This window comes from Cupressus sempervirens, chromosome 9 (genome assembly GCF_028749045.1).
Source record: "Cupressus sempervirens isolate cs-2001-9-10 chromosome 9, ASM2874904v1, whole genome shotgun sequence".
Lineage (NCBI taxonomy): Eukaryota > Viridiplantae > Streptophyta > Pinopsida > Cupressales > Cupressaceae > Cupressus > Cupressus sempervirens.
In genome coordinates this window covers 490691657-490831211 of record NC_143126.1, presented here as the reverse complement: position 1 = coordinate 490831211, position 139555 = coordinate 490691657, and the positions used below count along the sequence as shown (strand labels likewise).

At 33.8% G+C, this 139555-nt stretch overlaps 1 pseudogene; it reads right to left on the bottom strand.

Annotated features, from left to right (window-relative positions):
* Positions 1-28577: 28577 nt before the first annotated feature.
* Positions 28578-109341, bottom strand: LOC149539467 (reticulon-like protein B8; annotated as a pseudogene).
* Positions 109342-139555: the final 30214 nt, after the last annotated feature.

The window sequence follows — 139555 nt, the reverse complement described above, 5'->3', positions numbered from 1 at the left end:
ATTCTCTGGTTCTCATTTATGGAACTCATCCCTCCCGATGGCTCTCTCACCGAGGCACTCGATATTATCATGGCTCTTGAGAAACCCCAACCTGTTTCTTCCCCTTCCAGCTCTGCAAATCCTTTTGGATCTAACTTTGTCAACCCTTCCGCCAAGAAGAAGTCATTTGCAAAGACGGTTGCCCCCTCTTCCAATGGCATCTCCCCTGCTACTTGATATGTTAAGGCTTCTGGAGGTAAAGGACCAGTCAAAGAAGGTGAGGCTTCTATCTCTGCTTCGATTGAATCTTTTATTTCACCAAATGATGAAATGTTGCAGGAAATTGCTTTGGAAAGGGATAGGTTATGTAACATTGCCATATTCTTTGCATGTTTTGATGTTGATAAGTGTCCTCCTGGTAAATTTCTTGATGATTGGTTTAATAGCTTATGGAACATTAAGATGGGTTTAAAAATTTCCTTCTGCAGACAAATTCAACATGGTCTTTTTATTATCTTCCTTCATAATCACAAATCGCAGGTTGAAGCCCTAAATCGCCATTACTGGACACTGGGTAAGACCTCATTTCGTGCTCTTCCTTGGTCTTAGGAGGCTGTGGATGATGAGGTCCTTGCCCTTTCGTGCCCTAGATGGCTAATCCTGAGGAGTGTTTCACTTTTCTTATGGAAATTTGTACCCCAACTCCTCGAAGATTTTGGGAAGATCATTCAAATTGATGAAACTGCTTGTCTGGTCCCCAATCTTGATGCTAGGGTTCTTATTTCTATTAAGCCTAGGGTGGATATTCCTTTAGATCTTAAGGTTAACGTTAATGGGCAATTTTTTGTTTGTCCTATTGAGATTCTTGGTGGTCTTAATGCTTGCTTTCTCTGTAAAAGAGAAGGCCACCAGAGGAAAGACTGTCCTATCATAGCTAATCTTCGGAAACCTAATTCTACTAAGAAATCCAACCCTAATTCGGTCTCTAATACTAAGTTGAACACCCAAGATGTTAACCCTAAACCCCACCCGAGAAAATTTCCCCTTCCATTAGTAATGCTTCCATTCCTAAGAACTCTACCCCACCTGCTAAAACCAGCCTCAGTATTCCCCAAAAAATTGTTAACTCCTTTGCACCGAAAATTGGAAATAATATGGCACCCATTTCCCCCCAATCTTTTTCTAAGGAATTTGTTCCAACTAAGTCTTCATGCCTAGATGATTTCCAGGTTGTTGTGGATAGGAAAAGAAGACAAAAAAATGCCCAACAATTGGCTTTGGATCAAATTCGATCAGGTAATGCTAGAACTAACCCGTTTGAAATTCTCAACTCTAGTTCTGTGCTATTACTTGAAAATACCCCCCATAATGATAATAATACCAGCAATAATGTTATTGCTGATGATACCATGCTTGATAACAGGATTGTATCCCTCTTGACCCTGGCTTATCTTCATGTCCTAACCCTAGTGCTCCTGATAAGGTTAACCAAAAGAATTATGTTTCCAGACATACTTCATCTGTGCTTAATGAGATTGAAGATAACTCGATTATTGTGGTTGTTTATGCTAATCCTCTTCTAAATAGAAATCACCCTCTCTCGACTCCTTCATCTTTCCTTGATCATTCCATTGGCCAAGACCTTGTGGGAATTAGTGATGACGAGGATGATAATGCTAGGTGTATTTCTTCCAAAAAGAAGGGAAGACCTCTTGGATCAAAGAACAAAAAGAAATCTGGAGACCAATCTAGTCTTCCTACTAGATCTATCAATCAAAGTCCAACATGAAGATTATTTCATGGAATGTGAGAGGCCTTAAGTCTCCTGATCTTAAATTCATTGTTAAGAATTTTTTTAAGTGTCATAATAACCCTAATTGTCTGATGCTACAAGAAATAAAAGCTGTGGGTATCACTCTTGATCTTGCTTTGGATTGCATTTGGAAAGATGCATAAAAAGCTATTTCCAATCATCCCAAAGGAAAAGGAGGAGTTACTCTCCTCCTTCATCCTAAATGGATTAAACATATTTATAGCTCGGGTATTTCACCTTGCAATAGGGCAGCTTGGGTTGTTATCAAGTACAATAACTCTTGTTTTGGCATTTTCTCACTGTATGCCTCTAATGACTATAGAGAAAGGATGACTATAGAGAAAGGATTCAGCTAGGGGATTGGATGGTCTCCCTTCTTAATGTCCCCTGGATTCTTGGAGGTGATTTCAATATGATTGTATTTGATCAAGATAAACTTGGAGGAGCTCCTTTTGAATGGAAGGGCTCGAAAAAACTCTATTGGGATCGATTTAAACAACATTTTCATCTGTTTGATCCCTTTGTTGATCATCTTTGTGATATTCCTTCTTTAAGGTTTACTTGGTGCAACTTTCAGTAAGGTGCTAATTGCATTTATTCTAGACTTGATAGAGTCTATGCTAATGTTGATTACTTTTCCTTCTCCTCTTCTACTTCCATGCCTGCTATTGTTGTCCATCCTGCCACTTTGTTTGATCACTCCCCCATATATGTCATTATTAATTTAAGGAATTCCATCCCTTTTTCTTCCTCCTCTTCTTAGAAGTTTATTCTCAACACTTCGCTTCTTAAAGATCAGGATGTTCATATAGCCGTGAAGATGGTCATACTTTTTAATCTTAATAATAAACATCTATCACACATCAGCAGGTGGAATACCAACATTTCCTCGTGGCAAATTTTTTTTCAGACCTTTGTTCAAAAGAAGGCCAAAGACTTTAGGAGGGAGGAAAATACTCTTTCTAATCATCTCCTATCTCTGGAATCCAATATTCAAGCCTAGCCCACCTCTGCTGTCCTGGCTGAACAAGTCTCCCTTGCTAGAAATAATCTTAGAAAACTCTAGCAACTTAAAATTAAAGGGGCTTCTATCAAGGCCCTAAACCAGTGGCTTCGATTTGGGGACAAAGGCTCAAAGCTCTTTTTTAACCTCCTAAAACAAAAGCATGTGAAGGAAAGAATCAACAGGATTGTTGTTGATGACAAAGAGCTCCTCTCTCTTCATGATATTATTGATGTTTTTCGAGACTTTTATTCTAATCTCTTCTCTTCTGAGGATTTTGAAATTTTCAAAGGAATCAGGAAACAATGTATGAACATTATTCCCAATAAGATTTCTGAGGATGATTCTCTTCAACTGTAGAATTTGGTTTTTCCTTAGGAAATTGTTGATGCTATTCATAAGCTTAAGGATGATAAAGCTCCAGGACCTGATGGGCTCCCTGCTGAATTCTATAAATCTAATATTGACTGGATCACTCAGGACCTCCATAAACTGTATTCTAAAGCCTTCGATAATGGTTCGTTGGGTTCTTCTATAAATATTGGTATTATCAAACTTATTCCTAAGTCTAGTGACAAGGCCCTCATCAAAAATTGGTAGCCTATCACCCTTCTTAATGTTTCATACAAGATTCTTGCCAAAGTCTTGGCCACCAGACTTGAAAAAGTTCTTCCTAAATTTATTTGCCCTACCCAAATTGGATTCATCAAGGGTAGATACATTTTAGAAAATTTGATTACTAGTTGGGAGGCCATGGAATGGGCCAAAACTTCCAAACAGGATGTTGCTGTGCTCCTTGTTGACTTTGAAAAAGCGTATGATAGAGTTGAGTGGGATTTTATCAATAAAATGCTCAGTGCTTTTGGTTTTCCTCTCAACTTTTGCAAGTATGTTCAAGTTCTTCTTAAAGATGCCTCAACCCTTATTGAAGTTAATGGTACTTTTCTCAACCTATTCTACTCTCTCGCTCCATTAGGCAAGGCTGCCCCCTGGCTCTTGCCTTATTTGTCATTGCCTATGATGCTCTTTTTTACCTTTTTCGGGATAACTCCCTCTCTCCTAGAGTTCATGGGATTACCCTTCCTGATGAGTCTGAACTTTTGAATATTCAGTTTGCTGATGATACCTCCTTTTTCCTGGAACTCTCCCAACACAACATCCATTGCCTTAACCAAAAGCTTGAGATCTTTGGGAAAGCCTCAAGAACTCGCATTTCCAGCTCCAAATCTATCATGCTCGGCTAGAAAGAGACTCCTCCTAATTGGCTTGATCAATTTGGCTTTGCTTGGGGTGGACCTCATAAGATTGTTAGATATCTTCGCATCCCCTTCTCTTTTGCCCCTTCCCTCAAGGATATGTGGGAGTGGGTCAAAGATAAGATTATTAATAAGCTTAACTAGAACAATAGAACTCTCTCACTTGCTGGAAGGTTTAGGTCCACCAAAAAATCTTATCCTCATACAACATCTACTACTCCTCTCCTTGGATGTTCAACAATTATCAAATATTTGAAATTCAAAAGGTTATTCATAGGTTCCTTTGGTCTGATGGTAAAGGAAAAATGAAATCTCATATGGTCAAGAGGAACTGGTGTCATTTGGATAAAAAAGTTGGTGGTCTTGGTCTTAAAGATCTTAGACTACAGGGGATTTCCCTTGCTTCCAAATGGATCTTCTAGGCTTTTGAGGGAAACGAGCCTTGGAAAGTGCTCATTAGGAATAACATCCAATGTGGTGTTCCCAAAAAAGCCAAATCCCAGGAAAGGTCTTCCTTTATGTGATTTGGTTGCTGGCCATTTCCCTATTTCTGTTTAAGGGACCTGGGTCTTCAGATCCATTTGGAAAGCTTGGGAATTTGTCCGTGGCTTCATTGATAATTCCAGTTTTGATTACCATCACTCCATTCATGGGGAGCGGTCTATATGGTGGAACCTCACTAATTCTGATAAGCCTCTTGCTCTTACCAAGGGATGCTTTGCTAGATCCTGGAATTATAAGGGCATAAAATGCATTATGGATATCATGAAACACAATACTCTTATCAGCTAGAACAATCTGTCCAGAATGTTTGATCTTCCCAATTCTCAGATTAGAACTTATAACTTAGTTAAAAATGCTTGTGCTTGTTTGAATCTTCCTAGAAATACTGATGTTGATTCCCATCAGCACTTATCTTTTAGATGGAGGGATGGTTCCCTTCTTACTAAAATTAAAGCCAAAAATGTTTACAAGTTTCTCAATTCTGACACTTTTGTGACTGATCATATCAACCATATATGGTATTGCAACTATAATACTTCTGAATGGAAAAATTCCTTTGATAATTTGTGGAAGTCTCCTATCCCTCCTAAAGTTAAATGTTTCAAGTGGCAGCTCCTTCTTGATAAATTCCCTGTCAGGAATCACCTTACCGGTTTTGATAGTTGTCCTATATGCAAAGTTCCTAAAACTATGAGACATATTTTCTTTGATTGTAATTTTGCTAAAGAGATCTGGTTAATGTTCAGAATCTCTATTACTAAATATTTCTATACTATTGAGATTATTACTGGTTTTATTCAAGGTCTTCGAAAGGATGCTAACCTTTTTTTGCATATTCTGTAATCTTTCATTCTTTGGTTCATATGGAAATATAGAAATGAAGCTAAATTTCAAGGCACTGATAGAAGTCCCATTGGGTTTTTCAGAAAACTCACACATTTTAAAATTGCCTTTTAGGTTTGTTGCATTATGAATCTGGAGCGGGATAATCTGTTGAGATTCCTTAAAGACGGACACGCTTCTATGTTTATATATGAGTTGAAACATAGTTTTGAATGAGCCAATATCATGGAGGATAAAAATGCTTTTGACAAAGCTTTGGACACTTTGATCAAAGAAATTAGAGAAAATAGTGCTCCTTCTCTTGAGAAGCTGGACATGTATGCTCAGATCTTGGAAAGGAATAAGGTGGTTTGGATGGAAGGCTCACATGGAAGGACTACTTGGCTCGAGGACTGGGATGATATTCTACACTAGTTGCTTATGGTTCCTCCTCTTTTTTTGTAATTTCATACATTATACTATGTAAATCTGCCACTCTCTTTTGAGCTTGTGGGCTTGTTGTTTGCCCTTGGTTAACTGGTTGTATGTGAATTTTTGAACTCTCGATGTTTAATATAAAAAAAAAACTAAAAAACTAAAATCTAGACTTAAATATAAACTTTTTATATTTTTTCAAAATGTAAGAATTATTTCTATTCTATTTTATATTTTTACATGCATATCATTTCAAATTGTAGTTGGTATGAAAATAATATTTTTATATTTTTACTATAAACAATATTTCTATTAGAAAATTTAAAAAACGATAGAAATTAATCTACATATATAACAAACTTTTCTAAAGTTCAAATCATTTTTGTGTAAAAAAATTCAAATAATAAAATAAAATTATAATTTTACAACTAAAATCTAGATACAAAGGAAATGTTTAGATATGTAAACCACATTTCTTTTTTGCATCTATTTTATTTTTATCTTAATAAATACTAAATTTTAAAAATAGAAATATTTTAAACTTTCTTTTTTCTTACAAGTCATTTCAAATTTTAAAATTATATTAAATTTCATTTTCAATTTTCTAAAATAGATACATAAATTTAAAACTAAAAAACTAAAAATCTAGACTTATGTAAACTTTCTATGTTTTTTTTCTAAAAAATTAAGTATTTTTGTTTTATTTTATGTTTTTCTGCATGCATATCATTTCAAATTAAAATTTATATGAAACAATCTTTCTATATTTTTCCTATAAACAACATTTCTATTAGATAATACAATCTAGATACAAATTCAATCTTTAATTTTATTTTTACTAAATTTGTATTCTATTGTATTTTTACATTTCAAATTCTAATTTAAGATAATTTAATTTTTAAATTTTGACACAAAGCAATAAGTACTTTAATCACAAATCTAAAATCAAAACTGACATATAAATTCATTATTATTATTATTTTTAAGATTTATAAAAAGCATGAACCATTGTCAAAATATTTGATGATAAAAATAATGCAATTTCAAGATCTTTCATAAATAACACAGGTTTACAAGCACACGACATTTGTAGAAAGATGGATAATTTTGTAAATCAAACACGTATTACCATTTTCATTTATTTCCTAACTTCTTTATAATATATATGCATGCATTTTGTAACTACTCACTATATATTTATTATTATGTTAAACTTGTCAAGCAATTCAAACCAGTATATAAACTTGTGGCATTATAATCCCTGTATAAATGAGCAAAAATATGAACATGCACAAAAAGAGAAAATAATAGAAATTGGTCATAAGAAAGAAAATTCAATAGAGCCTTCACAATGTCAGAAGTGAGAGAAAAACATAAGTTAATTAGTAAATTGTATAAGTTAAATAGAGGAAAAATTAGAAACCTTTGGAGAAAAAATAAAAATTAGAAACTTTCCCACAAGATTGACAATGCTAAAGGAAACTTCAATTTTCAAAAACGAGCTTTCTTACATCAACGAAAAATCATAAAACTGAGAAGTCTTACAACATTTCCGTCGTAAAGAACAAATTCAGGAGCAAAATTCCCACAATAAGCCTATTTGCTTAAATATATAATTTTAATTATATTGTGTAACTTATAATGACACTCAATTAAATATTACATGTGTTTTCGAAGATCACTTAATTCACTATATATATCAATATATAGAGACATATCGTAAATAGAAACATGTCTCTATGTGAGTTTCATTCATGTAGGGACATGTCTCTACATTGAGACACACCCCTTTCCATTTAGTGGCTAAACTACTGATTGGCTAATGTGTCGTTAATATCAATAAATCATATCTTGGTAAGTGCAATTATAACATGTGTGATCTGCAAGGAGATACGCTCGAGAAAACACACACATATATGTCCGAACAATTATATTGTTTAAACATATATATATATGTTTGAATAGTAATACTGTCCACACACACACACACACACACACACACACACACACACACACACACACACACACACACACACTTGATCGTGTATATTACTGTCATCACACCCATCAATGTAATATGTATAATTGACTTGTAAAGATAGTCGATTGTTATTCATATCGACATTCAAAGATTTAATTGATCTTCAGTAATAATGATATTATTAATATTTATTGGATGAATAAAAGTACGGCATATGCATGTATGTACATGCATATGTGTGTATGTATGTTAGTCCAATAAACATTATTAATATAAATAACAATATCAAAAAAATGGATAGCCATTGAGTGTGTAAGTGTAATAGATAATGATTTAATTTTATTGATTGGACTTATTCGACCAAAGTTGCAAATCAATAACAATCCCTCTTAGCTAGGGAAGATAATCTGCACCATCTCAACGCAATATTCAAAGAGCATCAACGTGACATCCATTATAATAGATGTTACCTAATGGTATCATCAAGAGTATGGTATAGCCTTAAATATCAACCATATGTTATTCACCATACTCATAATTTCTTGGTATGTGCACTGGCATCAAGTCTCATGATACCTACCGAAGAAGATATTTGTTCTTGACATATCCATGAATGCTATATCTCATAGCATTCACCATGACATATCTTAGTAATACAATGTATTTTAGTTTCACACTAAATCAATATTAATAAAGAGATATGAACTATATCAACCATATGATATCCATCGTGATAGCAAGTTAAGCTATTGTTAAAGTTGTCACTTTACAATATTAACCACAAATAAACATTAAAGACAAATTGTCACCTTTCATAATGTTTCTACAAGATGACGCAATAACACACATGACAAAAGAGCTTATTAATAAAACATCTTTAAATATTTGTAAAATAGCTTTATCGAGACTCAACCTCAAATTAACAATTTTACCATGTCAAGTTTACCTCTAAACTGATCCACTTTTATCTTAGAGAGCAGTTTGGTTAGAATATTTGTAGTTTTCTCATCAACGCTAATGTATCTCAACTATATAACATTTCTCTCCACCATGTCTCTAATGTAGTAATGGGAAATTTCAATATGCCTGGATGTATCATGAAAATTGGGTTTACAAAAAGCTTTATACGACTCTAATTATCGCAACATATAGTTGTGGGATCCATGGATTTTCCAAAAAAATCCACCAACAATTTTCTCAACCATACAATTTCTCGAGCTCCCATGGATGTTGTAATGTACTCGACTTTGGTAGAGCTTTGTGCAACCGAGGATTGCTTCCTACTAAACCAGGAGATGGTGGTTGGTCTCATGCTAAAACAACATCTAGAGGTGCTTTTGTGATCACCAACATTCCCAGCCTCGAGTTTGTATACCGTGTAGATTTGGGTCTACATTTTCATATTTTAATCCACATCCAATAGTCCCTCATAGGTATCTCATAATATTTTTTGCTGCAATAAGATATATATTTTTAAGTTCAGACATGAGTTGGCTGAGTGTATTTGTTGCATAGAAAATGTTTGGTACGATGTTTACCAAATACATCAAGGATCCAATTATCTATCAATAGAGAGTATGATCAACAAGTTCTAATTTTGATATTGCTTCTTTTATCTTATGTAGATTTGTCTCCATGGGTGTAGACATAGGCTTGTAGCTCATCATTGTGAATCGGTGCAAAACATCAATGGTATATTTACCTTGATTTAGGATACTACATTTACTTCATGCGATACTTCTAGGCCAAGAAAATAGTATAGGATACCCAAATCCTTCATGTCAGATTCATAAACAAGTTATTGTTTACATTGGTGATAAGATGTTTCTCTTGTGATTAGTAAATTATCAACATAAAGAATGATAATTATCATGTCAATGTTTCCACCTTGAAATAAAGATTAGAATCTGCATTGTTTTTGGGGAATCCTAATTCAGAGAGTTAATTGTTTATTCTTTTATACTAGGCTCGAGGGAATGTTTGGGACCATAAAGTGCCTTCTTTAACTTGCAAAAAAGAGAGACACTATTATGAACAATGAATCATTCCGGTTGTTCTATGTATACTTCCTCTTCTATGATGCCATTGAGAAATACAATCTTTAGATCCATTTGGTGAATTTTCCACCCTTTTGATGCAACGATAGCCATTACTCCCCTGATTGAGGTGAAATGAGCAACTGGGGTGAATGTCTCTTCATAATCAATTCCTTTCTTATATGAAAAACCATTGGCAAAAAATCTTGCTTAACATTTTTCAATACTTCCATATGTTGCATGCTTGATTTTGAAGGGCCAGTTGGATGATACAATTGATTTTTCTTTTGGTCTAGGCATGATGTCCTAGACATCATTTTTTAGAATAGATTGATATCCTTTGATCATGACATCCTTCCAAACTTGATGTTGCAGTGATTCCTTAACATTAAAAGGTTCAGATTTAATAAGTCCACTAATAAAAGAAACATAGTTTGAGTAGCTTCTAGATTTCTTGCTTTCTCTAAAGGTATCCTCAGGGGCTTCATAGTTTTCTACTTGTTCAATTATTTCCCCAATTAAAGTGGCCCTTTTTGAGTGAAAATAGTATCACTAAGTTTAGAGGTTCAATATCCTCTATAGGTATCTTTCTCTGAATTTCAGGCCGAAGATCCTCTTGTACATTTTGTGGAGACTTGTCATCTATTTAATTTATGTCTTTGGATCTTTTGAATGCAATATCTTCCTCAAAGATTACATCTCTGGTAAGCTCAATTTATTTCTAGCCTCTATAGGCTTTGGATGATTCACTTTATCTAACAAATATCCTTTTCTTCCCCAATGGTTTTTGTTTGGTCCTTTACTCTTTGGGGATGTGAATATAGACTTGACAACCAAATATTCTAAGGTGGCTTATATGAGGTTTGGTTCTAGTGAATGCTTTTTTAGGGGTTCCAAAATGAAGTGTGAAGATTTTGATCATGTAACATGTCTTTGGATGATTCTATGATGGTCCCATTTTTCCTTTTGGCTACCCCATTTTGTTGTGGGATGTAGGGATCAATGTACTCCCTCTTAATCCCAAATGTAGTACAAAATTCTTTAAAGCTCTCAGGAATATGTTCTCCCCCATTATTTGACCTTAATGTTTTTTATTCTTTTCCTAGACATGTTTTCAACTAGGGCTCTGAATTCTTTAAATCTAGACATGACCTCATTAGACTCTTTAAGTTTCAAAAAGTAAATTTAGGTTTTGATTGAGTAGTCATCAATAAAGATAATATGGCACAAAACCCCCTAAGGAGGATATTGACACTAGTCCACATAAGTCAGTATGGATAAATTTAAGGATCTTACTTGATTTACTCTTGCTACTATCAAAAGTCCCTTTTGTATTCTTACCTAGAGTACATCCTTTACATATTTATTTATGATCTTGATTTATTTTAGGCAAGCCTTTAACAAATTTCTCTATGGAGGGTAGGGCACAATAATGAAGATGTGCTAACCTCCTATGCCATATTTCATTTGTAGTAGATACATCATGGACTAGGGGTTGAGGTTGAATAATGGATAGTTTGTATAGACATCCATCTTGAGTTCCTATAGTGTAAGCCTTTTTATGTTTGAGTTCTTAGACCACGTTAGGAATTTTCCATTTGAGATGGAGACTAAATTTTTTTTGATGCTAATCATGAATAATACTCCTATTTGTGAAGTGAAACTCCAAATTTTGTACATATCCCAATTTCTTTTATAGGTTAGGTGGAATTATTACCAATGATGACTTCTTCATTTGATTTTTTATCTAGGCTATCCAATTATTCTCTGAATCTAGTTTCTACTAGTTTATATTTTACTTGATAGTGCTGAAAAGAATACCATTCTCTCTACATCTTGATTCTTGCTTATGTCTTCTATTGAAGATTGATTTTGGAGACTATTTGGGCATTTTACAACAAGGTGTCCATATTCATCACATCTCAAGCATTGGACTTTAGACATGTCCCTTCTTTTGAATGAGTGTTTATTGTTAGTATCCTTCACTTTCTTTCGTTTGAAGTTGACTTTCTTACCTTTCTTGTGAGAATTTGTATTCAACTCTTGGATTTCTCCACTATAATTATTTATTCCAATCCCTCTAGTCATTAGTATCGATTCCTCTTGAACACACTCAATCTTCAATAGGTCAAACTTTAGAATTTTGGATTAGGAACTTATTCCTTGTTTGAATGACTCCCAAGATGTGAGAAGTCTGTTGAGTGCCATTGTTAATTCCTTGTTTCAATTATGTGGCCAATTGTAGATAGATGATCCCTTAACTTGATTATTTTTATAAATTATGATGTAATATATTCACAATTGTTTATTTTTACATGATGCAGTTGTTGTTTCAAGGTGAGAGCTCTATTGGTATTATTTATCTCATACATTTTTTCTAAGAAAGTAAACATGTCATGTGCAGTGTCCAACTTTGATATGATTGGAACTATATAATCTTTTAATGCATCTACTAGAGTCTTCATGACTTTGTTGTTGTTCTTTGTCCAAATCAATTCCACAAAAATACGTCGCTCTCTTAGCCCTTTAAACTCTCACATATAACTCTCTCCAAAAGGAAATAAACTGACAATTCCTTAAATAATTATACTCATAAACTCTCCCTCACATATCATTAATTTTTCTCCATAAAAATATTCATAAAAAGTACAACCAATCTCTCTTCTACCTTTTAACCTCCTCCCTTTACATTTAAATTTTACACCACATTTATATGTTCTTGAATAGCTTTCATACCCCTTTAGGGGAAAATACACCACCCTTTTAGATAATTTAAAAAAAATAAATATGAAATTGCCTTAGTTTATGTAATTGACTACCATTTTACAAGTTGTTTAGGCATATTAGGGGTAAATTAAGACTATTTAAGGGGTATATAATATGAATAAATGGTCCAAAAAATTGATGTAAATGCCTTCTCTGGTGCTTTAAAACCTAGCTTTTTATGCTCATCACTGTATTATGTTTTGATCTCATATTCTTCCACATGGGTAACACATAATACCTTTTCTCTTGAATGCTCTTCTAAATACTTATGCTTTTTATTTTATCCCTTTTAAATTTTTTTATCTTCTAATATATTTCTCTTTATATTAAAGTGTATAAATAAATACTCATAACAATTTAGAACATATACAAATACTTAAATACATTAACTATGTAATAATGTATATTTATATAGGCATATATGCGTGCACTCATACATGCTTATATAACTATACCAAAAAAATATCATAGACAATATATATAAAAATAGAAATATCCAAATCATGAACACATTATTCTAAACATTAGAATCCACCTATCAAACCATAAAAAGAAATGATAAAAACATAATCCCCAGACTAGGTGATTGACTTCCTACTATATTACTAAGGCTATAAGGATACCTATATGGATAATGGTTCCATCTCCTTTTAACATCAACTCATTCAAGGATTTTGAGGCACACTTAGACCTGTGTACCTAGGTGGAGTCAATGCTTGGTACCTGTACACACCTGCATCACCAATCGAAAAGATACAACACACACACAAACAATGACATACAAGTAATGAGGAGTGAAACATTGTGTAGATCTCCCAAAGAAGTGAATATGATTACCTCTCCTCATTTAGAAGACACACCAAACAAACACACACATATATAAGGAATCATGGGTTAGCTGGGTTAGCTTAAGAATAGATAATAATCAAAACATTATAAACAAGGTATTGAAAGAATAAATAATGATTTTAGAACAACATATAACACATGATACAATTCAACTATATACCCAATCTCCTAAAGACATTATACAGAACATGACCAAGTGTCTAATGCAAAGCACTATCTAACATCATAAGAAAGAAATGATGTGTATGATAAGTATAAACATATTATAGCACAAGTATCTAGTTTATTACCGATTTTAGAGTAGATAGGTACCATTCTTTTCTGTTAAGAATGTGACATGTTATCTTATAGTTTTACCTATGCATAAATTTGTAAAATTATGAAATCAAGGAGTACCATAGGTAACCTTATCTCTCGACCTAGTCCAAGTGTACTTATGCTATATTCTAAACCCCACTTAAAACTTGTTAAGCTATTAAAACTTGTTAAGATAAGAGGGGCGTTACATCCTACACCCCTAAAATTTGTCTTACTCCTCATCCTAATCCTATTATAAAAATTTCATGGTAAAACCTACCTTAGTTAAGTCATATGATCACAATTCAATTCAATCCTTTATTAGGATGCAAGGTTTCTTATAAGGAGCTCTCAAATGCATGTTCATGTTAACCATGCTTATTTCCACAAATTAATTGTCTAATTTACCTAATTAGATTATGGGGTTGGAGAATCCTTTCTTCTTATTTGTATCTTAAATTCTAGTTCATGTATTAATGTGATTTATCTAGAGACCTTTATATTTCCTAAGCTCTTATTTCTAGGAAGACAAAATACTTAAGTAGGTACTCAAAATCTTATATTTCTATGCTACCTTATTTATTTAAAATTTCCTTAAATGAAATTCAATCCCTTAGTTCTCAAAGGTAAATAGTATAGCTTTGAAGTGTACTTATTTCTCTATGTTACAAAAATATAATATTCATGTACTTCTATAATTAATGTTATAGAGAAGATGAATCCACTAGGCTAGAGGTTACTTATTATACTTATACCACAAGCTACAACCATTTCTAAGAGTGTTTTCTTTTATAATTCTCCTAGGTGTTTAGTTGGTCAAGAAGGAGTTCTTTATTTTATCTTTTCTATTCACTAAATATCACAAATCCCTTGGAGGGACACATCTTGCTAATCTATGTTCATGGTTAATTGTCTTATTATTTTCTAACATCAAAATATAACCTTGATTAGAATTGCTTCTTATCATTGTCCCAAGTAGCTTTGGACTATCTTACAATATTCTACCAACTTATGGTTAACATATGATTTTATGATATCAAGTAAATCTTCAATTTTTTTCTCCTAACTATTTTGTTATTTGTATTTAGGTTTTTGCTAGTTCTTAAGAATCATTTCTTACCATGAACCTATTAACAAGGATAATACTCATACTTTATTAAAGTTATTTGAATATCCAACCTTTCCTGAGAGTGGAGTGATTTTTTTCTATATAATAGAGACCCAATCCTTTAGTAACTTCTTATTATACAAAGCTCCAATGAGAGTTTTGGGAAAGAAAGAGAACAATATATTTGGTCTAATTGTTTGTCAATCTCCTAGAACCAAACAAGGACACAACATATTGACAACTTCTTTTGTCTAACAATTTCAATTTGTTCCCTACAAGAATCTTTTCATTATCAGTTGAGGTAGGGTCAAACCACATGAATTCCTTAAGATAACTGTTACCATTAATGTAATCCTTTTTCTAAACTTAACAACAAATGACCTTATAATATCTGGTTCTCTAGATCTTATATTCTTATCATTTCTTTTCCTTTGTAGAATTATATAGGATTATTAGTATACAAGGCATCCATGTTTCATAATTATTGCCCAAGAAGGTAGAGTATCATATGAGTTCCAAACATTAATATTTTTTAAATATAAGTTCACCCTAAATAGTGAAAGGTGAGGTATTCATTAATCAATTGGGTTTTTCCCAATACTCAGGATGTGCACTAGTAAAGTATAAATTTTCTAGAGTTCCTTGCAAACTCTCTTCTTGTCACCACCAAGATGAAGTATTTCTTTGATAATGTTTATGTGTAATGGTCCACCAAGGAACCCAAAAGAAATTTGTTAATGTAAATAATTAATTAATATTACACTTTATTTAAGTTTACTTAGGAATATGCATAGTCATATGAGTTGTCTTTTTGACAACACATGAGTTAGCAACTAATTTGAGTACATGGTGTCTTCAAGATCTCTTTTTGAGATACACCTACATAAACTTATCCCCTCATCATCGTACAAACTCCTGTGCTTAATGGAGGATAATCCACTCTTGGTGGACATGTGCTGAGTTGTAATCCTTATCTCTTTGTCGACTCGTAGTCATTCTAGTTGTCTTTATATACAAGGCACTTCTATGATGTATTCATCCAATTATCTCATATCCAATCATCTAATATCCATTCTCATTTGATCATATCTTGTCTCTCTTGTGCTATCTCTTAAGCTTCTAGATCTTGGCATTTCATTCTTTCCTTAGGCAAATTCTTACATGGTATTAGAGCCATAGGAGTTTCATTGCATAGCCATTGGAGAGATTTTTTTTTTGCAAGTCAAGATTGGAGCTTGTAGTGAAAATCAGATATTGGCATCACATTCAGAACTTCAATAAACCACCAAATCGACTTTTGTTTCATTAAAATCGGACATTTGAGGTGAAATCTAGAGTCATTTGATTTTTGGAGGTGCATTGATGGTGAAAAGGAAAAATAATTACAGAGGATGTTTGAGATCTCTGTTCCTAAATTTTTCAGCAAATCACAAATCCCAATTTTCGCAACTTCAAAGGTTTAGTTTGGGCTCATCTAGACACATATTTAGGTGCTATTATTTTTGAGAGTGCATGATTTTTTGTCTACTTTCTAGATCTAGTATTAGTTTGGAGTAATTTTTAGTAGACATACTACTTTCAAAATGTGGTCTCATTTTGGCCTATTGGCACTTGTAATTAATTAGATCATTGAGAGGTCTTGTGTCTTATTTTGTTGATTCTGGTATAGCTTCATATTTTTTGTTGTAACCATGAAAATCAAAAGTCCACTTATGCCCAAAATTGGCAAGTGGCCATTGTAATCACACTGAGTATAAAGTGCCCAAAGCATTATTATTATTTTTTTTTGTGTGTGTGTGGGGGGGTTATTTGATTTCTTTTTTGCATTTTGGGGGTGCATATATTTATTGATCTCACGGAGTCATGTCACAAGTGTCAGTTTGGTTTAAAATTGAAGTTGACAAAAAGGAACTATCAGAAATGGAGTGCTTTGATGATTGATCATCTAAGAGAACATAAGGAAGTATTTCCTTATCTATGTTCCAAAGAACTGCCCTCTTACACTGATCAGTCACCTATTAGCATAATTCTTCAAGCTATTTTTATAAATATTAGTTTGGATTGTTTTGTTGTCCTTAGAAAGGAAAGTGATCCTTATGACCTTTAGATGTGCCTTTTGAAAGCATATGGAGATTCACAAGTCCCTCCATTCCCAGAGGACATTCTACCTCCAGTCACTCCATTTATGGTACCTACAACTCTAGTTGATATCCTACCTTCTGATGCTCCTGTTGCTTCTACTAATCCAGTTCCAGCCATAGATGCTCTTGATTCAGTGCAATAGGAAATACCATGTCTTCCTATTTCAGCTTCATGGGATGACTTCCTTCTAGACATTGTAGTGTTGTTTGTGGAGTCTTACATTGAAGATGTGGGAGACATTATTGATGACACCCAGCTTCTCTTTGTTGAGGAGAATTCTTTTTTACTTGTTCTGAGGGAACACTCTAACCCTCAATCACTTGATCTTTCTTTTGAGACTGACATGATTGTGGAAACTTCTTTTTAGCAATAGGAGAATGACTCTTTTACTTCAGAGGAGACATATCAGTCTTTGGAGATTGTATTCTAGTTTCCTCAAACATCATATCTTCTGAGGATTCTTCCTACTAGTTGGGGAGCATTCTCTACTACACCTATGGCATCACTTCTTCCTACAAGGAGGAACATCATTCAATTTTCATGGTGCAACTTCTTCAGTCATCAAGGAGCTTCTTTCATGGGTGTGCATTCATCATTGAGGGGAGGCTACATTGCTTCTTTTCCCATATCTTCCTATAAGTATGATTCCTTGTAGTTGGAGTTTGATTCACTTTCATACATGGACATGTTACCTCATTTGCCACCTTCTTTTGGGAATCCAATAGATTGTCTTGTGGCATCTATATTCATCAAGGACTTATCAACATATGAGTAGAATTTAGAGGCAACATCCATAACATACTACATATGGATTCCTCATCCATCTTCCTATCCACAATGGGAAGTATACTTGCACCTATACTTGTTGTGTCTTCTTCCTAAAGAGAGAAATGTTTTTTATATGCATTGGATACTTTTTTGTCTTCATAACATCCTTGTAGGAGATTATTCAATATGGGGGGATACCATCATTTATTTTTTCTTATGGGGGATATATGCTTGTACATGCATGATGTATGCCATACTAGGGGGGTCTTGATTACTCCATCCTTGCATGCATCTTGTACTACTTCATCTCTCTTTTTGGAGGAGGTTTTTCCCATGAGGTTTTCCCTCTTTCTCTGTTTTCAAAGAGATTGCATTGCATTTGTACATGGGTAACTAACATGGCCTAATAGCTGAGACCCACATTACATCTTGCATTTAGATTTGTGAGCTTAAGTGCATTTTCCTAAGTTGGACTTAAGGGGGGGTGTTAGTGTAAATAAATAATAATTATTACACTTTACTTAAGTTTACTTAGGAATATGCATAGTCATATGAGTTGTCTTGTTGAAAACACATGAGTTAGCAACTTATTTGAGCACATGATGTCTACAACATCTTTGTTTGAGATACACCTATGTAAACTTATCCTCTCATCATCACACAAACTCCTATGCTCAATAGAGGATAATCCACCCTTGGTGGACATGTGCTGAGTTGTAATCCTTATCTCTTTGCTGACTCCTAGTAATTCTAGTTGCCTTTATATACAAGGCACTTCTATGATGTATTCATCCAATTATCTCATATCCAATCATCTGATATCCATTATCATTTGATCATATCTTGTCTCTCTTGTGCTATCTCTTGAGCTTCTAGATCTTGGCATTTCATTCTTGTCTTAGGTAAATTCTTACATGATATTAGAGCTATACCAAATTCTTACAAAATTAACCTATTATGTCACTAAGTTTGCTAAACATTTTAAAGATAGATTAAAACAATAAGAGATAACATAGCGGAAGTAATAACTCATATACATATATAAGAAACATAGTAATAGTTACATAACTTAAGGGTTCCATGACATTGAATCACATACATAAGTTTTTATTAAGATTAAATTTGATACATAACAAAATTCACATCATCGGATAACCATAAGTACAAAATCAAATGAAATAATAAACAAGTACATAAGATGCCACATGGCATAACCAAAATGCATAATCATCCTCTGTACAAGTCATAGGGTATGAAATGATAAAATAATATACATCATGATAAGGTAAAATATCTCATAAGATCTCTAACAATCAAAGTAGAATAAATCAACATATGACCATAGAACAAAATCATAAGATCAGAAGAATGGAACAACTACACAAGTACATCTAGTAATGACATCTAGTTGTCAGATCTTAATGGTATAAGAAACACTACCACCTGACCTCCTGGAACCTAAATGGCCCACTCCCACCATGCCGAGGAGATAATCTCATTTCCCAAATGGATAATAATTCAAAATTGTAACAAGAATCTAGGTCAAGGAATCCTAATAGCAATCTATCTCAAAGGTACCAAGTACACAAATAACTTCTAATCCTAGAGGCAACAAAGACATGTAGGAAACCTACTATGCATGTGGACAAGTTTCATCACATGAGCCAACTATAAGGTTACCCTGGCAGCCTCTCTAGACTCTGGCCCCCTAATGACTCTATGCAACATCCATATTGCTTCTTACAAACAAGTCATACCAATGTTGCAAGGTCACAACCAAGCATCCTCTCTACTCCCATCCTAGCCTGTACCAACACTTGAGGCACGGGCAAGGTAAAAATTGACTCTTGTTAATTCATTTTAACCCATTTAATGAAATGTTATCACTTGTTAATAAAACTTACAATGGGTTATCCAGGCAACCTCTTTAGGGCTCTAACCTCCATTGCAAGCCACTTCCTAGCACACACATAGATAAACTACCCTAAGCTCAAAAAAGTATAACTCATAAAATCACAATATTCACCTCAGTCCTATACAAGAAACTGGAAAGCACCAAAAGACAATTAATCGAAACCTCATAGGTTACACCAAGAAAATCACACTATTCACCTTAGGCCTATATAAGCAATTGCTTAGCACTAATAAATAACTGATCAAAAACCTCATCACAAAAATATGTGAATGCATCACAATGGTTGGGAATAAAAAAGGTTGTGACCAAATAACATTTACAGAACAACATCGTAAATCAATCACTTCCCAAGCCTCTAGTATATAAACCTAATTGGTCAAACTAGGTCTTCCCAATACCACTGCAAAGTAAAACACAAATCTCAAAGGACATATAATACAAGTGGAATTAAACAACCATTAATTTTTTTGATATAATCTCATAATCAAATTGATTGAAGATAAAGTTTCAAGTTTTCGTTTTCAAATAGTCATATTCAATAAAGGTTTCCAAGTACACAAATATTTCAAATGACCCAACAATCCATTAAAATTTACCTTGGTACACAATAGATCATTTTCATTAAAAATAAATGAAATACTTTTAAACAATAATTAAAATTTCTCTTAATAAAAAAAATCAAAATTACAATTATCAATTTGTAATATATAATAATAATAATAATAATAATAATAATAATAATAATAAACTATATCACAAAATATTTAATTAAATATTATTAAAATTTAATAATAATTATTAAAATATTAATAAAATAATATTGATTAAATTACTAATCATAATCATAATATTATTAATTAATAAAATATATAATAATAAAAAATAACATTATATATTTTTTTAAAGCCCAATGGGCTGCGTTGCTCACGACAATGTGTGAGGCTACTAAGTGGTGACTGCTAACAACACTCACCATTGCTACAACAACATAAGCTACTTGGAAGCACTGACATCTATTGTGTGCAATGTGAGTCATGCTACCAACAAGGAGGAGGAGAAGAGGGGTCAGGGGTCATGGCCTAATTCCCCAAAAGCCCCATTTTTTTAATAATTTAAAAATAAAATAAAAATCCCAAACAATTACCACAATAATTTTTAATTATTGTGGTAATTAGTATATAATTAAAAAAAAAGTTTTCTCACTCATAGATTTGATAGGAAAAGCAATTGCAAACACTCAAATTCATCCAATTAAATTTTGGTTTTCATTTTTCAAACCCTATCTCGATCTTTGTTTTTAAAAAAATGCAATTTTGAATAGAAGTTTTAAATCTGATCTCTCTAACAAACATTTCAATAATGAAGAATAATAGCAATTTCCAAACAAGAGTTTCAATCCAATACCATTTCTAAAACAAGATCCATAAATAAACATGAAGAAGATAGAGGTAATTTGAAGGGATTTATTGTGAAAATCTCAATAGAATTTCTACCTCAATCTGATGTTAAACTTGACAAATGCTCGAAGAATGCAAAAATTCTCATGTCCTGAAACCATTTCCAAAATTTGCTCCTCCAAACCTGTGTCTGGAGAAATGAGCTCTAATTTCTTAATAAAGAACTTTCTCCTCTAGGGTTTCAGTTTCACAAACATGCAAAAGCCTTTTCTTTTATTATTTTAATTTGTTAATTCCATGTGCATACTTTTTGTGTTTTAATTATAATAAAGTTTATTTAAATTATTCTCACTTGCTTTTATTAAATAATAAGATGTAATCAGAAAGTATATTCATGAATTTAACTAATAATAATATTTAGAGTTCATTATTAAAATGAAACTTCTAAATTAATTATTATTAAATTAAATTAATATAATTACATCAAATTTGGGCTGTTAATTAAATCTTTCAATTTATTCCCTCCATTTTATTAATTTCTCAATTAATTAAATCGAATTAGAAATTGATTTTTTAAAATATTTTTTTTGTTAAATTAAATCATATAATAATATCTTTATTTGATTTACTTATAACTAAAAATCATAACTGACCCAAAAAATAAAATAAGAAAACCCATCTAAAGAGAAAAGAATAAATGCAAACTCAAGGGTCAAAATCTTGAAATCACATCACTTGACAAATTTGGAAGGGCACATAATTCAAATACTTGTCCTATATTCTAGGACAATTGGCTTAGGGTTAGGATTTGGACTCAAGAACTATCTCCCCTCTTTACCATTGATATATTGTGGTAGGGCACACTCCTCTTGGTAATTCAGGGAAGTCAATGCTTGATACCCACAATTTGCATCAAAGTCAAACATGTACATATGCATATATATCTAAACTAAACATATAATGGTAGGAGTGGTACATCATGTAGATCCTGACTAGCAGGTGACTACAACTCCCTCCCTCAACCGCATCAGGAATATCAAACATAAAGTGAAACATACATGTACACCATACACATTCAAGTATGGGGTAAGTAACCATAAAAACACATATAAATCACCCATCTAACTATCATCATGAAACAATTGAAATTACTATATGAAACATATAGAACATCATCATCGAAAGAATAACCATTAACACATGAAATAACTGAGTATCAAGTAGCTCATCAAATATATATATATAATCTAAGTATGAAATAACATCAATCAAATAAGGTAACCAAGTACCACTAAATCATAACACATAATCATAAAATTTGGCCTAAAAGAATTTGACAATATAACATGAAAAGTAAACTAGGGGTAGGCACTACATTATGTCACACCTATCCCCTAGTTTTGAATTATTCTCATAGTTTAGGCCCTTATGACCATGACTCGTTTTACTTATTGACCTTGAGAAATTTCTTGTTGAAAAATTGGGAAGATCTTTACTCCATACTTCTTTTCATGCCTTAGAAGGCATCCTAAAGATTACTATGAAAAAAGTCATATATTGTTTCATTTTTTCCCTTTCTCTTTCTTTTCCTAAGCATAATAGGCCTTAGAGATCTCAATGTAGCAACCTAGGGCTCTAATACCAAATGTAATGCTCCATCAGGGAGCCTGACAGGATAAGTTTAAATGTTTCTATGCTTAGTGAATAATTTTTTTTGAATAACTTCTTCTTGATAAGTTCACTTAATCATAGATGTAAAAGTCCTAACAGGTTCCCTTAAACAAAATTACTTAATTACCATTAGAACATTTCATCCTTACAATGTAAGTTAATTCATCTATTAGTGTTTGTTAGTGAACAAATTATCCTCCAAAGAAATAAATACAAACTAACTCCAAAAGCCTAGATCGAAAGACTGAATATGCATTAACAGTTGGGTCACTTTGCTATTGAAAAGTGTAAGTGCCCTCTAAAATTATCTAGGTACAACTCCTCATGTATGATTTACAATGAATTCAAAAAAATACAAATATGGATGCTTTTAACTAGAAAGCACAAAATTTTTACAAACATCTATCCGTAAACACAAAATAGATGCGAAAAAACTAATTTGATTGGAAGGAAATAAATAGTAAATGATACTCAATTCATCTACCTGAATGCTACATTACAAAGAGAATGAAAACCTAAGAAAGTGAAGAATCAAAGCTTTAAAGACATCTTGAAATTAAACGTGTTTAGAAAACAACGATAGTAAAATGTGTTTGCAGGGGCCCCTATCTATAAAAAAATGGGTGGGCGGTATTTTATATAGCCCATAAAATAATAAGGCCCCCAAATAGATTATTGTTCTATTCTATTATTCCCTAATATTCTATTATTCGGTCCAGAGGGAGGGTATATTGTTCCTTAGGTGCATGCGGATGGCTTCTATGGCCCCTACCCCCTACCCCTACTATTATAAGGGTAAGGGTAAGGGTAAGGGATAAGCGATAAGGGCCGGTGCATGCAAAGGGCTGCTATTGGGAGGTATGTATATTGCCTGTGAATGCATAGGGAGGGCTCTTATGACCCTTACTATTTATAAGGGTTGGTGCATGCATGCAGAGGGTCCCAACCCCCTACCATTTTAAGGCCAACCCTAGTGCAGGCCGGTGAATATAGAGGAATAGTATATCATTTTTGGTGCATGCAAAGGGATAATATATCATTGTCAGTGCCCTGAAATAGATTATTGAGTTAGATTCAATTAAGGAACTATAGTTGCATAGCACCACATCATTCATTAGAATTCTATAAGTGATATTGCAGAGTCTACAATATCAGTCATCCGTTTGTAGTATAGCATATATAATAGGGGGAGGGAGGGTAGATTTTAGAGAATAATGAAAGCTATACAAAGATCGCAATCAATGGAAAGAAAATTACCCAAACTCAAAGTTTTGGTGTACAATTATCTCCCAAATCTCCCTTCTCTAAAGTGTAAAAGATTATATAGATCTTATTACACATGCATCAGAATCACTATCTAGAGGAAATAAAAATTCCTTCCCTTACATTATGCTTAAAATCAAATTTTCCCCCTTTTCCTAACACACAATTTAGAAAAATGAAAAGAGCTCTACTTTTCCACAACCCACAGTCTACTCTTTTTCCCCTCAAAAGAATTGGAAAAAATGGAAAAAAACTAGAACCCCTTTGTTTGCCTTTGCCGACTTATTTATCTCTTTCTTTTACTGTAGCTTTTCAATTATCATAATTGACCCATTTTCCTCTTTCCTTGTGTATTCAAGCATCTTCATTTTAATAACACCCATTATCATGATGCTGAGTCATTATTAAACTTGACGAGTTGTTTGGAAGCCTTTGGCAAAACTTGGAATATCTTGTTTTTTTTAACTTTCCACTTGATGGCTCGTTCAAGTTTTCAATATTAATATTTCATAACTTCCCTCTCCTTTATCGTGCTTGATATATATATATATATATATATATATATATATATATATATATATATATATATATATATATATATATATATATTTGGGACACATGGAAAATTGAATAAATTGGTATGTTGTTCAATTGTTGTAGCTGACACATGTCAAATCACTTAACCTTCAAACTTCATTCGATTTATTCTCAATGCCAATTCTAAATATGAACATTAATTCGCATATGTCTTTATTTCTTTAAACATAAGGGAGCTATAGTCTGTGTTGTATGTCCTCTAAGATCAATCACACCAGATTTTGACATTAGATACACGAAGACTCTTCTCACTATCCATGTAGGATAAATCTTCTACCAAACAAACACCCCGCCTCAGACATCCAAATCATTAGCATATAACTTGTGTAAAAGATGCTCATTTCGACAAGAAATCATTTGTCAATATGCCTAGGAGAATACTACTATGGTAACATGCCAACATTATTGGAACTAGTTTTTTTTAGGGAGCCCATTCTCTGAATGTAATTGTCCACTCCCATTTGTTGTCTGTGGATAACTACTCGAGAAGGAATAATTATTATCATGGCCTCTCTTGAAAATTAATTGTCAATTTCATGGCTTGAGTGTCTAACCAATTTGCACAATCACCCTTCATTATACATTTCTTCTACCCTATGATGATCCCTATTGATTGTGGTTTTATCATCATTCTAAACATATAAATATGCTCTTGATAACTTGACTATCTTCTATCAAAATGAAGACCTATATGTTTGATCTATCAGGTTTTTGGGTAGTTGGATATACAATTACTACCATTACCAAAGTTAAACCATTCTCCATATTAACATTGAGCGACATTACTTCTCCTGGTGTAGATATATAACACATAGCTTTGCCTAACCTTGTGACATTTTGAATATTATGGTATGTTAGGTCAGGAACATGTGGCTTTAATTGCTTGAATACCTATTCCCCCCTTTCACTGTCAAAGAATTCTATCTGGTAGTTCACAACCTATCTCTCCACATAGCTTATGATCTGGTTGATTATATGCTAGTTGATTCTAATAAGGAGCACAATGAGTATGTTGTGCATTCTCAATTTACCACTCTTGCATTACCATTTTTATGGGATTCTCATTCCATAACTTGGGCTCTTGAACCATGCATATGCTAGATGTATCTATGAAGTGCCAGATCAGTGATCCTATGGGACTCCCATAAATAAAAGACAAGTGTACAAGGGTGTCTTTGGAGTGATATATCAAGATGACATTTCTCAATTCAACATTGTGGCTTTTTTGTGTTTCAACATGTTGAGTTGGATGATAATCAACATTTGTCCCTTCATCTCTTGCAGTCAATAATCAATCCTCAAGATTATAAGCTCTTGCATGTTAGAGTCAAAGATGTAGATTATAGATGTGTCTTTGCCCTTATATCAGATTATCTTTACAACTTGTGGCCCTTTATGGATGACAGTCAGGAGCTTCATCGTGACTGCTCAGAATGGGATAGTGGATCATTCAACACATGCCTATAGTAATTTTAATGTCAACATACCTACTTCAAATCCTTATATGTTGGATATGATAATTGTAAAATAATGGACTATGAAATATTGCACAAAAAAAATCATTAAATATTGATGATGGAATGACCCGCGATCATTATGATATATTTTTACTGGCCCTTTTATGTTTTGGTTCCCACTTGGATTTAGGTATTTGTGTAACTATGTTGGCTGACATTTTCAAATGGTATTTATGAAACCTGAACTTGAAGTGCCTCCATATTCAAATTGCTAGGATATGCACTAGATACTATTATGCCCCTTATTTTACTCATTGGGGTTTTTTGAATTAAATTTGAAAACATCTTAACCATAGATGTGGATCTTCAAATTTGAATGTTCTTGCACCCAAAGGTGATTTCTTTGATTTTGAATGAACCTTAGAGGGATTTGGCACCATGAATCTGAGCTGATTTCTGGTATGGACCCCTAAGGTTGAACTTCTGAACCAACAAATTTGCCTTTTCAATCTTCTTCTTGAAGTTGTATTGTGGTAAAGTGGAACACAAAGGCTACTAACCACACTTCTAAACTGGTGAAACTAAACCTTGAACTTAAATGTGGAGTGAAAACACTAGAACCCCCACAATATGGGACTTGTTGAATCTGTAGAGTAGATTGAACCTGTTGGTGTTTCAAAACATTACCCATTTCCAATTACCTTGATGAGAAAAAAACACATTTAGGGGAAACTAACTCCCATTTTCAACATGCCCATTTAGACACCAAGCCAACTATAAGGCTTGACCCTTCTTCTACTTCAAGCTCTGCAAAACCTAGGTAGGTAGACCTATATATCCTTTATATGGTACCATTTATCAAAGCATACACTAAATCTAATATGAAGTAGATAAAACCCTTATTTCTCCTAATAACTCATGAAATAACATATATCTATAGTAGCTAAATGTAGATCTAGGAATCTCATAAGATGAGTGAGGGCATTCTATTATAGCTCTTCAACATGAAAGGGGAAAAGCGTTTGATTATTGATGTTGATCTCAGCAAAACATGACATGAAAAACACAACCTTATGATCCTTCAAAATGATCAGTGCCTTATCTATTGGGCAATTTACACAAAACCCTAACACACATCCTTGAAAGTCACTGACATATGCCATACATTAGGACAACCTGATCTATCCATCCACTTTGTGAATTAGACATCTGCATCTTTCTGAACCTCATACTCGACTTATCCCTTCATGAAATCTACAATCCTATGATGATGAATCAAGCATTTACGTAACTCTTTGAGTCATAAGAAAAATAAATCAACATATACAACCAATAGGTTGCAACTGAGTTTCATATTCTCTGTTACAAAACACAAAAGATCACAAACAGCCTGAATGGGAGACAAGATATCAGAATGAAGATTGACTTGCTCCTACCTTATCATTCATTTCCTTGAAACAAATTACAATAAGATGCATAAAATCTAAATTCAAAGTTACCTAATAGATCAGACTATCTGTATTCTTATTTCTTGCTATTCATTACATGAGAAATTTGCTGAAGAATGGTATCACAGATCTGAGAGAACTCAAGATTGGAACCATGAATGGTCTCTCAGTTACAAAAAATTGGAACCATGAATGGTCTCTCAATCACCAGAACTGGAACCTACTGGTTTCTCAGTAACAAAAATTGGAACCTCTCAAATGGAAGAAAGAAAGAATAATATAGGATAGATGAATTCTCAGATCTCACATGCAACTGCCATCTGTTGACTTAGAAATCCATCTCTTGCAACTGAAAGCCTCTTTCATTTCTTTACCATTTGATCTGATTTTCTGTTTCATCATTACATTGTAACTAACTTGCAAATATCCTAGTTCAATGATGAAATTCTTTGAATCACAAAAAATCTAATTGCCCCATGAAAACGCTGGTGAAAACTTCATTTTTACTAAGTGAATGTGACTCCAACTATATTTTCACTGTCTCTTTAGCCCATTCAAGTCATCACTTTGCTAGAATTCAATTATGAACTTTCATACCTAAATATGTTTGTCAAAAAGGAACTTGAGAGAAAACCTGGTATAGCTTGAACACATTGCTACTTGTGCAAAATTTGACTTCAGAAATGGATAGCTCGTCTTTTCCCAGTTTCGACGGTATAGGATAAGGCATACTTTGCATACCAGGAGCCCCTTGAAAGTCGATTCAAAAATGACTCCTTTGCTAGAAATATCAAGTCTGCACACTTGGATTTTAAAAACCAAAAAAAATTAAAATTCTTTAAAGTTAAAAATTTATAATATCCATCCTTTTGATTTAAAACTCAATCACGTGCATTTTTTAGGAAATATATTTAAAAAAATATCTTTTCAAACATTATATATTTTCCCTCTCTTTCCAATCTGAGGTCAAAACTCTGTTGACCAAGCCCTTTTGCCACATGGAAATCTAGGATTCGTCCACCTCTGCTCTAGTCACCACATCATTATAGGCCGAGACCTAGTGACACATGTCACTTTTTCGCAATCTCGCATTTCGTAATTGGCGTGCATCTCCATCTTGCAGAATTGCGCTCACCACAAGATTTGCCGTGTGGCAGCATCCTGTGCTCTCTTGTTGCTCTGCCTATTTGGTGACATCTCCTCGCGTGCGAGACCCACTCTGCCACATGGTAGTTACCTGCATTCCCACATTCTTTATCAAGCAAGCATTTAGGAAATGCGGGTGTGTGCCCACCCTCGGATCAAACCACGTTTCATCATCTGACGAATTGCTGCCACATCAGCTCCTTCATGCTTTGTTTCAAAATTGATCTTTGATGAGCTGCCTTCTGATGCCCACATGACTAAGTCAACGAGGAGGGGTCCACCTCGTAAGCACATTTCATGCCTTTGAAAAGGCTTGTCTTTATTAAACACCATAGCTTTGTGTAAGTTTATATTTAAACAACTAAAAAAAAATTCCCACAAAGAATATGGGATAAAACCTTAGCATGTTTTCTTCCATGCGGCTTGTTTTTTCAATGCTGCCCCTGCTACTACTGGCATCGATGTTCAACAAAGACTGCATTCTTTGGCCCTGTTCACGTTTTCTAAACAATCCACATTAAACCCAACCATATCATCTGCCTTTCGCTTTGTTTGCAAGATTATGAATGCCTCCAGTTTTGCGTGAGTTTCCATCTAATTTTTTGCACGCTACTTTTTCACAATGCGTGACTATTTTCTTAGTTGCTTGCTAAATGCATGGGTTTATTCTGAAAACATGGGAGCTCTCCTTCAACAACATGGGCGGCTTTATCTACAACTGCAGCTTGGTTTTTTTTGAGTTTTTCATTGACACAATTTGATGTTGACGATGATTTGTCTTCGTTTGCTGCAGCTTCAGCTTTATTTAGAACTGGCACCCTTTTAACTATGCAAAATTTTGCCCTTGCCTGCTTAGTGTGGGCTTCTTCTCCTAGTCATGTGTCTGATTTGAGACGGCTCCCTATATGCTTTAGATGCTTCCAATAATGGCATGAAGTTTTGGTTCTTGTCTTTGATGCCATGACTTACTCTGTGACTGCTGCTCCAAACTTGGCAAGAGCTTCAAAGCTATCTCCTCCTTTTCTTTAGACATCCTTCGTAGCTTTCTTCGACTGCGGCTTTCTTTTGTTGATGCAAACTCTACACTTTTTGATGGGCATGACTCTTTTCTTCAACACAGGGTGAGCTGCTGCTACAAACTGGCGGCTTCCTTTCTTTTGTGCTTCTTTGTGTCTTTGTATGGGCTTTCCTCTATGTTTTATCATTGGCTTTGATTTATGCATGAATTTTGCAAATTATTTCATGCATACACTACAGACTGGCATGGCTTGAGAAGGTTATTAACCCACAGAAATATGCATCATCATCCCTTTTGAGAATGTGGGATGCAAGTGCTCCATCTAGCTATGGAATACCTCCTATGCTCCTCACATGGATTGCAAGAATTCTTCTTCAATGAGAGCAAAAAATTTGGTTTCTTTGAATTATTTTATCTCATGTCATAGTCATTCATATATTAGTGGATGCTCTTCCATGACACCCCAACAAATTAGACCTAAGATTGAGCGCATGAGCTACCATATTTTAGTTATCTCGTGTCTTTGTCTTGCACCTCGAGATAACATCCAACTAGCATGGCCATCTATATTTCTTTTATAACTCCCACCGACCAATAGTGACATTGACATCTATTCAATCAAGCCTTACTAATTTGATTGAAATTAGCCAGACCCCAGGTGGGTTCGGTTTAATTTTTTTTTGTTTTCGAACAACTGATACCCCAAACTGACCAACTGAACATCACAAACTGATTGGAATCAAGTTTGATTGCTGATTAATCAAATAAAACTCGCTTTACCACTGATTTGTGAACTGTTAGTGTTCATGTCAGGAGGTCCATTGACTGGCCTAAAAAAACTGATCCAAACACCTGATAGAGCTCTAAAACTCAAGATCATTGTTCTCTCTGACACATTCAACAAGTCTGCCTGATCTTGCCACATGACGACATTAGGGTCAAAAGTTATCGACCTTTGAAGTTGCTCACTTGAAATTACCTACAATTAAACATGTCAGAAAGCTAGAAATTGCATTTGGAAATGGCTTGGAAAGCTAGGCAAATGGGCATTTGAAGTTCTGAAAACTAGGAGACTAGTACTTTTCCATGAGGAAAGTATGATTCTATAGTTTGGGCTCATGACGAATCACGGGGAAAGTTTGGCGAGCGTGCAAAGTTGGCTACTTGGATTTGCAGGATAGTGATCATCAGTAAAACAACATTTTTTGCGAATGGAATGACCCTAGAAATAAGTGAAGACAGATTCGTCAAGGCTTACAAACTGACACACATATAGTATTTTCAGAGTAGAATATAGGGGAACAAACCATTTGGTCCTACCAGTCACAACCACAAAGATATGACACATTGAACAAGGCTCTCGATCAACCTGCACTTCTGAGTACCAGTGAAACTTTAGAAATTGCAAATGGAATCACGTTTGAAAACTGATCAAACGGATTCATCATAAGCTCAAACCTGGAAAGCATGAAGTGTCTGACCGCTAAAATATGATGCAAAAGGAATTTTATCATTTGGGTGAACTAGTCAAAATTTATAGTCTTTCAAACAGGGCTCCCCAAAAATATGTTGAAAGTGCAAATGCAAGAAAATAACTGACCAACTTTGAGCGATTTGAAACCTAGTCAAACGGACTCAAAATGACTCAAAATTTGAAACATAGGTTCTCAGGTATGGACACTAGACACTTCCAAAGAAAAAAGTCACAAAAAATTTCTGGGTGCAAGATATTCACTTGCAAACATGGGATCCTATCGCTATTTGACACTAGGGCAGAATTGCAAATTTGGAACTAGCTCAAAACAAGACTTTGCCAAATAACTCAGAATGACAATTGATCTTCATGGAATGCATAAACAGGTTGAATGGAGGGTGTTAGAAACATTAAACACCTCAGGGGCCTCATAGGTATAGCCAGGTACACATGCAATTATGGGCATTCATAGGGCTTGATTTGATTCAAAATTTTTAATGGACGCTCAAAATGAGAAAGAAATTTTAAGCTCCAATAGTGGCTCTGTCTAGGGATGCATGCCCCTTACAGGCATGGCAAGATTTTAGATCTCTGGGAGAATCAGACCACACACCTGAACTTCAAAAACTTCTCTCGAACAACTTTATTGAAAATAGGGAAACTACTCTACTATGTACAAGTGATGGCCCTGGGCCACCAAAAAGTTTCAGAGCTCCTTACCTCTATCATAAACCTTATTTTCATTTACATTATCCAGAGGTAAACTAAAATTCTCATTATCATTTGTTTCACCAATCAGATCAGCATACTGAAACAAATTACTTGGCAAAACAAAATATCTTTCTTCATTCTCATAGTGCATATAAAATTCAAAGACTATTTCATCTTCATGCTCACCATGAGAAAAAGCATCAGCATGCTCATGACTACACAAACTGAACTGAGAATCAAAATCCAATGATGATTCATGCATGCTGATCGGAAACACAAAAACTTCAAAATCTACATCATTCACCAAGTTGCAAAGACCAAAACTTGCAACTCACGTTGTGTCTTCGACTGCAAAGAGTGTTTGGAATCTGATTGTTGCCTACTTGCAGTTGTATTATTCACTAAATCAGATTCATCCTTCACTGAAACCTCTTCACACTCAAAACATTGATTAGTCACCATACATGAAAATTCATTCTGAAAGTGTTGATCTAAACTATATTGATCACTATCATTTTCTTCATCAAACTGAATGTTAGAATACACCTTGAACTCATCTTTACAAGACTTATCAGCACATGAAGAAAATCTATAATCTAATTGACAATATTCACTTTTTTCCTCATCATCATATGAAACATCAAAACAATGTTCAGCAAGATCAGCATAAAAAGAATCCAAAATAGCATTAACCTTCCCTTCATTAACATTCTCTGCATCCAGCAAATCATCATGTGCAAAAATGTTTGATGTTCTGTTATATACACCTCCAAAGTCTAACAAAGATTGTTCAGATTCCACCTCTTTTTCCACATCAAACTTTGGGGAATTGATCTGACTGAATGAGAACGTATTATGAGAGAACATATAAAGATCCTTAGAGATACTTACGTGCTTTTCAAACTCACAAGCCAACAAAATAGAGATTTCATTAGAACTCAAGAAGACTGCCTCACAAATCTTCTCCTGGCTATGATTGTCATCTGGATAACATGAAGAACTTACAACAGGAAAATCATTAGTGTAACAATCTGGAAAATCAAAATTATTACAAAATTCTTTCTTATCATGGCAATCACTACCCTTACTACTGTTACAACATTCTTCAACTTCATATGTACAATAACAAAATTTATCTTCTCTTTTATATCCATCTTTTTCATGCTGATCACTATTACCTGATTCATTAACTTCTGAATCCACCTCTTCAAATTCAGAAGATAGATTATCTTGCTCTATGGACTCATTGTATTCATTGCTACCTTGGCTTTCAGCACACTCATTATCATTAGAAGATATGTCATGAAATCCATAATCATCATTTTCCATCTCCTCAATGAATCTTTCGATTTGCAAAATTATTTGTAACCTTATAGGTGCTGGCCAATTGACTGAATCGGGTACTAGAACATAAAGGAAAACACTAGGCATGGAAGATTCCTCAAGTCTACAATGAAAATGCATCTTACTGATTACTGACTTAAGCCTTAAATAACATTCTTCAGCACTTAAACCTTGAGTACTACCTACTTCAATTCTTATAAGACTGACAATCCTTTTGTAGACCAGTCTATTCAACATAGTAATGTTATTATTCACATTTTCTAAACTCTCAAAATTTGACAAACTAATCTCAGATCTGAGATCTGACTCCATTATAGAACGATATTTCTACCTCTTCTTTCTAGTGCTGAAAATCACTAAACAGGGGCAACTTTTTTAAACACCTGACTTCCATGAAAAGAAACATGAAAATCAAAATACCTCTAGTGCTGATGCTGAACTTTGATCTGCTGATTTGGCACAGGTGCAAGATTGGAAGTCCTTCACACCACTGATCAAACTTTGTAGAGCCACCACCTCTTTACAAGAGGAATAAAATAACCACTGTTGTGATCTACTTTTACATTTCAATTCTTTATAACAGTAGATTGCAAACAACACTTTAAAACTTATCAAGAATTTAAAACTTTCTTTCCAAGATCTATCAACAGTCTCAGATCTGCCCATACAATTGAAAGTCCTTCAAAATTTTCCAATGAAATAAACTAGGAACATACTGATACAGAGATTTAAGAGTTGCCACTCACACTTTGTGAAAAATAAAACATAATTAGTCACTTGACAAATCTGAACTAGACTTTCAATGTAGGAGAAATTTGCAGATCACTGACATCTTTAAAAGAATTTTTATTTTATAAATTAAATTCTTGACTTTGAAACTTTCTCAACAGTATTTGCAAATTGAACTGATTGAAGATAGACCTATGACAGTCATAGCACACAATTTTCATCTAATTTCAACATGCTGTTGATTATGAATAAAGCTTAACTGGGGTGCATTATATTTGAGTAAGACCTGGAAAACACATCAGATAACCTACTGCTGCAAATTCTTTATGCACTTATTCTACTATATTGAATCTCTTCTTTTAAATTCTCAAGGTTTGTCTTAAATCTGATTCAATATAGTCCCCAGTAGAGTTGCCATCTTGTTGGTGTTTGAAAATGTTACCCATTTCCAATTACCCTGATGAGAAAAAAACACATTTAGGGCAGCTAACTCCCATTTTCAACATGCCCATTCAAACACTAGGCCAACTATAAGGCTTGACCCTTCTTCTACTTCAGGCTCTACAAAACCTAGGTGGGTAGACCTATAGATCCTTTATATGGTACCAGTTATCAAAGCATACACTGAATCTAATATGAAGCAGATAAAACCCTTATTTCTCTTGATAACTCATGAAATAACATCAATCTACAGTAACTAAATGCAGATCTAGGAATCTCATAAGATGAGTGAGGGCATTCTATTATAGCTCTTCAACATGAAAGGGGAAAAGCATTTGATTATTGATGTTGATCTCAACAAAATATGACATGAACAAAACAACCTTATGATCCTTCAAAATGATCAGTGCCTTATCTATTGGGAAATTCACACAAAACCCTAACACACATCCCTGAAATTCACTAACATAAGCCATACATCAGCACTTCCTGATCTATCCATCCACTTTGTGAATTAGACATCTGCATCTTTCTAAACCTCATACTCGACTTATCCCTTCATGAAATTTGCAATCCTATGATGATGAATCAAGCATTTACGTAACTCTTTGAGTCATAAGAAAAATAAATCAACAGATACAACCAATAGGTTGCAACTGAGTTTCATATTCTTTGTTACAAAACACAAAAGATCACAAACAACCTGAATGGGAGACAAGATATCAGAATGAAGATTGACTTGCTGCTGCCTTATCATTCATTTCCTTGAAACAAATTACAATAAGATGCATGAAATGTAAATGCAAAGTTACCTAACAGATTAGACTATCTGTATTCTTATTTCTTGTTGTTCATTACATGAGAAATTTGCTAAAGAATGGTATCACAGATCTGAGAGAACTCAAGATTGGAACCATGAATGGTCTCTCAGTCACCAAAACTGGAACCTACTGGTTTCTCAGTAACAAAAATTGGAACCTCTCAAATGGAAGAAAGAAAGAATAATATAGGATAGATGAATTCCTGGATCTCACATGCAACTGCCATCTGTCGACTTAGAAATCCATCTCCTGCAACTGAAAACCTCTTTCATTTATTTATCATTTGATCTAATTTTTTTGTTTCATCATTACATTGTAACTAACTTGAAAATATCCTAGTTCAATGATGAAATTCTTTGAATCACCAAAAATCTGATTGCCGCATGAAAACACTAGTGAAAACTTCATTTTTACTGAGTGAATGTGACCCCAATTGTATTTTCACTGTCTCTTTAGCCCATTCAAGTCATCACTTCGCTAGAATTCAATTATGAAATTTCATACCTGAATATGGTTGTAGAAAAGGAACTTGAGAGAAAAATTGGTATAGCTCGAACACATTTCTACCTGTGCAAAATCTGACTTCAGAAATGGATAGCTCATCTTTTCCCAGTTTTGGCAGTATATGATAAGGAATACTTTGCATACCAGGAGCCCCTTGAAAGTCGATTCAAAAATGACTCCTCTGCTAGAAATATCAGGTCTACACACTTGGATTTTAAAAACCAAAAAAAATTAAAATGCTTTAAATTTAAAACTTTATAATATCCATCCTTTTGATTTAAAACTCAATCACGTGCATTTTTTAGGAAATATATATTTAAAAAAGTATCTTTTCAAACATTATATATTTTCCCTCTCTTTCCAATCTGAGGTCAAAACTCTATTGACCAAGCCCTTTTGCCATGTGGCAATCCAAGATTCGTCCACCTCTGCTCTGGTCACCACATCATCGGAGGCTGGGACTTGGTGACACATGTCACTTTTCTGCAATCCCACATTTTGTAACTGACATGCATCTCCATCTTGCAGAATTGCACTCATCGTAGGATCTATCATGTGGCAGCATCTTGTGCTCCCATGTTGCTTTTCCTATTTGGCAACATCTCCTTGTGTATAGGACCCGCTCTGCCACATGGCAGTTACCCGCATTCTCACATTCTCTATCAAATGAGCATTTAGGAAATGCGAGTGTACGCCCACCCTCAGATCAATCCATGTGTCGTCATCTGACGAATTGCTGCCACATTAGCTCCTTCATGCTTTGTTTCAAAATTGATCTTTGATGACCTGCCTTCTGACATCCACATGACTAAGTCAACAGGGAGGGGCCCACCTTGCAAGCGCATTGCATGCCTTTGAAAAGGCTTTTCTTTATTAGACACCATAGATTTGTGTAAGTTTATATTTAAATAACTAAAAACAACTTCGCACAAAGAATATGGGATAAAACCTTAGCTTGTTTTCTTCCATGTGGCTTGTTTTTTTAATGTCGCCCTTGCTACTACTGGCATTAATGTTTGACAAAGAATGCATTCTTTGGCCCTGTTCACATTTTCTGAACAATCCACATTAAACCCAGCCATATCATCTTCCTTTCACTTTGTTTGTAAAATTATGGACACCTCCAGTTTTGCATGAGTTTCCATCTGATTTTTTGCCCACTACCTTCTTCACAATGCGTGACTGTTTTCTTAGTTGCCTGCTAAATGCATGGGTTTATTCTGAAAAAATGGGAGCTCTCCTTCAACAACATGGGCGACTTTATCTACAACTATAGCTTGGTTTGTTTTGAGTTTTTCATTGACCCAATTTGATGTTGACTGTGATATGTCTTTGTTTGCTGTAGCTTCAGCTTTATTTAGAACTGGTACCCTTTTAATTATGCAAAATTCTTCCCTTGTCTGCTTAGCATGGGCCTCTTCTCCTGGTCATCTGTCTAATTTGAGGTGGCTCCCTATATGCTTTAGATGCTTCCAGTAATGGCATGAGGTTTTGGTTCTTGTCTTTGATGCGATGACTTACTCTATGACTGCTACTCCAAACTTGGCAAGAGCTTCAAAGCTGCCTTCTCCTTTTCTTTACACATCCTTCGTAGCTTTCTTCGACTGCAGCTTTCTTTTGTTGATGCAAACTCTACACTTTTTGATGGGTGTGACTCTTTTCTTCAACACAGCGTGAGCTGCTGCTACAAACTAGTGGCTTCCTTTCTTTTGTGCTTCTTTGTGTCTTTGTATGGGCTTTCCTCTATGTTTTATCATTGGCTTTGATTTATGCATGAATTTTGCAAATTATTTCATGCATACACTACAGATTGGCATGGCTTGAGAAGGTTATTAACCCACAAAAATATACATCATCATCCCTTTTGAGATTGTGGGATGCAAGTGCTCCATCTAGCTATGGAATACCTCCTATGCTCCTCATGTGGATTGCAATAATTCTTCTTCAATGAGAGAGAAAAGTCTGGCTTCTTCGAATTTTTTTATCTCATGTCATAGTCATTCATATATTAGTGGATGTTCTTCCATGACACTCGAACAAATTAGACCTAAGATTGAGGGCATGAGCTACCATATTTTAGTTATCTTGTGTCTTTGTCTTGCACCTCGAGATAACATTCAACTAGCATGGCCATCTATATTTATTTTATAACTCCCACCCACCAATGGTGACATTGATATCTATTCAATCAAGCCTTACTAATTTGACTGAAATTAGCCGGACCCCAGGTGGGTCCGGTTTAATTTTTTTTTGTTTTCGAACAGTTGATACCCCAAATTGACCAGCTGAACATCATGAACTGATTGGAATCAAGTTCGATTGTTGATCAATCAAATAAAACTCGCTTTACCACTGATTTTTGAACTATTAATGTTCATGTCAGGAGGTCCATTGACTGGCCTAAAAAAACTGATCCAAACACCTGATAGAGCTCCTAAACTCAAGATCATTGTTCTCTCTGACACATTCAACAAGTCTGCCTGATCTCACCACATGACGACATTAGGGTCAAAAGATATCAACCTCTGAAGTTGCTCACTTGATATTACCTGCAATTAAACATGTTAGAAAGCTGGAAATTGCATTTGGAAATGGCTTGGAAAAATAGGCAAATGGGCATTTGAAGTTCTGAAAACTGGGACACTAGTACTTTGCCATGAGGAAAGTATGATTCTATAGTTTGGGCTCATGACAAATCATGAGGCAAGTTTTGGAAGTGTGCAAAGTTGGCTACTTGGATTTGCAGGATAGTGATCATCAGTAAAACAACATTTCTTTCAAATGGAATGATCCTAGAAAAAAGTGAAGACAGATTCGTCAAGGCTTAAAAACTGACACACTTATAGTATTTTTAGAGTAGAATACAGGGGAACAAACCATTTGGTCTTACCAATCATAGGCACAAAGATATGACATGTTGAATAGGGCTCCCGATCAACCTGCACTTCTGACTACCAGTGAAACTTTCGAAATTGCAAATGGAATCGCGTTTGAAAACTGATCAAACAGATTCATCATAAGCTCAAACCTGGAAAGCATGAAGCATCTAACTGCTAGAATATGATGCAAAAGGAATTTTATCATTTGGGTCAATTGGTCAAAATTTATAGTCTGTCAAACAGGGCTCCCCATAAATATGTTGAAAGTGCAAATGCAAGAAAATAACTAACCAACTTTGAGGCATTCGAAACCTAGTCAAACGGGCTCAAAATGACTCAAAATTTGAAACATAGGTTCTCAGGTATGGACACTAGACACTCCCAAAGTGGAAAGTCACAAATTTTTTTTGGGTGTGAGATATTCACTTGCAAACATGGGCTCCTATCCCTATTTGACACTGGGGCAGAATTGCAAATTTGGAACTAGCTCAAAACAAGACTTTGCCAAATAACTCAGAATGACAATTGATCTTCATGGAACGCATAAACAGGCTGAATGGAGGGCGTTAGAAACATTAAACACCTCAGGTGCCTCATAGGTACAGTCGGGTGCACATGCAATTATGGGCATTCATAGGGCTTGATTTGATTTAAAATTTTTAATGGACGCTCAAAATGAGAAAGCAATTTTGAGCTCCAACAGAACCAGTTCGAACCATTCTGAACCACTTTGAACCATGGTTCAAAGGAGTTCAAGACCACAAATTGAAAATTTTAATTACCAGGTCTATATGGGTACCAACAATGTTATGTCTACTTATGATTTGATACAATGTCCATCCTGATATCCATTTCCAAATTAGGAACAAATGTCCTAATACATATAATCAAATGTATCTACTAATTTTGCAATAAAGATACATGAAATATATTTAAACCATCAACCATACATGTAAACTTAATCATCTTTTATTTGCTAATTACTTAGATTATTCATTTGATAACATTATGAAGAGTATAAGGTTTATTATACGCTCATGTAGACACAAGGAAATATACAATGTCATGGCATCATAATAACTTCATTCATCTTTTGAAATAATACAATATGCTCACATTTCCCTTGATTTCTCCTAGAGACATCCTTTACCCGTTTACATAGCTTTTTAATTCATAATGCACATACATATGATCTTTTCATTTATTCAAGAGTTTACATTACAATATTATATATATTTCTTCCAAAGATATGTAACATATAGACTTCAAGAATTAATCTTTAACAACTTCTCAACAAGGATCCATATAAGCCATCCATGAAAACTTGAACAATACCTCAAAAATATTTACCACCCAACCGTGTAGCCATAAATGGTTTGCTCCTCCGAGCTAGGAGATAAAACCATGGTCCACATAGGTTCTAAGGTAATCTAAGGCTTACACCCCAAAATCAAAGTACAAAGGTAACATAAATCCACACAAAGAATAATGCCTCAAAATGAAATCACAAGGAAAATTGACAACTAGAGACAAGAGAAGAGTGAAGGGTTCAATCACATCTAGGTGAGTGCCATCGTACATTCCTATATTGTTAAGATCCTTCCCTTGAGCCAATGACCATCTTGTCACACCGAATGTCTTCTCCCCGAGTACTCCAATATGATATGTATGATCATCTAGTGTTGGGATCATTACCTTGAGTCAAAGAATATCCTACTATATAGAACATCTTATCTCTATGTACTCCAATAATAAACCCTTATTATCTCAATTAATTTAAATTCCAAAACTCTCACAACCCATTAATTTTATTAATGTTTCCACTTGATTACAAAAACTCACATGTAGAGCTAGCCTACATAGAGCCCTAGTCTTTATCACATAGAATCCTTTGGTGACTGCTTCCAGGGCCCAACGCCTATGGTGACCCATTCACCTAGGGAATATACCATACTCACAAATCTAAAACCAAAATCATAGAAGTTCTTAGGGAACAACATTCCTAGGGTCTCATACCCCTAGTTCAAACAAGACCCTAACTCATCATTGATGTAGGAGCATCCTTGGGAAGTCAAAAATCCTATATGCAAGCGCATTAAGCTCAAATTTTTGGAGTTATGGTTCATTTAGTTGGGGATGTGTTCAAGAAATATTAAGAAACCTTTTCCTAAGTGCACGTAAAAAATGCAGCTATTGTCTTGGAGTTAGAGCCATTTTGATGATTGCTGGTCCTGTGTGTTCCCAATTTATTGAAAGACTTAGAGATTATTTTTGCAAGCTTTGATCTGAGGGAGTTGAGATGTGCACTCTTGGATTTAGGTTGTTGGATGACATGTGGATCTATGCCTAAGGGCACACAATCTTATGTGGTCTTATGAGATAATTATGCATAGTGAACTTGGGGCTTGTCCTAAGTATTTAATTATTTGATGTATTTAATGTTTGTTGCCAATACAACTTGTTTCTTGAGGGTGTATTTAATATGGGTTTACTTAATTAATGTGCCTTTCTAGGCTGACATGTGGTTTGGTTTAGTATAAGTAGGGGATCTTTTCATGTCTTGATTCATTATTCAGTTCAACATGGACTAGTTGAGAGGAGAAAAATCAAGCAGAGGTAGTAGCTAAGTGTGTGCTTTAGAAACAAGAAGATTGTTTGGTGGCTTGTGAGAATGAGTTTAGATTCTTCTTGGATTTTTCATCTAGATTGTGGATCTAGCTACCTGTGGTTAGATCTTGTGAGGTATTGCAAAATTACTATTGTAGTTGTTATGTACTTAGTTGTAACTTAGAAGGCCTTATAACTGGACATGTTGGATGAAAATCTTATGATTCTATCAAGAGAATTGATGTTGTTTTTTAATCTAAATATTTATGTTATTGTTTGTATTATGTTGTGTGATTATTTGCTAGGGTCTTGGACATCTCTTTTTGGGGATTCTCCTACCTTGTACCATGTCAATCATATAAGCATCACAATACATAAGAAAATCATAAGGCACAAAGATTATAAACATATGTCTCTACAATCATCAATTTTATATATTACATAACAATTTTCCATGCCTCTATGGTCTTAAACAATAATTGGGAGCATGAAAATCCAAGTAAGAGGTTAACTGGTTGAAATCCTCTATATCAAGCATATTTAATCCCAAAAATTATAATAAAAAAATATGTAGTATGTAAAATAAACCAATGATAAAAAAAGGTGGAAGATATCATAATACAATATTCCTTTTCTCTAGTTATCAACAACCCTCAAACAATAGATAATATATCTCCAAAAACTAGTATTTGAATACCTTAGGGAAATACATATCTATTTTCACAAAAAGAAACTCAAAACCTTTAAATAACTATAGGAATAAAATATAAATGTATAGTACATCATGAGAAAATATAAATAGAAAATAATTATTCAATAAATAATGCAATCAATAAGTTCATTCCATACCTCAAGTCCTACGAAGATTCAATGGAAGCAAGAGAAAGGAGACAAATAGAGTAAAATAAATCCACTTGAAATGCATCATCTAAACCCACTCCAATTTCACAAACCTCCAAGGTTGAAAAAGAATCAGTTCCACAAAAATAAGTCTCTCTCATCCCTTTAAACTCTCACATATAACACTCTCCAAAAGAAAATGAACTTGCAATTCCTTAAAGAATTATACTAATCAATTCTCCCTCACATATCATTAATCTTTCTCTATAAAAATGCCCCGCCCCCTTATGCCCCCCTTCACATTTATATTTTATATCACATATATATGTTCTTGAATAACTTTCATACCCCTTTAGGGGAAAATATACCACCCTTTTAAATAAAAATAATTTCAAAATCCAAAATTGGCTTAGTTTATGCAATTGACTACCATTTTATGAGTTGTTCAGGCATATTAGGAGTAAAATAAGGCTATTTTAGGGGTATATAAAGAATAAATGGTCAAAAATTATGTAAATATCCTCTCTAGTGCTTTATAACCCATTTTTTTATGCTCATCATTGTATTTGTGTTTTGATCTCATATTCTTACACATGGGTAACACATAATACCTTTTAATTTTGAATGCATGTTATAACTCCTCTTCTAAATTATACTTATGCTTTTTATTTTATCCATTTTAATTTCTTTATTTTTTTATCTTCTAATATATCTCTCTTTATATCTAAGTGTATTAATAAATCACTCACAATAATTTATAACATATATAAATACTTAAATACATTAGCTATGTAACAATGCGTAATTATATAGATATATATGTGTGCACCCATATATGCTTATATAAATATACCAAAAAAATATCATAGACAATTTATATGAAAACACAAATATCCAGATTATGAAAATATAATTTTAAACACTAGAATCCATTGATCAAACCATAAAAAGAAATGATAAAATCATAATCCCCAGATTAGGTGACTAACTTCCTATTAGATTTCTAAGGATATAAGGATGTCTATATGGATCATGGTTCCATCTTTTAACAACAACTAGTTCAAGAATTTTGAGGTGGGCTTAAAATAGTGTAGCTAGGTAGAGTCGATACCTAGTACCTACACACACCTGCTTCACCAATCGACAAGATACAACACACACACACACACACACACACACACACACACACATACACACACACACACACACAAACAATGATAGACAAAGGAGAGTGATATCATTTAGATCTCTCAAAAAAGTGACTACAACTACCTCCCCTCATCAAGAAGACACACCAAGAAAACACACATATATAAGGAATCATATGACGTTAAGATCAATTGTTTAGTATGTATACTTATTACAAATTATATGTTATATATTATGATATATGTATATATTTCCTCAATAACATCTAAGCACATCGATATATATATATATATATATATATATATGCTATACAACACATCATATATTAGTTTTGCTATCCATATGATATTGAAAATATTAATTATAAAGTAACATATAGTGTGTATATTATTTACAATATAAAATAAATTACCTATATTAGCAACTAAATATAACTAATACCAACTACCACTTAATAATTAAATGCTACTAATGACATTATACTAACATAACCCCTTTACCGCACTAATTTCCTATCTAACCCCACTTCCCATGACACATAATCCAAGCTATCTAAACTCTAAGCCGCCCACTCCTCCTTGAGTTGGCCTAGTGGATAGCCTGAGTTGGCCTAGTGGTGGAGAACTTGTACTCTTGAAAGAGAGGTCACAAGTTTAAATCTCACTGGGGGGTAGGGTATGTACACCTCGTTTGTAGCACCAGGCACCTCTCAAAAAAGAGTAAGAGGTAGTCCCATATCACTGTCACCATATGTAAACCCAAAAACTATGGCATAGTGTCATGGACTATAAAACTCCCTTTCTTTCTTTCTTTCTTTCCTTTCATTCCTTACATAGAATATTGGGCACTTTGGAGGCATGAATGGGGGTGGCGTGATGTTTGGATGGGGATATCCTATCTTGAACAAAGCACTCAAGTTGGAGAAGGCACCTAGGATAAGGAAGATGGCGTGGAGGGTATATGGGTGCATGAGGTTTATGGAAAGAATAATAAAATTCCTATGCACATGTTACCAAACCCATCTCCCACTAACCTTCTACCTATCCCTTACCCTACATAGGCTCTAACCCATCGAATGACACGAGTACCTAAGACTGACCCCAATTCCATTTAATTTCCTCATGCAACCCTTTCCATGTGCTAAGGCCTAGGCTGGGCACTTCATCCATACATTTTTTTCTTCCCCCTTCATTGGTGTGGTGGCTTCAACCATGAAATTCATTTCTAGGATGCCATGCTATGTTATGCATGCCATCCATTTTGGTTGTTGCATATGTCAGTACTATTTGTCATTGTACCTTTCTATTTGTATACAATAGGCATTCTGTTAGTAATGTTTTTTTATTTTAAGATTTAAACTAATATGAAGTCTATTTACAAATGGTTTGGTTGGTGTATGTCTTATTTTTCATAGCCTTCTGCCAATATTGTATAGTGTTGTGGAGACAATCAATGAGATTTCCTTGATAAGGATGATCTATAGTTGGTAAGGTCTTTATTTGAAGCTATCAAATGTGTTTGAATCTAATGGTATCATTTTTGAAGAGATGTAAGGTAGGTGGAATATGGAGTGAGTAGTGGTGTCACCTACATTGAATGCATCTTTTCCACTTGAGACTACTATAATTCCTTTGGGATTTAGTGGGTCATTGTCTAGTTGCTTGTCATAGAAGCAGACAATGCCCTCATATGAAACTATTGTTGTACAGGTTTTACCTATCCCATCTCCACCTATCAATAATAAGTATAATAGTTTGTGTGGTTCCAATTTCTTTGTCATGATAACATCATTCACAAATATTTATTATTATTGATTCAATTTTTACTAGGATTTATAGTATTCTTTAGTTTTAAGCAAGAATGGATGAGTTGTGTTGCTAGACTTTCAGTCTCCCATTTTCAAAGCTTCTAGTTTAATCTTTATTCATGGCTATTGAGTTCCTATCCAAATCAAGTTAGCCCTAGGAGAACCTTCTCTCTCACCTTCCTCTATAGAGTTACCAATATGGCTATTAAGAAAGTAGTCTATATCAGTCAAGTGAGATGATTATAGGTTTGTGGAATGCCTTGCATTTTCTTTGGTTTAAAGAAGATTAGTTACTATAGTATGTGTTCTAAAAGTTCCTACATCAAAGTCAACAATCGATATGAAGTAGATTTGCCCAAAATGTATGCTCTAAGTGACATGTGCTGGAATGTTCTTCGAAAAGATGAAATTCATGTTCTTGGGAACTAGAGGCCAATGTTCTAAAATGAAGGCATACTAAAAATATCACCTAACTAGGCCATATGTGAAAAGCTATGCTTCAGCTCCGCGGTAGAGCTCTTTATCCTTAGTTCTGATCAACTTCTTTTGTCCCACTATTAAAAGTTGTGAGCCAAGTCTAGTAGAAGTTGTGGATTTTCCACATCATTCAAAGGATGTGTGTTGGATCACAAAGATAATAAAAGAATCATCTTGGCTGCACGTTCACCCATGAGGAAGCATAAATTGTTGTCAATCATCTATTTCAAGAAACCAACATACTAATTGTGCCAAGGCCATTGTGGAGCTACATTTCTGGTTATTTGAAAGAATATAAGAACATGTTGGTTTGGTCTCTAAGCTGGAAGAAATTGATTCCCCAAAGTCTTTGCACAAAGCTTGTAGCGGTCATTTGATTAGATCAACTAGTTTTATTAAGATATGTGCATTTTAGATATGCACCTTCGTTGCTCTGTGAGCACAAAGTGTGCACCTTGAAAAATAATTTTCTAGAACACACCAATTGAATAAAATGGTAAGTTATCCATGCCTAATTTTCATTCTTGGAGTCACCTTGAAGATTTTGAATATGTTCGAAAAAATATGGAGCTATACTGATAAAGCTAAAGAACTACTAAAATCAATCCTCATGGCTACATTGCATTCTTCATAGCAGAGCTACACACACCTTGTTCTAAAATGAGTAAAATTGGATAAGATATCGTCATACTTAGCATCAATTTCACTCCAAGAAGAGATTTATATAATCTTGTGCATGTGAGATCATTTTTGAAGAGTGATATGGAGGTGAATCACTAGTAAATTTTGACTCTTTTTTTGATGAAAATTGGTCAAATTTTTGATTCATGTTGGTTCAATTTTGGACAAACTATTTTGTCACTATTTTTGTCATCGAAACTTCAACTGGAATTCTTGTCAGTGTCAAAATTTTGACGATGCATTTGGACAAAAATGGCCTCCCTTGTTAATGAGGCTATTGGTCAAAATTTTGACCAAGTTTCATAAAAAATTCAACCTAAGCATTGACCAAGATGCCAAACCCATGATGGCATCTTGGTTGATGCTTTGGTTGAAATTTTGACCAATGTTGGGCATAGTGATAAAAGAGATCTCTATTTTTTATAGTGATATACTTTCCTCATTGCTCATCACTATGTCAAGATTAGGCCTTTGGCATATAGTGATAGAAGAGTTTGCTATATTCTATAGTGATATAGTACCCAAAATCTCTTTTGACTATACTGTGATTGCTATAGTGTATCTCAACTCATGAAGCCTAATCATTGTAACTATAGTGGTATATGAAACATCAAATGAAGGAACAACATTTCTATCAATATGGATGAAATTGTTATGCATTTTTGATATCTCCTCCTTTTCGATCACCAAAAACACTCATTGCCATGACTTATAGAAATACAACATCTCTATTACTCATCATTGTAATGATTATATTTTTTTCCCATTTTCCAATGATCACTATATGTTATAGTGATAAGCTTCCTTTATCACTCATCACTATATTATTTTTGCAGTTTCTTCACATAGCAATAAAAGGGATCACTATATGTCATAGTGATATACTTTCCTCATCACTCATTGCTATGTCAAGATTAGGCCTTCTCTATATAGCGATTGAAGAGTTTGCTATATTCTATAGCGATATAGTACCCAAAATCTCTTTTGACCATACTATGATCACTATAGTGTATCTCAATTCATGAAGCCTAATCATTGTAACTATAGTAGTATATGAAACATCAAATGAAGAAACACCATTTCTATCAATATGTATGAAATTGTTATGCACTTTTGATATCTCCTCCTTTTCAATCACCGAAAAAACTCATTGCCATGACTTATAGCGATATAACATCTCTATCACTCATCACTGTAATGATTATATTTGTTTTCCATTTTTCGATGATCACTATATGTTATAGAAATAAGCCTCCTTTATCACTCATCACTATATTGTTTTTGCAGTTTCTTCACATAGTGATAAAAGGGATCACTATATATCATAGCAATATACTTTCCTCATCGCTCATTGCTATGTCAAGATTAGGCCTTCTTTGTATAGTGATAGAAGATTTTGCTATATTCTATAGCAATATAGTACCCAAAATCTCTTTTGGTCATATTGCGATCACTATAGTGTATCCCAACTCACAAAGCCTAATCGTTGTAACTATAGTAGTATATGAAACATCAAATGAAGAAACAACATTTCTATCTATATGGATGAAACTATTATGAGTTTTTGATATCTCCTCCTTTTCGATCACTAAAAACACTCATCTCCATGACTTATAGAGATACAACATCTCCATCACTCATATTGACAATGATTAAAGACACTTCAAAAAATCTATTTCGATCTTGAGAGTAGAATTATTTATTCAAACATCTTTGGTCAATATTATGGTGGCTAAATGAATATTGACTAATCATTAAAATATTAGTGAAGTGTAGAGATCATAATATATTATTGCATTATGTTGATCATAGGTAACAATCAAACATATATTAGAATTAGTTTTGTAAATGATAATAAGAGGGGGTACAATCTCTTAAGAATAAAGAGAAACATCTATCGGATATACAAGAGTTGCAACATGTCAATAGAAATGATATATCATATATATGGAATTAAATTCCAACAATCAGAAAAGATGATAGAATCAATGGAAGTAAACTTGAGCAATAAAAATATATACAGTCAAACATATAAATGAAGAAGAAATTGTGCAATCAACACCAATAGTAATTATATCCAATTAGCTTTTCTTAGGATTAAAATGAAACCATCACATAAGATGAAAGAAATAAGATGCATACCTACAATCTAAGTTTTCTTCCACACTTTATACCATTAAATAATATTGGCTCTAAGCACCTAGTCAACACTTCCATCCCATCACTCATTCCAAGTGGTAGAAGGAAATATTATAAAGAAAGAGTCTACTAAAACATATTGGGGAGGAAAGACAAAGAAAACACACACACACACACACACACACACACACACGAGCTTGGTTAACAATCTTTTTTGCATAAATTCCTTCGATGCCCGAGTGAGCTTAGTAGATACTACCTCTTGTACAGAGTAGACTCAAGAACACTCGGTAGATAGGGAAAACTTTCTTCACTAACCAAGTGAGCTTGGCATGCACTAACTATCAACTGATATGACATTTGTGTAACATCAAAGATAACACACAATTAATCAATTGTATCCAACAATAACATGATTGGTGCATACATTGACTTGTCTAGATTCTATACAAAGTTGTTGAGATAAAAGGAATTAATATCATACTATTATAGGAAACTAAAGAAAAAAAGAATGTCTCAGTATAGATCCACATTTATAATTTATATTAATAATATAGTATTAAGGGATACAATACACCTATAGAGAGCCATGCATATAGTTTTAGCTTTTAACTAGACATTGAATTCCCAATAGACTGAATGCTTGTAGTATTCTCGAGAATAATAAGATAGCTACAGTTTATATTAGGCAGTTATCTCAAGAGTTCAAGTATATTTTAACTACATAAAGAATCATTAATAATAATAAAGGTCTACTTACAAGCCTTGGGCTCCATGGTTATCTTCATATACTCAACAGAGATATTACAAAAGTTTAATAGAACTCTAGGTAAAGTGTTTAGAGTTATTGCATATACATGTACTTTGTAGAATAAGATACTCAAACCTGAAGTCATAGGAGTATTATCTTTGTATTCAACATCCTTGCAAGCATCCCAATCTAGAATAAGGAAAGGGGAAGATTTTTGGATTTAGATCATATTGTACTTTATAGGGAGTATGTTTTAATGTGAGACTTAAGAGATACACTAGCTATTAAGTAATTAAATAATAGTAAAGTGAAAGTGTTTACCATCTCTCTTTGAAAAGCCACCTCCCTATAATTGAATAGAAAAATGAAGATGGTTAGTTAGTTATAAAAAAATTCCATATGACATTACTTCACAATTAACAAAATACTCAAAGAAAACAACTTGTCATCTCAAATTTACATTTTAAACTATTGACATTTTATATATTGAAAGTAGCAAAATATTTTAGCATGGATACAAAAAAAGAAGAGAATCTATTTATATTTTAAAATGAAAAATCATGTCAAGCATATCAAGAAATTCCTACAAGAGACCTACACAAGTAACACCGAAAACAATATTGCATGTCTACTGTTGAGAAAGGAACTGTAGAAATGTTCACAAGGGGGAAAATGAAAATCAATTGTAATTGCCACACACAACATACTTATGAAGTACCTAGAAGCACTCCAACTTAAATTTGAATTATAAAGATTTTCATTTTCTAATTGTTCTTATTCGAAGAATTCAATGGACCACACATATATATTCAAAAATGGTATAGAACTATAGACATATTGTTAATGGAAGAAGAGCTCCTCACTAGAAAGGATGAAAGATAAATCATTCCATGATAGAAGAATATTTCTAGGAAGATTTGTACAATTTAAATAAGTGAGATTGGCAGATAGGAAAAATACGCTTCATTGAATTAAGCCAATATAGCATATATGAAAACAACCAAAGCACAAGATTTCATGATAACACTCCAAGGACTGCCTCTCTTTCCCTTTCTAACCAATCTTTTCACAAATGGTTAGAGATTTATGACTACCCAAACACTACACAAATACTCTGCAAACAACCTCTCTTTGACCTCACTGACACTACCCACAATTGAAATAGTGTTCCAAGCAAGGTTTGCTAAGTTTAATAATAATATTATAGTTGATATGATGAAAAATGTAGAGGAATCAAATGTAAACTTTCACTCATCACCATTCTCTTCTTCCTCGAATCCCTTTGGAGTTAGAACAAATACTATCTTAGACAATCCCAATAACTTCATTACAACATCAAATAGTGCAATGAACCATGAAGATGTGCACACAATGAGACACATGAATTGGTTATTCCACCACTCTCTTGTTGGAAGCATGAATGCTGATGATATTCCTATGGGGGAGTATTGTAGATACATGGCTAGATCATTATCATGATGATTTGTTATATTGATGACCGTGTTTGTCATTGATGTCAACATAGCAATTTTCTATGGTATCTAATAGAAGAAGAACAGAAAGATCAAGTTGGTACAGATAGCTAGTTGAGTATTCTCACTATCTAAGGTTATGAGAGATACTTATAAGTATCTAGTCTATGTAGTTAGTATGGGGTGAAGAAATGTTAAGTCTGGAAGAAGCTATGTAAGTTTTGGTGATGTCTATTCTGAGATAGAGTTTACAAAGGCATGTTTTGGTAAACTTTTTATATCTCTTAGCAGAATTGTTATTCTAAGAATTGAGGTTAAGGATGTGAAGAAGACATGTTGATGATGATGTGGTTAAGCTTGATTGTCATAATATTGAATGTACAAAAAGTTATTCAAGTTGCAAGGTGAAATATTAATGTTATATCTAAATGTACCGTGTTCTTAATGTGGTCCTATAATAATTAATTGAGAAGGTGTAACAGTCAACTTAGGCAATTGTTTTATGGATTTGGTATAAAGGAAGGAAATTTTCCTTTATCTTAGGAGCATGATATGGGATGATTGTAAGCAGCACAAAGAGCAGAATGCAAAGTTAAGCAGAGCAGAGTGGAAGTGAAGGAAACTGCATTATCGAGTTTTATTGTGTGATATGAAGTTGGATACTTGGATCTGTAGTTCATGATTGGTCTACAATGTATAAAAATGATTGATTTGGTTGACAGAATAGAGGAAAGAGGAATTTAATAGTAAATTACTTTTTTGGGTAGTGAGCTCTTCTTGTAATTGAAATTACATGTTTGGGTAGTGGGCTCTTCTTGCATACATTGTACTACAACTCCTAACAGGGTTGGCACAACTCCTAACAAGGTTGGAATCTCCTAACAGGGATTCAAAGTCTCCTAATAGGGACTCTATGTACTAAATGTTGTAATAGAATCCTAATAGGATCCATTCTCTAACAAGGAATATTTATATTAGTACATCATCTTGTGGACATCATTCCCACCAGGGTTTTCTCTCTAATCAAGGGCTTCCCTAGTTAACATATTTGGTGTAATTTTCTATGTGCATTCTATTATGGTTACTATTTACTTTGGATGAATGGATACAATTATTTAAGGTTGATAAATGTTTTAATTATTGGATAATTGATTCGACCCTCCCACTCAGTTATCTTGGTGGATTATTGTTTCTAACATCTCTCATAGAACACCCAAGAAGAATGTACTACACAAGTTGATATCCATAGAATGAAAGGAAGAGTGCAAATCTAGTGTTAAAAAAAAACTATGGTTAAAAAAAAAACTATGGTATACAAATCTGTAAATAAAAATGAGTTCATTTTTTAATATAGTTTAAATAGAACATTCTAAGATTTGACTTATTTGAGTGGTTAATCACCCATCTTTATGATATAATTTAAGTACTGTGTTCTATGATTTGACTTCTTTGGGTGGTTCATCTGAAATCACTTAGACTCATTTATTAATATGATTAAAGATGCACCAACTCAATGAATCAAATGGGTGGCTTAAACATCACACACTAAGGTCTAATTGGTAAATAGTCAAAATTGACTTCCTTTTTCAAAACTTATCTTGTCCTAAAGATGATATGAATCAAAACACATAATATATTGTTCACATAACAACCATATGATGAGACTAGTTGCTAATAGGTTAATAGTGTTTTTTAATTCAGACAGATAAGATGATATTAATATAAAATGAAATTTAACTAACCTTGGGCAAGAATGATTTATGATATAGTAAACTCATGGTAGGAAGTAAGGCATAGCAGATAATTGGTACTGACCAAGCAACCCATAGGAAGAAATAAGCATAAAGCATCCTCTGCCTTGGCCTAATGCCTCTTCTAAGCCCAATGAAAGGATAGAGTTTTCTTACAAATATTTCAAGTAGTCATGTTGCTCATCTCTTCTATTGAACAACGGTATCTGGACTAGGGGTTGCTGCAAATCCCATAAAAATTGGTTCCTCTAGTTGGACACTAATGGAATGCCAACCTAGACTCCGAATCTTCATTCTTATCATAACATCCTCAACTATAGATCCATACATCCATCCCACCTACAACCAATCAAAAGTGAGGGAAGATTTTTCTGGGTTGCATTATATATCTAATATATAAGGTGATATGTAAATTTTTATGTTTGGATTTGATTGTGTATGTTTTTTTAGCATCAATGTTTCAGATCACACTTCATGATCCATCATCAAGATGAGAGAATGCATTGAAAAGTGAAATATACAAACTAAGCCCAACCAAAGGGAAATAAAAAGAAAAAGAGGATTGGTTTTCATATTTCACTTTTCTATTCTTGCTTTCTCTTTTCCTGATGATGGATTGCAGAATGTGATCCAAAAAATTGATGCTAAAAAAAATACACAATCAAATCCAAAAACAAAAATCTACATTTCAAATGGATAGTGGACATCTGATAAGATTAATATAAGATGATGGGTAATCTTTAATTTAGTACGAATTAATTTTTAAAAAAAAAAACAAGGTTATGCATCTTCTACCACTTTGCCCCAAGAAGTTTTGGTTTCATAGCTATAACTAGAAACCTTCAAAGCTTCCTCTGTAACTAGGGAAGGAAGGGTATGGCTATTTCATGGAATATCACTTAGTATAGCCTAAGCTGCTTCAACTAGGGCATGGGATTCTCCAAATGCTTTCCTCAATGCCTTAGACGAACAAGATGATGCAAATTGTAGAATCTCTACTTCGACAACATCATACATGTTATTGATTGAATATTTAAAGGGTTTATAAAACAAATTTTATAAGTCTTTTATGAATCACTATTCCAACTACATGTCAACATGATTTTTCCTCACGTTTCATTTTCTATAAATAGATTTTATTTAATAAAATATAATAATACATTATCAGATGAAGCTTCTTAAAAAACAATAAACTAAAACATGATAGAGTGCAATGAAATCTTAGTAATTAAAAGAAAGTAAAAAAGAGGATTCCTTATCATAATTGCCTCAAACATGTACTAGAAACTATATTTTTCATGCACCTAAAAGAAAAATGGTGTACAACTAGAAAAGTAACTTCTAGAAAGCTTGCTTCAAATAGTATTGAAATAATAATTAATTAAATATTTAATTAGGTTCGAGGAGTTTTCCAAAGGACTCCCACAGTTTTACAATGTTGTGAGGTCACACCAAACAGTCAATAACAATAAAAAAATAACAAAGATATCAAGATTATACCTAAATATAAAAACAATTAAACATTTATTGTTAATATACAATACTATTATGAACATTAAGATATTAAAAGACATTTAGTAATATATATCATTATTTCATGTGAAATATTTGAATTTGGTAAAACACCATGCCATTACTGAACTTCAATCTCTAAACCAACTTAATGCCAAAGATTTTCTATTACCTTGTCTTTTCCTTTCACTTTCTTGCCTGTGCTGTCGATCAATCTTAGGTGGTAACCCATACAAGCCTTTTCTTCTATGAAAGTAGTTGGTTCCTGATGCAAGAGCATTAAGAGGTATAAGGGCAATCCTATGTCACCCAAAAAAATGTACTTAGACTTAGTTTCTATTTCAAGTCTTTTTATTTCTAGATACCCATTTGGGTAAAGGTTCCAACTCTCACAGTTCCACTATCAGTGTTCTAGGATAGAGTATTTGAACACCTTGGGATATGTGTAAATGCCAAAAAAATAGGAGTATGTAATTGAGTGATCATTTTGGTGAACTAGAAGGTGTAAATTGGTTGGATGATTGTAATTGTAATTTAGAGCATTTCAAAAAAAGAATCAGGTCAAAAGGCCCCAAGGTTTGAAAGTTATCGCAGTTTTTTGATTTCTTGAGACATCCTAAGAATGCTTCAAAGTTAGGTTAGGGGTATTAAATGACCTCATATAGGGCTGAAAAATGGGGGATGAGTGACACTTGTTCGTAGGGCTATAGAGCGCTTTGAGAGCTTTCTGATAATGTAAACGATTTGTCAATCATAGCTATGATTCAAAAGTTATGCCTCTTGAAAGTTTGGTTACCATTTCTGGATTCTTCTAATTTTGTGCCAACTTCTAATGCAACTTCTAGAGCCTTCTATTTTTTCGGTGGATGCCAACTAGCACTTTCTAGAATGTATTCCTAATCCTTAACCCTTTGGGGTCTAGTTAAGAACATTTCTAGCATTGTAAAAGGCAGTTTGGAGTGGAGTTTGAGAGAAGGTACTGGGAGAAGAATTTATCTCCAGATTTATACTATTGTAAGCCCTTAGGGCATGTTTTGGAGTTTGTTTCTCTGCACCAAGTGTACTAGCATATTTTCATAGTTAATGAAAATTTCCCTTTCCTATTGTATCCATTCTATGCTTGGGTTGTGTCTCCATCAAGTGGTATCAAAGCATACCTTTGTCAGTGGTAGCAGAGCAGTACTACATCAATTCCTCAATAAAGAGGGCCTTGGAGTGCATTTTACCCCTTCCCAATAGTCTTCATGCATCCAACATCTCCATTGTTACATATATAATCATGTAATACATCTATAGATTAGAGATAAGGAGTGTAAGAAAATAAAAATCTTTGTACGTTATATTGTAGAATTCATTGGTTTTATAGATTTAGCAAAGTTTCATTTCAAAATTTGCAAGAGGTAAATATGGGATCGCTAGAATAGGTTTCATTTTGAGTTCTAGTTTTCTTTTGGAAACTACTTAGACTATCTTAAAGAAGGAAAGCTAGGAAGTTATAGATAGAATTCTAATCTACTTAAGCATTTGGAAAGAGAGTAGTAGACCTATGGTCAAGGAAAAGTTTTGGATGCTACATGTATAAAGTTAAATGTGGAGTTTGAGAAGGCTGAAATGAAACAATTGGTAGGGATAGGGTTGTGGTGTTCCCATCCAGATCTAGCTGCAAGACCCAAAATGAAGCAAGTGGTAAAGTTGTTGAAGCTGGAAGATCAAGTACCTAACTAATCTTCCTCTAGAGATTCATACCTATACCATAGAGTATCATCCCATCATTCTAGACCTATAATGAAATTAATTAATTAATTAATAAAGGTGTGTTAGTTTGAGCTTCACTTGGTTATGAAAATACTTTAATATTCTCTACTTAACAAGGCCAACTATGTGAAGGTGGAAGCCCATATGGCCTCACCCCCCTCCCCTTAACACCAATCTAAGTTCTCCATTAACATCTAATTACTTACTTCATTCATTCGTTCATCCATTTATGAACTATAACATTCAATCAATACAATCACATAACATTCATTAATATGATAAAAAAATCATTAATACTCAATACTTATCAAGACTTCATTAACACATAACAATATTCATTAGCATGACACAAAAACCAATATTAATGTACAATATTCATAGATAATTACTTAAAATGACATTATTTCATTATCCAACAAATTTTATCAAGCAACATGATCATCCAACAATTATTATCATTGAGGAGATAACCAAATAGAGCATCAATTACCAAACCAATCTGCAATAAATGGTAATGTTAACCATGAAATATCAGTTAGCAAGGATGTCAATATTATCACCTTATGTATTGCTCAAAGGATCATCATAATCACCCATCAGTTATAAAAATTACAAGAGGTATTGAGTAAGAATATTGAACATCAAAGGACAAATTTTGTCACACCATTCAAGTGTTCCATGTTGACATCAAAAAACATAAATGCAGCCATAGTTGTGCATGTGTATTTACATATATATGTAGTTTCATATCACAAAATAGACAATCACATTATCAACAATCAACATGATATTGTCTTTATCACCACCTATGGAAGATTAATCAAATAATGACAAGTGAAGTGAACAAACTAATCAGTAGCGATTATTCCTAACTATGCAAAGACAATGATTAGCCATTAAATGCCCATTTCTAAAAAAGAAAGGTGTTATCCCAACCTATGGGTGCAAGTATCCAATAAAAATGAGATCTATTATAAGAATCATTCCCATTCTCAAAGACATAATTGAGTATTTCTTATTAGATATTATCCTTATTGGATTTCTCAAGGGAGTACTTGCCTTTAGAAAATCAATTTGCAAATACTGAAGGAAAGTAATCATGAAGAGCCCATTATATTGTATATTTCCAAAGACAAGGTAGACATAGAAATATCATTATTGTAAGCAATATTGATGATAATTTCATAGGTATAAGGTACAAATTAGAATTAGCAATATCATCACTATAAGTGATGTTGGAGACAAGTACAGATAAGAAAAAACTATATCAATGCTATAAGTGATATTGAGATATTTGTGTAATTATAAGATAGATCAGGAACAACAAGATACATCATTTCTATAAGCAATAAAAGTAGACTTCAACATATTAGTTACATATTAGAGTCGGCTATTAGCACATTGAGAAGACTTGTAGTATCTCTTATATTGATATATTAGAAACAAATAGCAGCAATTGGAAGGAGACTTCACACAATTCATAATCTTATAATAGAAGTGCAGGTCTGATATATATAGTAGAGATCATCTTGACACAAATCTCATCAATATATCTGAGATAGTTGTGATACTTTATTTTATTGATAAGTAATCTTATAGCATCATATTATAAGTAGTATCAATTATAAATCATAATCTTTTTTTTTCTTATATTAATTGGTGACAATTACCATCATTACATGTCTTGTAAAGGAATTTTAGAGTCTTCTTGGAAGGAAGTTTCCATTGATTTTTGGGAGTTAATTGTCCCTAATTCCTAAGAAATAATATAAGGGGATATTACAAGATTCATGTCCTTGTCACTAAGTTGTCACTCAATCATCAGGAAAAAGATGTAAGTGTAATCCATTGGTTGATGGTTATATATTTAATCTAAGATTAGTGTCTCCTATTGGTTGTTGTCTACTTATCATAAATGATTTATTATTATTTTGAGATTTATTTTCCCATGATTTTTCCCATCTTCGGTTTTTACATAAGTTTATTTCTCTTTTGTACTTGTGAAAGATTTCATATTGTGTATTTGTTATAGTTTATGAATAATAGCTATATTAAAGTTAAATTAAGTTTAAACTTGCATATATTGTTTCACCCCTCGTCTCCCTTTTAGTGGGCACCAGTGTAGGTTCCTTTGAAAAGGTTTAGCAACTTAAGTTAGATCTGTGATAGCATGAGATTTTCTTATTTGGTGATGCTGACTGCCCATTCACCAACATGCTCTTGTGTTAGACATGCCGAGTAGCTAAAATATTCCATGAGTTAGCAGAATCAAGAAAATTTGGAGGTGTATGGGATGGTAATCTCATGTTTGTTTTTAATCTAATTTTACTCCTTGCCCATGGAAGCTCTTCCACTCTTCTGTCCTTGACCAATCTCAAGGACACTATATATACAATATATCTATGTGCTTTTTGTGTGTATTTATATATGGTAGAGGAATGTGTTTGAATACTTTTGCTTAGGATAAAAATATTTATGCATCCATTTCCCTATGTTAAGGGGAAGACTTTTGGTGAATCCATAGAGAGGAGATAAGTAGAAATTGCCTTGCCATCATTAGGGAAGGGTTAATTTCCTTATAATATGAAGTGTCAATTACTTGTGAGAAAAAAGTAGTTTAATTCTCATACATCTATATGCACCATCATGGTGTGGTAGGAAAACTCTTTTCTTTTGTTATGGTTGGTTGATTCCTTTTTTGATATTTGACTCTACTTTGTGTACGAGCAAGTGCACGAGAGCTTGCAAAACAAATCACTTGGATAAGTTCAAGATTTTTTTATTGTTTTTTTGTATTGATATCATAGTGTTGATTAGGTGGTTTTTCTTGAGCTAATAGATTAGCAACTTGCTTCATCCTAACTTTAGTCATATCCATTGTAAGACAAAATATCTTGATCAAGTATTCCCTTTATTATTGTTGAGGTAGAAAATCAATCTATAGCTCATTGACTCTTTTCTTCTACACCATTCAAATCCTTCATAATTCTATAGGTTTTATCGATATCGCCAAGACCATTTTTGATCTACTCACATTGTATTTGAAAATTGGCTACTACATGGCATGCCACTATAGACAATATTTGTAGAAGATATTAATTTCTTCCATACATATTTCGATCTGACTGAAAGCAAGGGACCATACCTATAATACAATGTTATACTTCTTATCCATTTCCTTCTCAATGCACTAATAATAAATGTTATATTTTAATATCTATTTCTCAATATATAAAGTCAAATCACTAGACTGCACTCCACAAATATGAGATACCACCACATCATTGTCAATCATATGATCGACAACCAATAACAAGGGGTTCCTGGGGTATTTTATATTTCTTCTTATTTTAACCATGAATTTTTTGTAATTATTATGACACTCCACAAGGTTCCATTTTTTAGTGATATCCTAATCTAAGGACTTGAGAGGACAACCATGGCTAAAAGGATGGAAAATCATTATATTTTCCTTGATTTTATGGATAAGGCCCTAAATAGCACCATTGTCATCTTTCTATATTTCAAAATCATATTGTTTTTCTCTTTCTAGATAGACTAGCTACCAATCCAACTCAAAACAAATGAAATAAACTATTAATAATGATGTAAAAAGAAACTTAGGGAAAACTCTTAATAGCTTACCTATGTAAAATATTGTTAAAATGTTGCAATAACTGCTAATTTTAGCAGCAATAAACAAACCTCCTGCAACCTCTAGAGTTCAAAAATTGCATTTTGGAATCCATGTGACTCAAGTTTAATGGATGAATATGATATAAGATTGTAGGAAAGAAAATTATATAAGAAAAGAAAAATACTAGAAGGATTGTCTTGATGTCTTTCCCTATTGCAACATCTTGTAGAAATATTAAGAACCAATTAAATTTCATTTTTGATAGTAATAGAAACATCAATAAAGATATTCTCTAGAATAGAAATTTGGGGAACACTTGGAGTAGATTTGAAAAGAAATAAATATGAAGCTTAATTTTTTTTAAAGCAAAAAACCCATTAAAGATAGACTATGTTGTGAGCCACTACATAGAAAAATTAACCTAACCTATAATAAAATATGAAAACAAGTCTAACCTATTAAAGAAAAATGCAACATTTGACTAGAGAAATAAGATTGTCATACAAAATACAAGGCTGATGCAAATCAGCATCACAAGTGGTACTCCAACCACTATAAACGTAGCCATATGAATGTGCCACTAGCAAGAATGCTCAAAGAAATTTACTTGTTTCTCCATAATAAGATATTGACAGCTGTATACAAAACCAAACATTAAGGAAAAATAGCTTAATGGACATTTTGGTTTTATTGTTTGGGACAACAAATGCCCTTGCCCCTACCCCTACCCCTATTTCAAAAGAGCAATTTTTTACAACTGTACGACAACCCTTATTTTGCATTATTGTAAAGAAACTTTTAATGTAAAGTTCTTAGGTATATAAATTTTTACAATCTACAAAAAAATAATGAAATTCCAAAAATTTAGATTAACTTGGGTGCTTTGTTTCTAAATTAAAAAACAATAAAACTTCCCCCTCTAAAAACATATTGTTGCTCAGAATATTAACAACAGGGCTTCAAAAAAATGTTTTTTCTTACATTTTCCTCCATGGAGCAAATGATGAATGGGTTTCTGGCATCCAAAGAGCTGATTAAATGACTCAAAAATTGATGATTTTTCACTCCTTTCGAATAATCTCTTTGAGCTTTATTTGGGAACACTCCTCCTAAAAAAATGACTTACTAGAGAAATGAGCTTTGTTTATCAGATTCATATAAAAAAGTTTTGAAAATAGTTGGAACTTTCATGGCATGAACTCACATGCTTTCACATTGAATAAACCTTCATTAATATCCTCTAGTTTTGAGATCTTTATTAGGCTGTACCAAAATGAGACTTCCAGAGATTTAGAAAAATTTGTAAGTCTTCTTCTATTGTCTTCTGGGTTATCAGAATTCACAAAAATGACTATGATCTTGAGATGCTTAACTGTAGAAGAAGAAGATCTCGTAGAGAGGGATTGAATCAACATCATCCATTGATACCTAATTCAAATTCCTAGATCAATCAGATGAATTTTCTTTCCATGCTTCATGACATCAATGATACCTTGGAAAGCTATAAATTGTATCACTTTGAAAAAGAGAAGTAAAGTAGTATAGAGACCAAGTAAGGAATAGAACTCAGCTTTTGCATTATCACTATGCTAGTTCTCAATGAAATCATTCTTGTAGTTATTGATGAAATCAAGTGTTTTTTCTTTCACCTCATTATCTTTTGTGTTATCCTTCCTCCCATGCTTGTGAAATCATAGTGAAAATCTCTCCTCTCGCACACATTTTTGTTTGTTTGTTTATAATCCATGTTGGTCAAAATTTTGACCAAAAAAACTCATGTTGGTCAAATTTTCAACCAACTTGGGATCTTAACAATAAAAAAAACTTTAAAAAAAGTGGAAAATGACATAAGGTCAAATATTAACACCAAATCTACTAGTGAATGTCTGAGCTCAGAAGAAGCCCCTCGATGTTATGCAATGTCCATTGTGGAGCCTCATCTCTTGTTTTCTAAAACTAGAATTTGGAGAAGTTATATATATATATATATATATATATATATATATATATATATATATATATATATATATATATATATATATATATATATATATATATGGGATCCTAAAGGCACTAAGGGAAAGCACATGCATATAGAACATTTGGCTAAGTATTTTTGGTGAGAAAAATAGTCAAAATGGAGAATCACCTTTGATGCTTTGTTCGCGTCTAGTGTAATCTTGCTTTCCAAAAGTAGAAATGTGGTTAATAATTAATGTATATATGCTCAAAAGAATTCAAATTACAATTGGATGATCCTTTGGAAGACTTAATGAATTTTTTTGAGTCAACCACTTTAGTTAAAGTATAATCCCTTTAGAAAGGTGTGGTTTTAAATATGCTCTTGATGAGTGAGTACAAAATAGGGCAAAGGTAACAAAGTCAAGGGTCATTTTGAACATAAAAGACTTGTCAAAGATTCTTGGGATGCACTACACTTAGGAGAATTAAAAAAAAGTGAAGTTTTAGAAGGAAGTATTCAATTTCAGAAAAGAAGAGTGTAGATTGAAGGTGAATAGGTTAAATTTTGAAGGTATTAGAAAATATCCAAGTAGCTATATGGGTGAAACATTAAAGACATGAGTTGTGATGTGGGAGATATTAGTTATTTCATCAATTGATTAAAGGGATAACTCTTGTCCCTCAAGGCCTCTAGAGCTTATTAACTAGATCGTAGTCAATTGTTAGAAAAGTGTCATTTTTGTAAACCAAGCCTAAAAGGTAAAATTTATGAAGTTAAGTGGTGCAGATCACTCTTAAATGCATATTTATTTGAAATAAAGTTATTTTCCAAGTGCATTAATGGAAAATATAACCTTTATCACCCTAATTAGCCTAATTTGGTCATCTTTTCATGCCCCACTTGTATGACATGAGAGATTCAAAATTTAACTATTATATTCAAATTAGATAAAAGATCTTATGGGAAATTTTTCATGATATCTAGCAATAACACTATTTCTTTTTATGTGCAAATATGTTCTAAGCATATGTGATTTATGGCCTTGAGGACTAAGATACAAATGAAATTGCCTAGTTTGGTCAAAAAATTAGAGGATTTAATGAACACTTCTTTCCATTTCTATGATCTATCTTATCTACATAGAAGACTAGATTCTTGGCCAATTCACCCAATCACAAATAGACTCAAGTCTAGTGGTTTGTTTGACGCTACAAGATCTCCTATGGTTGTTTAAGCCCTTGAGCTTGTTCAAGAATGCAATGTATGGTATAATCATATTGTTGGTGTTTCAAAAAAACCAGGCAACAAAAGACCTGATACTAGGGTTCAAAAGGTAAAACCAAGCCTAAGGGTTAGTTAAGTCCTATATTCAACAAGATTCTCCCTAGATCTAGACCAACTTCAATAGAATCACATGGATTCTCTACACTTCAAGCTCTACAGGGCTTAGATGGGTGCATCTTAGGGATAAAATGATTGGATATTTGATACTTGCTTTACACTTCACTCACTGATATTATTTATTCATATCTATCCCTTATAACAGATAATGGTCACAATTCTTCTTAATTTTGCAAATAATTCATAGTAACAACAACTAACTATGAGACACAGGAAACTATTGCAAACAAGTTTGACCAGTGATTAAACTTCTCATACATGAAAGTAAAGATTTATTTGATTCAAATGTATAGTTTGTCCAACCATATGAATTCTTCAATATGCATCTGAATTGGTGATCAATGCCTTATCCATTGCCACATAGAGTCTACCCAGCAAAAACTTAGAGTTGATTAATTGAATTACAATTAATTTCATCAATAGTTAACCCTAAACCCATTCTTATAAAAATCCTTCCCATCTGAGTAGAAATCCTATTAATTCATTAAAGCATTTACTTAATTCCTTGAATTAAAAGCAACAAAAAACTAATATACAACCTATCCTAGTTGCATTAAATTCTATGAACCTTGCTCATTGAATTTCAACATAACCAGTATATAAAATGGAGATAGAACTTAGAGAAAAATAGATATGGCAGAAATTTTCTTTGTATTAATCTTCTTTGAAAATAATACATTTCCTAGTATAACTTAGAATAACTCAAAAATAGACAATTGAATCCTTCATATCAATGTATTCTCAGATTTTCAAGAATTAATACATCATAAAAATTGACACCAAGCTAACTGGACCGATTGCAAAATATCATAAGACTAAAAATTACATAGACTTCAAACCTTTCTCTAGCCTTGAGATCTCATTTATATAGTATGAGATGCAACAAGCTATAGGCTTAACATAAAAATGATAGTTGTCCTTACAATAAAACTTACAAAAGAACCAAAGCCATTGTTGTCACAAAAAGACAAAAAACTTTGTATTTGTTTTCACCCTACAATAAAATGTCTTTATCATCGATCTTTTTGTAGTGGGACCATTTCTATTGTAACTTCTTCTTGTTGTGAGGCTTCATTTGATGATTTCTCCATTTGTATTTGTTTCCCTTCCAAATGTGGGACCATCTAATTTTTACATGATGTATCACATTTTGATATTTGAAAATTGATTACAACTCGTTGCTCTCCCTCCAGATCATCAGATTGAATTGTCATGTCCATAGTTAGAATTGGTTATTCTTTTGTCAGGTCACCAATTTGAGTAGCCATGCCTATTGTTGTAGTTATTTTCTCCCCTTTTCTTTCTTTTGATGCATCAATAATTTGTTCTTCATCTTCATCCACATATTTCTCCTCAACCTCTTCTAGTAACAACTTCTCTTCTTGAACATATTCTATCATCCACTTGTTAAAAAGTGCATCATCTGGTCAATTGAAATTTAGTATCTCTTGATATTATTTTAGGATCTCTTCTCCTATTTTCTCTATCTCAAAAAAATCCCTTTTGAAAGAATCAAATAATATTTGAACCTGTACAACTTCCTTAGTTATCTTGGAAAACTAGATGAAATACTTTTCTTTTATCACTTTATTTAGCCTAATGCTCATCAGCTCAAATAATTATTTAGCCCATTCTTCTTTATCCTTTAATTTACCTATGCCCTTGATCTCATAAGGAAAGAAACCAAAATATTTACCAAGGTATTTTGAAAAATAATTCTTAATTCTCCTCTATAGCATATTCCTCTTATTATCAAAATTAGAAAGGTCATTAGTCAGATGAAAAGTTTTCTCTACTTGCTCACAAGAAACAATAATAACTGAACAACATAGAATCACTGTCCTTACTAATCCATCTATTTATAATTGGCCTCAAAGTTGCCTCATTATTTTTCAATTCATTCCATATTTCCACTACTTTTGACAATTCCAAATAAAAGGTGGGACAACTTACCCTATCTACTAGATACAAGATTGTATCTCTTATCTTATTTTCATGTTTAATACCCAATTCCACATGCATTGCCCATAATTTAGTCTTTTCTTCTTCAAGCTCTTTGAATGTATGCAATTGGGATTCCTATGGAGTACTTGGGATTTCTATAATTGGAAGTGTGTTGAAAGGTGTTACTGGGGGACAAGGAGGATAAGTAATCCTGGGTTTGCTAGACTGTCCTCTATATCCTATCATTTTATTTTCAAGCTCAATCCTCTTCTAGACTTCCTTATTATAGGAATCTAGGACTTGTTCATAATTTTCCTACAAATCTAGTTTATATCTTTTCTCTTTCTTAGCAGTGGCTAAAGTGAGAGTAGTCATTTCAAAATTGATCTCTGCTACTTCTTCATTAGGAGCATCCTCTACTCTATTGACATTCAAATTTACCATCAATTAAGAGTCACTAGTTTGAATGTAGCTAGCTTTAGATCCTCCTTTTTGAGACTAGATGACTAAGGCAACATGATCCTTAGTAAATTTAGCACTAATGAGTGCCTTTTTCTTCTTCTCATCTGTACTCAATTTCTTGGTAACAATATTGAATACCATTGCATCTGCAATGTTCCAATTTGTATAGAGTAGAACTCTAGATGATCTAATCATTCTTCTTCCTTCTTTAGGAGTTAGAATACTAAATTCTTGCATCATTTTAGCCTTTATCTCATCTTGTATAATTGAATCCTCCTTTTTTGGATGCTTATCTTTTCTTTTGCTACATATTTCTTCAAAGTTCTAAATATTTGTCTTGTAGGAAAACTGGTAAAAAGCTCTTGATTTGACAAAGATGACATCTGATAAGAACTCATCGATAGCCTATTCTACTATAGGATCTAGCTCCTTTGCTTTGAATTCAGAAACAATTAATTCAAGGCTAGGCATAGAAGGTTCTTGGGGATTTCCTTCTTCTAATTCTACAATAGTAATGAACACCCCCCCTTGGGATCCAAGTTATTCAATTTTCTCTCCAGTAAGTTGTTCCTCTCCTATATTCAAGGGAGATTGAGCTAGATTGTAATCTCCTCCTTGTGACACATGCCTATCTTGCATTTTTTGCCTCTTAGGCATTGGCTCTTTAGGCCTTTCTTCCAATTGAAGTCCTCTTGTCAAAATAGTGTTGGTTGACCCAACCATTTCCTTTCACTTGGCAATCATCCACTCCCTAGTTTTGATTATGCTATAACCAGTTTTCTTCTTGATAATCAATTGTCCCAAACCTACTATAGGAGTGAAAGCTAATATTTTCATTACCTCCCTTGCTCTATCAGCATAAGTACTGAGAAGAAGGGATTTCTTTTCATTGATTGTATATATGATCTCTACAAAGGTTATCATCAATTTATTTACTTTGTCAGCTGATGCCTTAGCATCCTTTAAAGGACTATAGTCTTTTTCAAAATAGTTAATGAATTCCAACACCCTAGAATAAACTCTCCATTTTTCTTTTTTGATTTCTTATTCCTGAAGGGATAATTCATTTCTTACCATGTCCTCTGGGAAATAGAATTCATGTTTGCGAGCACTGGTCTTAGCCATTTTTCTAAAAACTTCAAAAAATCCCTCACTATCATTGAATATATGATGGGATACTATTATTTTATATGGGCTTAACACTTTATATAGAAATAGCTAGCTACCCTTTGTAATTATGAATTGATGAGCCATAGTGTAGGATGGGAAAATAGAGCTACTAGACTTACCATATAATTCTGATTCTTCCAAACCACCTATTTGCCATAGAATTTCAGCTAGCCCTACCTTAAGAGGTACTTGATAGGGTAACACATGTGGAGTTCCCTAGAGTCCATACACTTTGAAAACTATATATAGTGGATATGGTATAATGTTTGCCCAATTATGGGAGACTTTCAAATTATTAAGGCTATCCATGGGCCTAATGAAATCCAATAGTACCTTGGGTATTCTAGGGTTATCTTTCAACAAAAGGTTTCTCAACCTCGATGCAAAATACCTATCAAATCTTACAAAATTGGCCTCCTCTATATTTTGAGTCATGTTTGCACTCCATAATTATACAGGAAGAGATTCCCCATCATGCTCTCTTGTCAAAACCATTTCCTTTTCAAAATGTTGAACTCCTTTAGATAGAAACATATGCATCAAAAAAGAGTAAAAACCAATTTTTTTTTCTCAAATTTTCCTTTTGCAATCCCTATCAAACCCACATGAATTTCCTTAGCTATAAAAGATGTGGAATCAAAAATAATATGACCTCCAAATGAAGAAATTTGCACCATCATATACATGAATTTTATTGGCATAAATTCTTATTCATCTTCATGAAAAACCATACATAAAGACATGTATATATTTATGGCTCTAGAATTGAAAAACTACTTTTAAAAAGGTTCCTTGACTGAGGTTGTGAAAAATGTCAGATTTCCAATTGCGGCCAAATGTCCTCTTAATGCCCCTTACCTAATCCGATCCTTGTGAAACAAGTATTCCTTCTCCAAACATTGAAAGCCAATAACCTCATGATATTATATAGTAGGATCCATTCCAAAAACTCCTTGGATTTCTTTAGTAGTAATATTTATCAAATATTGCCCATTGGTTCCTCTTACCATTCAAGTTATTGAATCATAATATTTGGGATATAGCAGTGAGGATGTATGAGTCCATAAAAACTCCAGGGACTACCAGTTTACCTAGGTCAAGATTATAGACATTACCATGAGGAGCAAATAATTTTCTATTAGAAAACCATTTCTTGAACAATTGTAGCCTAGTTTTAGATGTCACCACATCTCGGGTCCAATTTCCCCTATCACATAAACCATCTGCGACCTTTAACCTATGGTTTATAGGGACCAACTTCTTTATTTGTGCGGCATCATTGGTAGATTCATTCAATTGTTCCATAGAATCATCATGAATATTTCTAGTAGCGTAATCAATTTTCTCAAAGAAACCCTTCTTTGGAGGTATTATGAATAATAGTTAGAGGATATCATAATTCTTATTTGTAGGCAGAAGAAATATTTACTTGACTTTCTCACTTTTTGTCTGATCATTGTAGTGGATTGTTTGATACAGATAAGCTCATGACTCAGCAAGGTGCATTAACAATTTTTTTTCAAATATCACATTCCAAATTTTTAACAATCTCTTTGTAGAATAAAACTCTCAATTTTTTTTGTAACAATCTTTGTATCAATTCACACAAGAAGCTTTTAACTCTCATCAATGTGTTGCAAAAAATAGGGTGGCATTCTATTTTAAATTTGGAAAAGGGTTGTCAATTCACAAAAATATGATGATCAAGAAATAAAATACATGTTGATTCAACATCAAACCCTTTGACTTGGCAGTCAAACCAATTGAACCTTTACAAAAAGATTCTTGTGACCTTGCTGGCACTTTCTGTGTTACTATTACATGTCATAAAACACATGGCAATCTATCGTTATGTCTCTATGGTTAAAGGTCAAGAAGTTTCCACTAGTGACAATGATGTCCTTCAATCTTTCATGCATCCAACAATCAAGGATAATGTTGAGCTATCATTTTGCACAATGCTTGATGGCAAGAATCATTTCAAATCCCTCTCTTGAAAAGCTAATCTGGGATCAACTCCAAGGTTTTGGGTGATCTTGCAACCTACTAGAATCTTCTTAGTAGAAGATAAATGTATTTGTTCATAGGGAGGCCTTTGCTGGTTTTGATTGATTTCAGATAAGATGTTGAATCTGCTTGCTATCTCAAAAGAATAACCACACAAAAAGAAATATATTTTTGTATTTTTTTGTTTTTTAATGAATAAAATTTTAACTATGAAACTATATGAATTCCTAATTTAACCAAGTGTTTGTAAAAGAAAATAACAAAGATAGGGTAACAAGAAGTTTAAGAAAATGACTTGAAAAGTAAATTCATAACGAACATAAGCCATAGAAACAATATGTCTGTGAGTTAAGCCTTTAAAAAGATTAGTAGGTAACCAATACAAATAGGAGCAAAATTTCCTTAATTCCACTACTACAATTGTTGATGGGAATTTAGTAACAGTAAGATGTTTCACTTTTCATTAGATTGTAAGGCCACAGAAAGTGCACTCATGTGAGACAAAAAGCAATGCAAGAACAATAGGGTGATCTCTTCTCCAATTTGATACATAAGTGGAATTTGTAAACACGTTGAAAACATTAGAACTAAAAGATCGCTCAATCAAAATAACACAATAAAACTATTGGCTCAATTACACTTCATGAACATACATTCACAAAATATAACACACTCATGCAAGAATAACTACACTTTGAATGCTAGCACCAATAGCCTATATTATTGCATCAAAATAATGATCTAGAATATATATCATATTCCTAAATTTATAAGAAATTCTCTTTTCAATTTGTGTTGAGAGTGAGAGATCTCTTTGTGCAAACATATGCTTCTAAACTAATAAAACAAATATATTAATGTACAAATTGACTCTCTAACTGGTGCTACGTAGGACTCCATCCTTATTTATATCATTTAATAGATGCATGAGCCTTTATATGTCTTAAAACAAAGAAAGCATGAGAAAATAATAAGAAGAAACACATTGGATAATGTAGAAGTCTCTAGAGATGCCAAAAATAGAAGCTCAACATTCTCTGTAGGTTTGTAAGAGTTAAATTATCGTCAAAATGCATTTTTGATGTATGGAAAGCTCTAAATTTGGAACTAGAAGTTAATTATCACTGCACCTCTAAATTCTTCAAAAAAAATTGATGTACCTTGGAAGAAGCACAACTTGTGCACCTAGCACACCTTGGAAGCTTGTGCAAAAAATGTAAAATTTTACCAAGTGTGAAAACTAAAATTCTGGCTTCTGGGTTTTGTTCCCCTTCATTCTAGAGCTATGTCTTGGTATTTTCTCTTGAATTTCTCTATAATCTCTGTGACTTGGGTTGTATTTAGAAAATATAAATCTTCATATTTATCCTTTAGCTTTTGCCTATAGTTGGCTACCTCTATGCAAGTGTCTTTAAAATCTCCCAATTTCACATCTAATTCTAGCAATGCCTCTTCGATCTTAAATGCTTGTCTAATATCCTCATCAGTGGAAGCTTCTTCAAAATTCTTTCGGATTTTTTCTACAACTACTTGCATAGTCATAAGCCTATCTCTTGAATCATCTTCAAAAATTCCCAAGCAAGCATCATTGTAATGTCTCTTTGCCTCCAAAATCTGCTCTTTGGTTTGATCCTTGAGCTTATGAATATCCATGTGTAATTTTTCCATTACTTTATTTCTATCCAAAATCTTCTCTATCCAATAATCTATCTTATCTAACTCATCTGTAGTATATACATTCATCAACATTTGATACCTCTGACCCTTTATTGACTGTAATGCTTGCAGATCTTTACCCCAGGTATGTACTTCATCCATTAACCCAAAATCATGGTTCAATATAGAAAATAGCTTATCTTCATTACTCTACATGTGGTGTAGCAATTTAAGATTTCCTTGAATAATATGTATACCTTTCTCTTCAAAACTTTCTCACCATTGTTGACAAGCCTTCAAAAATGGATCTAGTTGCACAATCTCCTTATCCCTTTTATCAAGTGCTACATGTAGATTCTCCTCAAGATTTTTAGGATCTAATGAACCAACTACTTCATTCAAATATCCCCTTAGGATTTCATTTTTCTTTCAAAGGTTTAACAATTCAGTCTCATCCTATTCTAAGTGCGTAAACACTTCTTTGATTCTCGTAGTAACTGTTGGTGTTTTTATACTACTAAGACAAAAATACTTAATACCAATATGATTAAGATCACAATAACCTAAGGGTTAGCTACTTCCTATAAAAAATTATATGTTCTTCAGATTTGGACCCAACTTCACCAAAATCATAAAAGATTTTCTACTCTTTTGGCTTTGCAAAACCAAGGTAGGTGTACCTGAGGGATAAAAGATTCACAAATTGATATTAGATCCACATTTCATTCATTCCATGAAATTTTACGACAATATTCATCCGTTATAGCAGATTGGTCATAATTTGTCTTAGATCTACAAATAATTCTGGGTAAAAGCAACTAACTATGACTCAGATATCAAATGTAAATATGTGTTGACCATTTTTGACATTCTTCATACATTTAAAGTAACATTGATATTGATTTCAGATTTTTTCTTGACATATATCTATGATCTCTTCATATGTTAACTGAAATAGTTGATTGGTGCCTTATCCATTGCGATTCAGAGTTCATCCAATTTCCTTGACCTAATTGATTGCATTACAATCAATATAATCAACAATTCTCTCTACAACTCATTCTTACATAAATCCTTCCTAATGCCTAGATATCTTGCCACATTCATTGAAGAATTTTTGTAATTCATTGAATCAACAACAATAATTAATTGACATACAACTTATCCTAGTTGCATTAAACTAAACAAGCTTTACTCATACAATCTCAAAATAACTAGTCACTAAAAATGGAGACAAGATCTAGAGAGAAAAGACAATGGGGACAATTAATATTTGCATTAATCTTCTTTGGAAATTATATGAGATTGGGTAATAATCATAATAACTCAAAACAAGACACCATACTAATGGACAATTAATGTATTCTTAGAATTTGTAGATGAAATACATCAAAGAGTTCATATCAAGAAAAACTAGACCAAACAAAGTTTAGTAAAATTAAAATTGTACAATGAATTGGACCCTTTCTCTAGCCTTGGGATCTCATTTATATAGTGTGAGATGCAACAACCTTTAGGCATAGAGTATATTGATAGTTGTCCTTAAGATAGAAAAATATTTACATTGTTACTGTCATAATGTTGGAATTCACAAGTGGGACGATTTACTTTTGAGAGGGGGGCTGAATCAAAAGTACCAAATTTTAAGCTATAAATTTTTTAACTAAAATCAATCACATGCATGTAACATAGCTAATTTACATGAAAATAAAGACATGCATGAAAATAGATAACACAAGATTTGATCACCTAGAAATCCTCTAAAATGAGAAGGTAAAACTGGGGTGGGGATGACACCCACAACTTATCACTGCAACAATATGTAACTAGTTAAGGTTACAAAGTTTAACCATCAATAATGGTCTACCTTGTGAAAGGCCTATCTTGTTAAAGGCTCTAACACACTGTTAAATGTGACCTTTCTAACAGATTTACAAACACTCACTTGGAATGTCACCCTGACATTATGGATGTTAAACCAACCTATCATCATAGGATTTTCATTCTCCTAATACAATGGCTAGAAAGTATAGTAGAATGTGATGACCTGATAACTTTCAATCCTCAATTGTTGATTTTAGATCCTTGTCTTGACCTATCTGATCTCATCCTCCTTGATCTGATATGACTCTGTTCATAGTGTTGATACTCTATTTTGATAACCTGATTCTATAATGCTATCCTTCTTCTAGGTCTTTATACCCCTTTAAACTTCACTAGCATTCTCTCCTTGCATTCTCATATCATCATGAATTATGGGGTTTCGACCTCCTTAAAAAGGTTTCGAGACTTAGGGTTAGGTATGAATCTATGATTGAGATTCATCCATCTTTTTCACTTAATTCTTTCTATATTTCTAATTGGTTGCATGTTGATTTCATAAGAAATTAAAAAGATTTGATCTTATCCTTAAGATCCTTCGAGATTCATCTTGAGTTGGCTAAAAAATGGTTTACATCTGAGTTTGTGAGGACACAAACTCTTATGTTGATTCTATGTTACTTAGCACTTACTGATCACTGTTACTTGACATATATGGGAATTTTGTCTTTCTTGGCATCTAAAGGAATTCTATCTTGCTCGGCTCCTATACTTTACTTGGCACATATACTATCTTGGCATCAATTGTCACTTGGCATTTGAAACTTGCTCGACACTATCTATCTATTCAGCATCTGAATAACTCGACACCTATTGAATTTTTGGCTCGACACATACTATAGCTTGGCATCTAAATTATGCTTGGCATCAACTTAGAAATTTATTCAGTGTGTTGACACTCAATTGTCAAAACCAATCTAAGACTAACAATCTCCCCCTTTGACATGAGTGTCAAAAAAACTTAACTAAACATTATGAATATGATCTCTATGAGTATAATATACATCTTGTTTGGCATATATACAAAACTTCAAAGCTCTTCAAAATTTTGTGAAGATACCTCAAAATTTGTATCTCCCCTTGAGCTGATGTGCCTTTGTTGTATCCACAATTTCTCATGTTGGATTTGTCTCATGTTGATTATGCTTTGCCTTATTATTCTGCCTTATTCTATTTGCTCTATTTTTGCTCCCCTTTTCACACATCTTTTCTTGTAGTCATTGTATCCTTTTGGCTTTTGAAAATTTATCTTCTTATCTCGCCCTTAGTTTTATCTCCTCAAAATTTTATAATCTCCTTCTTTTTTGATACTTATGTCAAAGGGTGCTAAACATTAACTAAATATTTTGCAAAAAAGGATTTATTTACCTCCATAACAATCTTCAGAGTAGCATCCCAATTGTCTAGTGCAATTTCTAGTGCTTTAAGCTAGATGGCTATCTCTATTGCAAGGTGAACTAGGCCTTATAGTGTAGAAAGATTGGGATCTTTATTTAAAATATTCTTAGCATAGGCTAGTTCCTTCTACAAAACTTCCATGTGAGGGGTGATAGTAGATTCTAGTTGTATCAATTTGGCCTTTATGTTTGCCTCATCTACTATTAACATAGCTAATTCCTTCTATGTGTGAAGTGTAGTAGCAAAATAATTCTCACTCTAAGTTGGATCCTTAGGTAGCTGCATGCTTGATATTTTTAGGTTCCTCTCCAAGCTCATTATCTTTTGACTAGTCTCTTGTGTGAAAATTGATGGATCACATAGTTTGGAGTACAATGAGAATATGTTCTCAAGTACTGCTTTTATCTTTTCAATCTTTTTGGCCAGCTCCACCTGAGATAGTGCTATCTCACTTGATATTTTTTCATTTACTTTCATTTGGAACTTCTTTTTAGACCCTTCTAATAGTTTGGCATTAGTATCAAGGTCTTCATTTTGTACCTAGTCCACTATATTAGCTAATTGCTCCATAATTGGCTTGGTTTCATCAGGTACCTGCAAGCTTAATGCATCTAAAAAGATGTTCTTAATATCAATTAAAGCTTGCCTTTGTTTATACTCATTTATGAGTATCTCTTGCTTTTTCTTCCTCTCAAGTGCCTCTTGCACTTCATTTATTTGATCTATGTTCATATTTTCATAGTCATATTTTGGAATGACTATGTCCTCATCTAGTGCAGGGTCTCTGTAGTGAAGTACCCTTACAACTCTTGTAGAGCTTGAGCCTAGTGCTAAAACTTGAAGTGGTACTGCTTTAGTGCTCGGCTTATGAGGCATTGTAGGAGTCCCTGTTGTAGGAAAATTAACCAATGTTTGTATTGCCTCTTTTTCTTTCTCCTTACGGGTCTTCTCCTCTTTTTTTCTACATTGATCTATTATTGTGATCTATGGTGGTGCACCTTGTCCTTGTGTAGTAGGAACAAAGGTATCCTTCTATCCTATTTGATCCTTTGCTTGCTCCTTGATAGTTGTTGTGTTTGGTACTATGGGATCTATTGGCTCCTGATTTAACAGTGTTTGAATAACCAAGTATGCAAGGCAAGAATATGTCTATGGGCAGCTATCTCTAATAATGGGCACACTTCACCAAGAACCTGGGCCAACTATAAGGCTATACTCCTTCTGCACTTCAGGCTCTACAAAACCTAGGCAGGTGAACCTATAGATTCCTTATATGGTACCAGTTATCAAAGTATACACTGAATCTAATGTAAAGCAGATAAAAAATCCTAAATCTTCTATACTTAACCAGGAGTCAAAAGCATGAAATAGCTAGAACATAACTCATGAAACTGGCAAGCTAAGTGTGGGTTAACATTGAATAGCTTTCAACATAAAAGGGAAAATTGATTTAATATGTTGATAACAACAAGACCCAAGTATGAGCAACAGAACTTAATGATCCTATCTCTGACTAGTGCCTTATCCATTGGGCAATTAAATGAATTATAACCATACATCTCCTAGAAATTTTAGACATATCTCTACATCAAGATCCCTGATCTATCCTTCAGTTTGTGAACTGACATCTGCTACAGAATGAATCTCATACTTAAAACATCCTATCATGAAATCTGCAAACCCTGTGACAATCATCAAGCAATTACATGGTTCTTTGCTCCACCAGCAAGATATTTTAATCACATACATTCCTAAATGAAATGCAACCTAATCTATGCTCTTTGATAAAAAATTAGAAGAAATAACAGATCCATAATCAAGAGACAAGATTCAAACTGAACTTAAAACCTTTGTTGCTCTTTATTTGCTTTCCTTGAAACCAAATACATGAAAGATATATAGAAATGACTCATGAAATCACCTAACCAAAATAGAACTATATGCATAAAACATGGATGCTGCTTAATACAAGAGAGAAATGCTGGGTGTGTGGCTTTCACAGCCTGAGCAGAGCTCCAAGAATTGGAAATAGAAAACCAACCAACAACCTGTTTCAGAGAAGAAGAAAGAATATGTATGGAGAAGGCAATTCTTAGATTCAATTTGCAATTAACAAGTGTCCCTTTAGAAATCCTTCCCAAGAAGATCAAAAACCTCTTTCTAACTTCTCCTTCTAACTGAAAAACAAATCCTTTCATTTTGGCTCATAAAATATCTCAAAATATAATGATGAAAGGATGTAACTGATTCTTGATACAAAAATGAATTCACCATAAAAGTAAAAATCCAGTTCAATTTAACTTCTAGAATGTAAGAAAACTGCTTAAGAATGATTTTCTTCACATTCAGGTTCCAAAAGGTCTTCAAAACTACCCTGTAACTGATTCAGATGCTCAAAGATTAAATCTGCTTGTTTTGTTGCCAATACCTCAAATTTCACAAACTGACCTACAACGTGAACTGGTGAACACCTGTGCATAACCTGACTCCAGAAATGAAAAATTCAGCTCTTCTTGATTTTGATGGTAGACTGGAGTGCCTATTTTGTATTAAAATAGCCCCAGTTACGTCCCTTTGAAAATCAAGCTTCCAGTCACAGGTTTGCACATTATTTTGCAAAAATTAAAACCTTTTATATGGTTTAAACTATATTAAAGTTTCAAACATTACTTAAATGGGAGAAATAATAAAATATTTAAATTTGAAATTTCTCAAATTCTCCACCATTTTCTATCCGGGTCAAACTCGGTTGATCGACCTTGACATGTGGCATATTCTGATTCGCTCCTTCCATGCACAACTGTTAGACACCTCCAACTGGGTGCCATGTGTCATCACCAGATTCATCAATCTCATGGCCATGTCACCGGTCACCATGTCATCATTGCCACATCATAGTCGCTATGTCATTGTAACATGTCAGCATTTGCCACATCATTAGCGACATAGCGACCTTGCGACATCTGTCACCCTCTACCACATCAAAACCTTGGGAAATGTGCCACATCAGGAAGCTCTGCCATGTGTCACTCACTAGTTCACTACTCCATAGCTAGGCAGAACCCACGTGCTCATTTAACCTTTGAGCCAGATTTGAAATTTTTGGACAAGTTGCCAAGTCACTAGCCAAATTTTTTGAGATTTTCTGGCAAGTGCCATAGCGACCTGTCAAAATTTTAAGTTTTTCGGCCGCTTCAATTTGCTGACATCATCATTTGGGCATGCTTTTTCCTTCAAAATTTATTTAACTCCTTTTGGCCGACTAGGAACCACGTGTACCTCCCTTGCCTTTTCAAAATACTTTGTCTTGTTGACACCATATGTTTGAGTGCAAAAGTATATAAAGACTAAAAATGCTCCCCACCTGCTCAATGTGGGATAATGTTCCTCAATGGTTCTTGCTCTTTTTGTTTGCTATGATTGTTAAATGCATGGGTTTTCTTTTGCTGCATATGTGTGAGTTGTTCCAGCTCCTTTGGCATGAGTTTCTTATTCTAAACGTGAAGCTCCATCCTGCTGGTCATTTTTTGCTATGAATCTACAAACTTTTCATTGTAATGGTCATTTCTTATGCACATGGCCATTTAAAATAAGCTCCCCCCTTCTAAAAAATGTGATACTGTTGCTGGAGGAAGCCATGGGCTTCAAAAACGTGGATACATGCTTCCTTGAGCTTTGTTTCAGCAGCAAATCTGTTCATTTTTTTAAAAACATGGATGCTTCTTCCTCTGTGGATGCTTGCTGCTGTACTCTTTATTTTCTCTAGACATGGAGCACATCTTCCATGTTGAAAACTACCTCTCAACTTCAACTTTCAAATTGAGACTACAATGTGGGAGAGAGCAGCCTTTATGCAATCTTTTCCTTAATTCAATGTGCAAACTCACAACAAAAAGCTTCATTGTGCTTGTGGATTTTAATTGGTGTGGAAATTTCTTGATTAATACTATCTTTTGAATCTGTCGGCAAATCAGCATCATATTTTGATCCTCTAAACCTCTTTAATGGAACACTTTCCAAATTCTCTCTTTCTTGAATCTTCACATGCTCCTTGTATTTTGCTTTTAAGAAACCATTTCCACCATTTGCTTTGTCATAAGATTGAATCATATGCATAATGATCATCAATTCATTATTTTAAACTCACTTTTAATCAATTCTACAAATTGTGAATTAGTGTCTGGAGACCTGCCGGTTGTAATTAAAACTTGATCCAATCAAGTAATCGGGCTATGAAAATTGGCATGAGTGTTCAATCATACACACTCTACCATACTGCAAATTTTCAGCCCATGAGGAATTCTCGATCAAAAGATTTTAATTGCTGAACATTCATACTTCAATTATCCTCCAGGCAAACAATGTTAAAAACATAAACTAGGCTCAGGTTCGGCATTATAAAACTGGGTTGTTGGCCACTTGGGGTTCTAAAAACTAGGATATGGGTTCTTTGCTATGAAGAGAAACTAATTCTATGGTTTGGGATCATGACGAATCACAGGGCACATTTGGCAAATTTTTGAAAACAGGTACTTGGAAATTTTAACTGGCAAATGTGTCAAAAAGTAATTTTTGGCAAATGTACAGACATATGAAAGTATGCAAATGGATTTTTCATGACTTGAGAATTGACATACTTGAAGGATTTTTATGAGAAAACACAATGATATAATCCATTTAGGCTCACCAATCACAGGATCAAAGTTATAATGTGCCGAACAGGGGTACGTATCAATCAGGATACCTTAGCCGTAACAAAATAATATAAACTGGGTTTTTAATCATGTTAGCAAATTGATCAAATGGATTTTTCATGATCTCAAAATTGGAACATATGAAATATTTGACCCCTGGAACACAATTCAAAAATAAAATTTTCATTTGGGTCAACTAGGTCAAAGATATGATTGGTCGAACAGGGCTTCCTAGAATTGTGAACAACTAGTCAAATGCACAAAACAGTAAATGACCAACTTTGGGGGGTGTAAAACCTAGTCAAACGAATTTGAAACGACTTGAAAATTGAAAAATAGGTTCTTTTTTATGCATAATAAACATCCCCAAAGTTTCTAGTCATGAAACATTCCTGGGTAAAATATATTCAGATGCAAATTGGGCCTCTGATCGCTATTTGACACTTGGGCAGAATTGCAAATTTTGACACTAGCTCAAAATGGGACTTTGCATAATGGTTCAAAATGTCAGTTTAACTTCATAGAACACATAGACACACTAAATGAAAGGTGTTAGAAACATTAAACACCTCTTAGGCCTCAGACTAACAACCAAGTACAATCTCATTTAAAAGCATTTAAGGGCTTGATTTTTTCAATGGTTCTCAAAATTGACCATGCAATTTTTAGTCCCAACAGGATCAACCCTAGCTGATGTGTCTTGTACAACTTGCTCTTGGGGTTTTCCACTTGTTGCTATTTGGATATGTGAAGGTAGTTCTTATGGATTCACCTTCTCCTTTGTAATGTTAGCTACAACTTTTTGCAGTTCTTCGACACTCACCAAGACTAGGTTAGTACATAACTATGATTGAAGAGTAGTCTATTGAAGGATCTTTTTAAGGTCTTCTATAGTTAGTGGGTTTATGTTTTGCCTAGAAGTGTCAGGAACATCCTTTACAATTATTGTATCTGCAGGTGTGGGAGTTACATGTGGAGGACTTGGTGGTGGTATTTGTGTGTCTTGGACACTCTATTCCTATTTCTGCTCCTCAACAGTTGCCATATCAACCTTTTGTGTGTCCTTCTCCATTGTAACACTTTCCTTTTATTTTTCTCCTTCTTCTTCCTTATCATTTTCCTCTTCTTCTTCATCATTGTTTCTTCCTTTAAAGGGGTCTGCATCTCCTTCTTCCACTGTTGTTAGTCTATAAATAAATTTTCACATTTGTGTGGACTTTTTTACAACATCTTCAATCTTATTTTGTAGTATACTAAAGGCTCTATACTTGGGTGCAAATTTGCTCCCATGCTTCTTATTTTCCTTACTTATTTTCCCTTTTGTAAGTTCAAGCATAACATGAGCCAATGTTGACTCTCTTATTTCCTTTTCCATATTTAGGCAATAATTCCATTTATTTTCTATAATTGAATATAACTCCTCAGGCATTGTATTGTTAAGTTCAAGTGGAGTATTCTTGAACTTTTCCATCATAGTGTAAACTGATTCTTCCACCATGTTCTTTTATTCTCTACTTAACTTATTAAAATCAATACCTTTTAAGCCTGATAAATTTGCATTATCTCTAATATTATCACAAATATTTTCTAAATCAGATTTAGTGGTGTGACTTACCACTTTGAATTGTCCATTTTCATCTGATTCAATTCTCTCCTCATCTGATTTAGGACTCAGGAGGTGCCACATACTTTCTTCTCTACTTCTTCTTTTCTTGTCCTCCCTACTTAGTGGCCTTCTTCTTTTCCTATTCCTTAGCCACCTTTGTTGTAGCTCTTGTGTCTACCCTTGTGGTGGGTTAGGTTTGGCTATTTTCTTTCCTCTAGGCTGAGTTACAGGCTATTTTTGTGCCTTTCTCTTCTTTGCCTTTGCCTTAGGTGCTTCCTTGGTTTTCTCCTCCTCGACACCTTCTACTTCTTCAGTATCTTCACCCATTCCTTGGGTCAATGCAAGTGACTGCTAGCCCTGTTCTTCTTCTTCTTCCTCGGCTTCTATTGTGCCTTCACCAAATTTAGCCTTAAGCTTCTTCACCAATTTATCCTTTTTCTTCAAGGTTGAAGAAATTTTTAGTTCCATATCCACCTTGGATCTTACAACATCATATGTACCAAAGTATTGGGCACTTTTATCTACGCCTATTGCAAGTAGAGCAATGATTGGTATAGATGCTTCATCAATATTGATCTCATAACCAAGTGGCCTTAGCCATCTTACCCTTGGTACTGCTGCTTGGATATATGCATAGTCAATATCTACTAAAAAACATATATCATTTATGTGCTACTCAACTAATGAAATAGGTATCTTGAGTCTCTATTTCATAGACTTCTTGAAGTCTTCAAAGTAGCTAGTCATGATTGTTTCAAAATTTGCCCCGATTTGGTCAATGTTTTCATTCACTTGGACTATATAGACCTATTTGTTTTCCAGCTTGCCTTTCCAAAAGAAGGGAATTCATTATGTACATAAAAGAAAAAACATATCAAAATTTCTTCAAATTTGCATTAGGCTCCCTTTTTTCTTCTTATAGCTCCCAAATTCTCCATAATCTGTTGTAGTTGTAGTTTAGCTAGATCATAAGTATGATCCTTTTTGACAAGTTTGTAACCAATATCCACTGCAATACAAGGAACATTGTTGAGTCAGCTTGATTGGTAAAATTTGTGGGATATGACTCTAACTGCAAATTCAATAAGAGGATCTTTGATTGTGTCTATTTTCATCCCTCTCTTGTTCCATTTTGCACCAATGTTCTTCTCTATGACTTCTTTTGAGTCACTCCTTAGGGTTTTAGGCCATTCTAGGGTTGGATACCCAGTCACCCTATGTATAATTCTCTTGGATATTTTAACAAGTCCATCTTCCAACCAAAGGCTTCCATCATGGATTCAACTCAACACAATTCTAATCCGTTATGTCTTGAATATTTTAGGAAAATCTAGGGCATGGGTTTAGCCCTTCCTCTCAACAATTTGAAATTCCTCCTTCAAAACTCCATTCTCACACAATTTTTCATATGCGTCCTTGATTTCCATATCACCTATTGCACCAATCTTTCAATTGTAACATCTTTGCACATCTTGCACCATCACCACTTTAGGTGGAATTATGGATAAAGCTCCGACAAGGTCATTTTTCTATGTAACCTCAGGGATTGGTCTAAATTTAGGTTTCTTAACTTCATTTCTGACTAGTTGAACCTCAAATGACTTTTTTTCTTGTGGTTTCCTAGAGTTAGAGGCCATTTCTATAGTCTAGGGTTTTAACACATAGAAATAACAAAACTGCATAGCTCAACACAAGTGTAAATACCTTAAAATTGATGAAATGGTGTTGAATCTATGTTGGAATCTACTTAAATGCTTGAATCTTTGCTTGGAAAACCTTTCTACTTACTTCTTGCTCTTGCTCTATATTTGTGATGATGGAAAATGATAAAAAATGTGACTATATACCCTTCATTTCATAGCATTTAATACTTAGTGCTTGTAAAACTGTCCACTCAGCTCCTTAAGCAATTCTACTTTACTCAGCTTCCATTGTCTTTCCAACACTTGGCATACATTGGAGTTTCACTTACCTGGCTTCAATAACAATTTCCCCTCACTCAACATCCATAACTAACTTGGTTGTAGTGGCTTCTACTAACTTTGGTATACAACTCAGAATATACTAGGATTTTGCTCAGCATCTGAAGACAACTTTCCTTACTCGGCAACACTTGTGAAAACTTGAAGTTTTAACTTTGCATCTCTATTCATGCTAATCTATCCTTTTTAGTACTTGTCTTGGAATTGATGTATGATAAAGAATTGTATATCAGTTCCATATACCTTCTTTTTCTCAATTGGATGTAGTGTGACCACTTGACCTTTTAGGTGAAGTGATCCCTCCATTGGATGTGCTACATCCTTCTTTCTTCTTCCATGTTTTATTCATTTCTCCTTTGATGTGTTAAACATCAACTTTTCCTTTTCCTTTTTTGAACTTTGAGTTAGGTGCCTTTGATCTTGTTGGGTAATACTTGCTAATATGACTAGTATTCAAACAACTAAAGCATGTAGTTTGGCTCAACCATCTGCGATAGCTTCCATTAAAATGTGTTCTTATACAATTTTCAGGGATTTGTCCATACTCTTGATAGTAGTGACAACTTTTCCTGGTGTTGTAGTCCCAATTGTAGTGATGTCCATGACTTTTGGTCTTTGCTGGTTGGTTTTGTGTCCACATATGCTTTGCTCTGCACTCAAAAGCTCTATGTCCATACTTCTTGTAATTGTAGTAGTGACCTTCAAATCTTGGTGTCCTGATAGTCCTGCAGTCATGTGTCTGATGTCCTTGCTTGTTGCACTTGTGAAAGTTATCCATGTTCTTAGGTTTTTGATGCTGATTAGCATTCTTGCTCCTGTACACATTAGAGGTATGTCCCTTTTTACCACAAAAATCACAAGTGGATTTAGTGTTCTTACCTTTGTTACTTCTTTCTTCTGTAGTCTTTGATGACTCACCTTTTTTAGTGCTGGTGTATCCTAATCTTGAAGTGTCATTAATGGATCTTGGTGATTTTAGTAGCTATTCAAAATACTTGATGGCTTCATTAGGTTTGTTGAAGCTCTCTGCAATATCCTTTTCTCTTCTCAAGTCATTTTGCAATTGTTCATTTTGCATCTTCGGTGTGGAGATCTCAATGTCCTTAACATTTAGTTCATGACATGCATTCATCATCTAGCTTAGGGTGTCTAGCTGCATGTTTGAAATTCTTGCAAGATCAATTGACCTTTCCTCCAATTTGTTGGCAAGGTTTCTCTTGTCATCTTCTATCATAGCTTTATCTTCAATAGCTCTCTTCTTTTGTTCAGTCACTTCACAAAGCATCATGGCTTGTGATTCTTGTTCAATCTTTAAAGTTCTAATCTATTCTACTTGAGCTCTATTTTTCTCCATCAGGTCTGCTATTGCTACATCAAATTCCTTGGAATCTCCATTAACAAACACTTTTGAGGTGTCAATCTCCTTGTACTATGTATCATTCTCAGCTATGGCAATCTCTCTTCTTCTCTTTACGGATTTCCTCAATTCTTCCCTAGTTTCTTCTAGAGAATGTAGAATGAGATGTATCTAATTTTTTAGAATTCCATTTTTAGATCTTTTTCTCCAAGCTGTAAGGCTTCTCCTTGTGAGAACCTAGCTTTAATACCAATTGTTAAAATTCACAAGTGGGAAGATATACTTATGAGAGGGGGGGCGGGGTGGTGAATCAGAAGTACCAAATTTTAAGCTATAAAAATTTTAACTAAAATCAATCACATGCATGTAACACATCTAATTTACATGAAAATAAAGACATGCATGAAAATAGATAACACAAGATTTGATCACTCAGAAACCCTCCAAAATGAGAAGGTAAAATTAGGGTGGGGATGACAGCCACAACTTATCACTGTAGCAGTATGCAATTGGTTAAGGTTACAAAGCTTGACCATCAACAATGGTCTACCTTGTGAAAGGCCCGCCCTGTTAAAGGCTCTAACACACGGTTAATTGTGACCTATCTAAAGGATTTACAAGCACTCACTTGGAATGTCACCCTATTAAAGGATTTACAATATGGCTACTAAACCAACCTATCATCATAGAATTTTAATTCTCCTAATACAATGGCTAGAAAGTATAGTAGAATGTGATGACCCGATAACTTACAATCCTCAATTGTTGATTTTAGATCCTTGTCTTGACCAATCTAATATGATCCTTCTTGATCTAATATGACTCTATTCATACTGCTGATACTCTGCTTTGGTAACCTAATTCTACAATGCTATCCTTCTTCTAAGTGCTTATACCCCTTTAAACTTCACTAGAATTCTCTCCTTGCATTCTTGTATCATCATAAATTATGGAGTTTCAACCTCCTTAAAAAGGTTTCGAGACTTAGGGTTAGGTATGAATTTATGATTGAGATTCATCCATCTTTCCTGCTTAATTCTTTCTATTTTTTTGATTGGTTGCATGTTGATTTCATAGGGAAATAAAAAGATTCAATCTTATCTTTAAGATCCTTTGAGATTCATCTTGAGTCAGCTCAAAAATGGTTTACATTTGAGTTTTTGAGGGCACAAACTCTTATGTTGATTCTGTGTTACTCAACACTTACTGATCACTAATGCTCGACACATATAGGAATTTTTTTCTTGCTCGGCATCTATAGGAATTTTATCTTTCTTGGCTCCTATATTTTACTCGGCACACATACTAGCTCGTCATCAATTGTCATTCAGCATTTGAAACTTGCTTGGCACTGTCTACCTGTTCGACATTTGAATAACTCAGTACGTATTGAATTTTTGGCTCGAAAAATACTATAGCTTGACATCTAAATTTTTCTCAGCATCAACTTAGAAATTTCTTAAGTGTGTTGACACTCAATTATCAGACTAACACATAAAAGACAAAAATTTGTGCAACAAAAAAACTTTACATCATAAATATTCTTTTGTGGGGACCATTTTCTGCTACACTTTTTACTACTGAGGATTTCATGATTGGTTTTAATGCTATTGTAGCTCCTCAAAAGATGTAGTCAATGGAACTACACATGATGGACCTAGCTCAGATGTCTACAGAGTTACTTCAACTTGAGAGTCTCCATCCACACCATGACATACTACCAAAACTATAGTTACATTTGATTGTTTTGTTACCATGTTATCAATTTGGATCTCGATTTTGGTAGCTAAAGATGGTTGTTGATTCTTGTCCTCTTTTGCTTGTATTGATGTATTAATTATTTGAATTTCCTCTCGATCATCATCAATTTCATCGAGTTCTAATAGTTGAACATGGACAATATCTACCATCCACTTGTCAAAAAGTGTGTCATCTAACCAATTAAAGCTTAGAATATCTTGCTTCTTTTTAATTGCATATTCTCCAATTTTATCAATTTCAACAAAATCTTTTCTCAAAGAATCATAAAATAGTTGTACTTTTACAACTTCTTCTGTTGTAGCTGCCCATCATACATTTCCTTTCTCATTTATGACCTTATTCATTCGAAGGTAAAATAAGTCATTCAATTCTTGGGCCCATTCCTCTTTATTTTTCAATTTATCCCTTTTGTCTATGGCATGTGGGAAGTGTTCAAAATTAATACTCTTATAATTGTTTAGATAATTAATGATCCTATTTTGTAATTCAACTCTTTTATCATCAAATTTTGAGAGATCATTGGTCATATCATAAGTCTTTTCTATATATTCATAGGATAAATTGATGATAGAAAAACATAGAAGAGTAACTCATTTACTTCTTTTACTCCATTTGTTGACAATTGGCTTCAAGGCTTCATCATTTTCCTTTCTCTCATCCCATATATTTATTGCCTTTCTTAGTTGCTCATAAAATGATGGCAAATCAATTTTATTAACCAGATACATGAGAGCTTTCCTTAACTTATCCTCATATTGAATATTTAGGTCCACATGTAATACCCATAGTTTACTCTTTTCTTCTTCAAAATCTTTTGCGATATAAAATTTGGGCCTTTTGGAGTGTCAGGTAAATCTACCAAGGGTGTTGACTTGAATGGTTCAACTAGGGGTGAGGATAGGTAATTTGGGGTTGGCTTGACTCTCCTACTTCTCTTTTTCCTAGTTGCTTGTCCATCTGTGATACTTGAGTTTCTAGCTGATGCATCTTATTCCCTCTCTCCTCATATGCTTTTAATATTTCTTCAAACTTGGCATTTAGCTCTAGGAATTCACCTTTATCCTTTTTAGCAACTACCACCCCAAAGTCCATCATCTCCCTAGTCATTTTAGACACTTTCTCACTATCTACTTCATCTACTTTGTACACCATGAGGCTTCCAGCATGCTCAACACTTGAAACTTCTTGTAACATGGTTCTATCCCTTTTTTCAATGGACCATATCACCAATGCTTGGTGATCATTTTTTTACTTTAATCCTCTATGTTCTTGTATGATTTCCTCCCCAATTTTAAGCTAAGTATCTTTTTCTTTCCTAATAGAATCAAAAAACATAGCATTGGCTATGTCCCATTTAGGCAAGATTAAAATTCCTAAGTATTTTAGTAATTGCCTTCCCCCCTTAGGGGTTAATTGTGAAAATTCCTCCATGAAGTTAGCTTTAACTTCTTTCTCAATTTTAGAGTCCAATTTATTAGGTTGCTTTGCTTTTATTAATTTTCACTTCTTTTCAAAATTACCAATATTTCTTCTCCATAAGAGCTAGGCAAAAGCTCTTGTTTTTACAAAAAAATTATCATCAATGAATTTTTAGGGAGCCTATGCAATCACAGGGTCTATTTCCTTACCTCTATATTCTACAATAGTAAGATCAAAAGATGTCATAGGAGGCTCTTCAAGTACTCCTCCTTCAATACTAGTAGCTGTAATCACAATATCCCCTTCCACTCCAATTTTCCTCAACTCTTCTCTCAGAGATGCTTCATCACCTATTCTGAGTGGAGTCTAGGAAGGTGAATATTCTTCTGCATGAGAAGATGAGCTCTACTCTATTTTCTACTTCTTAGGGGCATGTGTGTCAAGAGGGCTTTCATACCTAGGCCTCTTGTATGGAGGAACATACTATATATTTTGGGCCACTACATACCCGACCTTTTTCTGCAATATATATTGCCCTAGGGTCACAATCATTCTATTGGCCTATCTTCTCTCTAGCTCAACAACCTTGTCTAGGTATGCTTTTGTTATGATTTCTTTCTTCTCATTCAATTTTTTCATGATCCTAGCAAAACTATTTATTAACATATCTATCTTCATGCCCCAGAATTGCTTATTTATTGAGGGATCATATTTTGGCTCAAAGGCATTTGTGAAATCCAAGTCTTTACTATAAAGTATCCATTTTTCTTTTCTAACCTCTTTTTCTTGTAATGAGAACTTATTTTTGATTATGTCCTCAAGGAAATATATAGTTTACAATTGAACCTTAGCCTTACTCCTTTTTATAAGGAGGTCATAGAATCCCTTTGAATCAACAAGATGGGAATGAGATTGGGCCATCTGATATTTGTCTAAGAATTTTTCCAAGTTTCTCCATCCCTTTTTTACAAAAACAAAATTGTGAATAATAGTAATCATTGGAAAGAAAGTACCTTTAGATTTACCAAGTAAATCTCTCTCCTCAACTAATCTGATCTATCATAACAACTCTGGAATCCTTACTTTCAAAAGCACCTGGTATGGCAACACATGTGGCTTTCCCAAAAGCCATAAACTCTTAAACTTATGGAAACATCATAGGGAATAATATCCCCCCAATTGTGGGTTACCAATAGTCCTTTAGCATGATCTTTAGGCCTTATCAATTCTAATAGGGACTGTGGTATTCTAGGCTATCCCCTATTAACAACAATTTGAGCCTTGAAGCAAAATATCTATCAAATTTGATAGATCTGGCATCAGTTACCTCCCATGTCATGTCTACACTCCATAGCTAAATAGGAAGTCTCTCTCCATCTCTTTCTAATTCCAATTTCATCTCCTTGGAGAAAAAGGTAACTTCTTTGTATAAACAAATATACATCAACATTGAATACAAGTAGAAGAGCTTTTCAACTTTATCTTTTTCTATTCTAGTTAAACCATCATGGATTTCTTCAGCTAAGAAAGTAGCAAAATCAAGAATTAAACTCATTCAATATTGAAGAATTTGAGCAATAATAAGAACAATAGAGCCTTGGATGTGATCTTGTTCATCCATACCAAAAATATTACAAAGAGAAAAGTGTAAGATATGTGCCTTAGGGTTAAAATATTTTTTCAACAAGGGCTCAGGGGTATTTTGTGTGACCAAGGGAAATGATCCAATTTTAACAATATATTGTTGCAGTGGCCCTATCCTTAGATACAACCTTTGTGCATCATATTTGACTTGGAGGTCTTCCATATCAATTTTCTCATGAACAACATGTTTAGGGTTTATCTTGAAAACCTCTCTGATTACTTCAGGTGAAACCCTACAAAGATTATCCCCTACATGGTTCTTTACAACCCTAGTGATTGGATCATATTTCTTTGCCATGTCTTCAAGTAGATCATCATCGAAGAAGACTCCAGGGATAATAAGTTTACCTATGTCAAATTCCCAGACATTACTTACTAGAGTATCCAATTTCCTTTTTGCAAACCACTTTTGAAAAAGCTCTAACCCTCTGATAGACATTTTTGCATCTATTAACCATTTATATTTTTCATAGAAACCCTCTCCAACCAATAACCTAGGGCTTTTTGGAATCAATTCTCTACCCCTAGCTAATTCATTCATTGATAGCGACATTTTTTTCCAAAAAATCATCATGAACTACCCTTTTCAAGTAATCTAATTTTCTAGAGAAATCCTTGCGTGGAGGCAATTTTGCAAATTACCCTAGTACAATCACAACTTATTAATTTTTAGAAGTTCAGATAACTTATATGCCTTTTCTTGCCTTTTCACCTCTGTAAATCACTCTATTGTGTGTTAAAAACCTTGAAAACTCTTGCCCTTAGCTATGAAAATATTTACACTTCGATAATTCTTCAATCTTATGGCTCAATAATGGAGAATTGTGAATTTTACTCTAGAATTAAGCTTTCTTGAAGTGGCATTGATTAGAATTAATGCTCTTAATAGTCAAATTTTTGCATTGTGCCATGAAGTTTGAATTTCAGTTATTGATCACAAAGAATTAGATGGTTTGTTTTAAAACCAAAAAAAGTAGAATTAGCCTTTTTTGGAAATTTCCACATGTCAATAGGGTGCATTCACACATTTCATAACGTTCAAGCATTTTCATGAAGAAGTGAAGCACTAATTGTTGATCTTCCAAAGATCAATGATCATGAAAAATCCTTATATCTTCATGACTCTGGCTATAAAACTATGGGCCCACTGATGCCTTCATTTTCTAGCTTAGCAATACATGGACTATCCTACCAATTATCATTCTCCATATCACCATGCTTTTCCACTCTAGCATGGCTAGGCAACCTTCCAAGCAACTGACTCCACTTGTCCACATGGCAAGTAGGCACTTTACTGCATTAGTTAAATACCAAAATTTTTCATGAAGTGATGAAGCATCTTCTATTGATCTTTTAAAGATTGATGGTGTTATATATTCTACCTTTGTTACAACCTAGTTAACAAAGTCAACCAATGAAATGCATTGCCTTTTCCAACATGTACTGACAATTGCCAACTATTGATCATACTATTAGCTTTGTTTGACTTGGGGTCTATGACTTCAACTAAAATTCAAGAATGTTCATATTGTAGGAAAGCACTACCCGTTGAACTTCTCAAGAGCAATGATGTATATATCTAGTACCAAAAGATGACCCCACTACTTAGTTTTGACCAATGACATTGCTTGAAATTCCAACTTTCTCTAACAACTCTAAAAAGTTCTGAAAAGTTCTGATGTCCTCTAGTCTTTGCAGTGCACTAAAGAGCTCAACATCATGAAGTGCTACATGGCCAATAGGTGCTTCCCCACTTCAGCTAAAAGTCAAGAAAATTCACAAAGTAGGTATGCACTCATCATTTATCTTCTAAATATCAATGATTGGCATATTTAAACCACAATGATTAAAACATTTTGCCAAATACTAAGGACATAACAATGGTTAGGGCAATGCTTACAGCGAAGGGTTTTTAGATTCTGGAAAAAGTGACTTAAAATAAATATGGGAAAAGGGTAAAAAATAAAACCCTAGGGTAAAAACCTTCCCACATGATTTTTGTAAAACCTATTTTCCATAATTTTGAAAAAATTATGGCACATGACAAGGGTTTGATGAAAAATTTAATAATCCCACCTAGGGTTTTGACACATTTCTCAATTTCAAATGTATGGGACTAATGGTTTTTCCACTATAGAGTGTGGGAGAATATGGTGAAAATATATGCCAATAATAACCATCAATTTGGTAGTATCCATAGTGGGTTTTCCAAGCATGACCTCCCTAATTTGATAATATTTTGGAGTCAAATCCTCATTATCTATATGTGGAGGAGGGATAGAAACATGGGCAAATAAATCCTAATTTTGATAACTCATGACAATGGCCAATGTTTGTGCATCACCTGCAAGTGGCTTAGGTTTCTTGAGAGCTTCAATTAATTCTCTCATTCCCTCTTCTTCAGTACCTTATAGTTGTCTTTTATGTCTAACCATCAACTCTTTCCTCAACCATCACAAAGTATTTTCCATTAGGGATTTATCTTTAGATGAAGATGGAGTCTGTACCACTAGGATTTTCTCTTATCACTCCTCTCCAGAGTCTCTCTAATTAGAGTTTTCATCTTTCTCCTCTTGGGAGCCGATGGGGCTGATTCTTCCTCTTGTCCAGGTAGAGACACTTCTTGTGGTGGTGGCACTAGTAGGTTATCCTAAGTCTATGTGACTTCTACATTCTCTACCCCTTGTATATTTTTTTCCCCTTGGTGCTTCGGTGCTTGAGTTCCCTCTTCTTCAGGCTTAGCTTGTTGAGGGGAAGTTATTTTCCTTTTGCCTTTACCCTTATGCACCTTGAAGTATCCAATTTCTCATTCAAGTTGATGCACTATTTTTGGCCTTACTAGAGACTGAGCTATGAATGTTGGCATTTTCACCTTTACTCCTCTACCTTTCATTGGGCGGGTTGTAGCTTGGAAAACTATAGTTTGCAAAATTGGATCTAGCTTGAATGGTCTTTTGATCCAATCCTTAGTCAATTGGATGACATGCCTTGCCCTATGATTAATATTTGTGTTTTCTTCTCAATTAATCTTTCCATTCATGATAGGTTGATCATATATCTTATCTCTATTATACAAGGGACCTAGGACCTCTTTAGTGTCTTGCTACACTATCTTTAAAGGGACCTTTATTTTCAAGGCACTACCTACTAAATAGAAAGTCATCCTACAATAATCCATGATTTAGATTTTGTATTCATCCACTACATTCATCCAATGATCCTCTATTGCATCCTCATGTTGGAATTGTTTTCCTGCCAAGTACCAAACTCTTCCAATGTTATCAAAATAGGGATGAGGAGAGTTATATTCCTCCAAGGGATACTGATCCTATTCAAACTCAAAAGTCACAATATCCTATTTCTAGAAAATACTAAATAGACCTATACTGATGGGCCATACCCATGTCTTATTATGTTGCTTCCTTACTCTCTCATATGAAAACAAGAGTTGTTGTGCAATCTCTAGCAATATGAGTCTATCACATGGATACCTAGGGAGCTTCTTTGGATTGATAGTCATACCCGCTACCTTTAAATAGGTGAATGTCTTATATTGGATGTAGTAAGCACCAATTTTTGTAATCTTTATTGCTACCTCATCTAGCATCCTTTTCGTATAATCTCCCTCAACGAACCAAATGATTGTGAAAATGAAGAAATCATTCACTATTCTATATTCCTTGCTATGCTCTAAAAGATTTTTCTTTACCAACTGGGGGTATACCACATAAGGCCATGCATTTGCATCTTGCAATTTGCCCCTTTTGAATAATCCTAGATAATCTAATGCTCTTGTAGCTAACAAGTACACCAAATAGGATGTCATATAAAACCTTTGGTTGTTCTTGATCACCACTAGTTGCTCATCTAAATTCTCACTGAGAATTGAAGCCCAATCAATTGGCAACTTTGTTGTTTTAATGGTCTAGATAAAGTGTACCATCCATATGTTTAGTTGTCTTGCTACTAGTAATCCCATAACTCTACTCAAGAGCACTATAGAATGTCCAATATCACCTTTCATATAGACTCTCATCATATCTACTTTGTCTACTTTTCATCCAAGAGGAGTCTTCTCAATGAGATATGAAGATTGGATGATTTTTGATGCTTCCTCTCCATGCTCTCTATACCACCTTTTTGCTTGATGATATGTTAACTTGATATACTGATCTACTCTTGGAATATGTAATACCTTCTTTATATTCTTAGGTCTCAGATCTAGGATGATCTCTCCAGTTATACTTTTTGCAACCCTTTCCTTTGAAACATAGTTCTCTGTCAATGTCATGATCAACTCAGAAGACTATATTGATATTGGGCATGACATTGTATTAAATAGCCCTGATTCGATTAGTGTAGATACATAGGGGGTCTTTCATTTGGCTTGTTTTATAGAACCATGAATGCATTCCAATCAATATGGCCAAGTTTAGCATCTCAGATCTCTGAATATTCATCCTGGAAGTGTGATTTTGTTGCAACACCTTGGAATATGAAGACTACTAGTTTTGGAGCCATCTTTGTAGTGAGGGAGGATGAGGATGAAGCCATTAAATCTTCCCAAAACCAATATCCATTAGTCTAAGGACAAAATTTAAATATACCCTAATTATGACAAAAATAACCCAAAAACCCTAAATCTTATAAAACTATTAAAAAGACTTAAAACCCCTAATAACACCTCAGAAAGACAAAAAATGGCACAACTTGCGCACCTCTGAGGTGCACTAGGTGTGCATTTCCCTTAGCAAAACCCTTAACACTTAAGTATGTGCACCTAGTGCACCTTGTGGGGTGCACTAGGTGTGCACCCTTATGATAAAAGGAATGTTAAATGCTAAAGGAAAGAGTGCACACTTAGCACACCTTATGTGACTTAGAGGAATGCTTAACCTTTTACTAGGTGAAGCTAGCTTAGGTTCTTAAGTTATTTAAATTTTTTTTACTCAGTTAATGTAGAAAAAAGGTACACACCTTGTGCACCTTAGGAGGTGCGCAATGTGTGCAACTTTACCATATTTTTTTTAACGTATTTGTTTTATGTTTGCAGGTGATAGAGTGGACTGGCACACCTTAGAAGCTATGAAGGTGCGATAGCTAGGAGCTCAGAGGAGAAAATGAAGTGAGGAGAAGGGCGTAGTCCTAGGCTTTATAGGCTAAGGATTGAGTGCACCTCTTGGAGGTGCATAGGTGCACAAGTGCACACTTCCAAGAGGAATGTGCTTTTTCTTAAGTGACTAGCACACTAGCACACCTTTTAGGGGTGTGCTATGTGTGCTAGTGTACCCCTTATAATGCAAATTTTCTTTTCTCCCTCAAAAACATGGTTTCCAGAAACTAGGTTTTCACACAAAGACCTAGATTAGGTAAAACACCAGGCAAAACTCTAAAACAAAGACTCAGACCCCAGACAAGGGATCTAGAAAGCTAAAAAATAAAGTAGGGGGTCCCCATTTCTAGGTAAAATGAGGCATGTAGTATGAAACCACAAGAAATAGCCCCAACAAAAAGGAAGAAATGACAAAGGTATTTTTTCATCAACAAACATTCTTCTAACATGTGTCAAACACCAACTAAATCTTAAATACTCCAAGAATATTTTTAGTCACTTTATAGTCAAAACCTCAAAATCTTGAATATCCAAGTTTTATGTGTATTAAATGTATCCATTTCCTTGGACATCTCAGAATGCAATCTACCAAAAACCTCTGACAACTTGAAAGCAATATTCCACCCCTCCAGTCCATTCATTGGGAATCCTTATGAAAGTTGTTTGTCAATCCTTGTCTGACTAGATGAGAGAATTATCTCTAAGGGCTCTTAATGGGTTATCACTTTTCATTTGAAGTCCTAGGTAATCTTTTGAATACTTGCTTCATGCAACTCGCATGTTGACATTTGATTCTTTGATGAAAACTTTATAATGAAACTGGATAGCTTATTTAGAGTGTATATCCTCATAGCCAAATTACCTTTCTTAGACTTTGTAAAATGTTTCATTCTTAACACAATTTTTCTTTCTTATTTTCTTTCTATACCTTGACCACATTTAGACTATGTGGCCAAGACAATGGTTTCATTTCTTAGATTGAATCTTTAGTGAACATCCCCTGCATTCCTCTTTTTAGAAATTTTTGGAAACTCTCACATCAAACAATGATCTTAGCAATTCCTTCGAGAAGACCCTCTTGTTTAAACCAATAGGGTTTAGACTATCCCATGCTACCATCAACTTTGGTTTGAAAACATCCAAGATAATCGATCTTTAAATTTGCAAAGTGTTGAAAACTTGTTGATCTGCAATTTTGAATTCAAGACTGAAAGTCCTCTATTACTGCAAGTAACATCCATTCCTTAGTTGGTATAAGAAACAAAATCATTTAATTTTTTTAACAAAGAAATACCTCTTCCCCAAAATTTGGAACCAAAAAGTGGATTAATGAGATATGTCAAGATAAAATCTTCAGTGCACCTAACCCCCAGATTGACCCAACTTTGAAAATAAATATACAACTAAAAGCAAAAACACAACTAAAAAGAAACACACTTGTAGAAATATATATTTAAGCCTCAAAATAATTTTTCAAGAATTGCCCATTGACTATCAATAGAACTAATTCCCCTTGTAAGGAACTCAACCTAAAAGTATTTTCTCCAAGAATTTTCACAATTTGATAAGGACCAATCCACAAGCATTGAAACTTAGTGTGGTTGCTTGGATTTTCTTTTGCCTTGTCCCAGAGAAGAACAAGGTTGGATATTCTAAAATATTTTATCGTGGCCCTCTTATTGAACCACCTCTTAATGACAGCTTGATGTTTTGCCATATGCTCCAAAGTAGCTATCTATTTCTCATCCATCTCCAAAAGATTGATTAATTTAATTTGTACCCTGTCAACATCTTCAATGTACCCACTCATGAATTTCAAAATAGGAATCTTTAGGTTAAGTGGGAATACTAGCTTTTGTCCACAGATGAGAAGATATGGAGATGTTCTCGAAGCATTCTTGACCCTGAATTGATATGTCCATAGTGCATATTTGAGTTGAGTATGCTAATCTTTAGGATTTTCCTTCAACAAACATCTTATTAATGTGATCAAGTTCTTATTTTTAGATCCGACCACACCATTTCCTTGTGGATAATAATTTGAAGAGAACTTGATAATAACTTGATTTTCTAGTGCCCACTAATTAAGGAATACCAATGCAAAATTTGATCCATTATCGTACACTAGAAAGAATGGCATCCCAAATGTGGTAACAATGTTTTCTTCCAAGAATTTTGTAACCACATTAGCTGTGTAATTTCTAAAAGTCTCAGCTTTTTTCCAGCACGTACAATAATCCATAGCTTTAAGAACAAAGGTATGTCCAGTTGATGATGGTGGGTTCATTAGAGAAATGACATCTAGCCCCCACTTTGCAAAGGGGTGTACCTCAAACACTTGTTGTAATGGCATTGTAGGATGTCTTTCTTTATTAGCATTAGTTTGAAAAATGTGGCAAGTATGCACATGTTGAAAAGTATAGTAGAAGATTGCAGGCCAAAAATAACCTGATCTTAAAATCATATGGGCCATGGCCTCTATTGAGCCATGTCCTGTACCATACTTATCGTGAAATTGTTCCAAAACTTCTTTTACTTCTTCACGTCCTAGACGCTTTAGATAAATCCCTTCATAGTTCCTTTTGTATAATTTTCTATCATGTAGCATGTAGGATGTGCACTTCATTTTGAGTCCCCTACACTATGAAATATTCATCCAATTGGGGTACTAATTTTGTAAAAGATAGTAAACAATGTCCTGATACCAAAAATCTATTATCATACCTTGGTCAATATCAACTTGAGATACTACCATCTTCTTTTGATCTTCCACCTATGTTTTACCATCAAACCAGAATTTCTTCTCATCCTCAATTTAGTTATCAGCTATCATTTTTATAATCCTTGGCCTCTTACCAATGTCATGGGTGGAATCTCTAAATCAAATTCTTAAAGGATTGCCATCCATCTTCCTCACCTTTCATCTAGTTCATTTTGCATCAATAATGTCTTAACTATAGGATTAGGTACAATCGCATATACCTTGCTCCTTAGTATATAATGGTGGAATTTCTTTACTGCTTTGATTAAAGAAAAATACTATTTATCAAGGTTAGAATAATTTAACTTTTCATTTTTTTAGAGGGTAACTCATAAAGGCAATGGGTCTTTCATCTTCTTTTTCCTTCTTCTGCGTAAGAATTCTAGCACATGAATGTTCTAAAGTAAAAGAGTATATTTTGAAAGGCAGTCCATAATCTGGACTCACTAGTACTGGGGCCATGGAAATGGCCACTTTAATATCCTCAAATGATTTCTTAATCTCTAGAACTATCTCTACAAATCCACTTATGAAATTTTGTACAGAATTTATCTTCCCAAAGAAAGACTTAAGTTCTTTTTGACTGTGAGGAGGTGACAACTTCAAAATAGCTTAATTTCAACTAGGATCAATGGTGATCCCATCTTCAAAGATGATATGACCTAGGAGCTTTCCTTTAGTAACCCCAAAAAAAAATTTCTTAGGATTGAGTGATATGTTTTATTTACGACATCTATTAAACACCTGTCTTAAATTAGCAATGTGAGTGCTTCGATCTTTTGAAAAGATAGTTAAGTCATCCATGTGGATGACTATACACTTGTTTATTAATCCCTTAAAAGCTTTTTCCATGGCTCATTAAAATGTAGCCCCTACATTAATTAGCCCAAATGACATTCTTCTATAAGAAAAAGTCCCCCATTTAGTTATGAAGGTTGTCTTTAGTCTATCTTCTTCATTGATCATTACTTCTTTATATCCTAAATATCCATCCAAGAAAGACATCATCTTTGAACCATTGAAAATTTGTAGAACTTCATCCAGTGAGGGCAAAGGGTAGTTGTCCTTTTGAGATGCAAGGTTCAAGTTACAAAAATCCACACAAAGATGAATCTCTCTAGTCTTTTTCCACATAGGAACCAAGTTAGCCACCCATGTAGAATGGCAAATGGGAAAGATGATCTTGGCATCAAGAAACTTCTTAACTTCATTATCAAGGGTTCAATAATAGGATTAACAGGTATTTTCCTTTGATGGAAGGGCTTGGCATCTAGTTTTAATGGAATTCCATGCATAATAATTTTACGATCATATGTTTTTAGCTCTTCACAGTTCCAAGCAATGACATCCTTATATTCAATGAGCAATTTGAGCATATATTCTTTTTCTTGTGCATTGCACGCCTTTCTAACTCTTACCATTTTAGGATCTTCATCAATACCTAGATTATATGAATTGCATTCCCTGATCCCCTTTTCTTTGTTCATTCTCCTATTAAGTGTTGAATTATCATGATCAAAAATGTATTCCAACTCAACCATTCCCTTGGGAATAGTGTTGGTTTTTAAGTTCAGGATCCCATCTTCGTCTTCAAGTTCATCATCTTCAGGTTTTTCATCTAGAGTATCATCAATATTTTTCCCTTTAAAGTGGTTGTTGCACATGATAAATTTGAGTAAATTTTGATCATCTTAAAAAGCTTGAAAGTTCATAATATTGTCTAGGACAGACAAGGCAGCAACCAACTCTACTAAAAATATTCTCAATTTTGTTCTCTCGACTAGTTGTAATGCACTAGCTAAAATTACAAAGAGCATCTGCTACCATGTTTTTCTCCTTGGAATGGACTTTATGTTCAAAGCTTCACAATCATCCATTAGATACCACACTCTTTTCTTGTAAGCAAGCAAACTTCTATCATTGCAAGAATATACCGATTTCACTTGTCTTATCACCAACTAGGAGCCTCCCTAGATTATGAGAGCTGTGATTCCTTTCTCTAGTGTAAAAAGAAGTCCTCAGATCAACACTTTTTAATCTACAACATTATTAGTACATCTAAACTACAATTGATATGTTGCATAGAAAGACTTACCTTTTGGGTTGATTAACTTGATACTTGCGCCAGCTCCCAATTTGCATTTGGAACTATTGAAGCAGAGCATTCAAATTGGGTCTTCTTTAGGCTTCCTAACCTTATGCTTATTTTTCCTGATTTTTTCCTTTATTTGGGCATGAAAGGATTGTTTCTTGGGGATCCACTGTAGTCTTTTGTGGGGTGGACTTGATGATTTTCCATTGTTACTCCTTGATACAGGAAGCACATTTTTTTCTTGTTTGTCCCAAATTTCCCCAATTAGTTTTGTAATTTCATTTATTTTAGGTTTAGGATGAACAACTACTGAAGTCCATCCTTGACCTTTTACGTAATGTCTCCTTCTTTGGATTTTGATCATCCCTGGTGGAGGAGAAGAAAAACCTCCATCATCTGAAAAGGTATCACTATATGATGTATTTAGATCTTCAATTTCCTCTTCAACCTTTTCTACAGATTCAAATATATTTGTATAATTTTTTCTTTTTGTGAATTCATCTTTTGGAATGTTACCACTCTTTATTTCCTCTATCTATGTTAAAACTTTAGCAATTGCTTCTTGGCAATGTGAACATTCAAACTCTGAATGACTAACTTTATGCAATCTGCAAAATCCTGGGAGAAGCAAAATACTAGGATTAATTTCTTCTCCTAAGCATTGTAAGTTGGCCACCATATTGTCTATGAATTATGTTATGATCTCTTGCTTTGGGGTTGAAATTGTGGATTTTCCATCTTGGTCATCTAATGTTTTGGTTGAAGTATCAAAACCCATCACTTTGTAATAGCTCAAGTTTGATTGTAAGAATGCAACCTCATTTGGTGCACTGTATTCTGTAATCATTGTTTTTAGCTTTGGATCTGCATCTATCTTGATTTGATTATTTAACCCTTTCCATGGTAACCATAACTGGGTAAAATCTATAGAAAACCACCCTCTTAGGCATTTTGTCCATTCTCTACTTAGTAGTAATCTGTATGTCTCAGGAATCTCAACCACATGTATATCAATGATATCTTGAATTCGAGGGTCAACTATCAATTGTATCCAAACATCTTTTAACACACCAATAACTTTTACTTTTGTTTTATCCAATTGTATCACTATTCAATTAGAGGGTTGAGGAGTGACTCCCAACCTTTGTGCTACCAAAAGTGGCATAAAATTACAAGAAGATCTTGAATCAATTAGGAAATTATGAAGGTTCTTCCCATATATTCTAATGCTAAGAAAAAATGGGGGCACCTCAACCTTGTCTTTAAACATAGTTGGCATTGCCTTTGACGTATTGACTTGTTGAGACACTGTCTTTTGAGGAATAGTATTCATATTATGGGGTGCCTTTGTATGATCAAGAATTTTCATCAGTGCTTCTCATTGATGAGGGCAGTTTTGTAGTATGTCAAACATGGACATGTTGGCCTTTGTTTGTTTCAAATCTTACACTACACTATGCTTTTCAGTAGACCAGGTAGGATTTTTCAAGATTGTAGGCACATGTCCTTGATTCTAATTTTGTTGTCTTGTATAAGGGCGCCTGATTAATACTAGATTATTACTTGCTCTTGGATTAGGAGGAGTTTGTTGTAACTCTAGTTGAATTCCATATATCATAGGTTCTTTATGACTTTGCAGATTATAATTATTCCGATTATCATTTTCAAAAGATAGTATTTCTTCTAGTTACATATTTGGTTCCTGACTAAATGGAAAAGATAATTCTTTTTGGTTGGTTGTTCCATTTCGGTGTTTAGTGTGGAATCATAGGATTCTATTAGCATAGCATTAAATTGCATAGGAGGCACATTATCATTTGTTTGTGAATTATGATTCACTTCTTGATTTCTATTGTAATATGAACCATCATTGTTAGGTGCATTTTGAGCATCATCATATTGATTGATGTCCACATGCTGAGCATTATTGTTATTGTTATCTATAGGAATGCTTCCATTGTTGGGACAAGTGTTCCATTTTTTATTTTGTTTTTGGAAATTGTTATTGCAATTGGGAGGAATGAAATTTTTTCCTCCATTGTTGTTTCCTACATTGTTGTTCCCATTGAAATTCCTATTATATTTTTGACTGCAATTGTTTTTGTTGTAAGGACCAGCGTTGTTTCTCTAAAAGTTGTTATTCTATCCTTGTGACAACCTCAAGAAAATCAAGTCATTATTCATTTGAGACATGGTCTTTTTCATTTGACCAAACTCAGAGGCAAAATTGTTGTCTGCTTCAGTCAAAGTTGTTGTCTTTTGCTCAAAGAAAAAAACTTTTGGAGGTTCATCTCTTGGATATTTGTGGAGTAGGTGCCTATTGTAATGGAACTAGATTCATGGGTATAAATTTTCTAGGCATCATAGGTGCTCCAATAGGATATGTTGGCATCATTGTAATAGCTTGAGCCAGAAGCATCAATCCTCCTCCATTAGGATTGGCTTACTTTGTAAAGGTAATTCCTTCCAAGAATACTTTGTCCAATATGTCAATATTTGTAGTAGGAAGTCTTCTTAGGAAAATAGTAGTAAGATGGTCTATGGCATTCAGATAAATCTAAATTTTGGCTTCAACTGGTATAGTGTATGTGTTTCTAGCTTGCAGTATGTCATATGTAAGCGATGGTTGAAGTGTGAAACTATCTTGACTGGGTTCCTTTTGATTGATATGAATTGTTGATGTATCACAGCTGGGTTAATGAAAGTTTTGAATTGTTCCAAGAATAATCTTTTGAAAGTATCCCAGTCTCCAATACATCCAGGTAGAAAATTAACATACCAATTAAAGGAAACTTCCACCAATGAGTAGGGGAATAAGAGAAGAACCACATTCTCACTAGAAATCTGCTTTCAGTTTTAAATTTCCTTGAATACCTTAACATGATCTTTGACTGTTCTAGTATCTCCATAGATGAACCTTGGGAAAAAATTCTCAATATTCTTAGGAAGATCATTGAGTACACCTATCAAGTTGATTGGTGAGTCTATGCCATTTGCAAAAAAGGCCATGAGAGGATTTGGTGGAATAACAGGTGGTTGTTGTGGAGGCAGAACCAAGGAAGATGATGAAATGTTGAATTGAAGTGGTAGAATTCAAGGGAATCCTTTATCACTACAAGGCTTATGAAAATGGCTAAGTTTGAGGAACTTGTGCTCATTGGGTGAAGGTCTTAAAGTTCACTAAAATGGAGATGATGGATCAAGATCTTCCAGTTTTCATCAATTCTGGAAAAAGAAAACCTCAATAGAAGTACACTTTCTCAAAAAGAAATGGCACACCTTGGAAACTTAATAGTTCAAAATGTTTAGAACTTGTAAAAAAAGAAATATTTTGAAATTGCAAGTTCTTTCTTCTAGTTTGAATGGTTGGGGCCCTCCTTCTAGCACCACTTCTATTGAGTTGTCATTTTGCATGATGCTTAACAGTAGGAATCTTTTTGAATTCCTCTCTTGAAAAGCTAATCTCGGATCAACTCCAAGGTTCTAGGTGATCTTGCAACCTACTAAAATTTTCTCAGTAGAAGATAAATGTATTTTTTCATAGCGAGGCCTTTGTTGGTTTTGATCGATTTCGAATAAGATGTTGAATATGCTTGCTATCTCAAAAGAATAACCACATTAAAAAATAAATTTAAAAAATTGTATTTATTTGCTTTTTAATGAATGCAATTTTAACCAATGCAACTATATGAATTGCTAATTTAACCAAGTGTTTATAAAAGAAAATAACAAAGATAGGGTAACAAGAAGTTTAAGCAAATGACTTGAAAAGTAAATTCCTCACAGACATAAGCCACAAAAACAACATGTATGTGAGTTAAGCCTTTGAAAAGATTGGTAGGTAACCAATGAAAATAGGAGTACCACTTCCTTAATTCCACTGATGCAATCATTGATGAAAATTCAGCAACCATAAGATGTTTCACTTTTCATTAGATCGCAAGGCCACATAAAGTGCACTCATGCGAGACAAAAAATTGTGTAGGAAAAATAGGGTGATCTCTTCTCCAACTCAATACATTAGCAGAATTTGTAAACACATGACAAATACCAAAACTAAAAGATCACTCAATCAAAATAACATAATAAAACTATTGGCTCAATTACACTTCATGAACATACATTCACAAAATATAACACACTCAGGAAAGAATAACTACACTCAGAATGTGAGCACCAATAACATATATTATTGCATCAAAATAATGACCTAGAATACATATCATTTAATGGATGCATGAGCCTTTACATGTCTTAAAAAAAAGAAAGGATGAGAAAATAAGAAGAATAAAGCCACTAGATAATGTAGGTGTCTCTAGAGATGCCAAAAATAGAAGCTCAACCTTCTCTAGAGGTTTGTAGGAGTTAAATTGTAGCCAGAATGTGTTTCTGATGCATGGAAAGCTCTAAGTTTAAAACTAGCACTTAACTATTGGTGCACCTTTGAATTCTTGAAAAAATTTTGATACACCTTGTAAGAAGTGCACCTCATGCACCTAGTGCACCTCATAATCTTGCACAAAAAATACAAAATTTTACCAAATGTCAAAATTAAAATTCTAGCTTCTGGGTTTTGTTCCCCTTCATACTAGAGCTATGTCTTGGTATTTGCCTTGAATTTCCCTATAATCTCCATGAATTGGGTTGCATTAAAAAAAAAACTAAAGCTTCATATTTATCCTTTAAATTTTTCCTATAGTTGCCAACCTTTATGTGAGTTTCTACAAAATCTACCAATTTCACATCTAATTCTTGCAATGCCTCTTCGGTCTTAAATGCTTGTCTGATATCCTCATCAGTGGAAGCTTCTTCAAAAGTCTTCTAGAATTTTTCTACAACTTCTTGCACAGTCATAAGTCTATCTCTTGAAAACTTTTCAAAAATGTCCAAGCTAGCATCACTGTAATGTCTCTCTGCCTCCAAAATTTGCTCTTAGGTTTGATCCTTGAGCTTATGAATATCTACCTATAATGTTTTCATTACTTTATTTCCATCCAAAATATTCTCTATCCAATTTTCTATCTTATCTAACTCATCTATAGTATATACATCCATCAACATCTGATACCTCTAACCCTTTATTGACTGTAATGCTTGCAAATCTTTACCCCATGTATGTACTTTGTCCATTAACCCAAAATCTTGGTTCAATATAGTAACTAACTTATTTGTATTATTTTGTATGTGGTGTAGAAATTTAAGATTTCCTTGTATCATATGTACACCTTTGTCTTCAAAAATTTCTCACCATTGCTGACAAGCCTTCAAAAATGGATCTAGTTGCATAGTCTCCTTATCCCTTTTATCAAGTGTTACATTTAGAGTCTCCTCAAGATTTTTAGGATCTAATGGACCAACTACTTTGTTCAAATATCCCCTTAGGATTTCATTTTTCTTTTGAAGGTTTAATAATTTTGTCTCATCTTGTTCTAAGTGCCTAAACACTTCTTTGATCCCCATAGTAACCTTCAATTTGGTAGTATCCACAGTGGGTTTTCCAAGCATGACCTCCCTGATTTGATAATCTTTTGGAGTCAAATCCTCAATATTTGTATGTGGAGGAGGGATAGCAACATTGATGGAAAAGTCCTAATTTTGGTCACCCATGACAAAGGCCAATGTTTGTACATCACTTATGGGTGGCTTAGATTTCTTGAGAGCTTCAATTAATTCTCCCATTCACTCTTCTTCAATACCATATAGCTATCTTTTATGTCTAACCATCACCTCTTTCCTCAACCATCTTGGAGTATTTTCTATTGGAGATTTATCTTTAGATGAAAATTTAGTATGTAGCACTATTCTTTTTCCCTTATCACTCCTCTTTGGAGTCTTTCTAATCAAAGTTTTCAACTTTTTCCCCTTGGGAGCCAATGGGGATGCTTCTTTCTCTTGTGCAAGAAGAGAAACTTGTGTTTCTATTTCAGCTCCTTGCCCCTATTCCACTAGTGGCACTAGCAGGTTATCCTAAGTCTACGTGACTTGTACATTCTCTACCCCTTAGTGATTTGGTGCTTGATTTGCCTCTTCTTCAAGCTCAACTTATTGAGGGGAAGTTATTTTCCTTTTTCCTTTACCCTTTCTATGCCCTGAAGTATCCAACTTCTCTGTCAAGTTGATGCACTATTTTTGGCCTTACTAGAGACTGAGCTATGAATGTTGGCACTATCACCTTTGATCCTCTCCCTTTCAATGGGTGGGTTGTAGCTTGGAAAACTATAGTTTGTGGAATTGAATCCAACTTCAATGGTCTTTTGATCCAATCCTTGGTCAACTAGATGACATGCCTCACCCTATGATTAATATCTATTTTTTCTTCTCAATCGATCTCTTCATTCATGATAGGTTGATCAGATATCTTATCTCTATTATACAAGGGATCTTGAACCTCTTTAGTCTCTTGTTGCATTATCTTTAAAGGGACCTTTATTTTCAAGGCACTACCTACCAAATAGAGATCCATACTATAATAGTCCTTGGTTTAGATTTCATAGTCATCCATTGCATTCATTCAATGATTCTCTATTGCATCCTCATGGTGGAATTTTTTCCCTACCAAGTTCTAAACTTTTCCAAAGTTATCAAAGTGGGGATGAGGAGAGTTATATTCCTCTAAGGAATACTGATCTCATTTAGACTCAAAAGTCACAATATCCTATTTCTAAACAATAGTAAATGGACTTATAGTGATGGGCCTGTTGGCATTATGATTATTTTGTCATTAGTGATGACACTTACTCAATTCTATATGCTTACTGAGCATCCAAGTGGTTACCTTGTAAGCATTCATAGTTCAACAGTTTACACTAAGTAAATAGTGGCTACTGAGCACAATGTGAAGTCTAGCAGTGTCTACCAAGCTTCTCAGTATCTACCATGCTTCACAGTGTCTACCAAATAGATAGTTTGTGTCATGAAGATTCAGTGAAAATGAGCAATGAAATATTTAGTGTTTATCGAGTGAAGCAAGGTAAACTCAGTAGATAGTATCTACCAAGTGACACTACATCTACCGAGTCACCAGTGGTTATCGAGTTTAGAACTACATCAAGTGATTAGTATGGATCGAGCCTTCACTTCTGCCGAGTGCATGATGATGTTGAGTACTGCAGTGGACACTGAGTATCAAAAGGTCACTGAGTTAGTTCAGTGAACCTGAGTTATTTACTATTGGGCTGACTCTATAATGTATATGTTTACTTGTATTTTGGCTGACCTTGTAATTTTGTAAGTTTGAAAGGTATATATGTAAGATGTATTATAAGATATCAAGAATGTATGTATTATGAATTCATGAATCATGATGGAATGAGTTGGAATTTTGAAGTAATGTGAAGTATATGCGAAAGATTATCAGTAGCATTTCAAGGAACACAGTAAGGTCAATTTAGAGACTAAAAAGTTATATCCATCACATGAGGTGATTAGTACATAAGGGATCTTATCAACAATCAGTTGCAAGCGATCCACTACTTCATCCTAATAGGTGAATCAGATTTTCAAATCCTCTAACAAGGTATACTTAACAATATTTGTACAAATCTCTTAACAAAGTGCATACTTCATTGTATGTTTGCAAATCCCCTAACAAGGTGGACCTAGTAGTCCTTTGTGCTCCTAACAGGGCAGACCACAAGAAGTGGTCAATGTAAGTCTTAACTGGCCAACTTTATACTACAGTATTGAAGTTTTGTGGGTATCATCCCCATCCCATTTTTACTTTCTATTTGGAAGGTTTCTAGGTCACCAAATATTGTTTTCACTTATGTAATGATTGTTTTATGTTTTAGAATTTATGCATGCATTAGTATAGATGGATGTGTGGTAAATTAGTAAAAAGTTTTAAGGTTACTGATTCAACCCTCCCCTCTTAGTAACCTAACATATCCTAAATATTTCTAACAATTGGTATCAGAGCTTTGTGGTTCTTAGGATAAAAGTTTATCAGCTTGAGTGAAGATCTAAGGATAGATGGAGATATTCAAACTTGACACTTAGGCAATTGAAAATGAAAAGCTAGATCTAGAAATGGCCATGGCTCAACTCAAAGAAGTAAAGGAGCATCTTTCTCAATCCCTAAAGAGAAGGAAGGAACTTGCAAGACAAATGAATGACCATCAGTATGTTGAAGAAATTATTGAAGACCTTTTACCATCAAGCAACTTAGATGAAGCTAATGAGGAAATCAAGGAACTCCTAGCAAAGAATGGCTCTCTGTAGGAAGAAGTAAGAAAAATTAAAAGAGAACATTAAATCCAATCAATCAGACTATGTGAAGTTTTTGAACAAAGAAACAAGGAAAATGAAGACATTGGAGGCAAGAAATAATCAATCCAATCAACATGAAGACCTCATGGATCAAATCTTTGGAGAAAATGAAGAAATCAGGATTCTCAAAGAACAATATGAAAGAATAAGAAGTGATCTAAATAGTGAAAGGAAAATTAAAGAAAGAATACTGAGAGAACTAAGATGTGAAAAGAAAATTGCTGAAAAATTAAAGAGTGACCTAAATATTGAAAAGCAAATCAATGAAAGAATGATGAAGTCGCAAGAAGACATGAATCAACTGATACATCAAAATGAGCATAATCTTCATAAGCAAAAAGATAAATCAAGAGTTGGATACAAGGAAGAACAAGGTGAATCTTCCAAGCAAGGTGTGAAAAGAAATATAAAACCCTCATGCAATCATTGTGGGAAAATTGGTCACACATCAAAAAAATGATAGAGCAATGGAAAAGGAAAATTCAAAGGAATGTGCTATAACTGCAATCAACATGGTCACAAAGCCAATGAATGCAAGGAGAAACCAAAATTTGAATGTAATTATCACAAATGCAAGAAGTGTGGTCACAAGGCATCTCAATGCAGATCTAAAAAATTCAATCCAACTAAACAATTTGTAAAGGCAATATTTGGATGGGACTACAACACCTGGTGCAGATGTCATTATTGTGGAGAATATGGACACATTGGTATAAACTGTGCAAGACATCACCTAAGGAAGAAGGCCATTACTATAAGGTGTTATACATGCATTGAACTTGGTCATATAGCTAAAAAACTCATGAATATAGGTAAGATTGAAGGTGAAAAGAAAGCAAGGGCTGATAACATAAGGAAACAAATGAAGCAGCAATGGATTTCAAAATCCACTAAAGATAAAAGCTCAAATCATGGAAGTGAAGTCACTCAAGAAGTGGGTGACTCCATCCCCTCAAACTAAATTCCTAAGAATGAGTTGGAGCTATACTCAACAAGAAAATCATAAGTAATTCCAAGAAATGTAAGGAATGTAAATGATCCAATCAGTATTACAGATACGCCGAGATCGTAGAAAAGTTATCTTTCACCAAGTGCATCAGACTCTATCGAGCAAAGTGGTTAAAGATCTTACTGAGTGAGGTCAAGAGTAAAAGAGAATTTTGTTCATCTATTGAGTTGATACTCATGCCGAGTTAGGTTAGTGGATGACAGTTTATCACACACTATGACAATATGGTACCTAGCATTAATGGAAAACTTTTTTTCAAAATGGGCAAAATTCAACTTCATTTTCATTATATTCTTAGAGCTAAAATATTTTCAGCGCATTCAAGCAATTTCAAAGTGATTTTGAGTGAATTTGCAGATAAAGAAGTTTGTTCAAAGATTTCCATCACTTGCCAAGCAATAATGGCTTTCACAAGCATAAGCACCAGTAAGGCAAAATGTGGATACAAAATGATGGTCAATGGCATAGAATGGAAAGCACCAAACTTCAAGTTGGTTCCCGTAGTTATAAAGGCACTAGACCCTAATGATGCACAATCGCAGATACCACCAAAGGTCTTTTAATCAATGATATCCAAACTCATTTCAAATGTTCTATTCAAGAAATAGGAACCCTAGAAATGGATAGCACATTAGAAGAAATGTGTGTTAGTGGCTCTCTAAAACTCGAACATAAACATTTGGAGACAAAATGGTTGACACACATCTCCCATATGCCAAGAAGCTTCCAAATAAAATGGATCATATATATTCTTAGCCATGTTCACAATGGTTAGCTATAGTTGGAACAACCTATATTGATCACTAAGAAAATGATTGACAAGATTACTGGCCTTCCCATACTCAGCAAAACCAAATCTACAAAAACCCTAGGTCAGGATGAACTTCAGAAGAAAACCCTAGTCAAGTGGGACAATAGAGGCTTAAAAGTTAGCATTGTTACCAACGTAGAACTTAGATATGGAATTCATGTGATAGATCACAAGATCTATAGTTCAAGTTGATTGAATAGTGTGCCATGTGAGGCCATAGCCTGACATTCAAGGTTGTGAAGAAAAATTTGGAGTATGACTTGTTTGACCTAATGTTAAGACAACTAAACAAGAACATGGACAGTATCAGATCATCCAAGAATAACCCCTATAAATTTAGATCACTGTTGACATGTTTATTCTTCTATGTACAAAAATTCTTTCCCTCCAAAGGTTCTATTCCATGGAGAAAGGATGTCCCCATTCTATATCAGATTAATGAGTTTATAGCAAAAATGGGTGTCAATTTTGACAATATAATGGACAACTATTTTGAGGAGTTCAAGGAGAGAATGAACAACAGGTTCAGAATCCCTCCTAAACTTGTTGAATATTACAAAGATGATGTCTATTTTATGGTTGACTATGACAAAGCATATATTCAGACAATCAAGCCTCCAGTTGCATGGGTAAAACCTCTACCTTATGAGGTAAACATTGATGAAACTAGGGATATTATTGAAGCATTGGTAAATGAGCTAGTAGATCCCAAGCAAACAATTTTTGGAACTTATGATGAGGCTAAAGCCATAATAAAATTGGAGATCAAACTTCCCCAAGCTATCAGTAAGGGTAAGAGAAAGGTTGCCAAGTTAAAAACTACTACCGAGCCTTTAATGATTACCAAAGGAAAAGATGAGGATAAAAAAGAGGAGCAAGAAACAAAAAAAGAAAGAGGAAGAATCAAAGAAGGAGGTGGAACCTACAAACAAGAAAGGTAGGGTTATCATCACAAAACCCCCAAAGGCCTCCACAACTATTTTCACAAGAAGAGGTAAAGGTAAGAATAAGGATGAAGTAGTATTCAGTAAGCCCCAACTGACCTTCCAAGAAAGATTGAAACAGATGGAAGAGGGAGCTAGCATCACAAATTTTAAAGTATTGAAATTTGAAACAAGGACTAATGCAAAGAAAATGCAGATTGAGGAACTGGTACTTAATAAGATGGGAAAATGGAAATACTGTCCAGACTAGATTGCCCCTCAAATCTCCAAAGAGCTATTGGTAAGATTGCAACCAAGACAGGAGTGAGCCACCCAAACAACTAAGGACATATATGAGCAATCCTTGAAGAATCTTCTACCAAGTCTTATTGAGGCAGAAATAAAGGTAGCAATGAAGAACAATGAAGGTAAAATGATGATAAAATTTCACACATGTTTGATTTTAATCAAGGACATTGAGCATGTTGTCAGAGATGTAACAAACATGTGGAAGAACATCTATCATCTACATAAGCCCAGTAATGATCTAGTGGTAATCAAGGATGATGATGGTACCAGTAGTGATGAAGGAGATGACAGTGCTCCAAGTGCTAGTGATGTTCAGGCACTAAGGTCTGATGATGAAGAAAAAGGGGAAGAAGCTAAAGAGGAAGACAAGGAGGAAGAGTATGAATTAGATGATCCAATGAAGATTGCAGCACAAGCCATAGCTTCCCTTCCTCGCTCTCCACCTAAGACTGCAACATCATTAGGGTTGGAGATAGCTTCAGTAGGATTGACCACATCAGAAACATCATCTATTCCTGCTTCCCCATAGCTCCAAGCATCATCTATGGAAGTAACCATTACTTCATCTACTGAGTTTTAGCCTTCTCCATTAGCACCTGACCAATCAGCTATGTCTACCTCCTCTGTTGCATGTATAGTAAGTTCTACAGTTCTTTCTACAATTTTTTCTACTCCAATTATGAACATTCCAATCTGTACACTACCTGTTTGTATATCATTTTTGGGAAGCACACCAATTTTGTATTCACTCAGTACTTCTCTCAGCTTTCCTCTAGTTGCATCAATTCAAGTATTTTCTGCTAGTCCATCTATGTTAACTATCATCTCTGATTCCAAATCCAAGGAAGTAAGCATAGAAGTAAAATCGAAAACTCCTCTAAAAATTTTGCTTACTAGAAAAAAATTGATGAAGATATAGATTTGGATATAGAAATTTTTATTCCAAAGATAGACTTGGAAAATGCCTCAGCCAGTGAGATGAGAATGATTAGCTAGCTTCTAGAGCAGAAGGCAAGGCAAAAGCAACTCAGAGAAGAGAGAGATAGAGAATATACTATAATAGAAAATGCTAAAAATATAATTATTGAAGCTATTGGTGTTGATGTTGATTCATCTCAACACATTTTTTTGCAATTAGAAGAGGCTATAAAAAAGTTCAATGAGGACACCTCTGGGCAAGAGAAACTCATTGAAAAGGTGAAAAAGAAATTTGATAATAAAGTGCTTGAGCACATTGCTCAGCACATTGCAATAAAATAGGTTGAACTATCTTCAATTTTGAGGAATCTTGAGCAAGCGTTCACAAATGTAACATCACTTTTTGGCAAGCTTTGTGATGTTACCAAGTTCACTAAGGAAGTCAAGAAAAATTGAATAAATTAGATGTGGAAATGAAAGATAGTGCTCAAAAGTTGCAGCTTGACCATAGTTCAAGCTCATCCCATCACACAAAGGTGAAATTTTTGTCCAAAATGCAAGCAGAGTTACTTAGAGAAGAAGCCAAAATCTGGTCTACATTGATTGACATTCAAAATATGATTCTCCCAGTCATGGATCAAACGCAAAAACACATTTCCTACTCAAAAACATTGATTCATGACAACAACTTTTCAATAGCAGATCATATGATTGAACTTTTTGCAGAAGTTCAAGTGGCTCTCTCCACCTACAAAATTTTGTAAGACAATTAGGATAAGACATTGTCTCTTATTCTCAAGGTACAATCATATTTTCTCTCACATTTTGATGTCTCGATTTAAATTTATTGTATATACACTCTTTGGCATTATTGTCAAAAAGGGGGAGATGAGATTGTTGGCAGGGGGAGATAAGATTGTTGAGATTGGAAATATGAGATGAATAAGGAATAAGAAAGACATTATACAGATAAAAGCTATGCATATCATATGTATGGTGGAGATATGTGAGATATGTGAGACATGTAAGATATGTAAATAGTAGAGTAAATTTGGATATCAATTTTTAATTATAAGTGTTTTTGTCACTAATACCAAAGGGGGAGATTGTTGGCATTAAAATTATTTTGTCATTAGTGACAACACTTACTCAATTCTATATTCTTATCGAGCATCCAAGTGGTTTCCTTGTAAGCATTCACAATTTAGCAGTTTACACCGAGCAAATTGAGACAATGTGAAGTCCAACAGTGTCTACCGAGTAGATAGTTTGTGTCATGAAGATTTAGTGCATACCGAGTGATGAATGATTTAGTGTTTACCACGTGAAGCAAGTTAAAATCAGTATACAGTATCTACTGAGTGACACTACATCTACGAGTCACCAGTGGTTATCGAGTTTAGAACTACATTGAGTGATTAGTATGGACTGAGCCTTCACTTCTACCAAGTGCATGATGATGCTGAGTAATGTAGTGGACACCGAGTTCAATGAACCTAAGTTATTTACTATTGGGCCAACTCTATAATGTATTTGTTTACTTGTATTTTGGCCAACCTTCTAATTTTGTAAGCTTGAAAGGTATATATGTAAGATGTATTGTAAGATATCAAGAATGTATGTATGTATGAATGTATGAATCATGATGGAATGAGAAGGAATTGTGAAGTAATGTGAAGTATATGCGAAAGATTATCAGTAGCAGTTCAAGGAACACAATAAGGTCAATTCAAAGACTAAAAAGTTATATCCATCACATGAGGTGATCGGTACATAAGGGATCTTATCAGCAATTAGTTGCAAGCAAATCCACTGCTTCATCCTAATAGGTGAATCAGATTTTCAAATCCTCTAACAAGGTAGACTTAATAGTCTTTGTAAAAATCTCCTAATAGAGTGCATACTTCATTGTATGTTTGCAAATCCTCTAACAAGGTGGACCTAGCAGTCCTTTGTGCTCCTAACAAGGTAGATCACCAGAAGTGGTCAATGTAAGCCTTAATCGACTAACTTTATACTTTAGTATTGAAGTTTCGTGGGTATCATCCCCACCTCAATTTTACTTTCTATTTGGAAGGTTTTTGGGTCACCAAATATTGTGTTCACTTGTGTAATGATTGTTTTATGTTTCAAAATTTATGCATGCATTAGTATAGATGGATGTGTGGTAAATTAATAAATTTTTTTTAGGTTACTGATTCACCCCTCCCCTCTCAATAACCTATCATATCCTGAATATTTCCAATAGGGCCATACCAAAGTCTTCTTATATTGCTTCCTTAATCTCTCATATGTAGACAAGAGTTTTCATGCAATCTTTAGCAATATGAGTCTACCACATGGATACCTATGGAGCTTCTTTAGATTGATAGTCATGCCTACCACCCTTAAATAGGTGAATGTCTTATACTGGATGTAGTAAGCACCAATTTATGTAATCTTTGTCACTGCCTCATCTGACATCCTTTTCGCATAATCTCCCTTAATAAACTGAATGATTGCAAAAATGAAGGCATCATTAACTATTCTATATTCCTTGCTGTGCTCTAAAAACTTTTTCTTTACCAACTAGGAGTATACCACATAAGGCCATGTATTCACATCTTGCAAGTTACCCCTTTTGAATAATCTTGGGTAATTTGTTGCTCTTGTAGCTAACAAGTACACCAAATAGGATGTCATATAAAACTTTTGGTTGTTCTTGATTACTACTAGTTCCTCATCTAAATTCTCATTGAGAATTGAAGCCCAATCAATTGGCATCTTTTTTGTTTTAATGATCTTGATAAAGTGTACCATCCATATGTTTAGGTATCTTGTTGCTGGTAATCCCATAACTCTACTCAAGAACACTATAGAATGCCCAATATCATCTTTCATATAGCCCCTCTTCATATCAAATTTTATTCCTTTTCATCCAATATGAGCCTTCTCAATGAGATATGAAGATTGGATGATTTTTTATGCTTCCTCTCTATGCTTTCTATACCACCTTTTTGCTTGATGATATGTTAACCTGATATATTGATCTACTCTTGGAAGATGGAATACCTTCTCTATATTTTAAGGTCTAAAATCTAGGATGATCTCTCCAATTATACTTTTCACAAACCTTTCCTCTAAAAAATAGTTCTCTGCCAATGTCATGATCAACTCAGAAGACTGTATTGATACCGAGTGTGATGCTGCATTAACTAGCCCTGATCTAATCAATGTAGATACCATAGGGGGTCTTTCATTGGCTTGTTGCATAGCACCATGAACACATTCTAGTCAATATGACCAAGTTCAGTATCTCAAATCTTTTAATATTCATCTTGGAGGTGTGATTTTGCTAGAACATGTTAGAATTTTAACACTACTAGTTTTGGAGCCATCTTTGTAGTGACGGACGATGAGGAGGAAGCCATTAAATTTTCCCAAAACTAATATCCATTAGTTCAAGGTGAAAAAATCAATTTAAATAATCCCTAATTATGATAAAAAACTAACCTAGAAACCCCAAATCTTATAAAAACTATTAAAAAGACTTAAAAATCCTAATAACACCTCAGAAAGATGAAAAATGGTGCACCTTGTACACCTCTAAGGTGCGCTAGGTGCACATTTCCCTTAGAAAAACCCTTAACACTTAAGAATGTGCACCTAGTCCACCTCATGGGGTGTGCTAGGTATGCATCCTTATGACACAAGCAACATTAAATGCTAAAGGAAAGAGTGCGTAGTTAGTGCACTTTTCTATACTTAGAGGAATGATTAACCATAGTAAAGGTGTGCATGTGCACATCTTGGATAGGTGCGCACCTATGCACCTTTCACTAGTTGAAGATAGCTTGGGTTCTTATGTTATTTTAAATTTTTTAGCTTAGTTAATGTTTAAAAAGTGTGTGCACCTTGCACACCTTTACCATGGATATTTTTTAACATATTTGTGTTGTGTGTACATGACGGAGTGAAGTGGCACACCTTGAAAACTATGGAGGTGCGGTAGCTGGGAGCTCAAAGGAGAAAATGAAGTGAGGAGAGGGGTGAAGTCCCAGGCTTTAGAGGCCTAGGTTGAGTGCACCTCTTGGAGGTGCATAGGTGCATAGTTCCAAGAGGAATGTGCTTTTCCTTAAGTGACTAGTGCATTGGTGCACCTTTTAGTGGTGCACTAGGTGCACTAGTGTGCCCCTTAGAATGCAAATTTTCTTTTCTCCCTTAGAAACATGGCTTCCAAAAACTAGGTTTTCAGATAGAGACCCAGATTAGGTAAAACACCAAGCAAAACCCTAAAACAAAGACTAAGACCCTGGACTAGGTATTTTGAAAGCTAAAAATTAAACTAGGGGGTACCCATTTCTAGGTGAAATGGGGTGTGCATTGTGAAACCACAATAAATAATACTACAATCTTTATTTGAAAATTAGCCACCCATGCCACCTCTTAGTTTGTCGCTATGTCACTATCTTAAAAAAACTTGCAACTTTGGCTAGTGACATAGCGATGATCCTCGATCAATCTTCGATTTGACAGAGGACAAGAGAACCGTGTTAAAAACTATACTAGGCCCACTAGGACATGTGTTTCTTTTTCACTATCTCACCATGAGTATTCATCGTACAACTTTTGCTAGCAATAAAGTGACAACCACTGATCATTGAAAGATTGGACGGCTAAAACCAAACATAAATTCTCCTTATGTTTATACTTGAAGTGAATAAGAATTTGACACCTAGAACATTATTCTAATAGAAACCTTTGGCAACTCCTTGTATGGGCTGACACTACCACTTTACACATGTCAATTCCTTGCTATGTTTCCATGATTAAAAACCTTGCAACTCTACATAACAATAAAGAGATAGTCGTAGATTCACCTTAAGATCAATGATGGACAAAGATATGTTAAGAAATTGGCCCACTTTGAAAAGAAACAAATAAAAAGTGGATATCTATCACCTTGTCTAACAACCCTATCATTTGCAAAGGAAAATTGCCCCTGTGCCATGTGTTCTCTTGTCATTATGTCGCTATAGTTCAAATTCTAGCAGCTTTCATTAGTGACATAATGATGTCCATCGATCTTTCATTCATCTAGCAGTGATGAACTTGTTCTAAAACTTTACCATCACTGGGTCCCACGGACAAGTGTCACTCATCACCATGTGATTATGGTTAAAACATCTTCATTTTTTCAAAGTGACATAACAATGACCCTTGATTTTAAGAAAGATCAATGGTTGTCATGATCTAGTTATTACTTAAGCATAAAATGTAACCTGTATAAATTTTAAAAGATTATAATAGAGGCATGGGTTATATTTATGAACTAGAACATAGGATAGGGTAAAGTAACATGGAAAAAATGAAAAGGGTAAGCAGGAAAGACCTTATAAAAAGAAGGTTTTTAAAAGTTTTTCTGGAATTTCCCACACATTTAAAAAAAATGAAAACCATGTAAAGCTTGTTTAGGAACTTAAGGGGCAGCCAACATTAGGGAAATGCAAATTAGGGATTTTTTTATCTAGGGCAAACATCAATTTGAAAACACATACCCCTAATTTTGATAAGTAATTGGATTTTTCACTATGATTTGCAGAAATTTTTAAAAGGTGAAAAATCAGGCCAATAGTGGCTTTGTGTTGGAATGATAAATATGAAAATTCATGTGAGGGCTTAGAATCCCTGGAAGTAGGGTAAAATTTAAGCAACCCCCCTCTTGAAAAGGATATAAAAATATTGGCAAATCTTACATTATTTTGAAAAAATAAAATAATTTCTTTTATTAATTGGCGAATCTTACATTATTTAAATATTTTAGAACTAAATTCTATAAAAATGTGGTGATTTTAAATATTTTTAGTTACTAAATTATTAGCCAAAACTTTCTAAAATTAGCCAATTAACAAATATTAGCCAATAAAAAATACCCTGCTTGGAAGAAGTAGACCACTCACTTGACCAACTTGACAACTCTGAGAGAGAAACAACATACACACACAACAAAACAAAAATAAAATTGCACAAGGATATATATACAAAAATATGGAGGCTTTACAAAAATTTATAGAATATACAAGCCCTAACTATTGTTCATGGAAAAACAAGTATTTTAAGAAAAATACCTCTTCAAGAACTGTCCATGAACTATTAGCTCAAAAATATCTCTTGATAGCTCTTTCAAAATGTAGGAATCTTCTCCCCATGTAGAAATAACTAGATAAGGACCCAACCATATAGGATCAAATTTACCATGTTTTTCCTTGTCATCAATCCTAGCATTCCAAATTAAAACTAGATATTTAGATTCAAACTTCTTAACCACTATTTTTCTATTGTATAGAAAATTTGGCCGACAACTGTAATTTTGCATTCTTAGCAGATGCTTCCTTCCTGGTTTATGCTAGTCCTACCAATTCATCCATCCTTTCTTGCATATCATCAATAATATCTTCATCATACATTTGGATGTAGTTATATAAACCTATTAGATTATTTTGAGGCATTCTAGATTGGATTCCATATACAAGGTCAAAAGGTGAAACACCTATTTCTTTCTTCATTGTTACTCTATCAACCCAAACTACTAGATGTAGTTTAGAATCCCATGCCTTTTTTTTTATCATCCAATGCCCTTTTTATGACTTTTAGCAAGCTTTTATTGGTAGACTCAGCTTGTCCATTTCATTGTGGATGATAGGGTGATGAGGTTAACTTGGTAATGCCATATTTATGACAAAATTTGTTAAACTCTTCTAATCTAAAACACATAGAATTATCAATCACAATTCTTTTAGGACACCCAAACCTTGCTATGATGTTGTTCACTAAAAAAATTATGACTACTTTACTAGTAGAATTTCTAGTGGGAATAACCTCCACCCATTTTGTAAAGTAATCACTTGCCACTGGGATCCATGAATAACCAGTGCTAGACTTAGTAGATATTTCACCTATGAAATCCATGCCCCACTATTGAAAAGGTGCATGTACTTTACTAACTTTAGAGGAGTGTTGCCAAAAAAAATTAATTTTCTTGCAAATCTTTGGCATGCATCACACCTTTTAACTAACATCTGTACATCTTTAAATAAACTAGGCCACCAAAATCCAGCTCTCATTACTTTGGGAGCAGTAGTCTTTGCAATATAGTGACTCCCACATACTCCTCAGTGCATGAAATTTAATACTTTCTCAAATTTTTCCTAATCAATGCATTTAAATAGTACTCCTTCAAAGTTTCTCCACCACATATTTTTATTAGCAATAATATACCTAATGGCACACAGTTTTGTAGTTCTCTTTTCATCATCTATTAGGTGGGATGGGGATTCCATGTGTTGCAAATAATATATTTTATTTACATACCAATCACAGTGGTCTATGTCATAGGTGTTTGATTTTGGGTCTTCACTTGCCATGTGTATTTGATTGACATCCAAATTTGAATGAGCCATCTTTTTTTCCAATCTCGAACCTCTTACTAACTTGGTGATTTGGATGTCAATGTTAAATTTCTGAATTTTGTTTATCCTTCTGCACCTCCTACCAGAAACCTCCTGTTGATAGAATATATCTTTGACTATTGCACTGGGCACAAATGCTATAACAATAGCACCTACTAAGTAACACCTAAAATATTTTATAGCTTTAACTAAGGTATAAGTCTTCTTTCGTTGATATCATACTTCAATTCTATAGGCTGGAGGGATTTACTAAGGAATGCAATTGGTTGTTCATATCCCTCTTCATTTTTCTGTAGTAAGACTATTGCAACTGTGTGGAAAGATGCAAAATAAAAAATGTGCATTGTCTTTGCATAAGCTAGAGTCCTAAGGACTGGTGCATTCTTAATGTTAGTCTTAATTTCTTGAAAAGCTTTAGTAGGCTCATGTTCCCAATTGATAATTGCTCCTTTCTTGAGCATCTTAGAGACTGGTCTATTGATCTTAGCAAAATTAGTGAAAAATATTATCATAAAATTCACTTGCCCAAAGAATGATTGTATTCCTTTAAAAAAATTATGCTTAGGGACTTTATCAATTGTTGTCACTCTCTCAGGATCATTTTTTACCCCATCTTATGATGCTATGTGACCCAAAAATTTTCCTTCTATCACTCCAATGTGCATTTCTTTGGGTTTAAAGAAACCCCATATTCCAAGGCTTTAATGAATTTTTTTTCCAAGTGTCTACAATGGTCTTTAGCCCTTTTTGAATATGCTATCAGATTATCCTAGTATACAACCATAAATTTATCAATGTACTCCTTAAAAGCTACATCTATGGCCCTTTAAAAAGTTGCTCCTGCATTGATTAGACTAAAAGGCATTCTTACATACACATATATGCCCCAAGAAGTCATAAATGTTGTTTTAAACTATTCCTTTTCATCCAAAAGCTCTTGGTTATACCCTAAGAAAACATCCATCATGGACATCAATTCTAAACTGGTGACATGTTGTAGCATAGCCTCCATATTAGGAAAACCATAATTATCCTTTAAGGATGCAATATTTAGGTTTCTAAAATTAATAAAAAGCCTAATATCCCCATTATTTTTCCAAAATGGCACTAAGTTTGACACCCATGAGGAATGTCTAATAGGCTTGATAATCCCCCCATCCCTAAGCTTCATCAGTTCTTCTTACATTTTGGGAGCTAAGGTAGGATTTACAGACCTCTGCTTTTGTCTGAATGGCTTGACATCTTATCTAAGAGGTATTACATACTGGAACAAATCCTCCCTATAGGCCTTTAGGTCATCACACAACTATACAAAGGCATGCCTATATTTTCTAAGAAAATCAATTAAAGACTTTCTAATTTTTAGGAGATAAATTCTGACCAATATATACCTTTTTTGGAGCTTCAAAAGTACCAAGATTTATCTCTTCAAGCTCCTACGGCTTGTGGTCCTTGACTTTTGATTTCACTCTATCTTGGTTATCAAAAACACTCTTTGAGACTACCAGTCCTTTGGGCACTTTATTTGTCTTGATTTGTAAGATTTCTTGGCCAAAAATGGTATTCTCCATCCATTTTTTCAACTAAAGCACTACAATCTATTTCTTGACCATGATACTTATCTTTATTTAACAAGAAATTCAAAATATCTTCATCATCATCAAAAACTTGTCAACTTTCCACTTATCAGGAATTGATGGCCTATTTTGCATTTCAACCTTTGGCACACTAGAAAATAATATGTCATCTAGCTTAATAACTACATTAGCTAATAGGTCAGCAATTTTTTTCTTACTTCTATCCTTCTATCCTATTCTAAGAGAATCAAAATACTCAATCACATCCCATACAACATTGCTATATCGTTTCTATCTTTTGTCTTTTGAAATATATATTCCTCTAACCTAAGATACAATTAATTCAGAATCCCCAATAACATGCAACTACTTAATTCCATGTTTTGCTGCAACTTTTAATCCTAATAGAAGTGCCTCATACTCAACAATGTTATTGGTACATGAAAAATTGAGAGTAAAGGAATATCTAAATGTGATTTTCTCTGGGGATATGAATATTAGCCCTACTTCTAATCCTTCCTTGGCACTAGCTCCATCAAAGAACATACTCCATAAGCTCTATGAATCCATATAGCAAGTGGTCTCTTGTTTAGTAAATGGTGGAGGCTTTTGAACTTCTTGAATAACTAATTCAGCCCTAAATGCATTTACATTTGTATCCAACAAATATATGGCATCCTTGTCAACACTGTCTCCAAAAACATAAGGAACCCTTGTCTCTCTATCAATCTTGATTGCCTTGTCACCTATATGGAAAGTGACATATGACAAGTCACATTGTAGGTTACCTCCCATCGCTACACTCCATTTTCTAGAGAGTAGCATTGCATAATGAGGAGGAATATCAACTACAAGGACTACCATGGTTATTTCAACATCAAGATAGGTAGCTAGTTTGAAAGGAAATGCTTTAATGGTACCTATAAAAAGCACTTCCCTTGCATACATGGCTCTACATCTACCCTATTTTGTGTCTACTTTTAGGCCAAGGTCTTCCATAACTTTGAAAGGCATTATGGTATTTGATACTCCTAATTCTATCATGCTATTCCTTAAGGTTCGATGATTTATGACTAAACTAAGGAAGAAAGGGTCAATATCTTGTAGGTAAGATATAGATGAGTTATTTAGATACATTTGAGGTGTTTGTGACATAATTCCATTATCTTCTATTATAGGTGGTGCCTACTGCAAGACTGTGGGATTTTGTTCAACACTATTATTACTACCTATCCCACCCAACCAAGCAAGAGCCTTATTCTTATGTTTCTTTATTCCAAACATTTTAGACAAAGGAACTTTAACAGTAAGTTGAGATAACATAGAAATCATGTCAACTGGATCATAAATAGTAGGCTTAATAAAAATACCTAGAACTAATAATCCCTGATATTTGCTTGCTAAAATCATGTTCTAACTTCTTATCTTGCATAATAGCTTTGACTATTTCAACATTTTGAAACTGAACTTTCTTTTTAGGTTCCAACTTCTTGTTCTTACTGCTCTTGACTTTGATTGTCATTGCATTATCTTTCTTATTTTCATCAGTCATCTTATGAGTAATATCTTTGATAAAGATGCCAAATGGTTTACTAGTATCATTGTTGATAGTTTTATTTCTTAGATTGTAATTATTGTGTACTTGGGATATCATCTCTGTTGTGATCCTATCAATCTCTTCATTAGAGGTTTTCTCAAATTTATGTAACCAACACTTGAAGATGTAGTGCATACCTTGTCTTCATCATAATCTCCATTAACTAAAAACACTTGCTGATTATGTATTTGGTAAACATTTCTCTGATCAACAATATTACTTTTAGGCTCTTCTAAATCAAATTCATCACAATCATCACATAAATTTACCATGTTGCAGCTTACATCATCATGAACTTTTTCTTCTTCTCCTTCCTCATTTTGCACATGTTGATTTGCAACAAGTGACTAAGCTAATGCAAAATAATTAGGGGAATGAGGAGACTGACATATAAGACACCAAGGTAAATCATCTATCATATTGACAAAATTTATTTGTAAAGGGTTAGGAGTACCTTTGTCCTTAGTGTTTTAAGTAGGATTGAGGATAGGCTTTCCATCTTTCCAATGAGTGGTATATGGGTAATTTTGCATTCTAGGCTGCCTATTATAATGGTTGTTAAATTGAGGCTTATCACCATTATTCTGGTTATTTGCATTATTTGTTGCTAATGGATTCATATTTCTTAGAAAATTTTACACTTTATCCATGGTGTCCTCCTCAAGTTTCTTACTTGCAGTAGGCTTATCAATCTCCTTCTTATTGTTCCTTACGTTGAACAATTTAGGGTCATCTCTCCTTTCTAATACCAAAAGCCTTTCTATTATTCTCAATATTTAGTGTCATCTTGTAAGCATCTCTTAGAGTTTTAGGATCTTTATCCATTAATATGCATGCCATATTGCTATCAAAAGCATTGAAATATGTAGTGAGGCATCCATCTTCATTAAGCCTCATCACTTGGAACAATTTATACATCCTCTTTTGAAATCTCACATTGAAATCAAAAGTGGATTCATTCTAATTCTTTCTTATATTGTCAAATTCTTTCAAAACAAAACTAACAATGGTATTTTCCCCATAATGCTCTTTGAAATATTTTTCGAAGTCACTTCATGAACTAATGTTGTCATATGGTAGCCTTCTAAACCAATCCCTAGCATCCTCAGTCAATGAATGTACAAACAATTTCATGATCATGTCTTCATGCTCTACTTCATAATCATTGAAAATGTCTATAAATTTCCTTAGGTGCTCTTCACTAGTGATGGCATTATTGCCTACAAATTTAATAACCTTGTCTCTAAGGTCATTAGAAATAGGATGTGGAAACTAAAGAATGCCTAAAAAAGACATTTGTCTATACTTTTCCATGTATATGGGTCTTCTCTAAAAACCAGTAGCATTTAATGTACTTGTACTTGTTGTAGTCATTTAATTTTGGATAGGGATTTGAGGTTGCTACATTTTCTAAATAGTAGGGATTTGAATACTATTGGTAGAAGATGAGGTATGGGTTGAATGAGAGACATTTTGGCTTGGAACTATTGGTCCACAAGTGGGGATAGAAGGTGTAGCTTGAGTGGACATATTTGGCCATGATAAAGTAGAATTAGACTTAATGAACTAGATTTTTCTTCTAGTTTCTATTGCCTGTACTTCATTCTCCACATTCTCAATCTCCTTAGCTAAATCTTCTTTCTCCTTCTTTGCTTTCTCTAAATCTGGGTTCAATTGAGACATGACTTGACTTAATGATTTGCTAGGAATGGCTTGAGGTTCATTTATTTGGATTCCTACAACCTTTTGCTTACCCTTGTAAGGGTTTTTCACAGCCATATCTATTAATTCTTGCTCAATAGATTTGTAGGATTATACTTGGGCTAAGATAGGACCTTATTTTTCCTTCAAGAGTTTTTCTTGCTCTTGTACTTTAGACCTCTTCAACATCTCCAAACACATTTTAGTGTACTTTGGAAGATCTCTCTTCTAATTTTTTGTTCTTCTCCTTGAGAGAAACCATTCTTCTAAGTGAATTATCTCTTTCAATAAGAGTATTCATGGTTATTTTCTCTTTCTCCTTTTCCAAATGAATGTGTTTGGCTTCTTCTTCATCAACCCTTTTTCTAAGAATTTCTACTTCAAAAAACACATCATCATGATCTATAGTTGTTTAAAATTCTACAAAATCATCCAAATCTATTAGGTTTCTCTCAATGTAATGGACTTGCTCAAGATTTTGTCTATTGGATTGAATACTTCTGGGTTTAAGATGCTAGTTCATCTCTTCTATAACACTAGTTTTGAAAAACAACATCTCCTAAAAATGACACCATTTTGTCTTGATAAAGCCATACTTCATGGTAAGGCATTGTGAAAACATTACCCAAGAGCCTAGTGGTTTTAGATTTAGAACTACGAGATGAAATCTCCTTCTCAACTAAGGGCTAGTATTGTGGGCTATCTCTAGGTTTCCATGTATGATTGGATTCCCCTTTCTTTTTAGGCCAATTTTTTTTACCACCCTTTGGTAAATCTATATATAATGGGATATTTGGGTTTTTGTTTACATAAGCTCTCATATTTTTCCTTTTATCAGTCATCTTTCATTTTTAATATAAGAACTAGTACCAAAACCTAAGACTAAGTTGCCACCCACTAGGGGAAAATATCTTTTATTTGGCTAAAGGATTAAGGAACTTTATGAGGGAAACTTTTCTTGAAATAAGTCTAACAAGAAGGACCCTAATGTATTTTGTATTTCATACTTTTTTAGTAAACAACTCTACTTTGCCAATAAGGCACTTTACAAACCCACTCTACATCACAACTTCCATGGCACTGGATTTTCACAAATTCTTAAGGTTTGTCATTGTCACTCAACAACAACTAATACCCAAGCATAGCTTTATAAGGAAACATAAATATTGAATTACAACAGAGATTCTTTAACATCAAAGTTCTTTTCTTTCATCGACTCCTCAATAGAGTCACCATTTTGTTGGTGTTTCAAAACTACTAGACAAAAAAAACCTAATACTAGGGTTCAAAAGACAAAACCGAGCCTAAGGGTTAGCTAAGTTCTATATTCAGCAAGATTCTCCTTAAATTTGGACCAACTTCAATAGAATCATAGGGATTCTCTACACTTCAAGCTCTATAAGGCTTGGGGGGTGCACCTTAGGGATGAAATGATTGGATATTTGATGCTTGCTTTACACTTCACTCACTTATATTTTTTCTTCATATGTATCCCTTATAGAAAATAATGGTCACAATTCTTCTTAATTTTGCAAATAATTCTTAGTAATAGTAGCTAACTATGACATATAGGGAACTATTGCAAACAAGTGTTAACCAGTGATTAAACTTCTCATACATGAAAGTAAAGATTGATTTGATTCAAATGTATGCTTTGTGAAACCATATGAATTCTTCAATATGTATCTAAACTGATGATCAATACCTTATCCATTTCCACATAGAATCTACCTAGCAAAAACTTGGACCTGATTAATTGTATTACAATTAATTTCATCAATAGTTAACCCTAAACCCATTCTTATGAATATCCTTCTTATATGACTATAAATCCTATCAATTCATTGAAGCATTTACTTAATTCCTTGTATTAAAAGCAATAGCAAACTAATATACAACCTATCCTAGTTGCATTAAATTGTATGAACCTTGCTCATTCAATCTCAACATAACTAGTATATAAAATGGAGACAGAACTTAGAGAAAAATAGATATGGTAGAATTTTTCTTTGTATTAATCTTCCTTGAAAATAATACATTTACTGGTTTAACTTAGAATAACTCAAAGATAGATAACTAAATCCTTTGAATCAATGTATTCTTAGATTTGCAAGAAAGAATACATCATAAAAATTGACACCAAGCTAACTGGACTAATTGCAAAATATCATAAGACTAAAAATTACATAGACTTCAGACCTTTCTCTAGCCTTGGGATCTCATTTATACAGTATGAGATGCAACAAGCTACATGATTAGAGAAAAAAGGATAGTTGTCCTTACAATAAAACTTAAAAAAGAACCAAAACCATCATTGTCACAAAAAAACAAAAAAAATTGTGTTTGCTTGCACCCTACAATAGAATGTCTTTATCATTGATCTTTTTGTAGTGGGACCATTTCTATTGTAACTTGTTGTTGTTGTGAGGCTTCATCTAATGATTAGTCCATTTGTATTTGTTTCCCTTCCAAATGTGGGACCATCTACTTTGCACATGATGTATTAGGTTTTGATATCTAAAAATTAATTACAACTTGTTTCTCTCCCTCCAAATCATCAAAGTGAACTATCATGTCAACAGTTACAATCAGTTGTTCTTTTTTCAGGTCACTAGTTTGAGTAGCCATGCATGTTGTTGCAATTAGTTGCTCCCCTTTTATTTCTTCTGATGCATCAATCATTTGTAATTCATCTTCATCCACATCTTTTTCCTCAATCTCTTCTGGTAATAACTACTTTGCTTGAACATATTCTGACATACACTTGTTAAAAAGTGAATCATCTTGTTGTTGTTTTAGGATCTATTATCTTATTTTCTCTATCTCAACAAAATCCCTTTTGAAAGAATCAAATAATATTTGAACCTATACAAGTTCCTCAACTATCTTGGAAAACCAGATGAAATCCTTTTCATTTATCACTTATTTAGCCTAATGCTCATCAGCTCATTTAATTCTCTATCCTATTATTCTTTATCCTTTAATTTACCTATGCCCTTGAGTGCATGAGGAAAGAGACAAAAATATTTACCAATGTATTTCGAGAAACAATTCTTAATTATCCTCTATAGCATATTCCTCTTATAATCAAAATTAGAAAGGTTGTTAGTCATATCAAAAGTTTCTCTACTTGCTCACAAGAAATAGTAATAACTGAACAACATAGAATAGTAACATCACTTTCCTCATTGATCCATTTATTTAAAATTGGCCTCAAAGTTGCCTCATTATTTGTTAATTTGTTCCATATTTCCACTACTTTTGACAATTCCAAATGAAAGGTGGGCCAACTACCCTATCTACTAGATACAAGATTGTATCTCTTATACTATTTTCATGTTTAATACTCAATTCCACATGGATTGCCCATAATTTAGTATTTTCTTCTTCAATCTCTTTGGTTGTATACAATTTGGATTTCTATAGAGTACTTGGGATTTCTATAATTGGAAGTGTGTTGAAAGGTGGTACTAGGGGATGAGGAGGATAAGTAATCTTGGGTTTGCTAGACTATCCTTTGTATCTTGTCATTTTATTTTCAAGCTCAATCCTCTTCTGGACTTCCTTATTATAGTCATCTAGGACTTGTTCATATTTATCATGCAACTATAGTTTATATCCTTTCTCTTTCTTAGCAGTGGCTAAAGTGAGAGTAGTTGTTTCAAAATTTAACTCTGTTGCTTCTTCATTAGGAGTATCATCTACTCTCTTGACAATCAAATTTCTCATCAGATCAAAGTCACTAGTTTGAGAGTAGCTAGCTATGGATCCTCTTTTTAGAGACTAGATGACTAAGGCAACATGATCCTTACTAAATTTAGCACCACTGAGTGTCTTTTTCTTCTTCTCCTTGGTACTCAATTACTTGATAATAGTATTGAATATCATTGCATCTACAATGTCCCAATTTGGCAAGAGTAGAATTCTAGATGATCTAATCATTCTTCTTCCTTCTTGAGGAGTTAGACTACTAAATTTTTGCATCATTTTAGCCTTTATCTCATCTTGTATAATTGAATCCTCCTTTTCTAGCTGCTCAGCTTTTCTTTTGCTACATCTTTCTGAAAAGTTCTCAATATTTATCTTGTAGGCAAATTGGTAACAAGCTCTTGATTTGACAAAGCTAACATTTGATAAGAACTCATGGCTAGCCTATTCTAATACAAGATCTAGCTCCTTTCTTTTGAATTCAGCAATAGTTAATTCAAGGCTAGGCATAGGATGTTCTTGGGGATTTCCTTCTTCTAATTCTATACTAGCAATGAAATCTCCCCCTTAGGATCCAAGTTATTCAATTTTCTCTCTAGTAAGTTGTTCCTTTCCTATATGCAAGGGAGATTGAGCTAGATTGTACTCTCCTCCTTGTGAAAAATGCCTCTCTTATATTTTCTGCCTCTTAGGCATTAGCTCTTTAGGCCTTTCTTCCAGTTGAATTCCTCTTGTCAAAATAGTGTTGGTTGACCCAACCATTTCCTTTCCCTTGGAGATCATCTACTCCCTAGTTCTGATTATGCTATAACTAGTTTTCTTCTCAATAATCAATTATCCTGAACCTACTGCCAGAGCGAAAGCTAATATTTTCATTACCTCCCTTGCTCTATTAGGATAAGTAATGATAAGAAGGGATTTCTTTTCATTCATTTTATCTAAGATCTCTACAAAGGTTATCATAAATTTATTTACTTTGTTAGCGAATGTCGTGGCATCCTTTAAAGGACTATAGTCTTTTTCAAATAGTTAATGAATTCCAACACCCTAGAATAAACTCTCCATTTTTCTTTCTTGATTTCTTGTTCCTAAAAAAAGAATTCATTTCTTACTATGTCCTTTGAGAAATATAATTCATGTTTGCAAACTTCAAAAAATCCCTCACTATCATTGAATCTAGGATGGGGTACTACCATCTTATATGGTCTTAACACTTTATATAGAAATAACCAACCACCTTTTATAAATAAGAATTGATGAGCCACGATGCAAGATAGGAAAATGGAGCCCCTTGACCTACCAGTTAATTCTACTTCTTCCAAACCACCTATATACCATAGAATTTTAGCTAGCCCTACCTTAAGAGGTACTTGATAGGAAAACACATGTGGAGATCCCTGGAATCCATACACTCTCAAAAATTTAGATAGTGGATATGGTATAATGTCTACCCAATTATGGGAGACTTTCAAATTATTATGTCTATCCATGGGCCTAATGAAATCCAATTGTACCTTGGGTATTATGAGCTTATCATTCAATAGAAGGTTTCTTAACCTAGATGCAAAATACCTATCAAATCTTACAAAATTTGCCTTCTCTATATCCCAAGTCATGTTTGCACTCCATAATTGAGCTACCAGAGATTCTCCATCATGCTCTCTTGTCAACACCATTTCCTTCTCAAAATATTGAACTCCTTTAAATAGAAACATGTGCATCAACAAAGAGTAAAAACCAAAAGTTTTCTCAATTTTTCCTTTTGCAATCCCCTATCAAACCCACATGAATTTCCTCAACTAGAAAAGATGTGAAATCAAAAATAATATCAACTCCAAAGGAAGACATTTTCACCAACATATACATGAATTTTATTTGCATAAATTCTTGTTCATCTTCACCAAAAACCCTACACAAAGACATGTATATATCTGTAGCTCTATAATTGAAAAACTACTTTTTAAGGTTCCTTGATTAAGGCTATGACAAAGGTAAGATTTCTAATTATGGCCAAATGTCCTCTTAATACCCCTTGCCTAATACGATCCTTGTGGGACAAGTATTCCTTCTCAAAAAACTAAAATTCAATAACCTCATGATATTCTTTAGTGGGAACCATTCCAAAAACTCCTTGGATTTCTTTAGCAATAATCTTTATCAAACATTCTAGATTAATTCATCTTTCCATTCAAGTTATTGGATCATAACTTTAGGATATAGAGGTGAGGAGGTATGAGTCCATAAAAACTCCAGGGACTACTAGTTTACCTTGGTCAAAATTCCTAACATTACCATGAGGAGCAAATAATTTTCTTTTAGAAAACCATTTCTTGAACAATTGTAGCCCAGTTTCAGATGTCACTGCATCTTGGGGGGTTTATAGGGACCAACTTCTTTATATCTGTGGAATCATTGGTAGATTCATTCAATTGTTCAAAAAAATCATCATGAATATTTCTACTAGCATAATCAATTTTCCCATAGAAACCCTTCTTTGGAGGCACTATGAGTAACAATTAGAGGATATCATAATTCTTATTTATAGGTAGAAGAAATACATACTTGGCTTTCTCACTTCTTTTCTGATCACTACAGTGGATTGTTTGATACAAATAAACTCATGAATCAGCAAAGCGCATTAACAAAAAATTTGCAGATATCATGCTCCAAATTTTTAACAATCTCTTTGCAAAATAAAACTCTCAATTTTCTCTATTAAAATCTTTGTATCAATTCACATGAGAAGCTTTTAACTCTCATAAATGTGTTGTAGAAAATAGGGTGGCATTCTATTTGAAATTTGAAAAAGAATCATCGATTCACAAAAATCTGATGATCAAGAAATAAAATGCATGTTGATTTGGCCTTAGACCCTTTGACTTGGAAATCAAACCAATTGAACCTTGACACATAGATTCTAGAGACCTTGTTGGCACTTTTCATGTTACTATTACATGTCATAAAACACATCGATTTGTCATTATGTCACTATAGTTAAAGGTCGAGCAGTTTCCACTAGCGACATAACAAAATCCTTTGATATTTCTTGTATCCGATGATCAAGGATAATACGTTGCAATCTTTATTTGAAAGTGTGTCACCCATGTCACATGTCAGTTTGTTGCTATATTGCTATTTTTGAAAATCTTGCAACTTTCACTAGTGATATAGTAACAACCCTCAATCAATCTTCAATCTAACAACATACGTGAAAACCATATTATGAACAATGTCAGGCCCACTGGGACATGTGTTGCTTTGTTTCCATCTGGCCATTAGTATTCATCGTGCAACTTTTTCTAGTGACAAAGTGACAACCACTGATCATTGAAAGATTGGATGGTTAAAACCAAACATAAATTCTCCTTATGTTTATACCTATAGCGAATAAGAATTTGATAGCTGGAGCATTATTCTAATAGAAACCTTTATAAAATCCTTGTATGGGCTAGCCCTACCACTTTCCATATGTCAACCCCTCACTATGTCTCCATGATTAGAAACCTTGCAACTATACATAACGACGAAGTGATATTCATAGATTCACTTGAAGATCAATGATGGACAAAGATATGTTAAGAAATTGGCCCACTTCACAAAGCAACAAATAAAAAGTGGACATTTGTCACCTGATGCAAAGGAAAATAACAAGCCTACCATCATTGGATCCCGTGGATAGGTGTCACTTCATCACCGTGTCATTATAGTTAAAACATCCTCATTTTTTCAAATTGATATAATGACAACCCTTGATTTTGATGAAGGTCAATGGCTGTCGTGATCTAGTTATTACTTAAGCATAAAATGTAACCCGTGTAAAGTTTAAAAGATTATAATAGAAGCTTGGGTTATATTTGCAAATTGGGACTTAGGATAGGGTAAAGTAATGTGGCAAAAATTAAAAGGGTAAGTGGGAAAGACCTTATAAAAAGAAGGTTTTAAAAAAATGTATGGAAATTCTCCTACATTTCTTTAAAATATAAACCATGTAAACCTCATTTGGGAACTTAAGGGACAACCAAAATTAGGGTAATGAAAATTAGGGATTTTTTGATCTAGGGAAAACATAAATTTGAAAGCACATGCCCCTAATTTTGATAAGTAAATAGATTTTTCACTGTGATTTGTAAAAAAATTTAAAAGGTCATAACTTAGGCCAACACACACAACAAAGCAAATAAAGATGTTAGAAGATTAAGTGTTGCTAACTTTTGATAGAGCTTTGATGCAAACTACTTTTGGATTGCTAGATAGAGATGAATTATGTGATATTGATTTTGGGTCATCTACTTCAATGTATAATAAGAAAAGAACCTCGAGGTACAGTGATATCCAAAGTGCCTAGTTTCAACCCTCAAGGAGTTCAAAAAGAAATTTTCCTAAGACTCTATTTAGAACTATTCTAAAAAGAGAAATTATGGATATATTGGTGTTGTTGTTAAGATTAAAGGGACATGAGGAGACATTAATTTTCATTGATATTTACTTCTTTTTAGTCCATGTTGTATGTGTTGAAGGTCAATATCTAGATTGGGCATAGATACTATTTGATGAATTGACAAGGTGGATGAACTCAACTAAGGCTTTTAAACAAGTTTACATGTCTTGCTATCTAATTTATGCCTCAGCATTACATAACTTATTGCCATGATTTCCCTATAATGACTATTTCGACGAGTCTACCAAATTATATGAATTTTATCCTTGTCTTTAGCTAGAAAGAAGCTATGATCAGTTTGTGGCATTCACTATGAGATTGTGTAGGGAGCTTCAAGGATGCCCTTAAAGAAGATTTTCTTCAGAAGCCATTTTAGTGGTGACTCAGTATGGTTGTTGCTTTATATAATTCCCCTCTTTTTACTACACCCAAATTGGTAGTTTTGATGGTTTTCCTTGTAGGTTACTCAAGTATCATGATGACAAAATTGTGCTAATTGAGCTTTGCAGGTAAGTGCTCAAGTAAACACTCTCTATGTTGCCACCCAAAATGCTAGAATCCCCTTTCCAATTGAGATAGGATCTTATTTGTGTGAATCGAAGATCTCATGCAAAGAACCTTGTTAAGGCCTTTCAGAGCAAGTTAAAATTCAAAGATTATGAAATCATTAGGCATCTATTTGATCTTGTGGGCTTGTGAACAATAATATCCAAAGGGGTGCAAGGTCCAAGCATATTCAAGACTTGGAGGATTACTGGGATGAGTGCTAGATTAGGTATTAGACCTAGGAAAGGTCCTAGTCAAGGCTCACTATAGAGTGAATAAAGTTATATGAGGTGAGCATTAACATAGATGATATTGATGATGAAAAATCTAATATGACATCCACAACCTATGAAAAAGAGATAAAGGACAAGCCTATTTTGTCTATCCCACCTGATGGTCTAGTAATTGATAACTTAGAGACTGTAATGAAGTGAATTGTGAAAAGAATTGATAATTAGGTAGAGTGACTAGAGCGAGGAAGAAAAGGACTAGATTTGATAGTTCTTTCACAGGAGAATCCTCGGGTGCTCCTCTGTCTTCACCAGCTGCCACCTTTGCAAAAGCTACCTCTACTTATACATCTATGTGTCCTTCCCAAATAGTTAGTGGAGGATGTGGAGATCAACAATCTAAGAAGAACATCTAAGTCCCTACAACTTGCAAAGAAGGTTCTCTACTAGACATAATATTGGTTGAAGGAGTTGAGGCAGGGAAAGAAAAAATAGAACAGTAAATAAAGGGAATAGGTTGTCATACCTATCATCAATTTAGATGGAGAGGACAACCAACCAGCTAACAATTCATTAGAAAACTCCTCAACAACAAGGTGGCATAGACTAAGGTAATATTCTTGGGAATTATGTTACTAAGATAATGTCTTTTCCATTTTCTAGCAGGAAAAAGGAGAGTCCTCCCATTGCTAGGAAACTATTTCATCCTACAACTCTGGAGTGAGCATTCAATGTCCTTCAATTCAATTCTTGGCTAGAAGAGACTATTAATAGGAAGACAAAGAGAATGGAGGAAACTATCCTACCAAAAGATTTGATTTTACAAGAAACACAACCATCAAAAACAACATCTAAACCAAAAAGGCAAAAAAATCTTGCTACTTTAGGTATAGATTTGGATACAAGGCACATGGTGGTAGAGGCAGCTAAATGTCAGAAAAAAGGAAGGATTGGGAGCTTAGCTCCTAGTGATTTTCACATAAAATCAATTTATATAGGTCTTCCAATCCATGACTCTATGATCAATATATGGAAATCCACAAATTATAGGATTAAATATAGATTGGAAGAGCTAAAAGTAGAAAATGGAAACATTGAAGGCTTCAAAAAAGGAATTTGTTGTTGATATTTAAGCTATGTTGGTTCCTTTGGCTATAGTACTAGTGGATAGTTCTATGCCAAGCATGTTTGAACCAAGTGTAGAGGAAAATAAGAATTTATTGATGAAATTGCAGAAGGAAACGCAATTTGGATAGATTTCTCAAGCTTGGATTGAAGATCTTAAATCACAAGGTCCCCCTCTAACTAAAAACTTGGGCAATCTAATTTTGGATGCACATAAATTAAGGGAGGCAATGTCTTCACATTAGGTCTCAATGCTAACAAAGTCTAAGAAGCTTAAAGATGAACTAAGGCTAATCCAAGAAGTTATTGAAATAAGAGTTTATTTTGCATGTGGTATCGACATACTCATAATTGGTAAAGAACCCTTGCTTCATTGGAAGCAATCAATAGAATTCAAATATTAAAGCCTGGTTAAAGCTAAACAAGAATTAAAAAGGGTGTATGACATTGTAAAGAAGATAATTGAGAAGGTATACATGTATCTTAAAGACTTACACACTCAGTCACACATTAGTACAAATAATTAGTTTCTTTATATTGAAAATATGAAGATAAAGTTCTTCAAATTCATAGATTATTTGACCACCCATGCAAACTTCCAAGATTCCAAGATTTTGAATCTAGTTTCCATTAATGGAACATTAAAAAGAGCATCAAAGAAGCTCCAATCTAAAATTACCACGGTGAAGAATCTAATAGAGGATCACAACTACTGGGTGGTGAGAGCTGACAATATCTACATCCGAAGTGTTAAGGAGATAAGGATGATGTTGGACACATTAGGGGCACACTACAAGGCTATTGTGGAAAAGAAAAGATGAAGTATTGCAATGTTTCTCATGATGACCTTCCAGTCCTAATTTTGGAATCTCTCTCTCTCTATTTCCTTTGATTATTGTAGCTAAATATAGTATTTATCCTTGCGTAAATACATTTTTTAATGGATGACTATCATTCAATCCTATTTTAAGTTATTCCCTTTCAAATTTTTAGAAATACAATCATGCAATGTAAGTGGCCAACATACGAGGGCCTATATATGTAACTTTCAAAGATCAATAGAAGATTGGAAAACTTTTGGGTGAATGAGCTTTATAGTTCCATCTACTTGGTTTATCTATTTGTTTGTTGCTCATTTGTATTTAGATTAGTTTTTCCCTTGAAATTGTAGCACAATTACAAGTAGAGTTATTAATTTATATCCAAATTCCATTTTAGGTAAGTGTTCTCAATTAAAGAAATTCCATTTGTCTTTCATATGTATTTCAACTCTTTTTTCTAGTTGCATTGCATGTTAGTATAGTTTCACAGAGTTGAAAGACAAATGTATGTGAACCTGTTGGTAACTCACTAGATTCCATTTTGGTAGAGTATTAACCAGTAAAAGAAATTTCATTTTTCCCTCATGCATTTTGGTTTCTTCTCTATGGTTGCATAGCATATTTGTATTCATTAATAGTAGAAGGAATGTTAGAGTAGTATTAGGAGTAGAATTAGAGTTAGAGGAGTTGAAAGATAACTTGCATAAACCATTCCATTGGTATTATTGGTTTTCCAAATCATTAATCTACCTAGGTTGTTTGTTGTTACAAGCATCTTGGTTTTGGCCTCTATTGCTCTCTAGTTAAGAGCATACCCCCTAAACATTGATCTACTAAAGATAGGGATAAATGCAAATATTTGCAAATATAAGGAAGTTGTATCTCTCAATTCAAGGGAAAGTGACATTAAGTTTCACTAACCCTTTTTGCCATTAGCATCCTTTTGTTTCTCCACACATTGGGCATTTTAGAGTTATGATATAAACCAAACTAGGAGAACAAATTGTTAACTAATAGTTTTTGGTGACTCTACTAGCGAGAATCTTTAGAAGTTCAAATCAATTTCAAACCATCCTAGTACTTAAAGTTGTAGAAAGATAACAATCTCTAGTGTTTGTTTATTGTTTTTGTTTTCTCATTGAGTTTGTCTATGGCTCTAGTGGGATAATTAGGTTGGCACTCAAATAATCATTTTGTATCATAAACAAAGGCCATCAGATGAAATGGTTCTTCCCAATTGTACAACCCAATCTTTGCTTTCAAGACAAGCAAGAAGACATTATAAATAAGATTGTTAGTGAATAGATTGTCCTCGAAGAAAATATGTGAAAATCTGACCCCGAATGCCCAAGTGAGAGGACAAACTAAAACCAACAGTTGGATAGGTTATCATGGATTGATAACCTTCCTCTGAATTTTTATCAGGTACAACTCCCCGTGTGAAATATTCAATGAATCAAATGTGAATGTTTTTACCAGAAAGCATAAAAAGGATATCAAACATCTACCTATAAATACAGTGTAGATGCGGGAAAAACTAAACAACTACAAGAAATTAAATGGTAAATGACACAAAGTCCATTCACTCTAACAACAGATAGAATCAAGAAACACATTATCCATCTTCTTGAGAAAGTGCAGAAATGAAGATATGGAGATATAATAGCATATTTCAGAGAAAACCAAAGTGACACAAAGATCACACTTAGTGGAAAGTAGATTGCTCAAACTCAAAGTTTTGACAAACAATTAAGTCTCAAGTCTCCCTCCTCTGAAAGCATAAAGATGCACTTGCTATTACAATCACCATTAAAGAAAGCTGTAACAAATCAAAATTCTCCTATTGCTAACACACAGTTTAGAACAGGAAAATGAAAATTTGCTTTGCTCTCTACAACTTCACAAGAAAATGAAATAAAATTGGGTAAACCTTTCCTCCCTAATGTAGCACAAAGTCTACAGTCTTTTTGGAGAGAAAAACTGGAACCCCCCTCTGTTTACTCTGTTGCTGGCTTCTTTAATCTGTTCTTTCCCATGGCTTTTCAGTTTCCTAACTGAATCTTGAAAAAATTTTGATTTCCCTCTTCCTTTTAGAGTTTATATCATTATAAAAATAGTCTTTTATCTTTTCAAATTCGTGGTCCCTATGGTATACTCATGCTGACAAGTGGCATTTGCTAGTGATGAGGTTCTATTATGATTTTGTAACTGTCATTGACAGTTTTGATAGCGTCCCACTCAATCAGTCTTAACTCATTAACCAGAAATGAGTTTGAAAACATATTTGGTCAGATCATGAATAACTTTCATTTTAGAAACATATCTAAAATTGAGCCAAATCCAATGGTTTTATTGGAATTTATTGCCCACGTACTGAGACCCAATTTGATTGTCTGGATTTTGTAACTGCTGTTGCTGAGCCGATAGAGGTGCAAATAGGAACCCATAACTTTTGATACATAGTAAATATTACAAAAATATTTGGTTAGGATTTATAAAAATAGCATTCAAAACACATATCCAAGATTTAGGTCAATCCAATGGTTATATTTTTAGATATGACCCCCGCAATATGACTATTTTCTGTCATCTGCATTTTATGACTGTTATTGCTGATCCGACAGTGGTGCACTCAAGAACCCGTAACTTTTGATCCATATACAATATGAAAAAATTATTTGATAAATATTTAGAGAACTAGGATTTAAAACACATATCCAAATTTGAGCTCAATCCAATGGTTTAATTCTGATATATGACCCCCAAAATATGACTATTTTTCTGTCATTAGAGAATCCAGGATTTCTTCTGCTTGTATATGTTTGTTCCATTTTAAAATGGATGAATTCTAATGTAAGCTCATTGTAGGTCACTTGAGATTGGTTTGGCCTTCTAAATAATTTGGTTTCTCAATGTCCAATTCCCATAATCCATTATAATTCTATTGTTTGCCTCGAAAGGATCTTCCATCATGATTGAAGAAATCAACAAAATATTGAAAAAGGCTGAACATTGCATTTTTAAACCATTGAGCTGCTTTGAAGACTGAGCCTGAAATGTGAATTGAGATAGAGTTCTGAACCTTTTTAAATTAAAAAATCTACAATTTCAAACCAAGAGTCTAAATTTTGTTTCTATTGAACCTGTAGGACAGATCAACTGAGCCATTGAACTGCTTCGAACTACTTGGAACTTCAGTTCGAAGTGGTTCAACAACTCTAAACTTGAAGCTTTGAAATTGTGACCATATCGGGTACTAACAAAGATAAAAACACTTGCTTCAAAAAGTAGAAAATCTACCAATGGGTATAGGATAGTTTTGTTCTAGAGTGTGAAGAAGACAAAGTTGAGTACTGGGAAGAAGTGCTTCAATAGAAAAGGTTGAGGAAAGTCTAAAGCATCTATTTGAAGTTATATATTAATTCATCCTAGATCCTAAATTCACCAAGAGTGCTAAAGGATGTGGCCAACTTGACCCAGTGTTTGAAGAGCTTAGAAATGTTGATTTCCCTATCTTGGAGGATTTGTTGAGGTAAGGGAGGGGTCATTCAAGAGACTTGGTGTTGGAAGGTATTCATGGAGCCTTATTCCCACCACCTAATCCTACTTGGCCAAGATGTAATAAGTCATCCTCTGCTCCCATTTTTCATACACAACCTCCATTTGTGTGTAACACCCTTACTTTACACATAGTAGCAACACCAAATTCAATTACTTTCCAAACCATACCTATAATCCTACCACCAATAATGGCAGTACCATAAGGTAATGCTATTGGTGGCTTCTAGAAAGAAGTTCTCATGATCTCCTTCCTACAAATCATCTTCTTCACCAAGAATTCTGAGATGGCTCCTCCAAAGGTTAAGTCAGAGAACTCCTCCTTCTTTTTCACATGAAGGAAATTTACCACTATTTTCTTATCAATTGAAATTAATACTGTATCATTAGGAAGAACAATTTGTCTGGTTTCTGGATTGTAGTGATGAATCTGTTTGTAAATAAGCTCTACGGCTTGGACTGTAACTAAAAAACTAGCAACCTTGACTAAACCACATCCTCAAGGCTTCTCCATGATAGGATGAATTCATTTAGATTTGATCCTCCTTTGGAAATCTTCCATGTCATAGCAGTAGAGAGAGTTGTCTATGAAATTCTATAGTTGGGACTTGATCCCAATCAAACCATCAAAACCCACAAACTTGGTTATCATGAGCTTATGAATAAGATTTTGAATTGAAAAGGTGAATTAAATGACAAATGCAATAGTCATAGGCTTTCAAAAAGATAGGCATATTGATAGAATGAGGAATCAAAGAAATGAGGCAACTCTTTCAACTGCTTGTGCACTTTTATATGAGAGTCTTGATTCATCTATTATTTTTAAGAATTTGTGCCACAAAAATAAAATTTAAGAAAATACTTGTTGGATAGTAAATGAAAAATCTCAATGGACATTTTTGGGTCTTTTCACAGTTCCGCTGAGCTCAACTGTAACTTACTATAAGCCCATTAGTTACTTTTCATTTTTCCTTTAAGTTTTGAAAAGTTACCATTAGGGTACTCCATTGATGAAAATTTGTCACATGACATTCTGACTATATCTTCTTCCTATAATGGTTTGATCCATTCTAATATCATCTTGACATACTCTAAATTTAGTGCAGGGAACAAATTCACTTGTTAGCTCGATCCTTCTTGTATAAGTGAAAAATTGCTTGCATGGGTTGGGAACCCACCGAGGAGAAGACAATTTTTGTTTTTTTGCTAACACTTGCTTATAGGTGGAATCTTCAACAACTATTTTACTGGTTGTTAAGAATTGTTAATTAAGGCATATGGATCTGTTTAGGTAATATTTAACATCCTATTTTTTCCCTATAGCTTCTTTGCAAAAAACCATCTTCATGAATTGGAAACCCACCGTGAAGAAGACATTTTAAGGTTTTCTACCAAGGTTTAATGTTTGAGTGATGAAAAATCCAAATCATGTTTAGGAGATTTGTCTTGGATTCAAACATCAAATTTTTATAGAGTTTCATGCTCTTTCCATGCTTTTAAGCTATATATGCCTCCAAGTGGTCTTTTTCGAGAAATCGCCTTCATGGTTTAGAAACCCACCAAGGAGAAGGCAATTTTAAAATTTATGCTAATGCTTGATTATCAAGAGATGGTATGCCATGAGAAAATAGAGAATGTGTTTGATTTGTAATGAGTAAATTTGATCTCTATTGAACTAGGTACTAACTTACCCGACTAGCCAAAAGGTAAAACACCCATCCACTTGGCTATAAAGAAAGAGAAGATATAGTGGGAAAATCTAATAGAGGTCACCTATCCTTCAGGGATCTAGACCTAGACTCAAAAAAAAATGAGGACTAGACTCACTTCATCTACTACACAAAACTCACTTCTGTGATAGTTTTGAAAACAAAAGTGGGGCAACAGTTGGCTCAATTTGGGGACTTGGACAATCTATGTCCAAGCAAGGAATCCAAGATCTCTAGTTTCACAAAACTAAAAAGGGGGTTATACAACAAAACTAAAGCAGGAAAAGTGAGTGAAACCTAAATAGGGAGAAAGAAAAAAAGAAACTAAATGTAACTATGATACAATATAGGGGTTACCTATTTTTAATTTAAAATTTGATACAGCTTCAAGTCGTGACCATTTTAGGTTAGGGGTAGTACTTCACTATCTAGATATGTGAATTTAAATGAATTTTTTTTTGAAGTCTTGATGAATGCTGAATGGTCCTTTTGATTGTGTGTCAAATTTCCCATGTATACCCTTTGGTACCCTGCATTTATCCCATAGCAGTACAACATCTCCTATCATAAACTTTCACGATCTAGTCTTCTTGTCGAACAAATTATTTACCTACATTTGATGTTGCATACTACGATCCACAATTTTCTCTCTTTCTTCTTTGAGCTTACTTAGATATAGGATCTTTTTTTCTAGTCCATCTTTATAGATGTCATCTTTGATAATTGTCCTTGATCCACTCGTAGCCAATTCTAAAGGTAAGGGAAGACAAGCTAATTCCGCCTTGTAGACTAGTTCAAAAGGGGAAATCTCAGTCGTTGTCTTTGGGATCACTATGTCTACCTAAAGTGCCTCATGAATCTTCTTGTGCCAAGTCTTCTGATTATCTAATACCATCTTTTTCATGATGTTTATCAAGTTCTTATTGTTGGACTCAGCTTGACCATTCCCTTGCAGAAAATAGTCAGATGAGTGATTCACTATTATGCCATATTCAAAACAAAACTTAGTAATTTCAAATGAAGAAAAATATGTTTTATTATGATGAAATAGAATTTATAATGATTAAAGAAAAAATTCCAAATAAAATAGCCTTGGTATCATAGGTTGAAAAGAAATATGGTTGGATAATTGACAGTAGTTGTTCATATCATATGACTAGTGATATGAACAAGTTTGTTGACTTCAATATTCATGACAGAGGCATTGTCAGAGTTGGAAACAATGCAACATGCCATGTTAAAGGTATTGGATCTATAATTCTTGATGATAAAACTAACATTGAGAATTTATATTTGTTGATGGTTTGAAGCACAATCTTCTAAGTTTTGGGAAACTAGTGGATAAAGGTTATCCGTTACAATCCACAAAGAAGACATGCATGATTAGAGACAAAGA